Here is a 123,430-nt window from a genome sequence, read left to right on the forward strand (position 1 = left end):
CACATTGCATATATTACAAAGCAGCCAGTAGTGTTCTGTTCAATGCAACTGCTACCAAGCATGCTGTTTTGGACATTGTTCCTCAGATTCTTTCAGAATGTCCCTATTGGCTGGGATTCAATCACATACTGCCAGGTTCAGGTTGCAAAATTAAAAGTTTATTCAGAACTCTTGTGCATTATTTTCTCCTGCTCTAAACCCAGAAATTGATTGCATGAAGGGTCTGTGCCCATCTGAGGAATAATAACTATTATTATTATTAATGCAGCTGCAAGACACTTCTCAACACACTCTGCCCCTGTGTTGTGTGTGCTTTGTGCATTCATAAATGACCAGGTTCAAAGGTGGCAACCCTACGGGAAAGACGGTTACCACCAGTGCAACTGCTTGCCAAGCTGATGCTGTAACAATTAGAAGGAAATGAAGCCGTTTGAGAATTGTTGGGGACGGGAGCCAAAAGGGGTGTGTGAATCTGAGCAAAGCACTATGAAGCGTGTGGGCAAATGGGAAAATAAAAAAACTGCTATGGAGAGTCAGAGGCTGCGCCCTGGCGGTTCTGTAAAAAGAAAACATTTTCTGAAGATGCAAGGTGGCAGCTTCGTTTCGTGTTCCCATCCCATGAAGAAATGGACTCCTAAATGTAGCCTATTCTAAAGTGAAGTCTTATGCTCTGGCTCTTCACAACAGTGCATCCTTTGCCCTTTCCCTCTTTCAGACGCGCGGGCGTCCACAATCACACACCGAGCCAAGGCGCAGCAACCCCCGTCCCCCCGCCGGGCATCAGCCGCGGTGGAACGTCAGGAAAAAGGCCAGGCTGCTGCAACTTCTTGGCGAAGAGAAACTTGGGATGGTTCTGGTCATCCGTGCGCCCGCGCGGGCGGTTTCACGTTGCCTTTTAAGTCCACCTCGAACTCTTCACGAGAGTTGGCTGCAGGGTTAGGGGACGGCGAGGGAGCGCCAGCTGCCTTGGGCACGGCCAAATAAAAAAAGAAAAAGAGAGAAAAAGAAGGGGGTCGGGGAGTTAAAACAAGGCGGCGCTTGCCCTCAGGGCGCCGGGCTGCGGGAGGGCGGGTGGTGGTGAGGTGAGGCGAGGCGACGACGGGGAAAGGTAAGAAGGTGGGTGGCTGACTCGTCGCTAAGAGCGAGCAATCCGCGCCCAGCTTCGTCGCGGCCCTGCCTTCCCGAGCCTGGCTTCCCGGGGCTGGCAGAGCAGGACGGAGGAGCCGCCCAGCGCGGCTGCTGCCCTAGAGGGGGAAAGGCGAAGGCGGGAAGGAGAGCAGCATGGCGTGCTACAGCGGGGAATACGTGGTAAGGGGGCCACCACTCGCAGCTGGCAGGGCGCTCAGCCTGAGGGGAGTCGGGGGGCGGGAAGGCGGCGGCGGCGCCGACAACCTCAGTGGTAGGAAGTCTCCTGAGGGGAGAAAAAGGCGGTTTCGGCTGCCGCTGCCCCTCCTCCTGCTGTTTCCTCAGGCTGCTCCGAACAGCCCCCGACGAGGCGGTCGAGGTACCCCGCCAAAAATTTCCACTTGAAATTCACTTTTCTTGCTCAAGACTCCCATGGCGGCGCATTTCCCGTGGGCTCTGCCGCCTCCTAGGCCGACAGGTGCATTGCTTTTATCTCTTCCTCCTTCCACGCTTATCTTTTTGTCACCACAAACGGCACATATTAAGGGGCCGCCACAGGAAATAAAGCGCGAGGGGGTAAAGGTTCAGAGCATTTCTGATCTGGGCAAACTTCTGTGACGGTTCTCCCTCAGGGATGGTTCCACAATATATAGTGTTCATTTCTGGAATCTGGCAGTGCAAAAAAGAAAAAAGAAAAAAAAAGGCAAATGCTGTATTGTAATCTGCCCTGAAAGCATTTTCTAATGAAAGAAAGTAAATCAAAATAAATAAATGTCATGTAGCTGCTGGCTGTGATTTTTTTTATACTGTGCCAGCAAAATCAGCCCTAGTTTTATCTGTCCCAGAGGAAGCTATGTTTGGAGTGGTTTGTTTTGTTTTGTTTTTTTGTTTGGTATATATTCGGGAAACATGGGGGAAGATGGATGCTGCCTGCAAATGATGTTGATGCAGGTAGGGAAGTTTTCATGACATGTAATCAGATCATAGTGTAAACATACCCATCTGAGAAACACCTCTGTGCAGTCATGGCTTTTCATACTAAAGTGAATGTAAATGTGTTTGTATTGGCCTAGAATGGGGGAAAAAAGATCATTAAACTGTGAGATAAAGTTTCAGAGATTAAATGCAAACAAACTTAATATCCATATTTTACATTGTTGGGTATTGCCCAGTGAACAAGAGCTCAGAACCAGAGTGTGGAAATAGATCTTGTGCCAACACAAGTGCAGTTTCCCATTTAGGTATGTCTATATACAAGAGTGAGAAAACTAAAAGAGAAAATTTGTGCTGCCATTACTCCTGTCAGGCCTTGTGACCTGTAATATTTCCCCACATCTTCAGAGAGGTAGGATACTATCATGGATTGAAGGCAGGCACTGGATGAATTGTGAGAAATGGATTTGTGAAGTTAATGGCCCTTATAGACACACCTTTTGTCTCTGGGTATTTATACCTGCTAACTACTACACCTATCAGAATTTTCCCAGATATTTCATTACTTAGAGACAATGTATGCTTTCAATACAGTGGTGATTGGCACATTATGCAGATACTAAATTAAAGTCAGTGGCAAAGATTACCACACAAGAAGACATGTTGGCTACATAAATTTCTCTGTGCTCTGCCTCCACAGTTGGTAGAATGTAGAAACTGCAGGACGGGAGAGTACTCTTGTGTTTGAATCCAGATTGCCAGTTTCCCATGGGCATTTGGCTGGCCACTGTGAGAACAGGATGCTGGACTAGTTGGGCCGTTGGACTAATCCAGCAGGCTCTTCATATGTTCTCTAATTTTTAATGCAGCGTAATCACATCTTAACATGCATTGTGTGGTTTCACTAAGTGCACAGGAGGTGGAGAGCTTCAAAGCTCTTTTTGTGCAGGGCTTTCCCAGCACGGAATGCTCTCACAAGATCTCACTTTAAAGCGTTCTGCCTTGCTTGGGCAATGCCAACTTGGCATGTGGCTCCATAAAGGTAAGAACGCTCGCACAGGGGCAATTCCAAAGGGGTGGGTCAAATATAAACATATGTGCCATCCCCGGAACATGACCCCCATGCAAGACACAGTCATACTGTATATCCATTATATAATTGCATCATTATATACTGTATATTTAACATTCCAGGTTTCTGAAGATGGGTTGCCTGAACCAAGAAAGTGGAGACCGTTGATATATAGGAAATGCACAGACCCCCTTTGGTTGATGATATTCTTTTTCTTTTGGTCAGGTTTGGTAAGTACCGTAGTATCCCTCATGAAATGGGTGGTATCCAATGAAACAGTTCTGCTAGCACAACAACTTTTGGCTACACAATGGAACTTCCCCTCTCTCTCTTCTCCCTGTTCACCCCAATATTCAGTAACTTGAATATGCCAGCAAAGGCACAACAAAAATGGGTCAGCTGCGTATTCTGGCATTGTAGGGTGTTGGACTAGATCAGGCATAGGCAACCTTCGGCTCTCCACATGTTTCGGACTACAATTCCCATCATCCCTGACCACTGGTCCTGTTAGCTAGGGATCATGGGAGTTGTAGGCCAAAACATCTGGAGAGCCGAAGGTTGCCTATGCCTGGACTAGATGATCCTCAGGGTCCCTTCCAACTACAGTTCTATGATTCTGATTCTATAAAAGAAAAATTGCTATCCAAACAACTTGCTTTTCTATTGTGAGGAGGTCGGGAGAGGGTTGATGACAGACAATGGGAAACCAATCAGATAGTATCCTGGGCTTTTCAGTTTTCACACATATGAGTGTTGTTGAGCTCATGGGAATAAGTGCTAAGATGTGTCTTAGAGGATTTCCCCAGGGAACCACTGTTACTATTTATGCAAAGCTCAGGCTCAGTTCTGTGTGAGTTAACCTCCTTGCTGTTGTGGAAAGAAGGAGTTCTTGGCAGATAACAGCGATTCTTAAGGAGAAAAGAGGCCTGCTTTGGATTCCATAACAGTGTGACAGATTTCATATGTATTCTCATAGATGTTTATAACTGGCTACGCTATAACAGCTGGAGCTGCAGAAAGACTTGTGTTTGGATATGACAGCTATGGAAACATATGTGGTCGGAAGAACACTCCTGTGGTCGGTGCACCATTGTCGGGACAAGATATGACAGATAAAAAGTGAGCATGTTCTTATTTCAAAAGGCTTCAGTGTTATCAAAAGCTATAGCAAATAAAATCAGGCCTTTGGCTGATTAACATTCTAATTCCTTTTAAATGTGTTTGTTTTCGTTCTTGTTTTTTATTATGTATTTTGTGTTCTCGTTTTGTACTTTTATGTTGTGATCTTATGCCTTGTGATCTTTGGATGAAGAGCAGTAGAAAAACTGAATAAATAGTAATAATAATAATAATAGTAAAATGTAATCAGGAATACATAATCGATGCCTAAAGTAATAATTGTAAATGCCAACACTGTATATTGACTTCAGTAAGGTTGAGATATCCTATATATTTTAGCTGTTTACAAATTTATTAATTATTTACATCCTGCTTTTTGCCATGTAGGTCTCAGAGTGGCTTACAGCAATAAAAGATGCAATATACAACATTTAAAACAAAAACGAAACCTCCGAAATGTACAACCTCAAGAATTTTTAAATCTCTTTTAAAAAAAGGGATTCCTTGCTCCCAAATTACTGAAATCCCCTAGGACAAATATTGGGAACCTGAAGCATAGAGACTGAACGTAGCCTTCCAAGCACTTCTGTCTTGGAATTGGCCTCTCTAAGTAAGACATGCCCTTATTCAACCCAAATCCACCCTCAGCAGGACACAATGTGCATCCACACTGCTCCAGAGTTACCAGAGTGCTTTTGTCTTGTTGAAATATGTCATTGAACTATGATAACACCTATTGCTTGCCTGGATGGAGGGATGTTTGTGGCTTTTGTGTGGCTGTGCCCACAGTTGCCTCTCACCATGCCCATGACTGACATGTGGCTCCCAGATGAGAGAGAACATGCCCCTTGGGCTCAAAAAAGCTGTTCTAGGGTGTAAATATTACCCCCTACTGGATCAGCAGTAGACTTGACGTTATATTTTTATTGCATTAAAACTGTATTGTGTTCCGGGGTGGGGGGGATATTTACCGGTATATTTCCCAAAATTTATATGCCATTGTTTTTTAAAAAAACCTCAAAGTACTTTAGTTTTTTAAAAAACCCACTTTTATGTTTTTCTAAATTTAAAAATCTGTTTTGTATAGGAAAAACAGACTGTCAGAGAGGCAATGTGAAAATTTAGATGTTTGTTAATGGGAAGTTTTCTCATTCTCTCCTAGATTTGTTTTCTTTTTGAATTCATGTGATTTGGAAATAAAAAATCTCAAAATTAATTCAACTGCATTGTGTGTATCAAGTTGTCCGCAAGAGCAGCTTTCTTCCTTGGAAGAAATTCAGTTTTTTGCAAAGAATAATGGTATGTGGTAAAGTTCTGGTCTTTCTTTCTTTTGTAATAACCTAATCAGTTAAAAAATTAAGATTTGATTTGACTTGACATACATATGAAAGGGACAATATTAAATAGACATGGTTGAAATGCATGTTTGCCATCAGCTTGATTATATTTGTGTAATCCTGTTTTAAAGTTGCAATCATATACATGCTTACATAGGAGAAAGTCCTATTTAACTGAATGGGGTTTACTTTTAAGTAGATATGTGTGGAATTGCACTGTTAATTCATCCAACCATTTTATACTAGTGCACACTTTTATTTTTTGCTAACTAACTTCTCCCCTTTCCCAATGTATATACCACTGGAAAAAGAGCATTCCACTTCTATATAAATGCTAAAAACAATAGTACACTACAGATTCAAAAAGGCAAACACACATTTATAATAACATAAAAAGTACAATGGCCAAGCTCCAAGAAGCTACTTTAGATGCACCAAAAGCTTAAGGTTGTCAAGTGGAATTTTCTTACTCATTTTCCTGGAACGACAACCCCCTGTATGCAATTGCACTGTCTGCTTTCAAAATTTCTCTCAGTTTCAAAAACAGTTTGGAGAAGAAATCTGTGCAAAGGCCTGTTTGGCATGCAGAACTACATGCTTACCTGTAGGTTTTGGGTTTTTTAATATTTTGTCACACCATTACTACTACTACTACTACTACTACCCACCCTTTACCATAAGGTTTCAAGACTAGTCACAGCAATTTAAAAACAGTTGAAAACAAATTACAGTCACAAGAATAGGGTAGGCAGAGCTGTCAACCTTTCTTTGTTTTTGCATTGGGAAACGGCCATAGCTGTCGACTTTCCCTTTTTTTGCAATGGGAAACGGTGCTGGAATAAGGGAATTTCCCGCAAAAAAGGGAACGTTGACAGCTATGGGTAGGTCTTAAAAACATATATGTCAACTGCCAAAGGCCAAGGGAAAGAGGTGAATCTTCAGCATTTGATGAAAACAATGCAATAAAGATGCTGGACACACCTCTTTGGGGAGGAAATTCCACAGTGTAGAGCTGCCACAGAGAATGCTCTCTCCCAGGCCACCCCCTCATCACACTTATGAGGGTGGTGGAACTATCAGGAACGCCCCTGAACCTGGCTGAAGGTTTTTTTTTAATTGTATCGTTATTCTGTTAACTAGAAATACCAGGAATTTGAACAGGGAGCCTTCTGCATGCAAAGCATTTGCTCTAGCACTGCCCTTTATATCTAATACATCCCTCTCCAAATGTTCTTTGGTTGTGCTGTGGTTATTTCTCCCAAACCCTTTGTCCTCTTTAAAGGGCAGCAATTTCCTCTTTGTTTCTACTACTTTATCCCATTTATATGACTTGTATCTTTCTGCCTATGATATTCTCCAGCCCCTACAGTATTTCCCTGAATAAATGTTGAATAATAGCAGTTGCTGTAAAAGTAGTATCATTAACAGCAGTAGAAACCTTCAGTTTTTAGATAATATTCCTCCCATATTTTGTATGTACCTTAAGAACTATACTGTACAGTGATATTTATTTATAGACTTATATAAACAGTTGGGTTGCTAACAAATAAATAGTAAAACAGATACAAAATACAATACATAAACATTAAACAGAAAAACAAACAGAAAAACAGTCAAAGCAGCAGAAGCAATAACAGCCATTAAAACCATCAGCTAAAACTACTGAGATAATATGCTTAAAAGCCTGGGCAAGTACAAAGGACTTCACCTGGTGCTGAAAATACATTAGGTTTCTTGTCAGGTGATGGGCAGAACGCGCCACCTCTATGAGGAAAACTCTTCACTTTGAGGGTTCCACAACTGAAAAGGCTCCCTCTTTAACCATTGCACCCCTAACTTCGAAAGGTAGAGGGATTTGAAAGAGAAACTTTGAAGATGCTACTATCGTTTGGGGAGGTCATTGTGTGATTGGAGTAGGTGGTTCTTTACACACCTGAATCCCAGACTACTTAGGAATTTAAAGATAAGCATCAGCACTTTGAATTTTGCCCAGAAATTGACCAACATCCAGTGTAGTTGGCTAAATTAATCTGAGTATGCCTGATTAGTTTATATTAAAGCAAATACAAAGAAAGAGGCAGTGCAAAACCATTTTCAATATTTTCCCTTCTGCATTTTTTCTACTCTCCTCCTACACTGGTTCAAATTGTCTGGAAGCCTGATTTTAGTATTTTGGCAATTCTGAATACTGATAAGATAGAATCCAGGCATTCTTTGCCTGACAGTTTTATTATCACACAGCATTTTTGCCAGCAAAGGGATTGAAGATAACTCAATTCTCCCCACCCCCCTTTTTTGTTTTTTACGAAGTTAAACACCTAGTGTTTTTGGTCTCATTCTAATAGTTTAAATCCAGTTCTTAAAAAACAGTGTCTTAGTAAGCTAAAATAATGTTAGCACTCACATTATTTTTGTGATGAATATATTGCATTAGTAGCAATTTACAATAGTTCCAATTTTAAAATGTTCAAATTTACCTAAGAAATGCTGCAACATTTCCTGCTGAGGCTCATATCCCATGTACAGATAGTAATGGTAATCTTAAGAAATGGTGCAATCATATATAGGACATGCATGATTTTTAAAACCTGGCTGCGAAGCATTTCCCATATTTCAATTCTCATGTTTACATTGTCCATGTCTATCAGTACTTTGACAGATTTTACGCTCAGAACAAATTATGCTACATTATTGTAGCACAATGGGATCACCTTCTCTCCTCTGCTACAGAGGGTTGGGGAAACTCCCAGAATAGATTTAGGGGTGCATGGAGGGAGGAGTGGGGTAAATGTTTCATTGTGCAAGGAGAAATCATTGCACTGATGGAATGTTCACCTAAGTGCTATGTTGAATACAACCCAGCATGATTCTCAATGTACCTTAGTATGGATCTTAAAGTTTTGAATAAGAAATTGAGGGGGGAAAGGTGCCTAACATATGGCTTCATAATGTCCTGATTACTTTCATGGATCTGAGTATATCCATCTTGCAAAGTTTAAATGTGTGGTTTTCTAGATACATGTTTTAGAATGTGATAGTAGAAGTACGGTAACTCTTAGAAATAAATCTATTATATTAACAGAATACATTTAGAATGATGAAATAGTGAAATTTAGATTGCCTGATAGGTCCCACAAAACATTCCAGAGGTGACTTACATATAGCAAGTATGTATGGTATTTAACTGGTGTTTACCCCAAGAATCTCCTGCTCAGACTGCCGCTGTGTGCTCTATCTGGGACTACTCTTGAAGATTGCTCAAAAGCTGCAGCTGATGCAAAACTCAGCTGCTAGATTGATTTTGGGTGTTAGCCACAAGAAGCATATAACACTAATTGCCTGTGAGGTCCATCAGTTCACAGCTTGTTTCGAGGCTCAATTCAAAGTACTACAACCCACCTTTAAAGTCCTTTAGAGTTTGGGCCCAAGATGCTTAACATAGCATCTTCTCCCATATTTATTTGATTGTGATTAACAATCCAACACATTTAATCTTATGTTTGGAGAGAGAGCTAAGAGGTTAGTGGAGAAAGCTTTTTTGGTAGTGGCCCTGCATTATACAACCAATTGCTTACTGAAATTTGTGAGATTCAGATATTTGGCCTTTGTAAGTAGGCTTTAAAGACCTATTTAATTAGACAATTTTTTGGAACATGCCTATTTTGCTTTAGTGGTTGCTCTTTTCTTCTACTAATTGTTTCTTTTTTATTGTATCTTAGTTTCATTGTAAAGTTCTTGCTTTGATATACTGAGTGTTGTAGTGGAAGGTGGCCTATTTTTTTTAAATAAATAAAGCTAAGTTGCATTCACATCCTTTCTAGTTTCTTTAAATGATAACCAGAATGTCTTTTTATGTGGGTTTGTTCTCTGTAGGTTCTTGCCTTTGTGTTTACAATTTGAATGTTACCAGTTGTACATATAGTCTCAAAACTGCTGAGCTTTGTCCTGCCTTACCAGTTCCGCCAAGGTAAGGAATAACATGAATAATATTTTGCCTAAATGATAGTTTTTCATACAAAGCAATCAACTACTTGTTTATTAATTTTTGGTTTTCAAATCTTGGGGAGAAGGTATTACAGTTTGAATATTGTTTCTAATTTCTGCCTGCTTCTTTTCTCAGTAATTCATTCAAAGTAAAGAGGTGCGCTCAGAGACAGCATAGAACTCTAGCCCCAGTCATCTTAGTGTTTTGTGGAGAAGGGTTTTTCCTATTTTCCCCCCATATAGATAATTATATCTCTTTAATCAATTTAATAGAGAAATATGAAATTGAGAAGATACTCCAGATCTAAATGTCTCCAAGTAGTCTAATCCACACATGTAGAAACCTCTATAATGCCATAAGTTCCAGGTATTGTGTGACAATATGTGTAAAAGACTTCTCTCTGGCGATGCATTACTGTTTATATTGTAGATTCAGTGAGAGCATGGTTCCCCTTCCACCCTAAATTTAACAATGTGTTTGAAATGCTAAGCCCAATGTCTTGTCTATCTGTTTTAACCTTCTAGTGTGTCTTTCCCGTTGTTTAATCGATGTGTTCCACGAAATGCTAAGTGCTATTCCCAGTTTGCTTCTGTACTGATAAATGTGGTTAATGAAGTGGATATTTTTCATCGGATTCTGGGTGGGATTATGGCAGGAAGAGATACAGTCATAGGATTGTGCTTCCTTGCACTAGGTAAGCTAATAGTTGTATTTTTATATATATATATATAATATCGTTGCAGCATTTCATTTAAGAAGTAAACTGCATTTATTATAATTGAAGTTAATGAGTCTTATTATTTAGTAGATTGCAATATATTGTATGTAATTGTTGCTCAGGTAAGAGTTAATTGCAGTAAGAGGTGCTATTTCCTGAACACCTCTGAGGAAGAATATTCTCTAATATTGGGTTTAGTTATAGAATCCAGTGATGTCTGCCTGATTAAGCAACAGATCTCCACTTGTGCACTAGGACTTCTATCCTACACACTAGGCTCTTGCATGTCCACCAAATCTAATCTAGCTGTTCCCCAACCCTCTGGAGCAGATGTTGGGGATGTAGAAGGGTTGCAAAGTAGAGGAGAGGAAGGAGTTGTGCCCTTGCACACCTGGAAATCTGTGTGAACAACATGGATACTACCCTCTGTCTTGTGTGGAATTAATATGACTCAGTGGATCGCAGCAGGCATTTGAGTTTTAATTTTAAATGATTATTGAAATACAGAAAAGACATAGAGTTGTTCTCCTAAAGGTATGGGAATTATATACGACAGTATTTTGCTTAATATCTAAAAAGCATTAAGCAGACTGCCTCAATATGAATTAACAGCTTGTGAAGAACGGAAGGTTTATTGTGGATTTCTAGCACAAATTCCCATGTAAACCATTTAGGCTGCAATCCTGTACAAGCAACTCCCCGTTTGCACTTGGGTTGTGTTCTGGGTCATTCCGTGTGTAAGCCTGTTCCACTTCCCCTTCCTGCCCCATTCCAGGGCCCAAAACAGCATGCGTGCTGACGGTCATGCGTCAATTTGGACATGCGCAAAATGGTCACTGCCTGTACATGCTTAACTGAATTAAGGCTGGTTAAACTCAGTGGGTCTTACTTCTGAGTATAAATGCATAGGATTGTGTTAGTAGTCAGCTTGATTAACAAGTCAACTATAGTAACTTTTTTCTCTCCACTTGCAGCATTCTCTGTAATAATCATGTTAGCCTTCAGATTCATCAGCGTGCTTGTGATCCATATTTTTCTTACACTACTTATATTTGGATTATTATGTGAGTATTATGAGTATATATTTTCATATTTTTGTGTACATCTATATCTATATGCTAGGATTCAAATTACCGTGTGCAGTTCCACATGCACAGGGAGGGCTTTTAAGTTCCCTCCTTAAATGCCTCCCCTTCAAAAGTGCCCTCAAATTTCAGGGACCCTCTAGAACAGTGTTTCCCAATTGGTTGTCCAAGGTAAAGGTAAAGGACCCCTGACAGTTAAGTCCAGTTGCGAATGACTCTGGGGTTGTGGCGCTCATCTCACTTTACTGGCCGAGGGAGCCAACTTTTGTCCGCAGACAGTTTTTCCGGGTCATGTGGCCAGCATGACTAAGTCGCTTGTGGCAAAACCAGAGCAGCGCACGGAAACGCCGTTTACCTTCCCGCCGGAGCAGTACCTATTTATCTACTTGCACTTTCATGTGCTTCCGTGGTACATATCCAGGACATTCTGTTACATAACTTTGAATCAGCAAGAGTTTAAAATCAAAGGCCCATACATCAACACTACTTTATTTCAAGCTTGCGAGTATAATTATATATTTTTAAGTTCACCATTTGATGCCAGTCTGATTTTTCTGTTTCATGAGCACTGCAATTAAGGCAAGTATACCTAAGTAGTTCGTGTCTTTCAGATGAAATAAATAATGCCTGTATTGCTGTATTTGTTCCAGTTGTTTCAGGAATCATGTGGTGGCTATATTATAATTACACCAATGAGCCCAGCATAGAATTGGAAACAGAAAAGGAAAACATGAAATTATTGTTTGGATTTGCTGTTTTTTCTGCAATCATTACGGTAAGACACTTATCACAGAGTCATTAGCATTTTGTGGGAAATTTGTTAGCATGGGGCAAGGTTGGCTACCTCAGTATATGATAAACTGGAACGCTACAGGTAATTTGACATTTTTGTTTGCAAAAAGCATCTCAGGTCTCCATCTGCACTGTTGCAGGTCTCTGGTAGGCAGAAATCAACAACTTCATGGGCCTGCACAAGCCACTAGAGCAGGCATAGGCAAACTCGGCCCTCTGGATGTTTTGGGACTACAACTCCCATCATCCCTGACCACTGGTCCTGTTAGCTAGGGATGATGGGAGTTGTAGTCCCAAAACAGCTGGAAGACTGAGTTTGCGTATGCCTGCACTAGATACCCCTGAAAAACTTTCTTCTCCAACTGCCACTCAAACAGTGAAGGCTAGGAGTAGTTGGCTGCACATGCTTATGTGCGTATTCTTGCATTTCACACCTGCAGACATGTGGAGGCACACAGGCCCCTGCCCCAGCTGATCTATGCAGATCAGGCAAGGGTTGTGGTTATCACTCTCTCCACACACCAAATCTGATGACTGGAGAAGGTGTGATTTAAATCCCCATCAGGGTGCTTGGCTGCCTACCCCAGTGCTAGGATTACTTTATTTTTTTCCCACTTTTTGCTGCTGGTCAGAATCAATGGGGCCAGAAAAAAATGCTTGGCAGAAATAAGTAATTAATTCAATGGGACCTGCATGCAACTAGCTTGTTCTAGACTCAACTCAGCCATATTATATGGCCTAGTGTTGAATGTGAAATGACCCATGCCACAATTAATGAAACCATTTGCAAATTATAGTTTATGATTTTCAGAATTCAGTAGAGTTTGGTATGTTTATATATTGTTGATAGTGTTACAGTAGAATTAAAGATCACCATTTGCTATGTTGTAGTAGAGAGGATAGAGTATAGAGCTGCTGCATAGATGGATTGACACACTGTGTATTAGGCATCTGTGAGACATCTTCAAATTAGATCAGTGTGGATTTGGGGGTCTCAAGAGCCTGTAAAAACATGTGAGACTCTCACACGCTGGCATACCCTGTTGCTGGCACAAGGTGGCATGCTAGGAGAAGAAGCTTGTTCTGTAGTTTTGAGTGTACCTTTGCACAACTTTTATTTTGCAGTGCACTGTTAAAAGCTGAACCTTTTCCTGCACAAGAAACGGTTCTGCAACAAGGTACAATTTTGTGTTCCAGTATTTTTCCTTTACCCATAGATCTGACAGGCCTTTTATATTTCTGCTTCTGCTAGGGTTGTTCTGTAGGAACTAGATAAAAGTTCTTGAACCAAGATTGACTGACCTTAAAATCTTAATACTTCTCTATCCCAAATGTTGTTAATTTGTTAACTGAAACGTTTTAACGTATTATTTTTCTTTTTTGGTAGGTTATTCTCATTCTCCTGATACTGATATTAAGGAGGAAAATTCACCAAACTATACAGCTCTTTCATGTTGCCAATAAAATTATTGGCAACGTCCCTTCTTTGTTCTGCCAGCCTCTTTGGACTTTTACAATACTTCTTTTCTTCTGGGTGTACTGGGTGGCTGCGTTACTTAGCTTAGGAACTGCAGGTTAGTAGACTTTTTTTCTGTGATACCAGGCTATATCAAGTATTTTCTGTTAAATATGCACTTTTTGATGGTGAAATATACACACGAATGTGAATGTATAAGTGTGTTTTTAATTTTTTTGTATTTCAACCATTGTTCCTGATAAGTGAAAGGTAAGTTTTCTGGCACATTACTGAGGATATAGAATCTAATCACGTTAGATCCTAAAAATAATATTTGGTTTGTGTTGACTATGTAAAACAGCCTTGTTTTCTGCTACAAATGATGTACCTGCCTGGCTCTGTTTTAAGAATATGTGTTGGATATAGTTGCCACAAAGGTTCTGATGTGTATCATACAACCATTTTAGGTGTCAACTAGAATTTATCCAACTCTTCTTAAAGCATGTTCTGGGCCATGTGGTTTTATTTCCCGTTTTGATTTGCTGCTCTTGGCACCATTATAAAGGTCAGCATTTCCTGGCAAAACTGTCTTTAGTTTCTCTTAGACACATTTTAAGGAGGCTTGGGTGGTTGTGACCTTGAGTTAGAAAGGCAAAGTTGATACCGGTACATCCATGTTGTAGCTTATTGTTGCAGCAGCACAGTGCAATAAATGTTTAGTTGTTTGATTTAATGCACCACACCTGCTAAAGAAATATTTTGCTTCTGCTGTAGAAAAAATGTGGAGAGAATAAAATGTGTGCAGATGGCACATAAAGTAATGAGGAAGATTACAGCACAGTAGCCTGATTTGCGTCTTGCAGTAATGGCTTACTTGGGACCACACAAACATGAAGGCTTCTAGAGGGGAGCTTGCAGCAACATCATTCCTTCCATATATTAATTGTTCCCTGGCCATGCTGAGCTAAACTCAAGGTTTGGCTTAGCATGTCATCTGAACCTGGGCTTCTGTGTCAGTTCTCTCCTTGCTATCCCTGAGGTGTGCCCAAGGTTGTGGGAGTAAGGTTGACTTACTGAGACCTGCAAATGAGGCCAATATAAGTGTCAAATCAGATAGGCAAGATGCTAGAGGCATCATTTCCCTTTCTGTGGAGTGTCAAAAAGGGTGCCAGTTGTTCTGGCTGTCAGTTTGTATCCGTTAATATCTGTACAATTTTAATATGCAAGCTACTACCTGCTTTGTAGAAGTAAGAACAAGAAAGAGCCTTGTGGCACCTTCAAGACTGACCAATTTATTATGCCACCTTATTGTGTCTGCTGCAAAAGACTAACATGGCTGTCACTCTGGAAAGTATGTACAAGTACTTGCAAAAAGATCAACTTTTGTTTTCCTTCACCTTTAAGTGACAAGCGAGTAGTTAGCAGATTTAATCCGGCCCTGTTCAAGCTGTTGCAGTGCAAAACATTAGCTTGATGTAATTGCTGCAAAACTAATTCAGTTGACTTCTGTACGTTTTAAAAGTCTGCACATAGAACAGCATTCCTGGACAAGGTCACAGAGTCGAGTCTCAGAATTGCTCCTTACTCAGCAAATATTTCCATTAAGTACTCATTGTGCTGTATCAGGTGTCAATAAATTCCCCTACTCCATCTGCAAACATGCGTTGGCACAAGATAGTGTTAAATTGCTGGTATATCCCTGCCCGTTAATGTTAAGTGTTGTAATTGTGTCACATTCCAAAATGAGTCCACCTTCCTTCCTAGCACTGTCTGCCCTTTACCAGAAGATTTATTCACCCTGCTTTTCTAGTCCAGATGACCACTTTCAGGCTACCTTGAAGAGTGGAAGGCCTTAAATAAAATAAATGTTGGCACAACCTTCTACTTATAAGAGTCCTGACAGGTTTTAACAATGGCCTATCATTTCCATGCAATAAACTAAACCATTAGCAAATATTTACAGAAGGCTATCAAAAGTACAACATTCTGAGTGGAATGCAAGTCATGCTGTGATGAAACATTCCATCTGCTCAAGCATTTCACCTTGCCAGAAGGAAAGATCCCACAGCTCTCTCCTGCATGCTGTTCTGGGGATTCTCCTGACCACTCTCCCAAGCCAATTTCAGGGAACAAACGGGATGTAGAGAGGAAGAGGGGAGCCCTGTTGCACAAGCAAAAGTCTTTGCACAGGGTTTCTTCTGATGGGGGTTGTTGAATGAATCCCACCCTCTGCACATTGTGGTTTGTAACTATTGTTTGCAAATATGTGCTAATAAGAAAACGTTCTGGAGAATAATGTATAACTGATTCATTAGCCCTCTTCAGGTGTTCCAATGTGGCGACAGCAGCCCAAAGTCATCCACCTTCCCACTGCTCTCATTTGGGCCAGTTCACCGGGGTTTATAGATTTATAGTTCTTAAAAACCCATTTAACAACAAATCAGCTGAATTTTATAAAAAAAAAATCTGTCATGGTTAGAATAGTTGAACTAAGAAAAAGTACATTAAAGTCACCATTTAAAAAAAAAAAGTTTGTTGAGTCATTACATTTTTGTGTGTTTCTTAAATTTGCAGGCAATGCCCAAGTTGTTTCAAGAGGTCAAGTGGAATACAATATTCGGTTTGGCATTCGATACATGTGGTGGTACCACTTAGTTGGGCTTATCTGGACAAGTGAATTCATTCTAGCATGTCAGCAGATGACTGTGGCTGGGGCAGTGGTTTCTTACTTCTTCAACCGGTATGTGTGGCATTTATCTTCTTGCCAGGAGTTTTATTTCTTAGTCTTTATTTTCAATCTGTTGTGAAAGAAATTGTTTTTTTAAAAAGCCACAGATGGTTGAACTTTGAAAGCTAGGGCTACAGTCCTACCCTCACTTATTTGCCTGGTAGTAAACTCAGAAATTACTTTGAGTAGATATATATTGGAATGCAAAGTTGGTTATTCTGACATTGTTAGAGATGAACTGCAACAAGAGCCACTGTAGCTTAGTTAACAGACTGTAAACTAAGCACTTTTTATTTCAAATGTGAACTAGAAAGAACTGTGAACTAAGCAGTCCTTATTTCGAATGTCACTATGGTATGAACTTAGTGGCTGCATTTGAACATAATACACAACCATAGCTTAGTGCTATGCGAGTGATATTCAGGCTCATGCACTCTCCACTCGTGTTCTCCATTGTGTCTGTGGAGGAAATCGCAAGTATTTGCTTCAATTTTCATTTAACTGTAATCTTTCACTGTATGGTTAGTTTTATCTGTTATTTGTCTTAACAAACCAGCTTCAAGCTATTGTTCACGATCTTGAATTGATTAGGTAAAATCATAGTTCAAACTAACTTTAGTTCCTGATTTGGGTGGCTTGACAAACAACAGTTACTGGGAAACTGAAGCAGATTGTTTAAGCTACGGTTTAGTGTTCTGTCCAAACCAGGGTAGTATTTGATTTTAGGCAGGCTACTATCTCTCAGCCTTGGCGTGGAATAATGAAACTGAACTACTTTGCTGGCTTGTTGTAATGATTACTGAGATAATGTGTGTGAAACATGTTGAACTCTCTAAAGTGATATATAAATGCTTTGTAAGTGAACTGTGCACCACAGGTCTCTTAGTCACGTATGTATGAGAGTAACTTTGAGGGATAGGGCCATTGCTATAAGTTTTAGAAGTACCAAGGCAGCTTTAGCTTTAGCCAGTGGATGAGATCTAACATAACATTCACACAAGGGTTCAGAAAGCTGATGTTGTGCAAGCAGAAGCACACAAGCTTTCTTGTCATATAATAATAATAATAATAATGGTTGTGCAACATATTTCATAAGTGCAAGACACCTATTGGAATCAGCTGAACGAAGCTTCTACTAGCTGTTGTGTGAGCAGGCTGCCATAACTGGATACCCAGTGCCTCTGGCACCAATAAAACTACAATTCAAGCAATATTTGTTTTGTTTTATTCCAGAATGGACTGTCTAATAGCCGGAATTCAGTCATTCCAGAATAATTCATGTATTGGCAATCACTGTAAACTGATTTTCCACTTCTCTATCCTTTTGTGAAGGTGTTAATCAACCTTCAATTTTTTTGCACTTCAAAGCTATAATTCATGTCATTCTATACAAATATTATCTATAGTGACCTCTTAACAAGACCTCTGTTACATTTTGACAAATAGTTTATTTAAACCCTTTTTTATTTTCATGAAATTAGCAACTCGTCCTCTATTACATTCATAAACTTTCATTTTCTACATGCCATACATAATACTGTTCTTCTTGCAAAGTGATATGTTCTCAGCTGTCTGAATTAATTTAGATCCCATGTGAGGGTAGCTTGTGCAAGCAATTTTTCATACTTGAAAAACCTGTCTGGCTTGTGCAAGCTTGTCTCTATGTGTGAGGTTGATTTGTTGGGTTATGCCCATTGTCAGTTTCACTTTACATATGATTCATTCTTTAAATTTTGAAAGTTCCCAAATGTTAGTGGTGTAATTGCTGCTTTTTAAAATCCCCACTCATATAATGGAATGAGTGCTTATTTGAGGAACATTGCCTTTGGGAAGAAAGAATGCTCCTGGCATTCTCAGTTGTGGAGTAAGGTTGACAATGGTAGATGTTTTTAGAATGTTCTTGGAGGTATTTGTATTCATAGCAGTTCTTCCAGCACATTTTTCTCCTTAGGAAAATCACTGTGTGCTGATTTCAGTAGGAATTTGTTTCAAAATATCACATTTGTACTACAACATATGTACTGGTCTTACATCATGCTGTTGATGACAGACTGGGCCACTAGGGGGCACAAGAGGCACATAGACTGAGCCAAGGCTCTGAATCCACCTCAGAGCCCAAATGGGTCACCTCACAGTATTTCTCAAACTTAGGTCTCCGGCTGTTGTTGGACTAAAACTCCCATGATCCCTGACCACTGGTCCTGCTAGCTAGAGATGGTAGGAGTTGTAGTCCAACAGCAGCTGGGGATCCAAGTTTGAGAAACACTGCCTCAGGGGACATGCCAAGAGGACTCCCCCTCCCTCCCTAGCACCAAGGGAAGATTTTTCTTGAGGATGAGACAGAGGAAGAGAGAAAAAATAAACAAATAAATTGTCCTTTTGGGAAAACCATGGGTAGGAGAGAGTATGAATTATTATGACCCTTTTGAGGGTTTTAGAAGCTAAGGAAGAAAGAACACACTGTGGTATTTTGGGAGAGAAACTGAGGCAGTGAGAGGGAAGATTTTGTAGTTCATGTGTACCAGCACACAGCACTTTCACTTGTAAACCATGATTTAGCAAACTAGGTCATATAGAAATGACTATAAGAAATAGTCATTTCTGACACTGTTGTTACATTATTCCATTCATTCATCCATCCATCCATCCAATTTGACCCCAGTTAATAGTATAGGTCAGGGTTGACTTAATTCATACAAGCTAGAGATATTGATCTCACCAGAATTTTCCCAAGGGTAACAAGCATGCCTTCTCTCCTCGCATTCTCGCCTTCTGATAAAGTGCACCACTGTAACCTTCAGAATGGCTTTGTTCCTTTGGCAAGAGCCATCAAATTAGAGTTGATGTTTGCGTGCTTTACACCGTTTTCTCTTTTATAATGCTAGATGATGTATGTTAGCATTGAAATTCATGTATTTGCCAAGGGAAATGAGCCACCCTACAGTATTGGTCATTCTTCCTGTGATTTGCTTTGCCAGCACATAGCAGTATTTAAACCAATGCAGCGGACTAAGGCATGTAGAAAGATGAAGCAAGAATGCTATCACATGCTTTGGGGCAGTAGTATGGTATGTCACGGAGCTTTGTTTATCACATTGCATGCAGAGCCTTTCCCTTTAGCTAGTAAGCGTTTACAGGAAATAGAGCAGCCTTTACCTCAGCAAACCTGCTTCCTCACTACACAAAGCAATCTATTAGGCATTTTGCAGTCTCTCCATAAGCGGAATTAAAAGTGGGGAGGGTGGAGAGTTGTTTCAGCTGGATTAGCTTTACAGGGGTCATCTGTTTGACCTGAAAAGGTACTTTGCTTTCTTTTATTTTTGATAAAAGATGCATTCTTTAGAGCTGTTAATAATTTAATAACAGACAGCTTACTCTAACACCTACTCTTTTATGATTTGTGAAAGCAGAACTCAGTATTTTGAAATCTGCCTTTAAAAAGGACTTCATATTGAGAGGTTGCATTTTAAACTTACAGTTTATGGTGAGTAAGGATGCAAATTCAGTACCTTTAAATGAGTGGCAGCGCAGCTGAGTGACCAATAAGTGGGTATGGGCTGAAATCCCAACTCAGGCCTAATTTCATCGGTTGACACTGGGCAAGTCTGTAAAAATAGTAATGATACTCTTGCTGTTATTTCACATTTACAGTATTTCAAATCAGAAATATATAGAAGGCATCAAAGGATTGTTGGAGTGATAGTAGTGGGAAAGAGATGCATTGCTTGCTTCTCTTTCCACTAAAAAAATACAATGCCTGAAAAGTGCTGGACCATATCATAAGATTGTAAAGTTCTCTGATGCTATGGAATGAGATACCTCATACTTGTATTTCACAGAGGAAAGGGAGCTTCATTTTACAAATAATTAAATATATTTTTATTATGTAGACAAATCCACAGTCAATTTTGTGAGTGTAGATTATTTTATTTACTTTATAACAGCACAAGGAACAGGGCACATGCCACCATGGAACTATCTCAGCAAGCAGGAATTCAGCTCAGAAAATTCATGTTGTAAAAGTGTCTGCAAACAGTATCAGGGGTATCTTCTTCTCTTAAGAGTCCTCTTAACAGCTGTGTGGTACTGCCCAGTTGAACTTTGCCCAATGAAGTAACCATGTACTAACTCAGTACTGCCCAGTACTAACTCAGCATTATTAGATGACTTCGATTTTTTCTCTGCAGTTGATGACATTTCCTGAGCCATATTAGCTCCACCAGCTGTCTCTTATCTTGCATCTTTGCATTTTTTGTTCAATCTTAGATAAAAGGAAAGTCTTTGTTCTGTTTTTTGACCTGATAGAGCCCATAAAGCCGCAAAACATTATCAGAGCCTGTTTTCTTCAGTGTTCCTTGGCTGGAACCAGGCAGTTGAAGAATTTGTTATAGACTTATCCAAACACACTTCAAAATTTACCATTTGACTACATTAATGAACACACTTTAGGTCCTCGTGCTTTCAGTAAGCAATTAATTATTAATAAATGCATAATCCTTGCCTTTTTGCATGTCATATGCTTGGTTAATATATTTTTTGAATATATTCTGCAGTTGTATTTTCTCTAGGTGTTTCACATGTAAGCATTTATGAAGAGACATTTGATTAAGCTAAATTCAAACCGAGATAAAGATCTATTTCAGAAACATAAGAATGATGACTTTTAGAAAGTATGTCAATGTACTTATTTTACATAGAAATCCAGCACTTACCCCCAAACTGTTCCCCTGGCCTGAAGAACTGAAATGAATGCATACCATTTTCCTGGTATTTCCTATTGAAAATAATGTGGTACATGCATACATAAATATAGCCTTATAGCTGTAGAGTAGCTATTACTGTGGAAAGGCTGTAGGGATTGTATTACTATGATACCTACCTAGGCTGACGTGGCTATGTCTATTTAAATTCCTGCTTAGGTGAAGATTTAATAAAAATATATTTACAGAACTTCAGTTTCATACTTCACCATTGGCTCTTGTTCTTTTGCGAACACTGCTCCTATTTTGTAAAGGTCATGGCAGAAAACACTTGAAAGAGCGAACATTTTAAAGTGTGGTTCTCATTTCATTCATTCTTGAGGCTTGTTTTGGATTCATATTAATGCAAGCTTGAACTCAAATAATACTTGAGAAGTTCTGTTACAATCGTGTCCTGTGATTCATATTAAGCTCACCTTCAAAAGCCAGCTCACAGAAATCTATGGTTTGATCTCCCCTCCCCCATCCATTATAATGCTACAATCAATCCTAAGCAGTAAAGTCCTCATTTCACCATTAGCAGTGCTGCATACCAGTTTTATAGGTTTTTTTCGGAAAGGAGGCCTAATCTTATATTTAATAAGTGAAGAGAAGAAGAATTAGAGTTTATAATGAAATGGCAAATAGGGATTGATCAGAATAGTGTCGGGGGGGGAAAGAGATTAACTAAAAACTGTATACAGTACAGTACTACAAATTTCATATTGGCTTTTCCCTGTTTAGAGGTCTATTAAAATCTTACCGTTTTTAATTATTTGTTTACTTACAATAATTAGACTGCTAATAAAAATGTTTCCAAGTGGGACACAGCATATTAAAAACAGGATAAAATTCACAAATCTTAAGCCTTAAGGTACTATAGAATAGAACCAAAAGCAGGAGCACTATTCCCTGAATGTTTGCCTGAATAAAAACATTTTAAATATGCCATTTGCAGTTGTAGCATATCAGGAGATACTGTGTGCCATAACACTGAATGCCCTCTTATGAATATTTCTCAAACAAACCTTGGAAAGCATGAGTCCTTATCTATACATATGTTTGTTTCTGGTCTCACTGGGGACCACGCCACTCTTTTTGCTGGAAGCAGCAGATCTATGTACTCAAAAGATAGGTTCTCCTGTGCCCATCAGATCAGTGAAAGTGGTGACCATGCAGATTTCCCCAGGGCTCTACTGAGCATGTGAAACTGCATTTTCATTCAGGGAATTTCCTATGTGTGTAAAGATTAATTTCCATAGAGTATTCCATAGTGTATTATTCAGAGAATAGGATTGGATAGCACAGTTGTTTTGAGTGGTTTGTAGCCCCCAGTACTGTCACATACATAATGGAGCTTCTGGAATGGCAGGGTTGAGAGCATGTAAATTATAATGGCCTTAAATATATATGCATCCAATTTGATGGCACGTGGGCTCAATTCAGTTTTTCAAAGGGCAGTAGATACAGGACTTCCGTCATAATTGGTTAACAAACTATGAGATGCCGATCCTAATAGCTATAATGTGTTTCATTTTATTATCTGTGTAGTTTTACATGTTTGTTTTTCATTCTAGAAATAAAAGTAAACCACCAAGTCATCCTGTCCTGTCTTCCATATCAATTCTTTTTTGTTATCATCTGGGAACAGTTGTGAAAGGGTCCTTTTTAATCACAATAGTGAGAGTCCCAAGGATAATTCTATTGTCAATTTATAGCATCCTGGAAAAAAAGGTAGGCTTGTACTTTAGTTTTGTAACGCCATCATATAGCAGTTAATGCATCAAGGAGCAGAAAGTAATGATATCTGAGCATCATTTCCCCCTCTTGTATTTATTTTTTACTTACTTATTTATTGAGCTTTATAGCTCAATATCATCCCAATTCCAAACGTTCACAGCAGGTTACAAAGTTCAAGACACAACATTTCTATTGTGCAGTCTTAAAAATCTCCACCCCTTGATGGCTTACCTATAACCTAGGGATGAGGAACCTCTGACTTGTGTGCCTAACACAGACAGATTTTGACAAAAGAAGTATTTAGGGTTTCATGGATTAAAACTGGAAGCTTGAATTACGACTGTGAGATAGTATGGAGCTAGTGGAATTATAAACACTAAAGAAATTCATTTTCCTCATACACCTTCTTTAGGCATTGAGCTGCCACGTTCTGAAGAAGCTAAAGCTTTCTGAATAGTTTACAAGCACAATACCGTTTTGAATGTTGAGGATTGATCAGGAAAAGGTTGATGGCACAAATCAAGGAAAGGCATTGCTTGTTACAGGAATTAATTCTAGATATGATTTCTAATTACCAGCATTTTAAAAAAAAATATGCTGAATCCTTTAAACATTTTTATTTGTTGTTGTTTAGTTGTTTAGTCGTGTCCGACTCTTCGTGACCCCATGGACCAGAGCACGCCAGGCATTTTATTTACATGAAAATAATAAATATTTTGTGTTCTGCTCATCTCTGTCACGTAATATAGTTGATTGTACACATTGTGTGTTACCAGATGTAATCTGTCTTTAAAATGCAGTTGCCACAGTCTAGCAGTTTCTTGTGCATACAGAAACTCTTCTGCCAAATGAAGATCCAAAGTGCAACAATTTCCCTAAATATTTCATATTTGGGGGGAGATGATCTCACATACTACTTCTGCACACGTAGAAGCATGGAATACACTATGATTTCACAACATGCGAATATAAAACACTAGCTTTGCAAATATGTTTCTGGCTTTGACAACTAATTAATGCTGTTTCCCACTGCAGAAGAATACATGTGCAAGATGCATATTCAAATGCTGCTGTTGCTGTTTCTGGTGCCTAGAAAGAGGCCTAAAATGCTTAAACCAGGTATGTTATATCAGGTGAAGTTATGTATATACACTTGATTTTTTAGTGGGGAAAATCAGAATGAAAATGGAGGTTCTTTAGGAAAATACTCCAAAGGTTATTTAATTTTTACTTGCCCAGTTTAGCATTGGTTCAGAAATGCTAATTCTGTTGGTCACTATCACAGCTGTATACTGTGACTATCATGTTTGTCACAAAAATAACCATTATCTACTACTATGGTCTTTGAGGAATAAACAATTGTGAGTTTGGTTGATGCTACCACATGAGATTTTTGTACATGCTTCTCTGTCCTTAGAGGCTGTAGGCTCTCAAAGCAGCTTCAAGACAGATTAGTCCCAAGTTAGAGATATGACAATTAGTTTATACTTACCAGCAATCTCTATCTTCATATCCTTCTTGTTTTTTATTATGTTAAATCTTTGAGGATATAAGTGATGAAAATGCATTTTTGGATGGGTGTTTATAGGATAACTGGGTGGTTTTGCTACTTAAAATTATGCTTGAAATTATTATATGGAATGTTTTCTTAATGTTTCCTTGACACAATTATTTTATGGAGTTACGTAACTACTTATCTATTTTGGGCTTTAAAAAAAGAAAAGAAATGTGAAATATTGTATAATAAATAATCTGTGTAAATGCAAAATTGTAATATGAATTCAGTCTGCTAGTCATACTAAATATTTAGTTGAAACAAACAAACAAAAAAAATTCCTTGCAGTAGCAACTAAGTTTGTTCTTGGTATGAGCTTTTGTGTGCATGCACACTTATTCAGATACACTGAAACAGAAGTCACCAGACCCTTCTATATAGTGAGAGGGTGGGGAGGAGTATTACTCAGAAGGGTGGTGGGAATGGGTGATTGGCTGATAGGTGTAGTAAACCTGTTGACGACTGTTAACGACTGCAATTGGTCTACAGGAAAAAGCAAGGGTTGAGATGGCTAAAAATAGCTTTATCATGTGTAATGAGATAAGAATCCAATGTCTCTGTTCAGACCAGGTCTCTCCATGGTTTTAAGTTTGGTAATAAGTTGCAATTCAGCAACTTCTCTTTCCAGTCTATTTCAGGGCAGTTCACAGAACAAAATCAGTGTACAAAACCACAAAATAAATATAATTAGTGTGGTTCTTTTATTAATTTGAAAAGTGATATTGCATTAGCCCCTCAGGTGCCCTTTTATTCAAATTTTGGCCTCACTCCCCAGTCCGTACAACAAGGCAGTGTGTAGCCCACAGGTTCCATGTCAAAGTACTCTTGCAAAAGTTTAACTGCCCTGAATTGTAGATGTTCTGCAAGTAAATAACTTAGATTCATTGTGATCAGTTCAGTTCAGCTCATTCAGACACCCTTTTATTCCTATTCATAGTCTGCCTACCTGTCGTAAGTAGTCTACCTACATCCAAGGACAATACACCACAGCTCCAGCATGGTACATCATTTATAATATGTGTGCCATCTTACTGTACTATAATGTACCTGGGTTGGGGCAATTCTGTATCCGGCATGGATTGAGACCAGCCAGATTGTATGAGCAAACCAAAGAAGCTAAATACAATCATGTCTGACCATCTTGTTTTTGGCTTCTTTTAAAAGAAGATTCTGTTGCTATGGCTCTCTTTTCACTGAGCTCATTTTTAATAGAGTCCTAGAATGGAAGACTGAATTCAGCTGTTACACAAAGTTGCAATTATTCTTCAGAAGCAGGAAACTTTAGGGCTTGGACCTGTGCCACAGGGCTTTTCTCATGAAGCTAACAGGTCAGTTTTTCCAAGACCCTTGACATTCATTCTGTATTGTGAAGTACAGAGGGATGTTCCCCCCCCCCAGTACTTTTTTTTGTCTACTGTGCTATTTCAAAATATGTAAACAATCTCATTCCTTATTTATCTGTGAGAAATATAGTCTTTGGTTCCCAGGCACTGGAACTTTTAGGGACTGAATTTCTTCTAAAAGGGAGTTGTAGGATAGTAACTTATTTATTTATCACCTTCCACACAGATCTCAAGGCGTTGTACAAAATGCAATAAAAATAGCTGAATAACACACACACACCAATAAAACCCCAACACAGGAAATAACAGCAGATATATCAGAGACCTATTCATCCAGCTAGGAAAGCTTCTTAGAACAAAACTGTCTTCAGTTGTTTCCAGAAAGTTCAGATAGTGGGTGTCTGTCGTGTCTCGCCAGGAGTGCTGCTCCACAGAACAAGGCCCTGCTCTGAGTCTCGGTGGAGTGGGTTTCTGGTACTGTATCTTTAGAACTTGATGGAAAAGCTATATTGTATACCACAGTGACTTACTGGGTATATAAAGGATTAAGCAGAACTCTCTCAAATGCTTTGGGTGTAAGTGTAACTGAATTATCTGTGTTCCAGATTTGCTAGTTTGTGCTGCTGTTGCAATTTTTGTTATCTTGGTCTATGGACTTGCGGTGAACATATGTGCTAACAAAGGATTTAAGTCTTTAACAAAACATGTTAAAGTTGTCAAAACGACAAAGAATCTTGTGTTATGTTAAGGACTAACAAAATTGTCTTATTTATTTGCTAGGCTTGTTAGTTGCTTGTTACACAGAGGTATCCAAGAGACTTAAAACATGTTTAAAAACATAATATTGATACATTCATTCAAAAATGCATGCAGTTTATAGAAAACTTACAACAACATTCCTCCATATCAGCTGCAGGAAACTGTGGCAGCACAGTAAAAGCAAATACATCATCATAATAGTCTATCAGCAGTCTGGTGGGGGAGGAGTGAGTTATGTTTTTACCAGGCACTGTAAAGATGTCAGTGAAGGTGCCAGGCAGATCTCAATAGGGAGAATGTTCCGCAGATGGGGGCTGCAACTGTAAAGGCATAAGTTTTCTTGGATTATATTTCACCTGATAAAAGTCCACAGAAACATATTTCAAAATAAATGGTCAATCTGGATCAGAGTTTTTTTTTTGCTGCAACTGATGAACTGTGTCACCCCTTTGGAAATTGCTAAAGTCGTCAGTTACCAATAGAATTCATGTTTGCAAGTTACGTTTCGTTTGATTTTTCCTCCACCTCCACTGCTATATTAAATTATGTGCAATGATGTACATTCATTAAATCAAGAGTCCAAAACTTTCCTAATTATGAAAAGAAAATTCAAATTTGGGGTATAAATCTTAGTCTGAGTGAAACTCTTCAGCAGATGCTGAGGAATTTTTCAGTTTCAAAAAAGCAAACTTAATTGGAATGTATGTAAGTCCCAAATAAATAGGGAAAACTATAAATTCTTTTGGCAGAATGTGTTTGCTTACTGCTAATCTCTGTTAAGAATGCCAATGAGAGATGGCTTTAAAAAATAGTTCAAAAATGATGTAATCCATTTTCTTTTTCTCTAAACAAAATACATCTGCTTTCAGACTGCTAAAAGAATAATTGTACAGAGTTTCACACATTCCTCTTTCATTTACATACCCACTTTGTACTTCAGTAACTAAATCCTTGAGGAATACAGGGCATTGATCTTCAGAGATTTAAAGAAAACTATTTAATTTGTGGTAAGACGTTTAGCTGTATTTTTTTAAAAAAAACTTTGTTAACCATTTCAGTTAAGAAGCTTTTCTGTGGTTTTTGAAAATTAGGTTCAAAGATTATGCAAGATAGTTTTCATAGAATTATGGAATACTTTTGTCAGACCTGGTTTTGAAGTAACTTAGGCTAGGTTAAGATTTCTACCTTCTACTTGTCATTCTCCTTCCTTCTTTTTTTTTTTTTTTGAAAAAAACTAAACCAATTTACATTCTAATTACAGAATGCATACACAGCAACAGCCATAAATGGGACATACTTTTGGACCTCAGCAGAAGATGCTGCTGTTATTTTATCAAAGAGTTCAGCTAACACCACAGCAATCAGCTGCTTCAGCGACTTTGTTATATTTCTAGGAAAGGTATAAGCTTATTATCACTGTGCCATTGATTATTAACTGAAAATACTGTCTTGTCAATATTTTTTATAACAATGGAATTCAAAAATTTCAAAGCTCAATTCTCCTCTCATGGCAATTAATATTGCTCCTTGCTTGAAATCTCCCCTAATCAGTACAGTATAATATATGGAAATAAACTAGGATTCATGAGTGATGTTTATAGAGAAGTAACTAAGTTTGAAATTTTTGAGTAAACAGGGAAGTACTGTTTGAGTTGGGTTGGGCATTCTGCAATATTGTGACTTGGCATTATATGAGTTTGAGTTGCAGTGCCTTTCCTTTCCACCCTTCCTGACTTCCTATTTTGTATGAGTCAGAAGAGCAAGCACTAGGAGAAAATTCATATCCCACCTGAGGACATCTTAAGAATACCTTACAGATAAGACCAATGGTCCCTTTGAGCACTGTAGTTTCTCCAATCCTGTTGTAGTAGCAAGCTGTGAATTGCTGTGATACTATAACTCAGAGGGAATCAGGCTGCACAAGGAGAGGAAGGAGATAATCGCACAAGCATGAGGCTTGTTCATGTAATGCCAAACCATAATTTGCCATTACATCTGAAGCAAGCATTGGAAAATGGTGCTGCTTTCCTCAAGCAGTTAATAGTCTTAATTTAAGATAATATACAGATAAGAAATAAAAAGAACAGAGCAAACAAATGTTGCAGCAAGGGAAATAAGATATTCCCTGTGAACTTTTGAATGCAATAATCTCTAAATGCTAAATACACTTAAATGTTTTGGTCATCTTTGGTGAGTGAAGTCTGCAATAGCTTCTTCTGAAATACAGTCTCTACATTTATTTCCAAACAGGTGTTTGTGATATGTTTCACAGTTTTTGGAGGTTTGATGGCATTTAACTACAACCGTGAATTACACGTTTGGGTAGTTCCACTGCTGCTGATTGCTTTTTTGGCTTATCTCATTGCCCACAACTTCTTATCAGTATTTCAGACAATAGTGGAAGCCCTATTGCTTTGCTTTGCTGTTGACAGAGAAACAAATGATGGATCTGCAGAGAAGCCTTACTTCATGGACCAAGAATTAATGGTAAGCAGTTACAGACAAAACTTTAGCTTGGGCAAGTAAGCAGGCACTTCTGTGGGTCTGTTCACACTGGGATAATCTTTGCCATGTCCTTGGCCACAGAGGTGGAGATGATTGACCAGCCTGGTCTCAGTCATCTTCCTGGGGTTGAGGAGAGCTTCACTTAGAGGAGATGGTATTGAAGTTGCATCAGTGGTTCTGCCTCTGCCTTAAGGCTATCCAATAACAGTGAGGTGGGACTCTCTTCAGGCAACTCATCAGGTCCCTCCCCAGCATCCAGATCAGCTCCTTCCAGACAGGGTCCAACTCCACAGTCTCTACAGGGCTTATGACACAATCAGATTGGGCTTACATCCAGATAAGTGTGTGTAGGATTACTGTCTTAATATGATGTGCAGTGCAATCTGGTGCACATTTACTCAGGTAATCCCTATTATGCTCAGTGGGTTTTACAACCAGGTGTTTGTAGGATTACAGCCTTAAACATTTCCTTCTATTGTTGACCGCCTCCTGTGATGTATGTATGATGATTTTAGGGTGGTCCTTGGCTAAAGGGCTGGGCACTTTCAGAAGTCTTTAAAGGTTCCTGCACACTTGGTTCTTGGACTCTCTTACCTTCGTGCAAAGAGGGGAGAGAACTCTGTTGCAACAGAAAAATAAACATATGCCTTGCTTTCACTGCATCTTGCCTCTACCCATTCATCTCTGACCAATCATAGACTTGGAGGACTCAGTCCCTTTGGGAGTTGGGCAGCAAAAGTCAACCCCCTTATTTTTCTACAACCCATCTTAAGGTATAAAAGCTAACAACATAATCCTAAACAGATTTAACAGGAAACCAGTCCCACTTAGCTCAGTGGGTCCTCCTGCTAATATCCTTAGCATTTCAGCCTTAAGTACCAATTCTATATGTTTACACAGATAAAATCACATTAAGTTTAATAGGAGTTCCTGATAATTGTGCTTAGTACAGTTTTAATTAAATATTTTAAATATATACCAACATTTCTTGGTGTGAGAGTATGCAAGTGTTTGAGTAAAAAGTTGGTCCAGTAGAACAGAAATGCAAGGCCAACAGAACAGCACTGATATTTTTCCTAACTGTTCTTCTATCAAGAGGTCTAGAAAAGGACAACCAAATTGATCAAGGAGGTGGAAGAACTGCTTGATCACAACATTTGGGGCTTTCTAGTGTAGAGAAAAGGTGAGTTAAGAGGAGACGCAGTAGAGGTGTATAAATTTATGAAGAAAGCGAATGGAATTACATCTTTTCTCCCCCATAACACTAAAACTCAGAAATATCCAATGAAGTTGAATATTGGAAAATTTAGGGTGGGGAAAAAAGTACTACTTCACACACTGCATATTTAAACCATGGAATTCACTTTGAGAATGTGAAAGGCCGCCTGGGTAGCTTTAAAAGATTAGACAAATGCATGGATGGTAAAGCTATATTCTGCCTCCACTGTTGGAGGTAGCATGCCTCTGAATGCCAGCTGCTGGGAATCACTAGTGGGAAAAGTGCTATTGTCCTGAAGTCCTACTTTCAGACTTCCCATAGGCATCTGGCTGGCCACTGTGACAACAGGATGCTAAAATAGTTGGGACATTAGCCTCATCCAGCTGGTAATTCTTAAGTTCTTAAGGGCATATATTTTCCTTTTGCAAATATTATCTGTATTACCGCAGAAAACATCAGCTTTGGCTAAAAAAAAATCAGAAGTGGGTTGTCAATCCTAATCTAATATTGACTAGATCTGAAATTTCTCAGTAGCATTCAATTGGTTGTTTTGTTCTTTGTAGAACTTTTTGGATCACAGCAGCAAGTTTGCAGAGAACACACACAGAAATAAAAATATCCTTCATAACAAGGAATATGGCACAGAACTTCAGCCTATGGTAAGAAACAAGTAAATGCCATAATATATGGACATTAAATAACAAGGTGTATTTTCTTTTGCGGAGGCAGTGAAGGATAGGCGTGCCTGGCGTGCTCTGGTCCATAGGGTCACGAAAAGTCGGACACGACTGAACGACTGAACAACAACAAATTTTCTTTTGCAGTATGAATGTATTTTATACTTTGTGTTTCCAGTATAGTACTTCTAGAGAGGGGAGGAGGATACTTTTGGAAGAAATATTCCTAATTTCAGAGTGGGATACTTTGCTCGTGTAAGCAGAACACACTTTAGCATCATCTTTCTGTTTGAAAGCCAAGCATAGTGGGTACATGAGCATAGCACTACGTTCTGATATGTAATCTTCCCAGACCATATTAGGTATATAAAGGGAGGATTAGGCTGCCATGACCTGTTTCTTCAATGTCGCCACATTCTTCCACTGAATAACGTAATTTCCCTTAAACTGTATTTATACATAATAAAGGTAAAGGGACCCCTGACCATTAGGTCCAGTCGTGTCCGACTCTGGGGTTGCGGTGCTCATCTCGCTTTACTGGCCAGGGGAGCTGGCATACAGCTTCCAGGTCATGTGGCCAGCATGACAAAGCCGCTTCTGGCGAACCAGAGCAGCGCACAGAAACACCGTTTACCTTCCCGCTTGGAGCGATACCTATTTATCTACTTGCAATTTGACGTGCTTTTGAACTGCTAGGTAAAGGAGGGATACTGTCTGCTCGTGTGTTAACGAGATCAAGTTTTAAAATCAGCAACAAAACCAGCACTAACCTATTGCTCTTCTCCCTGTGCCCCCTCTTTTACATGGGTGTCTTTAAGGTAGTGCACAGATAAAGTATATAATATGTAGCTTCTCCTAAAAATGGTAGCAGCATTTTTAAAATGTTTCTGACATAATTTCACTCGTGCCCACTTAAAAAAAAATAGATTTTTTGAAACAATGTATCTGTAGCATAATTGACTTGACTTTTGGTTTTTTTCTGTGCATGGTTTTTACAGTAGCAGCCATCCTTTTCCTGCCAAAATAGTTTTTGCCAGGAAAGAAAATCTGCACGTAGTGCTCATGTTGTAAGCCCTGACAGAGCTTAGGCTCTTGCATATTTTTTTCTTTTCAGAACTTTCTGGTGCATGGAAATAAGCCAGTCAGGCAGTCTGGAAGTGTGGTTTTAAGTTTATTGTGTTTATGAATGGCTGTACTTGGCTTTCTCATTGTATGTGGGTCTTTGAGCATTTTTGCCAAAACAAAAGTCACACGTACACTAGCAGAATAATCTGGAGTATTATTTCTATGCCAAACTTTCTCTTTTTATCTCTTCATATGCTTTGTGTTGCTTTACAGACTTTGTGTTACCATTATGACTAATCCTATGCATTTTTCCATTTTTTCTTACTATAGGCCAGAACTTGAGATGGCTCTAAAAGTACACAGCAAAAACAGCAAAATGCAGATAAAATAAAAGTGAAGGTTACCAATATTTTGAGATAAATTATCTCCTAAATCAGTTTGTACCTCTTGCACTGGAAGAGATGATTAACTCACTCTAACTCAGTGAAAAACTAAAAAAAAACATTATGTATGGTTTTATTGAAATAGTATTTAAATATGTTTTATACTAATTATCAAATCTGCTGTAAGTTTTGTTGCACTTCAACATGATAAAACTGTCTTTTTTGTATAAAGCCCCTTAAGAAAGCACAATGAAATTGACTCAGCGACTTTTATATACAAGTGACTCACAATTTATGTGCATTTAACTTGTGTGCATTCAGCTTTATGCACTTGGCAAAAAAATTGTTGAAAAAAATAAAATGGGGTGGGTGTCTGAGGAAAAGACTTTGGCAATCCCACCTGCCATTGAACCCAATGTGTTTTTATTACATGTGATTTTGACTTTGTACCCTATACCTGGAATGTAGGCACAGCATAAGTTGAGAGTCACCTGTATACAATGCAGCCTGGATAACATCTAAACTGTGAATAATCATGTCATAGATTAAGAAGCAGTGCTAGTTAGAGGGTCCACTATGGTAAGGAGTACGTCGCGGAATCATGTTATCTAGGAATTTTTGGTAATGTTGTTCATATGGTTAGGTTCCTTCCATTGCAGTCCTTTATGGAAAACATTGTGCATGTCCTAAATTAACAAAACCATAGATGTCCTGAAGAACAATTGTATCCTGCAAAGGAGAATCAGTGATCACTCAAGAAGGCAGGTCTTTAACAACAAAGACCAAGAGTTTGGGAATATTTGCTGTATGCATTCCTTTTATTTTGGCATCCTTCGTGGGACAAAGCCTCATTAAATTAGACATATCTATAAGCGCTATCTGGGGTAAGTAACTGTACTATTTCTATACTGTACTACTTCTATACTGTTCCTTTTTACATACAAGAGTATTTTATGATAAAATTATGTTCCATTACATCAAATGATGATCCCCAACTACTAGTAGTCTTTTTCCTAAAAAAGTAGTCATTTTCTTTGTGTGCAGAGGGCAAGATGCAGCCAGACCCTTTACTGGTTTGCATATTAAGTTATGTGGCACACAACTCAGACAAGCCCTTATCTCCCAAAGAACATCTGCATAACAGGCTTTCCCCCCCTTTCTGAGCAAAACCACCTCTTTAAAGTCTAAAAGCATACTGCTGGCTGCAAGTAAATTTTGCCTTGAATCTCTCTGGATCCTAAACTTTTACTTGTAAAAAAGAGTTCATTGCCAAAAGTTATAAGCAGCAAGGTAGAATCACCATGAGTGCATTATTTCCAATCTCCAGCAAATTGTTTTGTTGAAAATGAAAGAATATGTTTTGGACAAGTTATAAACAAAGGGACAATTGTAAATGTTTTCTGTAATTTGAATTTTGTATTTAATAACACAACATTTATTTATAAAAAATACAACAAGATCGGTTTATGATGAGAAATGTGGCAATAAATACAATTCAAAGAAAAGGCAATTCTACATGGATACATTATGGCACAGGAAATAAAAGTCAACGCACCATCAAAACATGGAGACTTCTGTGGGCTCAGAATTTATACAAGCTCCCTTTTTAAGCAAGACAGCTCTTTTTCTATAAGCTTGGTCAATTTAGATGAATGGAACACACACAATCACAAATGCACATTTATTATGTCTACTGTGAGTTTAGAGGTTAGCAAGCAAGTACTTATGAATAGACAGAAATCTTGCAGGTAATAAGCCACAACCTCAGTTTTTGTGGCATGGTCCACAATTAAGTCTTACAGTTTTCCACATAATGGAACTGTAAATAAAAACATTTTTTTAAAAGGAAAGGGCTGATATAGTATGTAAAATGCTCATTTCAGAACAAGGTTGTAAAAAAAAATGCATAGTTTTTATTATTAAAAGACTTGGCTGCATAAGAGAACTCTCCCTTTCACAGTATTCCTTTTTACTTCATATGCAGTTATTGGTTATGCTGTAGACTGCAACTGTTACAGCACTAAAGGCAACTAGAGAAGGAAAGGGCAGAGAAAGGAAAAAGGAATGTTATGTAAGGCAATTATTTCCTTAGGTACATGAAGCATAATGTGTAAAGAAGACGGGTAACAATTCCACAAGGCTAGTTTCGTTCTTTACTGAATAAAATAATAAACTAATACTGAGCTTTTGAGGCAAATCTAATAATCAATGCCCTGGTCACTGTACTGACCGTGGTAATCTCTCTGATATTCATCTTGGTATTCGCCGTGATAGTCATCTGGATATTCTGCCTGATAATCGCTATCGCTGATTTCTGACCCATTAGTTCCTGTTCCTTGACTCCCATTATGAATGACAGGTTCTGTTGGTGCAGCACAATACTTTGGGTCATATACTTGCCGTCCAAGCCCATAAACGCTCATCCCTTTCTGGGAAGCCACTTTGTTGGTGCCCATTTGTAGTGAAATAGTGGTGTTGTCCATGGGTTGTAATGTGAGCTTCTGGTCATAAATGTCTCGTCTTGTACCTGGTGCAAGCATCCCTGCCTAAAAACAAAGGTTTTTAAGCAGTTTGAACAGCATTGGGACTTTTAAAATAATAATGAGTGATGGCAGGAATGCACATGTGCATAATATTTTCCAGATATTAAGCTAGATTCAGCAAGCAACAGACTTCTCATCCCATCACAGAAATCAGAATAAAGCACATTATACTACGAGGAAGAAGCTATCGGTGCATGCTGAGGATCTTCACAATTTTGTATGTGTATTGCAAGGATGAAGAGCATCCCAAGCGATTATTCTGAGCTGCAGGCTACATCTTACCCCAAAGCTATTTAACATCTATATGAAGCTGTTAGGAGCAGTCATTAGGAATTTGCAGCACAATGTCACCAGTATAGGTTTATCTATTGTGGGTTAGCAGGTCTCAAGTTCAGGAACTGGGTCATATTGCCTTTTCTGAATAGGGTTGCACTCCCATTGAAGGAGCAGGTTTGTACAGTCATACCCCGGGTTGCACACAACCCGGAAGTGTTTCCGGAGCATGTGCGACCCCCGGAAACGCAGAACGCTTCTGCGCACTTCACACATGCGCAGAAGCGTTCAAATCGCGCTACTTCCGGGTTTTTTCTCTTTTGGGGGGGGCGTTCGTGTTAGACACGCCCATGTTACGTAGCGCGATCTGGAACGGATCACATGCGTAACACGGGGTACCACTGTAGTTAGGAAGTACTCACTGAATTGTGTTTGTCAGCAACTGTAAAGCCCCCTTGCACAGCATTTGTGCTATGTGTAAAGCAGACTGTGCTCCCACATTTTGACCAACCAGGATTTACCTCTGTGTAAGAGCTGGTTGCAGGGAACTCTCATGCACTGGAACCCAGCGCTAAACAGGGCTGACCTTGTACATAAGCTGATCTAGTTTGATCTAGGTGTGAGAGAGCTCCCTAGAAGAAACTCATGTACCTGAACCTGCCAAGCTTCAAAGAGGACTACATTGGACCAGCTGCCACAATGAAGAAAAGCTTCCTTTTAGCAGCACCTTGCTGCCATAGGTGCTCTGAAGTCTCAACTTTCAAAGTTCTACCCACCCCATATTTGGCCCTTTAGGAAGATCCTGGTAAGAATCTGGGCCCACGGATCAAAAAAGTTTACCCCCCCCCAAAATGCTACAGATTATATTATTCTACTGCACACAAAAACAAAAACCCAACCTTTGGTCCTCTTCTTAATTTTGTCCTTGAGATTGGTGTGGAAGCTGCAGCTAGTGCAAAATGTTGGTTTAGAAATATTTAAAAATAAATAAAATACCAAACAATGAAAGATAAATTTTAGGACTTCAGAAACAGAAGTATCCTAAATATGAAAGTAACTTTTGCTTACCTGACTAGCCCCTTTGTTAGTACCCATCTGCAGGCTTATTGTTGTCTGGTCAAATGGTTTATCAGTTTGCATCTTTGGATCATAGAGATGTCTCCTAGTCCCATAGGCAGTCATGCCTGCCTGGCTGGCACATTTATTGGTTCCCATCTATAAAGAGAATGAGGATCACTTGAAGGAGTTCTGATTGAGAACTACCATAAGTAAATGTACTATACTAGGCCAGTGTATTGAAGAATGTAACATATATAAGTTGTGGTTGTGTGCTCAGTGCAGGGAGTTCCTGGTTCCCAGGGAATAAGTCTGTTTCCTTCAGATAGCTAACCTTAGAAGGTGAGCGAAACAGAGAGGAGACCTTCAAACACACTGTAGGAGCATCCTGCTCCTAGAGCTAACAGCTCTTCTGCAGAATGAAGTTCTTAGGACAGGGCTTGGGAAATGATCCTTTAAGAGGGGACATGTTACTTAGTGACTTCCCTACCTTGTCTGAAGGTAGCAGACATCACATATTGTCTAAATAGTATGGGAGAGCAGTCATTGTACACATTGACACCAACAACCTTGGGAAATGTTTGTTAGGCATGTTGTAATCCAAGATCTCTGTGGCAATATTTTTTTCAGAAATGCAGCCTCTTCCAGAGCTGGCATGTATCAATAGGAGGATGTTGATAGAAGGAAAGTTTTAAGTTTCCCAGCCATTGGAGAATTTTGAACTGCAGTGGAACCAGACTGCTGGTGCTTAATATTGAAAAGGTTGCAACATAGCTTTTAAACAGACTTGTAGGAGGTGAGAAGCATCTAGAATGAGATTAAGGAAAGGTGTGTAAATACTCCAGGGATGTGAGGTAGGGAAAGAGAATAATTTTGCAATGAGTGTACTGAGGAACAGTTTAAAAGAACAAAGGACTGTAGAGGTAAATAAGCAAACCAAACACATTTGGAAAGGAATACCATTTAAAATATATGCTAATTCTAGAAGCTTCCAAGTTTAGATGATGTTGGAATGGCTGGTGCTAAATTAGAATCATAGATACAGTAGAGAGATCAGAAATCTGGTGGAAAAGAAAGAATCAGTTGTATACAATTATCCCTGGATGTAAACTACAGAAAGGAAAACAAAGGGCTTATTAGAGTAGTGTTAATCCATGTGTCAAAGCAGGCATAGAGTCAACTCAACTATATTAACTTCAAAGGAACAACAGAATGGGTGTCTTTATGCCCTGGTTTGGGCTCCTTGGAGGTGTATCCGTTTGGTCCCTGTGGTAAGCAGAAGTTGCATTATATAAAACTTTGTTACCCTCATCTTATGTTCTTAAGATTTCAACTAAAAAGAGGACAGAGAGGGTTATTCAAAGATTAGTTACAGAGAGCAAACCTGAAATCTTCACGGCTGTATTGTACTCTACAAATTACATTGTGTGTTGTGGTAGAAATTGCCTGATTACATGAACAGAAGACTCGCACATTACTGAGTAGCACAGGAAGAATAAAGGCAGTGTTAATCATGCTTTTCATGTTAACATGTAAACCAGATCTATGAGGGACTAAAATATAGCAATTCTACTGTTACCTACCTTATTCTTCCTCATGTATATAGCTCATGAAATTCAGTAGCTACTTGTGCCAGCTGCTGTGGATATGAACTCTTCCAGAACTACTCTTATTCCATCTTTGTCTAGATAAATGGCCCTTTGTTGTTCCTTAGAAAGTGTGATCTAAATGTAGTCCAGGTGTATTGGGGAAACATTCCACCCAGACAAGATAAACCTTGCAATTCTGTTTAGCAGGAGCGGCTTGTCTGGGGTGGTGGTGGTAACAGCTTCCTATTAGAGGTGTTGTTGCTGCTTACCTGGAGGGACAGAGTGATGGCGAGGTTGGAGCTATGCAGATGTACCAGAGGAAATGCCAGATTGGCTCTGCCAGGGCTTTGCCCCTCCAAGTAATCAGCAGCAAGTGCCTCTTCCAGCAGGCTATTGCTGTGGCTCAAAGCCACTCCTGCTGTTTACTAAGCATAAATAATTGTCCATTACACCTTAAAAGGTTTTCCTGTGTATACTGATTTACAGCACAATCCCATGGATTCAGAAGGCAGCCCCATTCAGTTCAGTGGGGCTTGCTTCCAGGTATGTGTGTACAGGATTGCAGCCTTAGTGAACTTTCAACTTTTCTGCTTACCTGCAAACCAATCACACTTTGTCCAGCCTTCAGTTTTCCTGCATCAAAACTTCTTGCTTGCTTTTCTGCGTATTTGACACCAATATCAATTGTAGTATGAAAGCCTTTGGTTTTTGCCTAGGAGAAGAATAAAATAACAGCATTTCTAATATACATTTTATACAGGAACACCATTCATATCACTTGCTTTTTGGTTGTCCTTGATTTAACAATTCTGCGTTCAATTTTAAACCAATTAATGCAGGGGTCAGCAAACTTTTTCAGCAGGGGGCCAGTCCACTGTCCTTCAGACCTTGGGGGTCAGACTATATTTTGAAAAAAATACAAATGAATTCCTATGCCCCACAAATAACCCAGAGATGCATTTTAAATAAAAGCACACATTCTACTCATGTAAAAACACGCTGGGTTCCCAAACCGTCTGCAGGTCGGATTTAGAAGGCTACTGAGCCAGATCTGGCCCCCAGGCCTTAGTTTGCCTACCCATGAATTAATGGATCATTGATTGTACAGTTTCAAGAGCTACTTGGCAACAGAGGTGAAGGCATGGACAACATCCCACAACTTCTGCAGGCCAAGCTTAATATTTGGTTTTACCCAAGAGTAATACAATATAGCTGCTAGACAAGTAAAGTCTCAATCCATGGAATTTCATGGCATACCTATTACATACATCCCATAGTTGAAGTATGGATCCTTTTAGATAGTAAATGTTGTAAGAATCCTAAAACACTTTCTATGCTTTACCAAAAGGTACCGTGCTATAAAATTGTTAATTACAGTTAAGCTATGAAAAATGCATGGAACTCACATAGACCAATGTAATGCATTGGACTGCATATGTCATTATGTACATACCAGACCTGCTAGTGCCACCAGTGATGTCTGAACCTGGGTCATATTTCCGTTTTCAAAGAGATCATTTGCTTCAAATATATCATGCGGTTTCATGCCATATTGTTGTATGGCCTTTATAAAATTCCCAATGTTTTCCAGCTGAAATTAAATAAATGCATGAAGGTCTTAGTGCTTGATGATATTGTTGCATAAGGCAGAACTAAATACTGTATGGGAAAGTATGTAATAAACTTGGAAGATTTTTTAAAATAAAGCCACTTTGTAATTGGTTTCAAGCAATTTGGGGTGGGGGCCCGCACTGGGGTTGCTTAAACCTTTACCTGACCTGTTCTCCACTCTAAAATTCCCCCTTTCATTTCTACTTGTCTTTTTAAAGTGGCTGTCAGGATTTTCTTACACATGCTTGCATGTTTTTGTTTTTTGTTTTAATTCTATTCCCCCCATTTCTCAAAGGAGACTCAAGATGGCTTAAACAATAATAACTTAATAAAACGATCTCTTTTAAAAATGCCAATACACATTCAAACATTAATAATACCCAGTCTGTTTTAACAAATTTCAGCAGCACAAAAGTAAAATGAAACTTGTCCAGCATAAATTACAAAATTAACCAAAAGCTTATTTAAAGAGTCAGAGCTTCAACAACTACCAGAAGCAGTATAGTGATAGGGCCTTACATACATCATTCAGCAAGGCATTCAATATAGGAGGTGCCACAACATAAAATACCCTGTCCCTAGGTGACAGACACCAGCCCTGCTTCCTTGAGGCTGAGCCCAGATGACGATTGGGAATGTGCAGAGAGAAACATGGAAGGAGGCGGTTCCTAAGGTGCCCAGGTACCAAGTGCCATTATGTACACAATGCAGAGATGGACTCCTAAGTTCAAGATTGTTTTAAGCACTTGAAGAAACAGCTTCCTGCCTTTGAGCTATAAATGAAACCAGCAAAGAATCTAGGCCGATAAAGATCTGGTGGTTAGCAAACTCTTAACTCCTTGATTTTGTTTTACTTTGTTCAGATCTGCCAAACTGGCAGGTCTAGTTTTATTCAAGTTTTCCTACTGTATGCCAGCAGTTGTTTAAATCCAGTTTTCAGTGAGAGACAAAGTTTCTCAAGAAGGCCAGTGTTCTACTATGACCTTTCCTGTCTCAGTATCTATTTTCAACTTCATTTTGTATTGCCCATTTATTCTTTCCCGATTTGTGCAATATGGGTAATTACATTTGTTCCTGTAGTTCTATGGATCATTTATTTGGAAAGCAAGTACAATGGACCAGAACAGAAGGGCATTTGCAAAGAGAAAAAGTTTTCACCAAGCCTAACGAAGTTGTAATCGAACCCACCACTTCTCTAGTTTCTACAATAATTGTCTAGTTTCTTAATATTCTACTCCCATAATATAAATTACCAGGTTTGGTACTTTAAATGGTATTCTAATAGTAAAAATAAAAAAAAGCTTTATACTGTTTATTCATTAATGCTTCATGGTGAACAATTGCTGTTTCCTCAAAAATAAATCTGTAAAGGTGAAGGTGTTGAAGGCCTCACTGTGACAATAACTGTCACTAAGCTTTCATTCATGCATTTTCTCTCTCCTTCGGAGAGAAACGCTATATTATTTGAATACAGTATTTAAATTAGTTTGTTTACCTGATGCCAGTTTAGTTTGGATTGATTGATTTTCTTTACTGATCCCGGGTGAAGTTTGTTGATAAGGCTGTAAAAAACAATGAAGTAAATAAACCGCCTTTCTTTTCACATAGCCACCATAATTTTAATCTCCATATTACAGCACTATTAATGCATAGATAAAAACCAATATATAGTTGTACCTTGGAAGTTGAACGGAATCCATTCCAGAAGTCTGTTCGACTTCCAAAACCTTCAAAAACCAAATTGCGGCTTCTGAAGCCAATCAGAAGCCTGCAGCCAATCAGAAGCCACGGAAGCCCCGTCAGACGTTTGGCTTCCAAAAGAACATTCATAAACCAGAACATTCACTTCTGGGTTTGTGGCATTTGGGAGCCAAAACGTCCAAGCTCCAGGGCATTTGGGATCCAAGGTACAACTGTATATTTTATTTGCACATACAGCTTATATTTGGAAGGCAGTTTAGAAGGGACTTGAGCCACATACATGAATGTTCTCCTTGGGGTGGGGGGAGAAAATAATGTCAGGAAAAACATGCCATCCTGTGCAATGACACTGTTACATTTTAAATACCTATAAATTTTAAATACACTCATAAATGGAAATGAGTGATTCATGAAAAAAGTGTGAGTGAGCAAACCCATTCACCCTTTCTGCCCTATCTCATTGCAATCTGTTGCTTTAAGCAGCTTTTCCCTTGGCTCACTTCTGGAGTTTGAGCTAGGCTGGTGGAAAATTGCTTGAAGCAGCAGAGCACAATGAGGTAAGGAAAGAAAGAATTCTGTTTCTCGCTCCATGTGCTGCTTTTTGTATCAAGGGCAGATCTCTTTCTTAACATGTGAACAGGCCCTTAGAAACACGATTAGATAGGCTCAACAACTTTGGTTTCCATAAAAAGATCCTACAAGTTTGTGGGTGTCAATAATTTTACTTTTCGAAATATGGCAACCCTAGCAACACTTAGTAATTTTACTGGAAACCACAGGAGGGGAGTGTTATTCTGCTTGGATCCTACTTGCAGGTTTCCACAGACATCTGGTTGGCTACTATAAGAACAGAATGCTCCACTAAATGTACAGCTGGCCTGATGTAGCAGGCTCTTATGCTGATTTTAATTGCTCTTTGGCAGGGAAGGTTCTGGTGTATTATCCTATTCCCTTTTCAGTGTTGCTTAGAAGACACACTAGTGATACCAGTACTATTTATTGTTTGTGTTTTGTTTTTTAAGAGGAAGAGAAAAAGCAGCGAGAAAGAGTTCCCAGATATAATGGACAGCAGTGTTCTTTTATTTTTAAAAGTCATGTAGAAAATATTTTGGTAGGTGCAACTTTTATTTATTTATGCAAGGGCAGCTGCATCTTCCAACATTACCTGTTCTATACACCTGTTAAAAGATAGCAGCCCTGCCCTCTTTTGTGTATTGTAATTCTAAAAAAAGAAGAGAGGAGAAAAGTGGGCATATCCAGGGAACGGCGAAACAGAACCCTGCCAGGGGCACAAAAACACCTCTGAATGCTCCGACTTGAGGAAAGAGTTACTTGTGTGGGGTGAGAGGCATAACAGGCAAGTTGTTTGGATTACAACTGCATCAGAATAAACTGAGATGGGGGGTGGGTGGGGGTGACAGGAGGACTGGTGTTGCCACTGCTGTCTTCTTCATGCTCACTACTGACAGGTGATTTTAACTTCTCCCAACTTTTGCGTGCAACCCTCAAAGCCCCCTCTCCCCAGGGTACCGGACTAGACCCTGGCTGCCTCCCACCCTGCTTGGCAGTTGAGATGGAGAGCTCAGCTGATGGCTACTGCAGTAAAGTAATGGGTAGTGGGAGGTGCTGATAGTTCTCTACAAAGGGTGCAAGGGACACTAGGTATGTCTTTGGGCATATCTGGTAAAATAATGGGGGAAATCACACTGTGTCCTAGAATTAAATGTGGATCTAATCTCTGAAAAAGTTGGCTACTGGCCTAGAAACTAAAGAGCTCTGCCTGAAATAAAACATGGTGTGGCTTACTCGCACAGTATGATGCCATCCTTTAAACCCAATTGAAAGTTGGCTCCAATGCTCATGCCAGTAACTTCTTCAATCCAGTTGCGGAGATCTTCCTCTATCTGTGGATCATATTTCAAAGCAATCTGCAATACAAAATAATGATCAATTCAACACTTCCTCTGATTTTATTAATGCAAAATTCATATTTGATTAGACAAGGATATTTTATGAAAGCATCTGAAAATGGATCCAATGCTATCCCAGAAATCAGCGTCACTAATTTGCATAAAGTATTACAGTATTTATCATTCTAAACCCTCATGATAATTTTCAGCTGTTCAAATAAGCCAAAGGGTTTTTTCTTTAGAATTGACATTAGAGAAGAGATTTCCATTCATAAGCATACTCTGCTGATTCAAGTATTCACTGCAATTCTACATGACCCTCCTTTTATGTCACTCTGTTCACTTAGACCACTTGCATCACAGCTGCTTCATAACATATAAATTGACAGTTCAGCATTATAGCAACAGTAACCGCATCTTAAAACCACTTTTGTATTATATTACCCCATTCCCATTCATTTATCATTTGAAAAAGTACAATGTTGGACACAAGGAGGGAAAGAAATAAAATCATATTTGCTCCAGAGCCAGAGAAAGCAGTTAGCAATGCAATCCAATGTATGTTTATTTGGAAATAAATTCCATTAAGTTCAGCAGGGCTTGCTCCCAATTATGTGTGCACAGGATTGCAGCATAAGGGTAAAAAAGACTGTTCTTTCCACTTCCAGTTGTATATGTAGATACACCTCAAATTAAAGAAAAACCTAACATACCAAACTCAAATCACAGATTTGTTACTCTTCAACATACTTTTCGGCAGTTAATAAGCAGTTGCTGATGAATAGTAAAAGAAAATTGCCCCCTCTAGTCTTCACACTGATTATTCTAAGTTGGATTAGTAGAGACAACATTTTACTCTTTTACTGATATTCCTGCTTAACGAGGAGTAAGAGATGTATGTCAGGGGTCCCCAAACTAAGGCCCAGGGGCCGGATGCTGCCCAATTGCCTTCTAAATCAGACCTGCGGGCGGTCCGGGAATCAGCATGTTTTTACATGAGTAGAATGTGTGCTTTTATTTAAAATGCATCTCTGGGTTATTTGTGAGGCATAGGAATTCGTTCATTTCCCCCCCCCAAAATATAGCCCCCCACAAGGTCTGAAAGAGTGGACCAGCCCCCTGCTGAAAGTTTGCTGACCCCTGATGTATGTTCTCCAAGTTTCTCAGAATCTGTAGGCCATGTGCCGAGCCAATATTTCACATTAATACACAGTGTACTATCTGCTTGTATGGTGTTGCTATGAAACATAGCAACATATGTGAAATGATGGATATAGCATCTAAGAAACGTGTTTACTTTTTGCTTTCAGTTTTGAGACATCAATAAAAACAAATGTGGCTCTTGTTTCAATATCACCTTAATAAAGCAACAAAGTTACAATACAATCCCTACAGCCTTCCAAAGGCCACTGAAGCACCACTCTACTGGCAGGATGACACTTACGCTATTGGAAATACCTCGGAGCACCAGGAAAAACTTTTCTGGGTGTGGATGCCCCACCAGCAATGTTCCACTGGTGCAGAGGGTCAAAATGGGGCATTCTGGGAGCAGCTATGGATTCACATGATGCTAAGCCTCCTTCCCCTGACATGCCTCCTACAGAGGTCTGAAGCTACAACAGCACTGAGACCAGTATAGTAATTTCCCCTCACTGAGGTCAATGGGCAGGAAAAACAATCTTGGGGGAGCTTTGCTAAGAAAAAGGGCCAATAAATATTTTAATTAATGATTTATTTATTTTTTTAATGGAGGGTTTGTGCCTTAGGTGGAGCAAACCAACAGAGCTATGGATGTGATGGTTCTACATGGAAGCATAGATGCAGTGCTTCTGCTGAGAACAACCTGCACACACAGAACTCAGAATCTGTTTGGCACCTATAAGGAACTTTCCACAACCTGCTCTCTACACATGCACAGATATGGGGGACACCACTGTACTATCTATATATAATTGAAACCCAGTAATGCTCATCATCAAATGCAGTAATATTCACAACTGACACAGCATACAATCAGAAGGAACACATTGTTTTTAAATTTTAATTTTAATTCTAATGGTTTAAATCAATGTTGTTATCATCCATTTGTCTCAAGAGACAATGGAGTGCGCCTCCAGGGGTGAAGCCAAACTGCTGTGTTAGCAGCACCAAAGTGACCTCCCCTGGGGTGCAAGCCTGGGCAGTGTGTATGGAGGTCCTGGGCTGCTCAGATGACAAGACCCCAGCCCAACCATTGGCCTTGCTGATGTGGTCCAAAGGAAAACGGAGCAATATGTTTGGCACCAGCCTAGCTGCAGGAATTGCTGGAAGGAGGCATACAAGACGTCATCCAACCATCTGGATTTGTATAGGGTTTACTCCTTAGCCTTTTCTTTTTCCAAATTTATCTCGCAAAGTAGTGTAGGTTTAGGATCAGAGTTTTCCTTCCCAGATGCGCTACCTTCCCAGGCTGATGAGCCTCATCTGCCCAATAAATAAATAAATAATACAATATGTGTGTATAATATACAGTTTGTTGCTTCTATGTTTGAATTGAGACCCTTTTTAATAATTTAGAGGTAGTTAAAAGAGCATGTTATCACAAGAGGCTTTCAGAGAAAGGCATTCAGCTGTTGAACTGGAGAGCACAAAGGGTGTGTAATGTTTCTATCCAGACCTTTTATTACCAAGGAATGTCATCAATTTTGTTGTTTCTGCCAAGTCATCATTTTTCAATCTTCATTTCTCAACCTTCCTGAACATTTGAAACATGATCTTTCCATAGTGAGACAAGGAGTAAAATACTTAGTACCTTGAAATGCTTCTTTCCTCACTATGCTCCAATAGTCCTGGACTAGCCACATGACACGTTACCAAGAACTCCAAAAAACATTTACTACACACATGCAGACAATGCTGTATTTGTATTCCCCCGCCCCGCCATCTCCTTCACAATATCACTGAACTAGGTAGTTTTGGGCAGACCTGCAGTACTCATCTGTAAAGGCAAATAAGTCCTTTGTAGCTCTAATAATAATTTTATCAGATTTTAATATTCTATCATGTCCAGTACTTGTGTAGTAATTGCTTCTGTGCTATAAGGTGTGTTGTTCATATGACATAAGGCTACTTGTATGATTCTGAAAGAATGCATAATTGCTATTCTCTTAAAGATTACAGCATATTACATTATTAAAAATATAGGAAGTGTTCACAAACTAGTTTCAGACTTTCTTCACACATGAAGACCTAAAGAAGTAGGGCTTGAGAGTCACTTTCCTTGGCCTGTCATTGCCACATTCTACATACACCAATCTAAGACCTTTGTACTTTGGACCAAAGGTCTGAAAAGGAACTATGTACATAAAGCTAGACACATGTAGGAGCTAAAAGCAGTTTCTACTCCTGCACAGTTAGCGTTTCCCATAACATGGATCACCAAAGCACATACAGCTGTATGTGCCCAGATGTTGCTTTTCAGATCTTAGAATCATAGATTGTAGTGCTAGAAGGGACCCCCAAGGGCATCTAATCCAACCCCCTGCAATGCAAAAATTCTGCCCACAGCCATTGCCTGGGTGGACTTGAACCGCCAACCTTCTGGTTAACAGCCAGACACTGACCCACTGCAGCACTGGAGGATGTATTCCCCTTTATGGGTTAAATTCAGGGGCTGGGCCAGTAGGGTGAGCAACACTGCAGGTGAGACCAGAAGGAACAGTCACACTCACTCGTCTTCCTTGTACTCACTGTACACTGGGACAGTATGAATAGGACTAAGGAATACTGTATAGGCAATTCTACTGGAATCTCAAGAATCCATTGGCTTGCCAGTAACTGGGAGCAAGAATTCAATGACCTGCACAGTTTATAATCTCTTTCCATTACCACCAAAGCCAGAAAAAAGAAGTAAAAAGTAAAAACAGCAAAATAAGTTATGCATATAAGAAGTACAATATTTGTTCAATCTGTACAGTCTAGCTATTCTTCACATGGAAATTGTGCAGAATTTATTTTTAGCTCAGGCTACATACAGCCCTGTTTATAGGACTGGGCTTCCAAAGAAAGTAGAGTTAGATGACTCTGTTCTACTTCCCAGGAATAGGATGCCACTATACTGTACCTTCTTTGTAGGAGGTCCAAAGATTTACTTGGCACTTTTTCCCAAATTGGAGGCAGGGTTTTGCCTCTATTATTTCACGGATCTTCAAAGGCACCCAGAAACAGCTTTCTGAAACCACTATCTTTCTGCAGCATGAGAAGAGTTCATGTATTCATGCTTTGGACTTGCTGCCTTCTCAGTGTGTCTAAAATCATGGTGCTGGAAAAGTCCAGCACTGCATTATCTAGATCATAAGAGGTGGCCACCACTGATGAGGGCATTTGTGCTTCTCCGTAACAAAGCAGCTAAAGTGTTTTCATAATAATAAATATATTATATGGCACTTTCCGTAAGTCAAAACATTCTCAAAGAATTCTTAAAGGTTTTTAAGGCAGAACTTTAGCTACTCTCATTTTTACTCAGCAAGGCTGCTTTTCTATAAATATACAACAACACATATGGGAGAGAAATTAGGCTTACAAGGTCTGTAACTCCCAAAATCCGTTTTTTGAAAAATTGTTCTTTACTGTTACTTCTGGTGACTGGCAGCAGAATGCAGCATTTCCCCAGCACTACCACTGGGGCTTTATAAAAATAAGAGATACCAAATAGTGATTATATGCAAAGGATATACTTTGCACTTACAATCATTTAACAATGAGCAGATGCTCAGGTATAGCTTAGAAGTTGCAAGACTGGAAATGGAGCCACAAAACAGGTCTGCAAGTTGCAGAGTTGGAACTGGCATAGGCAGTGCTTTTTTCTGTTTCATTTTCTACTCATATTGAAATACTGCCCCTCAATGAGGCTAAACTTAGATTCGCAAAATGTTTAAGGGGATGTGTACCCCTGCGTCCCTCCCTGGGCATAGGAACTAATCATATGTGGGAAAGTGAGATTTAATAAACAAGAATAAAGAATAAATTAAAAGCGCCTGAGGCTGTAATCCTAAAGTGGTGGTGGGGAACTGAAGCCAGATGAACTACTATTTAGCCAAGGTCCTGAGGGTTTCTTGCTAGCATGGGAGAAATGCTCTGGTATGTTTCCATGCGTTTTGCAGTTCTTTTTTTTTTCCTTTTCTTTTAAACATTATTTTCCTCCCATTTGGAACAATTTTCCCATTGGGATTTTTTTAATGCCCAATTTGGGCAAATTAGATCAAATTAGACCTCCCCAGCATGCACCAAATATTCTCCTTTTTTGATCCAACTAAAGTTGGACCTCCTATGCCAGTTGAGCCAGGGTCTCATAAGTTTGCAGTGTCAGGGAGGGGGATAAAATATATCCTATGGCACATGGGACATAGAACTACAGCTGAAATGTAATTAAAGTCACCTCCTACTAATTTTTTTACATATAAAGGCAAGCCTTTTCCCCCACCCCTAAACTCCTGCCAGCTCTTAAATTAGTTTAGGAAAAATAGTTGGTGATAAGGGTAATAACTGAAATAACAAATAAAACAGTCATAATTACATTTTTATATATTAATATTTAAATTTATTTTGAGGGGTGTTGCTGTTTTATTAACCGTTCACTTTTTATAAAGTTTTCAAGAAGTATGGGTACAGACTGCATAGATTCAGGAACAGCTATGAGGTATTGTGCAGAATCACTATAGTAAGACAATAAAACAAAATACAACATTAACTGTATCCTGCTACATATCCAGAGGAAACTCAAACTGACTCAGGAAGTGGATGTACACCAGCAGTTATTACAATGTCCAGTGTTCATTAGGAATAAGGTTAATACCACAAATGTTTTGGAAATACAAATAATACCAAAATGATTTTTTTTGAAGGTTTCACAAGTCCATGTTGTCTAGAAACATAGATAAGGGAATAACATGTATTTACACATGAATGCTTGTATCTGGTTCCCTGATCCACTCTGTTTTGACTTCGTAAGTTTTTCCACCAGCAGTACATCCCAGACCTTGCACCAGACTATTATTATTTGATTTTATGGTTTTTAATTGTTTTATGCTAGTTAACAGCCATGGGACCAACCAGATAGAAGGACAAATAGAAATTTTCAACTAAATAAATAAATACATAAATAGACAGGTAATATTACTCAGGCTTCTAGTAGTTTATTACCTAGTACATCATGTAAAATTAATCTCTGCTTTGGCAATGAATTGGTCATAATGCTTTCCTTTTTCTGCTCTCAGCCTTATAGGAGCCACATTAATTCTGATTAGTGCTACAGATTCTTTAAAAAGCTACTGAATCTTATATTTTCAAAGACAGAAAGGGATCGTTGCTTTTTGTAGAAATAGTTGTGGTGCAATGTTATGATCTTGCACACTGCACATAAACTAACCTCACTAGTCTGCAAAAGAGCATCAGTTAGAAACACAAATAATTAAGCAGTACAATGGTACCTCGATCTAAGAACGGAATCTGAACGGTGGAAGGGCACCGGCAGTGGGAGGCCTCATTAGGGAAAACACGCCTCGGTTTAAGAACAGTTTCGGTTTAAGAATGGACTTCCGGAATGGATTAAGTTCGTAAACCAAGATACCGCTGTATATAAATATCTTAAATGAAGTAACAGTGAAGTACTATTTGAAAATTAACATGTAGCAAGTACGGCATATACCATGTACTGTGCCAGCAACACAGGAATATAGGAAGCTGCCTTATACCAAAGTCAGACATTGGGCTGTATCCAAGTGCTACATGAACATTCTGGCAGTACAGTGGAACCTTGGTTCTCGAACATAATCCATTCTGGGAATCCGCTCAACTCCCGAAACTGTTCGAAAACCAAGATGCGGCTTCTGATTGGCTTCCAAAAAACGTTCGCAAACTGAAACACTCACTTCTGGGTTTGCGGCATTCGGGAGCTGATTTGTTCGGGAGTCAAGCTGTTCGGGAACCAAGGTACCACTGTACAAGGATTTCTGCTTGTGTAACAAAATGTACTCCCCCCCCAATATGTTCAAAGGATTCCCCTAACCTCTGGGGCAGATTGGTGGTGGTGGTGCAGGGTACATGCAGGCAGTGGCAGAGAGAAGACCTTTTGTGCTGTTGAGACACAGTAGTTGAACACCGCTCGATATTTTCTACATCTACTGTCAGTGGCTGTTTAGGGTTTCAGACAGAGGATGTTCCTAGCTCTACCTAGAGATGCTGTGGATTGAACCTGGGATATTCTGCCTTCTAAAGCAGATGCTCTACAGTACCAGTACCTTGCTCATCTTCCTTTTTAAACATAAAGTGTTCTTTGAAACTCAAAAGCCATTTTGTGATATCTTCTTGGCCCTTGACATCACCAGTTGATAACCCATCCTTTACTTCAAGCAGCTCAAGGTGGTGAACATGGTTCTCCCCCTCTTCATTTAATCTCCACTACAAGTCTGTGAGATCGCTGAGGCCAGGGGTCAGCAAACTTTTTCAGCAGGAGGCCGGTCCACTGTCCCTCAGACCTTGTGGGGGGCCGGACTATATTTTGAAAAAAAATACGAACGAATTCCTATGCCCCACAAATAACCCAGAGATGCATTTTAAATAAAAGTACACATTCTACTCATGTAAAAACACGCTGATTCCTGGGCTGTCCGTGGGCCACATTTAGAAAGTGATTGGGCTGCATCTGGCCCCCGGGCCTTAGTTTGGGGACTCCTGGGTTAGGCTGAGAGGCAGTGATAGGCAAAAAGTCATCCAGTGAGCTCCATAGCCATGTGGGGATTTGAACCCTGGTCTCCCAGGTCCTAATCCAACACTAGCTGCTACGCCACTCCTATCTGTTAAGTTTTTCAGGTAAATAAGTGTAAATTACTGATTTTGTCATTTACCTTTCAATTTCTTAGCCATTATACTACATTACTTAAAACTATTCCCCAGTAAGGCACACAGGGACCTTCTAAAAAAATTGTTGGAACATAGTGCTGCAATTAAACCCTGTTTCTGCTAGGCCAAAAGCCAAAAAAATGGAGAAACGGGTCAGATTAACTACTGTGTTGTGCACACAGTTGCAATTAAGTGTCTGGCAGTAGGTAATTAGTATATTAACAGGTATCATAAATTACCTGATTTGTTTCATATTTCATTACTCATTAATTGCTGTATTCTACATTTTATTCTAGCTGCTTATTCTTAAGAAGTTGCTCTGCCCTTATATAAATAACAAATGCTAAGAAGTGATTATACTCCATTTCCCCCCATACTGTACTTTATAGTCCCTATTTAAATGCCTGTACACTAAACCTAAATATCTATACCATCTGAATTAGTAATATATCCCAGAGCACATCATGAATAGCAGGGAGGGTCTGCACCATATCCTGGTCAAGTCTTTGTCTCTGTGCCAAGTTTTGCTCCAGGGAAAATGAAAGTCTTGTTACAAAGGTAGCAAGTATCCTGCAATATCTATACAGACCTCTATATCTATGTGCAATTACCCCCGCATACATCAAACAGCAGAACACATGAATTGTTTAACAGAAGTCATGAGGCTGATACCCGAGAGGGGAAAACATTCATGCAATGTTGTGTTCCTGCTCTTTCCATAAATTTATTCAGAAGTAACATTGTACTGTGCTTTGATGTTATTGTCAATTGTTTCTGTTTTTTGCTGCTGTGACATATATGTATTGCACATAGACAAAGAGGAGTTCAAAAACAATGAGATGATGGACAAAACCAAGTACAGTACAACAAATTGATAGTAGCACAATCAAAGTTCTACTTGAGCATACTCTAATAAGGACAAATGTTTCAGTAATTTTCTGGTGAAGTAACACATAAACAATAAAATTTTGTAGCAAACATGAAAAATCCCAGCAGATAACAACTTCATACTTTTACTGATGTTGTTAAATGTGAGTGTAATTTTGGCTACATTCTTGAAACCATCCACCAAAGAGAAATCTCAGTGTCTATTATAGAGCTATTCCACATTTTCAGCAATACAGCCTTTTTCTTTTGAAAAGTAATGTTATTTTATAGCAAAGACAACTGGTGATGTTCATTACACTTAATCAGAAATCTACACATTCTGAAACCTTGAACAAGTTAAATAAACACTGGGACAGATACTTTTCCAATTTAACATCATTTCTCTGATTGACCTCTTAATTCCACCTGTCTGAATAATGAGAGAAGGAAAACTGTTGCAAGTTGTCTTCAAGACTTGGTGATACCACTGGCCCTCAAAGGGACCCCATTATTAATTAATCATTTAATGCATATATTAGACCTTTAGAAGTGGTCATCGGGGGATTTGGTACAAGGTGTCACTAGTACTCTAATCGCACCCAGCTCTATTTCTCCTCTCCACTGGAATCAGTTGGAGCTGTGCAAGTGCTTAATCTGTGTTTGGAGGCAGTAAGGGGTTGGATTGCCCTAAATGGCAGTGCTACAGATTAGTGCTTCCTGGGTCTGGGAATGAACAGTGTTTTCTGGATGGGGTTGGACTCTCCTTGAAGGATCAGGTACAGCCACAGGGCAGGCGCAGGGAAGAGAGATAGCTTGACTACAGTAATCCATACTCTGGAACCTTAGACTGCTTTAATGTACTCTACATGGGATTGCCCTTGCAGGTGGATTGTACACCACAGCTAGGAAAAAATACAGCCATGAGGGTGTTGGCCAGTGTACCTTTGAGATACTATGTAACACCAGTCATTGAAGAAATGCACTGGGGCCTGTTTGCTACTGAGTGCAATTCAAGGTGATAGTTTTGATGTACAAAGCCCTAAATAGCTTAGGACCCAGCTATCTGAAGGAGCACCTCCCACTGTCCTGTCCGTACCACCATCAAATAAGGACCAAGCTTCTGAAGCATGTAATAAAGCAATCTTGGTGGTGGAACAATCTTCCTCCTGAGGTTAGACTGACACTAGCATAAACTACCGGTAGTTTTTGGTGCTAGTTGAAAACATTTCATTTTCACTCTGCCTTTCACTGTATCTGCCTATAGCTGGGGCGAGGTGTACATTGATTTTTATATTGTAAACTGCTGCTGTTGGTTTAATTACGTTGTGGCCCATAATGAAGGGCAGGATAAACATTTTACAAATAAATAAAACAGGACAGTCTCTTGGACAGAGCATGATGCACAGATGTGAGACAAAGACAGGAATAGTTCGTTAATATGTTTGTATGATAAAAGAGACAAAATGGGTTGCTAGGAAAAAGGTAGGATATCCTTTATTTGTTAATCATTGTAACACCACCACTTAACTGCTCTTCATGTTAGTAAGCAATTACAATGTTTTTTGAGGGATTTTTATTCAGTATTAATTGTGAAATTGTATAATTTTATAAGGAAAATGATGGATAATTACATATTTATGTGTTATATGAGTAATAATGTATTTGCATTTTTGTTTGTTTTCATAAGAACACTTTTTGTTGTGAACTGTTTGAGAGTAGTGTACACAGAAAAGCAGTAAACAAATAAATTGACTTACTGACATATGGCCCCATTTATAACAAATCAAGCAGAAAACTTTAATTATTAGCAGACAGATCTGTGAAAGTATCTACGTAACAATTTGAGCTGATTCTCTATTACTAATCATTGACTTCCAGGATACTTAAACATATGTGTCCAGCTGGAATTTTGCACTCTCTTGGGATATATATAATTGAAGAAAACAGAGGTAGGATCTTATGTTTAACTGCTTTTACCTGTCATCCCTATCATCAGCAGGCACCTTCTTTGACAAGTTTTAAATATCAGCTGAAAACTTTTCTATTCCGCCAGGCCTAAGCAGGCAGTGAAGAGTACATCACCAACAATGGTCTGTTGATGTTTGTTTTCAATTTCTTTTATTTTTAACTTCTTTAAATCTATTTATCATTTGATTGTTTGGTTTATCAGATATTTTGTATTTCTGCAAACTTTAGGGCTCAGCTGAGCCTGTGGGTGCCTCCTTATTTATGGGTGATGTAATTTTAGCTACAGAAGTCCTGACACAGAGCTTGAAGATTGGAAATAGAGGAAATTATTATGAATAATAATAATAATAATAATAATAATAATAATAATAATAATAATAATAATAATTTTTTATTTATACCCCGCCCTTCCCAGCCAAAAACCGGGCTCAGGGTGGCTAACACTAATTAAAATCACAGCAAAAACATAAACACAATCAATTTAAAATAACAGATTAAAATACAAATTTAAAAATTCAATATTAAAACTGCAGTCTCATTTTCAAATAACCCAGCAATAAAAGAATGAAGCATAAGTATCAAACAGAAACCAACCCAAAGGCCAGGTGGAACAGCTCCGTCTTGCAGGCCCTGCGGAAAGATGCCAAATCCCACAGGGCCCTGGTCTCTTGTGATAGGCTGTTCCACCAAGTCGGGGCCAATACTGAGAAGGCCCTGGCCCTAGTTGAGGCCAACCTAGCATCTTTGTTGCTCGGGACCTCCAAAAGATTATTTGAGGACCTTAAGGTCCTGCACGGGACATACCAGGAGAGGCGGTCCCTTAGGTACAAGCTTTAGGCACTGGCTAGTTTTCTCTCTCTCACACTGTTAGAGTTACAACTAGCCAGTGCCTAAAGCTTGTCAGATACAATGTGCTGGGCATTGCCCAAAGGAGATTCTCATTTTGTTTTTGTTTTAGCACATACAGTGGTACCTCTGGTTAAGTACTTAATTGGTTTCGGAGGTCTGTTCTTAACCTGAAACCGTTCTTAAGCTGAAGCACCACTTTAGCTAATGGGACCTCCCGCTGGCGCTGCGCCGCCAGAGCACGATTTCTGTTCTTATCCTGAAGCAAAGTTCTTAACCTGAAGTGTATGTAACCCAAGGTACCACTGTACCTTTATGCCAAATTGCTTTTACAATATTCCCTTAATTTTAAGAGCAGTTTGCCATGTGGTAGTGTGGTTTTGTAAATTGAATTCCTCCAACCTTTGCTGGGCTTAGAGAGCATATATTATGGTTCTCCAAACTGTAGCCATAATACAGAAGGAGCAGTTATCCCAGATAGTAAACAACCTACTCAGTACTAGTATGGCCCATGCCAGTCAGACACCTGGTAATCCTAACTTGTGCTCCCAGTTTATTTAACAAAACATCTGTAATAGCTTAACAGCCTGACTCTGTGCAGAGCTAGGGGTGCCTAATCTCATTGAAATTAATGGCTTTAGCATATCCTCCAACATTTCTTCAATGAAAATAGGGACATCCTAAGGAAAAGCGGGACATTCTGGGATCAAATCAGAAACCGGGACGTCTTCTCTAAATCAGGGACATCCCTGGAAAATAGGGACACTTAGAGGGTTTGCTTTAGGCAAGCCTAAATCAACACAGGATTGTATTGTTAACAGGGGTCTTTCAAAATAATTTTTGGCTTTGAGTTCTGCACACTGCCCTATTACTTTAACATGTAAATTGCCTAATATTATCTAAATTGTTGCTATGCCATAAATTACCAATGCCTGTTGAGCTTTTCTTTTGTGTCAGCTAGTTCAGATGAGTAAATCCTATATATGCTGTGGCCCTACTCAATCTGTGTGAATGCTCTAGGGCCAGGTATCTTCAACCTTTTCAGGCCCAGGGCCCATGTTTAACCCAAATATGCATCTGGGGAAGCATTTCTGAATCTTTTACCATATATTTGTATGATGGTAGTGCTCCTGTTACGACAAACCTTGGATGAGGCTGTGACCCACTAGTGGGTCCCAACCCACCAGTTTAAGACAAGTGCTAGGAAAAATTACTATTCTGATATAGGCTTGCTCAACAATCATTGAAGAAGGGCTGGGATTGATTATATCTGAACTTCATTCTCTACTAAGGAGAACTGGAAAGGAAAACCTTCCTTATTCCCACTTATCTTCACTGTACTTTCCTGTTTTCTCAAGAATTTTTAGAACCCAACTATGTAGGAAATCCTTTTGTCTATTTTTAAATAGCATGTGTCAGTATCATTAGTCCTGTCACCCAGGGAGGCAGCAGCAAATAATATTCTAATCTTGCACTGTTTCAAGGGATGGGGAAGGAGGACTTATTTTGACTTTTCTCACCTTCTTCTCATCCCCAGATTAGCATTATCGTATGAACTACAAACCTTTATTGCCCTTATTTCTCAGCAACAGGATTACTACCAGATTCTAAGACAAATTATGGAGCTAGGTGGTGGGAAATTTAGGCCTATTTAAATAATAAAGCATAACCAAATGTGACAACCCATAGGGAAGAAACAGTGTGCGTCGTTTTAATTTTGTGGTTTTATATTCTGATTTTATCCTGTGCACCACCCTGAGACCTGCAGGAATAGGGCTGTATATAAATTTTATATTATTATTATTATTATTAAACATTGCCCAAAAAAGAAAGTGTGAATACTTGCCTCATTGAAGTATGAACAGTAAGATGGAAAAAAGGAAGGAAAAAAGGAAGATGGAAAAAAGGAATTCTTACTCTGGGAGTAATAAATGATTAGTAGAAAGAAACAGAACTATTATAACTTTAAATGCACCCACATCCACTATAGCTAGTAAGCAAGAAAACTTCTGTTTAATACTTTGTCTTCTTCTCTTCTGTCTTACTGCTTTCTGTCTTTTTCCTTAGTCCTCCTTTGGGAGCAGAAACAAGTTTATTGACATAGGCATAGCTAGAGGGGGTGGGGACAGCTGTCCCTCCCAATCAAGTAAATAAATAAAAATACTTAACTGACCAATTGCATCACAGATAGCTTGGTTCTGCCCCCCCCCCCCATAAATCTTGACTACATTAATGTTTCTTGTTATAAGAAAAATATTTTAAATGAATTACAACTTTGTGATGTGATCAGACATATTACTTAACCAACATCAGCTCTGCAAGTTCCCAAAAATAGAAGTAAATAAGACAGAAATAAGAAATAAATTGAAGCATGTGTTGCCTCTCAGCTGTGTTTGTTTAGTCCAAAGTAAATTCCAATATCTTCATTTTAACAGCTTTCCAGGTTAAGTGTGCACAGGATTACAGCCTTAGTCACTTATCTGTAAAAATGGGATCTATGAAGTTGTGAAAATCAACAGGATCAAGTTCTGCAGCAGCTTAAAAATGCTGTGTAAATAGCTATAAGCTCTTTTAGGAACAGTTTCTATTAAGTCATTGCAACTGTTATTGAAAACTAACTATAAATATAGAATGGACAGTGGAAGGTTTGAGTTAAGAGAAAGGCAAATGTCACATAGACTATAAGACTCCTTCATAGAAATAAGTTCCATTTTAAAATAAGAACCACAAAGTTGGAAAGGCACTCAAAGTTCATCTAGTCCAACCCCTGCTAATGCAGGAAATTAACTGCTACAATATCCCTGTTAGATGATCATCTGCCTTAAAAATTCTAATAGAAAGTTCACCACCTTCCTAAGCAGCCTGCTCCAGTTTACAACAGCTCATACAGTAGTGTCAGGACTTCCTAAATCTAAGTCATGAGTTACTTTCTTGTAAAATAGTATATAGAAATGCTGTACTCACACTGCCCATTAAGATCCCTATTAAAAGCCACCTATCAAGAGGAATAGCTTCTTTTTACAAAGCATGTGACAAGTTACTTTAGTGCAGGGGTCAGCAACCTTCGGCTCTCCAGATGTTTCGGACTACAATTCCCATCATCCCTGACCACTGGTCCTGTTAGCTAGGGATCATGGGAGTTGTAGGCCAAAACATCTGGAGAGCCGAAGGTTGCCTATGCCTTTAGTGATAGATTTATAGTGTACCATAACTAGTTTGGTGTGTACAAAGGGGCTTTGGACATGTTTCTCCAACAGTTCCTCATGGCATATAGCAAACCGGTTTTTAATATGTGGAAGTATGGAGGTGAGCTGTACAAAGGGGGAGAAGTCCAAAATTCCACTGAGCCTAGCTAACATCACAATAACTGTGCCATGCTCTTGTGCACAGATGCTCCAAGATTCTAGAAGATATTAATTATAACAGCGTTGTAGTTAAAATTGTATAGAACTGTTTTGATTAAATAGCCTGCTGAAGAAACTACGTTAGTAACAGAATAGCACAGAATATGCAGAATGAAAAGAAAAGGGGCTCTGGTCTGCCTAGCCCATGCCCTCTTAACCTTCATCACCTTAGCCAGTCACTCTGGAAGAGAGGAGGGGAAACAAGGGAGAGACGTATGCCATAAAAGTTATATATTTATTTTGTTAGTTACTCTGCCTTTTTCTGTTGAAAAATAATCCTGTGCCTCTCTGGAAAACACTTCTATAAGTTTACTTATAATAGACTAATACTTGCTATATTTCTGTAGTTCAAAACCTTTAAAACTCTTTAACAAAAACCTAAAATAGCACACCTTCTTGTATATCGGGAGTCAGGTGTCTTTCAATGGTAACAAATGCCCTACAAAACTCCTGGTTTCCTTTCCAGTGGTTGCCAATAAGTAAATAAACAAAACAGAGCCAAATTATTCCACAACAGCAAGTTAGTAACTCAGACTAATAAAATCTGAAATAGTTGTACTAATTGTTTAGTACAACTATTCTGGTTATGGCTGCATAAATCAGGCATATGAATGGCTGTATTAAAAATGAACTGCTTTCTCCACTTATGCTGTCAAGGAGTGCAGTGTGCAGAAATTATTGCTCAAATATATCCTGCTCACATCTATCAGTATTGTAAAGTTTGATGTCTGTTCCAAATGACATCACAAAATTCAGCACAAACCTGCAGCACCACATTTAGAATGCAATCCTATCTACCCTTTCTTGTAAATAAGCCCTATTAAATCAATGGCTCTTAGGCTGCAGTCCTATACTCACTTACCTAGGAGTAATAAGTCACTGAACTCAATAGGACTTACTTCTGAAGAAAAAAATATAGAACTGGGCTGTTACTTACAAATAAACATGCATCAGATTAAGATACATGGGATTGGGATGCATACCAGAGCAAACATTCAGCTAAAGCATGTGAAACTGTCTTGGAGCACAAAAATAAGTGCATAGGAGTTATTCAAAGCTGAAATATTCAGCTACTGCTACATTCAATTATTTCCATGTATGAAATGTTCCCTTATTACAGTGCTGTTTTAGTGTACAGATGAGGTGCCACTGTAACATACTTTCAAGATGAAGAGGAGTCTTGGAATATTTTATTTCCCAGGGGAGTTAATGGAAACTAAACCCCAAGCCAGTAGCTTCCTTTGTGTGTATCTTCCCCCACTCCTCCCCACCACTTTGGACTTGAGAGCAGCAGTGTGGAGACAATGAGCATTCTGTGCACAACGCCCACACGGATTGGCTGGGCTCCCCCCAATACCCCATGATGTAATGTGGTTGGAATGTGCCGGGACTTTGAGCTGGAAGGGGGGGGGACCAGGGGTGGCATTTCTCATCTGTTTCCCAGACCAAGTGGGTTCAGTAAATTAACAAGATGGACCTGGTGTGCATTTGCCAAATCTCACTATCTTTCTCATACAGTATTTCTGTTTAGCATGAAATGGATTTTTTTTTTAAGCCTGAGAGCCAGCGCTGTTCCCATCTCAGTACATCACTGTGTTTGGGAAAATATGACTGCATACAAGAGTGCACAGGAAATGTGTAGGTGAGGAGATAGTATCAAATATAGGTGCTGAGGGGTGCTAAAAGACTAGCCTAACAGAGGTGTGGAAGGGAAGGCTATACATTGGGGGCAAACAAGGCAGAATTCAGAGAAAGCTGCAACTGTGTCCCATTCCCATTTTGTTTTAATCATCCTTTCTCCACAAACAAGTCCATACCTTCACAGCAAACTTCATCCTTGCTGGCATTTTAATTTGACAACAACCGCTAGGGTTTTAAAAGTGACCTCCATTTCAGAAATCAATCTGCCCTCTGTATAACACAGTCTTTGGTACTGGTCTTTTAAATGCTGTTATCGGGGATTGATTAAAAAAACAACAACCTAAAAGTACAAACTTCCCTGCCTTAGCCGCCCAGTCCTGTTTTGAGAGGAGAGCTCTGTGTCCACACACTTGTTAAGGGGCAATCAGAAGAAGTAACCCAGGGAGGGAAGGAAGCAGGGAGACCGGGAGAGTGCGTGCACCAGCCATCCCCTTAGCACACCATCCTGCCTGGCGCTCGCTAGCTCCAGACTGGAGCCACGTAGACTGGGATCACCTCGCGCTCCCCCTGCTGCTGCTGCCGCCATCTCCCGAGCCTGGGTGGGTCCCGCAAGCCAGGGCGTGCGGGCTCCTAGGGAAACGAGGAGGTGGAAATCTTTTAAGGCAGCAGGCGCAGCAGCAGCAGTTCCACACTGATTCCCCCCCCCCCACCGCACGTCAGAAGGCGCAGTCACGAGCGCAGAACTGCGCGTCCCGAAGCCACAAACCAGCGTTCCTCTTTGTTTGTTTCGCCATCCAGCACTCCGCCCGCTCCCGCAACCCCTCCTCCCTCCGCTTTTCTCTTTATTAGATCCCAGCTTGTCCCGCCGCAGTGATTTGCCAAGGAGGAGCGGCTGGGCTTGCTGGCTTTCGCCTCGGCCTCTGCAGTTGGTAGAGAAAGAAACAAAGTCTCTCTCTCTCCCCCTTTTCTAAAGTCTCTGTCCCGCGCACACCCCTTGGGCCTTCCCTCTTAAGCGGGAGGAAGGAAGGAAGGAAAATTTCACCCCAAACTTTCCCACACGCGAAAAGAAATACCCTCCCCGCCTGCGCGCGAAGTTAAAGGGAGGGAGAGCGGGCCATCATTATTCCCCATCCAAGAGGGAGGCGAAGCGAGACACTTCTCCCCGCGACCGAAAGGAGCGAGGGATAAGGGGAAGCGGCGGCGGCGGCGGCGCCTCACAGTCGGTGTCTCCACACGGGGGCCAAAGGCAGGAGGGGAATGCGAAGCCTCCCTCTCGTCTTGTGTCCCCACCCCCCAAAAAACCCAGGAAAATAAAACGGGGAGAGGGGCGTGTGTGGGTAAAGGCGGGGGGACTCTCCCGTCAAGGAAGGGAGCTCAGGGTCCGCAGGGGCTTCGGCTTCTTCCTCCCCACAGCCGCTTTTGTTTCTCTAGCGATTTCTTTCGCGATAAATGCGCGGTTGGTAGCGAAGGGCTTTGTTTCTAACCCATTTTTTTTTAAAAAAGAAGAAAAATAAAAATAAAATAAAATGGGGTGGAGGGGGTGCGGTGCCGGGAGTGCCAGCCTGTGATTTACCTCACACGTACATCTGAGGACGACAAGGGGGGTCACACGTCGTCTTCTGAGGGGAGGGGGGGGAAGAATGGTGGTCTACGTGAGGGGGAAAGTCCTCCTGCCGAGAAGCAAGGGGTGGGAGCTCACTCGTCCTACACAGCCAGAGTTTGGGGTGGGGGCTTCGTTTCGCTCGTGCCCCACGGTAAACGAACTCCCTGCTACCACACACACACGGTTTTAAAACCACAAGGCTGGGGTAACCTTCGCCTTTCACGCGTCCCCCACCCCACTTCACTTAATCCCGTGCATGGTGAGGTGATGATGGAGCAGGCAAGGGGAACGAAAAACGTCCGAAATAGGCAGCTGGGAGTTTTGAGGGTTTTTCCCCCTCTCCCCCCCCCTTTCGCCCGAAAGTTGTGCGTTGGGAAGGGGGGGGGGGCGTCCGTTCCCCTGACCCTGAAGAGAGCGAAACCATTCTTTCCCACCACCACACAACCCCACTCTCTTAACTCCCCTCAGGAAAAAATGGGGGCTTGTCGCCCGCGCGTCCCTCCCCCCCGTCCACGAACAAAAGCCGAAGGAGGCGCTGGAATGACCACCATCTTCTTCCCCGCGAGCCCTACCTTGTTCTTGACCTCGGCCGAGAGCCCGTACGAGGGGCCCTTGTTGAAGTGGGTCATGGCGGCGCGTCGGTGTCCGTGTGCCTTACGCCTTGGGGCGCCAGAGGTGGTAACGCTCTGGCTTGCCTATGATGCTGCTGCTGCTGCTACTTGCTGCTGCTGCCTGCCTTCCTGCGCTCAACTGGGCGGCTTTCTCGGTGCTGCCTGAGCCGAGAGAGCGAGGGCGGGCCGGGCTCGTAGGGGGAGAGGGAAGGAGGAAGGGAGGGACGTGGGCCAGGCTGCCTGACAGGGGAGCCCCGCCGCGGAGCTGCCGGCTGCAGAAAGTTCTAGTCCCTCCCTTGTCCGAAAGGGCGGCCTCCGCCGAAACATCAATTTCCCTTCGCAGAAGCTGAGGCGGCGAAACGGCCTGGGGGGTGGGTGGGAATTATAACTCCCCTCAGCTTCTCATCCGGACTCGTGCCACACAACAACACCCCAGGGCAAACTCTTATCCCCTGGTGATCAGACTCCAATATAAACTAAGGTACTCTGGTTTATACACGGAATAAACTCTCCATGCAGCTAAACCCATAAAATAAAATAAAATAAAATAAAAACACTCACAGGCACACGACCTTAGTTACATCCAAGTTGGATTGTTTCCCCCAAACTTGGGTCCTTAAAGCTGTTTTTTGGGACTACAATTCCCATCATCCCTGACTGCTGGTCCCGCTAGCGAGGGATGATGGGAGTTGTGTCCTCAAACAGCTGGCGACCTCTAAATTTGGGAAACACTGGATTGCTGCGACGCCCTCCACTTCGGGCGGCTAACTTTGATCCAGAATGCGGCTGCGAGGATGTTGGTGGGCCCAGGATCCCGCAGCAGCCGCACCGGTGTCATGAACTGGCTGGATGCAGGGGGGTGGGGGGGAACACCTGTTGGGGGACCCCCTAGGATAGGAGAGCTACACCAGTTGCATAGGGAACCCCCAGATTGAGAGAGGATAAGGTGCTGGCTCCTCAACTGGTTGTTGTTGTTTTTTAATGAAATTGCCATTTGAAATGTTGTAAGCCACCCTAAGTGGTGCTTTTGCATCAAAAGAGTGGGATATAAACATTTTAAATAAATAAATACCCCAGGGTAAAACTCTGGCCTAATCATGGTGATAGTTGATCACATCTGAGTCCACTCAAAATGACAACTACTCTGGGATAAACTCTTCTCAAGGTAATATAATCATTATTCAGCTACCTGCAGTGAGACCATGCTTATAATTCCTTCCAGGTGGTAATGAGGATTTTACCACATACAGTAGTAGGCACATATGATAAAATGGTTGTCTGTGTGCATCATCCTGCCAGGTAAGAAGAATTTTACCACACATCAGCTGGTAAAGTAGCTTTATGGGCATCTGGACATGTGCAGGGTGCTTCTCCCCCTATTGAATAGCAACAGTGCACCCACCAATAAATTCCTACAAAAGCTGAATTCTTTCTTTCCCTTAATATAATTTAATAAACACTCTTAACCAATATACATTTAGCAGAGGACATTTGGTGGGTTAAGAGGCTGTTGGAAGTTCTGGGATTTGGGGAGGGTGCTATGAGGAGAAGGAAGGCTCACGTGAAGGAGAATATGTGGAAAAAGTTATTATGAAAACATATTGGGAACTGTGTACTAAGATCACGGAGCCAGGGGATAGCCAAAGGGAGAATTGGCAGTTATTAACTACTGGAGCGTAAACTGCTCATTGTTTTTTGCCAAAAAGGAGAGAAACATCAAGATCAGTAAAAAAAATCCCTTGCCATTCAGAGCTTTGTAGCAACGTTATGGAAAAATAACATGCAGGAAACTTTGCCTTAGGAATCTGAAATAGCCACTAATTTCTAACACATGGTGCAAGAGAGATACAGATGCTTGTTAAAAAAGAAAAGAAAAGAAGCCATTGCTGGACTAGATCAGTGGCTGTGCTGATTCTCTCCCTGCCTAGACATCACTTGAATCTAAACTAGACACACACACATCCTGTAATTTAGTCTTCAATTATTTTATCCCTTGGCTCCATCACAGTGAATTGTGGATATGTGGGATGACTTCATAAGAGTAGCAGCTACATTTGCCCTGCCAGGGCTTATGTGCTTTTGAGAGAGAGAGAGAGAGAGAGAGAGAGAGAGAGAGAGATAGAGAGAGATTCACAATGTCATTGCCTCTTATTGCATATCTTTGGTACAATAAACACATTACCTGCTGAACTTCTGCCTGTCATAGGCAGAATGTGCATGTGCACACATAACATATGACAACTCCTACAAATGTTTTGTAGATGAGTGGAACTTAGAGGCAGCGGACTGAAACAAGTGTGCTCCATTGCTAGTGTCTCCTCCCACCTCTGGCCGGTGCAACAGCCACTATGGACAGTGCGAAACACATTGTATGAATATTGAAAGGACATCCTGAAACAGAGACCGGTCACAAGAAAGCACTGTATTTTAGAACATTTGGGGGAGGGGGAAGAGATGAGAGACAGTAAGGGGTTTGTGGCTGTTGCATTTTTACATTGCTGTACACACCAGAGAGAGGATGGAGATGTCTTCACCCAATGTGTATTACCAGGTTCCTTTTCCCATGCCTGCAATCCACCCTTCAAACTCTTAATTCAATGAAACTGTCATTTGCACATGCACTGTCTTCTGTCTGAAATGTACATACCTCGGCTTAACAGCAACATGTTTTCAAATTGGATGGATGCTGGTTTGAGGAGAAATGCATCAAACAGCAGTATTTCTTAAAAAGCTGCACTTTTAAAGAAAGTGTAGGATGCATATGAGTTGTGACTAATGTCACGTGTAAGGTAAAGGTAAAGGGGCCCCTGACCGTTAAGTCCAGTTGCGGACGACTCTGGGGTTGCGGCGCTCATCTCACTTTACTGGCCGAGGGAGCCGACGTTTGTCCGCAGACAGCTTCCGGGTCATGTGGCCAGCACGACTAAGCCGCTTCTGGCGAACCACAGCAGCGCACAGAAACGCCGTTTACCTTCCTGCCAGAGCGGTACCTATTTATCTACTTGCACTTTGATGTGCTTTCGAACTGCTAGGTTGGCGTGTACTCAGCTTCAAATACCAGAGGTGGGAGGGCATTGAAGATGGGAGTAATTGGTAATGTGTACACAGTCTAAACCTGCTCTTTCCTCCTTACGTAGGTGCAACAGATAGTGCTATAACACTACAAAAGACATTAGGCTCAGGCTTGCTAATTGAGTTGCTTTTAGGTTTGAGCTGTATTTTGCAGTTAAACATGAACAGAGGAAGAAAGAACTATTTACTTGTTTAAAACGTTGGAACAGCAGTGTAAATTTGTGGTAGAAAAGTAACTGACAACAAGAGCATGCACCAAAAAGTTTTAATTTTAACAGATTTTTTTTGGTTCTGTGGATATAGATATTAGAATTCATTAAAAAAAAACACAAATTGGCATAGAACTCATAATTCCCTAGCCCTAATCTAGAGGTATTCCTGCAAGAAAATGGTTTGAAGAACCTCCTGTGCACAGCAACATAGGTAATTTCAACCCACTGGTTCCAAATGGACAATATTTGGGGTAGAATTCAACAGAAAAAGCAAGAGGAGCCCCAAACACAGCAGGGCTGAATTACCACATTAATACTGTTAGCATCTAAAGAAGGAACCCCATAAAACCACCACTCCAAAGTCTAAAACAACTGCAGGAAACCTGTGACTCTCCAGATGTTGCTGGCCTATATCTCACATCATCTCTGGCCATTGCCCATGCTGGCTGAGGCTGATGGGTGTTGCAGTCCAACAACATCTGGAGGGCATCATGTTCCCCAGCCATGGCCTAAAATTACCTAACTGCATCATAGTCTCAACTTCATGATAAAATGGGATGGGAGTGGAGTCATGTACACCATCTTGAACCCTCTGGAAGGAGGAAAGACGAGATGCCAAAGTGATAAAAGGTGCTATGTGAAGGCTGCTCAGCTGATGAAGGCTCAGATGTGCATATCCATCAGCATCATTTTAGATCACAGGCAGCCCCCGAAGAGCAACTCAATAAGAGAGGCCAGTTATCAACACTGGATTGCCACTGTAACTCCTCTGGCATGAACAAAGCTTTGTACCTGCAGAAGCGGATCTGCAGATCTATTCTTTCAATCTGTACTGGATTTCCTTCATTTGTGATTAACACACTGCTGGATTTTATGCATGCAGAAAGCAGAGAAACGGGTGTTTTTCCCTGCCCACCCACCCCCACCCAAAATCTGAAATCTGGAGAAGAGTTAAAAATCTGGTGAGGAGTTACCATGTCTCTACCGCACATGGAGGGCTGTTGTACTGAGGTGTCAATTATTATTAATCTCAATGGAAAGACTAATACTCCCAGAATTGAGAGAACAGCCATGTCATTGTATGGCCAAGACTTTCTTTTCTTTTTAAAATATAGAACCATAGCCCTGTCTTTCATATACTTAATGGTTGCATGCTGGTACAAACCCTTGGAGATAAATGTTTCTATACTCATGTAATTTCACTTTAAGTACCATAGTGGACACAGTGTCTAGCAATAGCTACTCTCTTCTTTCTTTCCTTTTTGGTTTTTGTTACATTTGTTCTACTGGGTGCAGACTTTCCCAGCTCTCATTCTGTGAACTATGTTGACAGATTTCTCTTTTCATCATTTTGTCCCAAAAGGGTTTCATCTGTTTTTTGAATGACTGTGAATGCTGCAAGGCACCTGTGTTTCTCTCATGCTTGCTTTGTAGCAAATAATAGATGATGACAGATTTTCTTGGCAGTCATCATTGGATCCTAAATTATGCTTATGGATACTTCATAATCAATGACAGACTTCTTCTTCTTCTTCTTCTTCTTCTTCTTCTTCTTCTTCTTCTTCTTCTTCTTCTTCTCCTCCTCCTCCTCCTCCTCCTCCTTAAAAAGCAATGCTCACAAACCCCAGAATATAAATGTGAAGTTGGAAAGAAGCAAAACAAAAAATATAGGTTTTAATATAGATAAGAATTAAAGTGGCTGATAATGGCTAAAATGAAATTTCATGTTAAGGATCAGCTGCTTTCTGTATTGATAGCATTTGATCACAAATTCCCAATGTTTAAAATGAATTTGGGCTGTGGGTGACTTACAGAAAAGAACTAGAAATTAGCACAGTCTAGTAGTGGTTCTATATAATTATGAGCACTAGTCTTCATTTAAAACAAAACGTTCCAGCACTAAAGGATGTCTCCTCCCTGTGTGCCTTCTGCACACAGATGAGTACCATCTTTTAATTTGGTAAAATACTGGACTCTTTTTACAATTACAGTCTTCTATTAGAAAGGTAAGGTCACCATGCGTGCAATGGACGGTACAAAATTCAAATGGATATGCTTTGCATTTTTGTATCTTCTTCAACACTGAAATGCTTTGCTATTGGTTATTTGTAAAATATCAAGCACCAATCACACAATTGCCAAACATATGTTTCCTATTCTGCTTTATTCTATTACAGCCAGGTAGGTTTTGGATATCATTGCTTGCACATGCAAGCTGCTAAAATGTCATTTACCATTCACTTTCTCCCCCTTCCTCCAGAATACTACTCCTCTTTCACTTGTTCTTTGCTCTGGTCATTCTCATTTCACTTTCAAGAAACTCTCTTCAACATAATACTGAAAAACTTAATTGAACATCGCCCCACCCAAATACTGTCTCTGTACTGAGATTCAGTAACTGAAAAATCTAGTCCAGCTCGTAAATATGCTTAAGTGTTCCACTCATTTTGTGCCACAAAGTATGGGTTTTGTGATACAAACCATAAGTGTTTATTTACAGCTCATCGGGGTTTGTAGTTAATGCACCCCCCCAATAACATTGTCTGATCTCCTCCAGACCTGTACCAAAGTTTTATGTGGCTTTGTGCCCTGCTGGGAAGCTGGACAAACACTTTTGACTAATGCCAGTCCCAGCAGGGCTTGCCAAATTTTAAAGGTGAGAAATTCAAGTTCCACTTGCCAAGGGACAGTCAGCAGTGGACTTTTAGGGTCCCAACTGTGGCCTCAGACTTAACTGCTCCACACCTGGGCAGGTTGGCATGCCTTGGAGAAAATGACCTGAAAAGGAAGGTACCTTTTTCATATGTGGTGGACATGTAAGATAGCAAAAGCGTTCTGGGAAATGATTTATAATGAATTGAAAAAAACATTGGAAACAACTTTTGTTTAAAAAGCCAGAAGCTTTTCTTTAAACATGGGGCTATAGTGGATTATCCATGATACCTTGCCTTCCCCTCCTTTTTTCCAAACTTAAATTTAATTATTTTACTTTGCTTTTAGGATGGCTGGGCACACTGAAAAACACAAGTGCTGATGAGGTCCCAGCCACCCACCATTTTATTTTAAAACTGAGGCATACACAAATCGTCTGCAAATCTGTGTCATGGGTCTGTATCCTGAGTTCTGTAATCACCTAGCAATGCTCCTGTCTGCCACTGACTACTAAAGAGCTGCCATCACTGAATAATCCATTTTAGTGGCACATACTTCATGGCACATACATAGTGACACATACATAGTTGATGCTCATCCCACTTCTCTGAGTGATGAGAAGTTCAAGGACACAACACTCACTTGGGGTTGGCTCCCTTTGAAAGGTGACGTCAATTTTTTTTTGGGGGGGGGTAATACTTGGTTTTAAATTCTACCTCCCTCCCTCCCTAGGCTTGAACATAGAGGGAGACACAGCTTAAACACTAAAACTGACACCAAAGCCCACTGCTCCCATATCATATCTCCAGGGTGATAGCCAGAGCCCTATGGAGCCCAAATCCAGCTTTCTGTGTGTCCCATCCCCCCGCCTCACCTGTCTATCACTTAAAACTACATTCTGTCCTTTACATACAAACATTTGGATTACCTCATCCTTAGCTGGTGGGAGGGGGAGGTTTGTCCCCTTCTATAATCAGTTTTCCATACTCAGAACATTCCCAGAATCGTCCTGCATCAGAAAGCAAATGTGTAACTATTTAGTTCCCATAGCTCTGTGTATCACCTTCAGTTTGCATCCACCAAAAGGATGTGCCTGGCCAGAGTGTTCCAAAAACTTTAAGCAGTTCTGTTTCCCCATTAACTTTCCCCTATATTACAACATTTCCTCCTTTCAAATCCAGTGATTTTTCTTACTATACTCTGTAACAGGATATGTGGAGAAAAATGCATTTTTTAAAGCTTTGTATCTTTAAGGTTCAAGTCATAATTCCATGCTTTCCCCCATTAACCATGAGACCAAGACATTTCCTTTTATAGGCAATGAAATATGAGATTAGTATATTTTCTGTGCTGAGGCTCTGACCAAAAAAAAGAAAAAAGTACCAAATGTTACAAAGCTAGTGATAATATCAAGAGAATTGGCACCAGTAAGAAAAGCAGGCATCCCACTGTTGAAGTTTTGTCACTGGTAATAAATGCGAGCGGAACACATTTTCTTCATTAGATCTAATCTGCTCCTGCTGGTTTTTACTAATGAATGAAACAATAAGTTAAGAGAATGAAGGTCAAATGTGAGATGTATAACATTTTCTACAACCTAGATGGAAGAAATAGTTTCCTATCTAAAAGTCACAAGGCAGGGGAGCCGTTTGCAGAAATTATTTGTGGCCGGGAACAGTGATGCAGCTAGGTGATTTTGGACACAGAACTTAATGGTCTTATGGGGATCCCCTTAAGAAAATCCATGTGTATTGCTTTAGTTACGAAGCACACGGTTGACATTATGCACCCACCCACTCAGAGTTGTGACTCCATGCTCTACAACTGTGTGCCTGCATTCCTGAAACATGGAGGTGCGGTTAGGTGGATAAAGCTAAAAACCCGATTATAAACAAAATCAATACTTTGAGCACGTGCACTTTCAGATTTCAAACTTTCTAAAAGCTTAGCGCCATCATGACTTTGAGAATAAAATAGACTTTGGCTTATGGGGGGGGGGGGAAGAGTACCATTTTCTGGTACAGAAGATTGTTATAAGTGTGTGAGGTGCCTGGACTCTGGATCCAACCTTTAAATCAGTTTTGTTGCTTTCTGAGCTCTGCAAATTTGGATTCTAAACTGTAAATAGCTCCGTTTCCTGTTATTCTATACCAGTGTTTTTCAACCACTGTTCCGCGGCACACTAGTGTGCCGCGAGATGTTGCCTAGTGTGCCGTGGAGATGGTTGGGATTTCCCCCCCTACTCGGGTGAAGATGTCGCGGTATGGCCATTACGGTGGAGGTGAGTGGCGCGGGTGGAGAAGAGACCGCAGCGACGCCTCTCTTTGGCTCTTTTCGAGGCCCCGCTTAGCTAAATTCGCGGCGCCTAGGAGGGGACTCCCCTCGGGGTAACGGCAGACGGGGCTTGTGGCCGGACCTGGCGGGGTTTGTTTTCCCGCCCTTCGGCGCTACTGACGCTGCGCGGGCAAAATGGAGGCAGCGATGAGATGGGCGGGCTGGTCGAGGGAAGAAGCCGCGAGGGCGGCACCGCGGTGGTGCGTTTGGCGGAGCCGTCGGCGGAGGGAGGGCGGTGCGAGGGTGGAGAAGCGGCGCCGGAGGGCGTGAAGGGCAGTTACCACTGCTTGCTCTTCCTCTGCCGGCTGCCTGCTCGTTGGCGCGCTTTCCAGGAGCCTCTAATAAAGGGAGCGGCGGCCTCCCCCTTTCTCCTTCTACACGCGCCTGCTTAAACTTTTGTGCCCCGAAGTATGTGAAGTGCGCTTCCTATGCGGGTTTTTTTTAATTAATTGCTTTGAGTATCTCGGCTATAACATCCAATTAGATTGACAGAAAAACTAGGCAAAATCTTTTGCGTTGATACAGGGTGTCGGTATAATAGTATTATTTTCCTCCTTGCCGTCGCTTTGACGTGGGCCCTTCCCCGCCCCCTCCATAAGCTGCCAGCATGGATGCTGGAAACTTGCGTTTATGATGGTTGCAGCCCTCCTTTTGCGGTTCAGTGGGAGTGCAGTTTGGCAAGTGAAGTGAACATAGCCTGAAATTGGCTTAAGACTATTAAGGACGTGTATTTTCTTGGAATTTTCCATTAAAAAATCTTTTTTCTTTTGCGGGCACCGGACTGTGTCCTGGGTATGGGGGGTATGTGGGTTTTTTGACATCATCTTCCGACTTCCTTCCCGCCAAAGCACAGTGTGCGCAGCAGCGGAGAGAAGAATTTCTGTTTACTTACTATTTCATAATAGAGTAATTATAAAATACTTTCTTTGTGTTTATTTGATTCCTATTCAAGAGAATTACTTTATATATAGTCAATATAGGCACAGAGTTAATTTTTTTAACATTTTCTAATGGTGGTGTGCCTCGTGATTTTTTTCATGAAACAAGTGTGCCTTTGCCCAAAAAAGGTTGAAAAACACTGTTCTATACAATCTAGAGTCCTGTGTAATCAAATTAATCATTTTGAATATTTAATGGTAAGTACCGGCAGTCTTTTTCTTTGTGAACCTGTGGTAGCCAGGTTCTTGGGGAATCTTTCAACCATGTAAGGATCCATAAAGAAATCTCAAGCCCTGGGGAATTGTGTTTCTCCAGAGGATTAGTCAACATTTGATATTCACATTGTACAAAGACCTAAGAAATCCATCCCTCATGACACAACAAAATTGATACCAGCTGAATTTATTTACTTACGGTTGATTGGGGGGGGGGGGAAACATCTATTGTGAACTTTGTATCCCTGATATTAAATTACCTGGTAATGGAAAAGATTTGGGGCATTTCATTTTAGGGAGGATTTATAACAAAATATAATGGATGCTCACCTCTCATTTGCCAATTCACATTTAGCCCAGGCAGCTGGAAACCACGTCACCCCAATCTCCAAGCAGTGTGAGACTACAGGGTTATATGAGATATGCTATATGAAATGTGTCATATGATATAAGATATTGTTAATAAAGCAAATGCAGCTGCTGGGTGACCTTGGACTAGTCACACTTCTTTGAAGTCTCTCAGCCCCACTCACCTCACAGAGTGTTTGTTGTGGGGGAGGAAGGGAAAGGAGAATGTTAGCTGCTTTGAGACTCCTTCGGGTAGTGATAAAGCGGGATATCAAATCCAAACTCTTCTTCTTATTCTTCTACCTATATACAACCTGAGCTTATAATGGAGAGGCTCACAGCATTAACACCCCAAGAGGGTCTTGCTTCTCCCATAGCCACAGTATTGGGTTCAAGCAGAAATCAGGCATGGCTCTGTCTCTCAGCTGCTCAGTCTGTAGGCAGCTTCCAGCTTCTGGCTCATGCACCTCAATTCTCGCCTTTATCTTTCTATCTAACAGACAGTTGGGGGAGAGGGTCCACCCATTTGTCCTCTGGCACAGTCACTTCCTTTGTTACCTTAATGACAGTAAGGTAACAAAAGGGTGGCATGGTTTGAACTGGGCCTCTCTCTCAGCTTCCCCCCTATTTGCAATAATTCTGACCTACCTTGCAGGGTTGTAATGAGATAATGCATATATGAAGTGCTCTGAAAACTCTAAAAAGCACTATATAAACCCCAAGTATATTAAATGTGAAACATAGCCACTTTTTATTATATGGCTTGTTCTAACCTCTGTGTCCTCACTGTGTGTCACAGTGAAGTTCTGACCATCAACCACTATCGCTAATGCATTCCAAAAGGAGAGGCTGATTTGTCTTCAAATGAGATTCTGTTGAAGTCAGGGGCTTCAACAGCTAGTGATGAATGTGATCCAAAACACCTGAATAGCTGTCACACACCCTCTTTTACACTCCAGCTGTAGTGAATCATTTCCTTTTCCCATATCCCAACAGATAATTTAATTCTGCAGCACAGAATGCAGGCAAGATTAGGACATTCGCCCAGTTTAATTGCCAGCTAGATTTGCAAGCAAGGTCACAATTCACAGTGCCAGACTTTAGTTGGACAGTGTTATGACGGAGCAGGAAACATTAATCACCGTAGCCAGCAGAAAATTACAGTTTAAAGCAATACTCATTAATCCTGTTTGCACGGATTGCCCCTTTCCTTGTTTTTTTGTTTAAAGAAAAGGTATATTCAGCTGTACTGTCAGGTGAGGCATAGCTAGGAGGTGGCTGCAGACAGCAGACATTAGTGGCTGACACGGAAGGATCATTACATCCTTAATTAAATTATTTAGTTTTCATCCGCTTTCCTTCTGCATGCAACTGGTTTGCTACAGGAGGAAATGCGAAATTCTTTGCGGTACATCACAGAAACCTCACTATACTGATGCCCACCACCACCCCCTGCAGTGAAAATCACCCATGTCCTCTGTTCCCCTTTTCACAGCAGCTGATTGGCTGTGAAAACCAAAATGGTGTGGTGGCTTTTCGAAACATTTAACATACCTTCTTTGTGCATTGCTAGGGGAAAAAGAAAGTCAGAGACAGATCTCTTAGACTTAGGACAATAGAACTCCAACCCTGTTCTAGTTCTTTCCCCTGCACCTCTGGAAGAGGATGAGGAGTCGGGGAATATCTGCACAAAATTTTGGTTCCAATCTAATGGGCCAGGAGAAGGAGCAGCTTCCCATTCTGAATCCCACTATCAGGTTTGAGCCCATTGTGCATCTTGTTTGAGGTGGTGGCCGAAGGATTGCCATGACACCAGGAGTCATCAGAGATTGAGTCCTCTGACGACAGCAGCCTTGGGTGGTGGTGGGGAGATGCATTCATTCCCTCATCCATCCCATGTGGAGATGCTGTAACTGGAATCAGAATCTTCTCTCCTAAGCTACTAGGAGACACTGTAGATCTGTGGAGGAGCTATGGCTGCAGTTTGAAACGCTAAGGTCTAGAATAAGCCAACAGTTGCAGATGAAGGCGCTGCTCCTTTGACTGGCTACATCAGTGATGGCCAAACTTGGCCCGCCAGCTGTTTTGGGACTACTATTCCCATCATCCCTGACCACTGGTCCTGATAGCTAGGGATGATGGGAGTTATAGTCCCAAAACAGCTGGAGGGCCAAGTTTGGCTATCACTGGGCTACATGCAGAGTTCTGGGGATGGAGCCTCTAGTCAATAAGCAGCTAAGCCCAGGCTAGAAAGATTTGACAGCTGAGCCAGGACACTGCTGAGACAACTTGCATTTCATACCCCAGCTGCTGGATCACTGACCATGGTCTTGTGCAGACTTTTAATAGTTAACCTTTTCTCCTTCTGTTTGGCTTTTGTAAGCTCACTGTATTAATGGTGATTAGATTAAAGAAGTTGGAAGAAAGGGGGTTTCAATTGTGGGAAATTAGTAGAGGACCACTTTTGGCTTTATCTTGCATGCACTTCTAACTTTGCTTAGAGACCTTGGTGGTATAAGGCAACAAACGAACAAATGAACCAAAATAATAATGGCAAAGCTGGATCCCTTTGGAATTCCCCCCTCATATACCCCTTTATCTAAAATTTCAAGTGTTATGTATGAAGCTTCCACTCTCAGTCCTTGGCTTATTTCCCCCATCATCCTGTTTATGAACTTTAATTTAGAATGAAAAATATCTATCTATATATATATACACACCACCCGAACGATACACAAAGCATCTTTGCTGAAATTCCTGTCCTTCAGTTTACTTGACAGTTTAATTAGAGACTGACGGTGTTTCACAAGTTGGTAGAACGCATGTTGCTATAGTTCAGCAATCGTGTTTGTTTCTGTTGTTTTCTTTTTAAAGGTTGATCCTTGCCAAAACCGGATAATCCAGTGATTAACTTTGATTTATCTCACATACCAGCATCAGCCACTAAGTGTATATCACCATTCCCTCTTAATTTATAGCAGAATACAAATTCTGCTGTGTCGGCTTCTCTAAAAAAATCCATTAACTAAAATAGAATCTGGCAATTTATCGTTACCAGTTCTCTAGGATGAAAGCGAAGATGGTTGACAAGGATGACTCCTGAACAGCATGTTTGTGGGTAGGTGACAAGAAAAGAGGCACTACAGAAGGGACTTTGGTTTCCCCTTAAAAAAACCAAAAGGAGCACAATCTCTTCTCAGACTTGCCATACCTGCTTATGATGAACAGCAGCTTTAGACTCGGCAAAATACGGAAAGCATCTGTCTCAAATGGTAGCAGCTAAGATTATTTTTTCATACCACTCGCAACTTATACGGAACAACATTGGTTTTGGAACAACTTAAGACTATTGCTCCAGCCTATGAGCTTTTAACCACATATCTTTGCTTATTCTTTAATGCATATAGAAACAAAATACAGTTATGTACAAAGTAGAATGTGAACACTATTCCAATTAAAGAACTGTCAAAGCGGAGTCTTTTTTTCCACTATCCCCCATGGGGGATAAATTAAATTAGGTTGCAGCTTATGGGTATAGAGAAATGGCTCTGCTGGGGAAAGGAATAAGCGCCTGAAATTGATTAAATGGGTTAATGATTGAACTAAATCAAGCTGCTCCAATGTTTCTTTAAAAATGCCCCTTCCAGCCGTCATTTAATCAATTGATTCTCTTAAGTGTCAGAAGCACAAAGCTAGCAATGGGTGCCTGACTATGATACTGCCACAGGAATGCATCTATCACCTAAAAGGCATGCATTCCCTTCACAATTTTATTAGGACATTTAGAGCAGAGCAGGGAGGGGGTGGAAGTTCACTCAGAATGTGTCAAAGGGAGTGTGAGAGGCAAGTGGGTCCAATATGCTACAGTTCTCAAGCTTTTCCTGCCCCAGCTCAACCTACAGTGTTGCTTCATTTGCAGTCCCGCTGTCTGTACGGAAAGACTCCAGGCGCTTGTTTATCACACGCCCATTATTTAAGACTCCCTTTTATGCCATGTAGATGCAGCAGCTGGCATGCAGAAGTTAAAGAGACCTGGGTTCAAATCTGACTTTAAGATCAGTGGGTTATCTTGGGGCAGTCACTATTTCTCAGCCTAACCTACCCCATGGGGTTATCGGGAGGGTAAAATGCGAAAATTCTATATTCACTGCCTTGAACTTGTCAGGCCAGCTTCTTCTGTGCTGACCAAGATTGTCTGCATTTAAGAACGGCAGGTCTTTCCAATGGTTATGATCAATGAACCAGTCTAACCTATAGGTTTTTATAGGGGTCAGGCAATATCTTTGATTCTGCTTTCACCTGTTGATACAAATAGTTTTGCTTGACTTACTTTCTGTAATTCTTTGCTTTGGTCAAATTTGATGGTGAATAAGCTATTTCTCCACCTAATAGCCTTCAGATTACCATTTCCATACTTTTTTTAAAGACACCTTCTGAAATCAGGTTTCAGCCAGTGTAAATTGTTAATTTTAACAGAAATTTCAGGCATTGTCAGATCTGTAAACTCATTAATTGTGTGCATTGTTTTCGTAATGTGAAGAGTCTTGGTGTGTTACACAGACAGGTACTTGCAACTAAGAGACATATTTGTGAAGAACTAAATTCAGTCCTTGGATGCAAATATTCTTTGCATTTATATTCCTCATTGACATGTTTTCAGTTTTTTATTTCATTAAATCCAGCAGATAATTTATTTCATCATATTTTTTGGAAGCTTCAAAGGGGGGGATATGGGAGAATTCATCTTGCATAAAAGAAAAAGAAAGAATGATTGTGCAAAGACTTGTGGCTAGTCCTGAATGAACAGACTAAAACAAAATATCCAAAATTTCTGGCATTTGTTGCATTAAGATGCCTTTACCAAACCACACTCTCTGAAACAACTTTTCAAGATAGTAGAGGATTGGGGGTGGGGGAATCCAACCTCGTTGGCACTTTTTGCTGGAATCTGCTCTATTACTTAGCTATGAACACAACAGGAATATCCTGATGACAGAAGAATTGGTTTGAGATGATGTTTCATGATCCATTACTCTGAAGCATCTTTTCTCTATGGGGCTCTGAAGGAGCTATGTAAGACGAGAGATCTTTGCACATGTGAAGTTTCCATTAAGGAAAAGAAGAAGAGGCCCAGAATAAGCAACCTGTGTCTGCTGCATTATCAAAGCTTCTTTCAGTGCCTGCAAGTGAGGTCTCCTGGCGGTATCACTTCCTGAGTGCCGCTGCAAACAAGAGCAGAACTGAGCAGCAGGTTCACGGGAGTGAGCATCCTGCTGGGAATGCTTTTTTTTTTTCAAGTTGTTGCTGACACTACATATCCTCTTGATGAGCATGGCAGAGAATAAAACTCCACACTCAGGCCAGGTGGCATTTCCTGACTTGATCTGTACTCCCAAGGTGTGTTGCCTGTCGTGGGGATCTGGAGGTAAAGTGGGAGCCATTCAGGTGGGGAAAGGCTGCACATTTACTGTGTAAAAACATTCCAAACATCTTGGCAGAAGGACAAAGCACTGTAACACCCAGCTGGACTGTTTGGTAGACCTATGGTTCCCATTTTTTTTGTAGCAATTGTAATGCGCTGTGATAGACACTGTACGTTTTTTTAAATTGCATTTTCATTGCTCCCCCCCCTTACACTGCATTTTATTGTATTACAATTTGCATTCCATTTGCACTCATTGTAATACAATGAAATGCAATGCAAGAGATGAAAGCAATAAATGCAATTTAAAATCAATATGATTTTTCTATTGTGCCAAGGCCTGAAGCCCACCTGTGCTTTGTTATGCAGGCAGTAACTGGGCTTCCTCCTCCGTTGTAACAGTTTAGCATTAGGTTAAGATCTTTCCTCTCTCAAGGTTATGGTCGATCGAGGCATTTGCACCAGATTTGACATCAAAATGTTCTTTGGCCTTGGCTTTTGGTTGCTGTACGAAACAGCCTGTTCCACTAATGGATCTTACTTGTTCCACTGGCGATGAGATGTTTTCCCAACTTTAGGCGAGATCCATCTGTTCCAGAGTCTGTTAATGTGTTGACACCAGATAACTCTTGAAAACAAGCTAAACAAGTCTAAACAAGCCAGGAGTGGCGTCCAAAAAACCCTGCAAAAAGGTTGCAGGCAGGGCAGCAGGGATGACACCTGCCTATGAAACTGCAGTACAGATCAAAGTAAAGACTTTGACTTTGCAAATTAAAAAAACTCAACAGAAACATGCATCTTGCCCTGGGCAGCCCTACTGGGGTTGCCTTTTAATATACCCAGACTGTCAGAACACCATTAAAGAAATTGCAAAACATATGCTGCAGCATTCTTTGTTGCTGCCCTACCCTAACTAAGGCATCTGACACCTATATCAGGTTTATCTCTCTACCACCCTGCCTCAAAGTTGCTAAGGATGGCCTACATGAGTTTTTAATGTCATGTCCCTCCCCACTTTGGAAAAACAACTATGTTATGCATTGAAAACTGATTGGGATTCCCAACTGATTGTTTGCTGACAATGAGCTGCCAATAAAGCAGGGTGGGAGGCAGGGGAGTGGCATTTGCATGGGGAAAGCTTTCATCTGTCCCAGCTTCTCCTCTGCAACCTCTCCACCTGGCTGCTCCCCTTTCCCCCCTTCCTGCCCCGCAAATGGAGAGAAAATAGAGGGCCGGAGAAGGGTGGAGTTGAAGAGGAAAGGGAAGGGTTAACTACCCAGCTCCTATTTTCTTGCCCACAAATGCTTTTGCACCACAGCCATTTCTTGCATTTTTAGAAGAGCCTGCTGGCCATACTATGGCCCCATGAATTGTCCTCTGGAAACATTGTGGAAATGGGATTTTTCAGTTTTTGCACCAACCCTCTGGAAACCCTCAAGAGATTCACGAAACTTAATTGCTTGGATGTTTTAAATGGTTGTTAAAAACCTAGGCTTGCTTACCTGGGCCTTTGTTGTTGTTGTTGTTCAGTCGTTCAGTCGTGTCCGACTCTTCGTGACCCCATGGACCAGAGCACGCCAGGCACGCCTATCCTTCACTGCCTCTCGCAGTTTGGCCAAACCTAGGCCTTTACTGATGTTTAAATGGCTTATCCTGTTTAGCAGCTGAGATTGTTGTTCTTAACTGATGGGATTTTTAAAAATCAAGTTAGTTAGTTAGTTAGTTAGGATACTTGAAAACCAATTAACTGATTTCCCCCCCTTAAAAGGTAAGGATATAAATTATGTGATGATGATGATCTGCTTTAGTTGTAGCTAGCATTAATGGACCAAATGGTCTGGTTTAGTATATAGGTCTTTACTGTTAGCTTGAGCAAGTGTGTCTTTCCACTGTCGTGCTGAAATCCTTCAACTCAGGGATAGAGAATCTTTGGCCCTCCAGATGTTGTCAGCTTACAACTCTCATCATCAGCTAGTTGGGGCTGATGGGAGTTAAGAGTCCAACAACATCTGGAGGATGACAGCTTCCCCATCCCTGCTTCAGCGAAAAATGTGGGGGACCGAACCAGAGTCCTCCAACCATTATGTTTTCTATTAACACCGAGCTATTCCACATGTAAGCAAATGCAGTGCAGTGGCATATTTTAGACTACAGAACAAATTGAGTGACACAAAAATCTATAAGGACCGTGCAATAAATATTCCCAGGGAATGAAAAGAGCTTTAGCCATAACAGGCAGTAAGTACATCTTCCTTTATTTACCAAAACAATTTGCAAGGCTGCAGGAAGTCCTGATAATATAACCCCCATTTGAGTTACTAGGCCAAAAGCTAGCACACATAAGTCGAAGCCAGGGTCAGGTCATTCCCAAGGATATTAAGTGCTGACCCATACATTTTGCACAGAATTCTTCCCAAGAAAGTATTTTATCCCTTTAGGTTCCATGTAGAAGCCATTAAACACATTAATGGCTCTGCTGCAGCTAAACCAGCACACAAGGTTACTTTTGAGTATTTGATTTATCTCACACCTAAGCCAAAGGATAAAAATGCACAAGAAACCAAACACAGTTTTCCACAGTAAGGAAAGCTGACGTCTATGTTTTCACACTGGATGGGAATATTTGTTAATTTCTTTTTAAAATATATATTTCACATTTTTATATCCTGCCCTTCATCCTACAATGGAGCACAGAGTGGCTAACAGCATAAAACAATGCATTCTTCACAAAACCATTAAATGACCTAACAGGTTCTCATCAATAAAAACAGCAGCAAGAGCTCCATAACACCAGTTAAACCTCCAAGGCCTAGACAAATAGGTGAGCTTCCAAATTCTGCCTAGAGTGGAGGACAACCTTATTTCACCCAGGAGGAGGTTCATAGAATCATAGCGTTGTAGAGTTGGGAGGGATCCCAAGGGTGATCTAGTCCAACCCCCTGCAATGCAGGAATCTCAGCTACAGCATTCGTGACAGATGGCCATCCAACTTATGCTTAAAAACCTCCAAGGAAGAAGAGTCCACAACCTTCCAAGGGAGACAGCTCTTACTGTCAGAAAGTTCTTCTTGATGATTACTGAGAATCTACTTTCTTGTAACTTGAAGCCATTGGTTCGAGTCCTACCCTCCAGAGCAGGAGAAAACCAGCTTGTTCTATAGGCAAGGTGCTGCCCCTGAGAATGCTGTCTTGTGTGACCATCTTCCTTGCTGCCAACACTGATGGAACCATGAGCAGGGCCTCTCCCATTGATCATAAAGTCCAGATTAGAAAGTACTGAGGAAAGCGTTCCTTCAATTACTTGAGTGACAAGTTGTTCATGGTTTTGTACACTAGCACTTTGAACTGTGTGTAGTAGTTCACTGGCAGCCAATGCAGTGAAGATCAGGCGATAAGATTCCTTCTCACTGCTCTTTCAGTGGGATTTTGCATCAGCTGCAGCTTCTGGGCTATTTTCAAGGATACCTGTAGTAGCCTATACAGGTTATTAGAACATAGATAATCAAGGTTAGACTATCTTGGTCCAGGAACAGTAGTAGCTGGTGAAACATCCAGAGCTGGGCATCAGCACTCCTTATCACCATAGTCACTTTAGGCCCCCCAGTGACAGCTTGGAATTGATGAGAATTGCCAAGCTACATAGCTACTCTTTCAGTGGGAGTTTTACCCCACCCAGGGCAGCCATCTTCTGAACTCCTGAACATGGAAATGGCTGACCCACAGCATCTCAATCTTCTCAGGATTTAACATCCATTTACTGGTTCTTATCTAGTCCATCAGACTCCAGACACAGGTCCAGCACCTGCACAGCCTTTCCGATGGAACGGAGACATGGAGCTGGGTGGTACCTGCATGTTGGTGATGCCATGCTCCAAATCACCAGATGATGTCTCCCAGTAGCTTCATGTAGATGCCAGTTCCTCTGCCAAAATGATAACATTGTGTTCCCAAAATGTGAACCAGGCTTCACGGGATATTAAATGAAGCATACCTCTGGATGAAATTGAGGAGCACCTTCTGATAAAGGTTATTTTCCTTATCAACGCATGTATCAACATGGCAGCATCAATATGAATATGAGAGCCAGTGTGGTGTAGGGGTTAAGAGTGGTAGGCTCATAATCTGGTGAACCGGGTTCGTGTCTCCGCTCCTCCACATGCAGCTGCTGGGTGACCTTGGGCTAGTCACACTTCTTTGAAGTCTCTCAGCCCCACTCACCTCACAGAGTGTTTGTTGTGGGGGAGGAAGGGAAAGGAGAATGTTAGCCGCTTTGAGACTCCTTCGGGTAGTGATAAAGCGGGATATGAAATCCAAACTCTTCTTCTTATAGAGAAGCTGGCTTTTAAATTTTAAAAAAAACAACCCTGCTCATCTGAACAATTTGCAAACCACAGGCACCTTCACTTCTTCGTATCAAAGCTATCCCTCTCCATATTTTAACATCCCTCTAGAAAAAATGATCAAAAGTCACAGTTAATATAGAAAGTAAAAACTATCATTCTCTTGCAGTAATGTATAGGATTATTGTTTGGCTTCCTCGTGTTTCGTTTATGCATCATGTGGACCTTTTCCACTTTTCTGTTACTCTCTTCAATGTATATGTTTCTCCAGCCAAAATTTGTTCATCGATGTGACTCAGTATATGCAGATGACAGATGTGTTTACATTGCTTTATATACAGAACAACATATATAGTTATGATTTGCCAGATGGGTGGAAAAGGCTGCAACAGACTTAGCAAAATCCAGTCTCCGACAATATCTATTTTCTAACAGTGTTTAAATGCCATTTACCATTTAAGGGAGGGAATGGCTTCATGCGCTAACTAAACATGTCTTGAACTTTTAAACATACAAAACCTACATATACTTAAGTTCACTGAGGAAGTGACATTTTACCTTTTTTTGGCATCATTAACGCTCATTATCCACACATGGGGCTGCAAAGTGTGCTAAAGAGTCTCACTGCTTCCTAATGACTGTTTCCTCCCTGTAATTCAACACTGTTAAAAGATTTAACGCTCAGCTTGGAAAAATCTGTCTCCCTTGTGCACATGCGGTTCATCTGTTTGTGACATCCGCTACCTTTTCATTTATCTTAACAATCGAACACAATGCTTTAGAAAGCTTACTTTAGAACACAGGGCCAACTTTTGAGAGGCCAAAAAGAAAAATGATACTGGATTTAATGCTATGGGTTTTGTTTTGTTTTTTTGGAAAGGCTGCAGAACGAAAACTGTCCTCAGGCCAAGTTAATATGACCGTTTCCTTTATGCTCAAAATATTCACTAGGGATTTTGCTGCTTGCATACAGGAAACAAGGGCTGTGGTACCAGAACAAGATTCTGTTTCTTATAATTTAAGGGGCATGTTTAAGCAACCGCTCGGTGCAGTTTTGGCTCTAAAAAGCCATTCCCCCTGAATGGCCTTTGAGGAGAGACTGCAGGACCCCAACACACCACCATAGTCTTACACGAGAAGGCGGGTAAGGGGCAGAGTGAACAGGTCAGGGAGAAACTGTGTGCAAATAAATACAGCCCATTCCAATTCTGACTTGTTCCATATGGAAAGGAGGGCAGAAGGAAATGTGGAATGTTAACATCTGACCAAGGCCAGTATCTTCCCAATTGGAATTCTCCATATACATTCTCAACAGGATCTCATTGCAATAGGCTAGAGCACCAGCCATCATACTCGCCTTTAGTGACTGGGGAAACACTTGTGACAGTAGGTGAATAAAACATTATTTTGTGATCGGGAATGAGATGATTGCGGGGGACCAGCCCTACTTCCATGATTCCTAGGTGGTACCTTAGGGATATGCCAACATCAAACATCAGTTTCATGTCTTATGCGTATATGAAGTGTGTATGTGTGTGCATACACAACATAAAGTAAAAAAGGAAAACAAAAACAAAGAAAACTGAAATAAATGCTTATATCCAATGTAAGCTGTGGGGGGGGGGAGCCTATTTTTTTCCTACTGTTTTGTACAGTGCCGTGCACCTTGATGGACACCGCATAAATAATAGTGATCTTCTCCGCTGTGCAATTTCACCACAAACTAATATTCTCCCCCCCCCTCCACCATATTACTCCATTTACCTTGTTCCCTGACTCATCAGAAAGGGGCTTTTTAAAGAGATGAAGATGAAGGGTGGCAGTCCTGAAAACCAAAGTGACGCAACAGAGGTAGAGTTGAGTTCCTGATGGCAACTGGAAAGAGAAGCATAATCTTGTGGCACCCAGCTATGCGATACTGGGTGGTACGCACATACGGTCTAGTTTGGTTTTTAGAAATACACTAATGAGTCTTGCTCGACTTGTGTAAGGGCCAGTTGGAAAAAAAACATCAGAGTTGGTACTAAAACACATTGAGCTTGTCCTTTCTTGTCATACGATTCGCCCAAGATAGAGAGACTTGGGATACTTTTCTTTCAGCGCAGGCCACTGGACGATGAAATAATCTGAAAAGTGGTAAAGGATCTTCCCGGACAGAGACAGGTTTTCCACACGGCAGATGCTCTCGACGTATACAATGGTTATGCTTTTTATCCCCAGCATCCTGAGCAGGAGGGCAGATGCGCATATGGGAACGCAAGTTCCTGGGCCATTGCACAAAACCTAAAAAGAAAAAATGCAATACAGAAAATTTAATTTCAAAACCCCACCATTAATGGAGAGTGCAAGGATAAATCCCATCTGTCATACAGGACGATAAAAAACAAAAGTGAAAGGCTAATGCAATTTAAGTTCAAGACAAAATAAAAAATGATTATTGGAAAAAACAAAGTCATTGCCTTCTCCACTGTCAAAATTTGGGGTTTTACGATGCAGAGAATCTATTATTTGCTTGTATTATTCTGTAAACTGCAATCTATGGTGACGAATAAATGGAGATGGCTTCCACTGAGCCAAAACAGGGCTTAGATATTGATTCGCAGCAGTTCCTTGGGAAGAGGCCTTTCTGATCCCAACCATCTGACATCCATTTTTTCTACAACAACAAAATGCCTTGTGGCACCTTAAAGGCTAACACATTTATTACGGCTTAGTTTTCACGAACTGCTTCATCAGATGCAGCTGATGTTGTTTTTGCTGCAACAGGCTAACACAGCTACCCCTCTGGAAATGGTTATGTTTTGCTATTTGTCCAGGCTTTTTGGCAGGGGATAGGTGCGTTTAGGAGTTTTAGGGACATTTTGATTATTGCATACTGGATGTTGTTTTATTTTGGGTTTTGTGCTGCTGACTGCCCTAGGTACCCTTCAGAGGGAAAGGGGCAGGATACAAATTGAACAAATGAACACAAAACTTTTCTACAGATACTGAGGACCGAATCTACACCCAAAAGAATAACTTCCCCACCTATGACCTCTGAGAGTGAGACCATACCTGCACCATACAATTAAAGCATTATTAAGCCGCTTTTAACTGTTGTGGTCCCCCCCCCAAAAAAAATCATGGGAAACTGTAGTTTGTTAAGGGGGCCAAGAGTTGTTGCAAGACCCCTATTCTCACAATTTCCAGAGTAGTTTAACAATCCATCTCTCCTCCCACGGAACTTGGGTACTGTAGTTCTGTGAGGGGAATAGGGGTCTCCAAAAAACTCTCCACACCCTTAACTAACTATAGAATTCCCAGGATGCTTTTAGTTTTTTGGGGGGGGGTCATGATTGTTAAAGGGATTCAATAGCGCTGTAAAAATATGGTGCGGATGCAGCCTGAGAGAATGCATATTGCACGCAGGTATGTAGAAATTCTCAAATAAATTCCCAGGGCAGGGGTGTCACTAGACCATTCCTTCCTTTGTTACTACCCTGCTCTTACTTCACTCAGGCAACAATCCCAATTCCACTCCCATCTTTGTGATGACCCTTTCAGTAACGAAGGGGAAAACCAATATGGTGCTGAAATGCTTGGGGGTGGGGGCACCCATTCTTGTTGTCTTACTGTCTTTTCTAGGGCTAGGTGATTGGAATCCAACTGTGGAAATTAATTTGATTTCCCTCCCCCCTTCATGGTTGCTGGGCTGACTTGGGTGAGGGGGGGCTCTTCCAGCTGAGGTTCTGTTATACATGTACCCTGCCTTCTTCACTGATTTTTTTTTCAGAGGGCCCGGTTCTTAAATTGCTCCTGTTTTTAAAATAAGCTGTCGTGCTTTGGATCAGGGTTTCCCCAAACTTGGCCCTCCAACTGTTTCGGGACTACAATTCCCATCATCCCTGACCACTGGTCCTGTTAGCTAGAGATGATGGGAGTTGTAGTCCAAAACAGCTGGAGAACCCAAGTTTGGGAAACCCTGTTTTAGATGGAGGCTGTCATTGTCTGTCATGTCACAAATTAAGAAGACAATCCCCCCCACACACACACACACAAAATGGGGTGGAGGGGACAGCAGAGGTGAAGCACAGCTCATGGGTGGCTGGGTACCCATTTGCCCCAGCCTGGCTACAGGTCTGGGTGGGAAAGTGACGAAAAATTTCCCTACAATGGAAAAGTAGCTTAGGGGGAGGGAATTGTTGGAGGCGACAGGAATGATGTGAAAATGTCTGTGTGAAAGATGGGAAGGTACATGAGAATCAACTACTTCAAAAGTGCTAAGAGTAACTGGGGCCCCCTGCCTTGAGGCCTACAATCTGTTAACAGCAGCATGGCATAATTACAAATAGGGTTGCCACTATTTTGTGGAAAAAAAATAGTGAACATAATGTGAAAAAAGTGGACTGTCCACTCAAATAGTGGACACCTGGCAACCCTAATTACAAATGGCAAGTGTGTTACCACATACTGTACTATATTGAGGATAATGAGCTAAACATGGGAAGGCTGTTTCTGCTAGTACCCTATTTCCCCTCACATGTAGTCCTGTTCGGCGTGTTGGATATTTGATGGGTTTGGGGTTTTTTTTGTGTGTGTCCTGCTTTTACTGCTAGCTGCCTAAAACTTCTAAATCAGATGGGGTTCTACAGAAATATTAAATCAAAATGTGTGCCTTAACGTGCGCCAAGGAAGCTTGCAGTTCTGAGAAAATTATCAGGGAAAATAATAATGTGCTGTGGGACTATCCAAGATTTCTGTGGGGAGAAGAGGAATTGTGAATGTGGTCAGCATGAGTCATCCACGAATTTATTATAATTAGGCTTCGGAGAACTCTTTTTGTAGGCTATTGTGGAGATGAACAGCTAATAAGAAAAAATAAATAAACTGCCGGAGTCTGCTTTAAGAGTTTCCTCCCCTCCCCCTTGGCTTATTCTCCCATTGAAATAAATAGTAACTGGTTCCCCCATTAGGGTAGAAAGGCATCTTAAAATCTACAATGCCAATTCTGGCATAGTTGTTCTACAGTTCTTATTAACTGTTCAACAGTTTTAATTCAAGAGAGAATCACCTCACAAATTCTGTGTCGGCAGAACTGTAATGTGTCCCTTACCGTGTTCCATTTTCACCCAGATGCAACTTTCCATGAGATTAGTTCACAGCATTTTGACCACCTCTGTTTGATGGTATTCTTGAGGTGTCAACAACTGGCCACATCCAGCCCCCCTGAGTACTAATTATCCACACACTTCCAACTGCCAGCCCACAAGAGAAAGAAAATATGGAAGAAACAGAGGCTGTAGCCAATTGTTTTGCCAGAAATCCACTATGGCGTGTGGGACCAGCCTGCTCCCCTCTTTCACCTCCAATAAGAGAATGTGTTGACCAGAGCTCTGTTCTTTTAATCAGGACTGTAACCTTTAATTATTTAATCAGTTACTTAAAAACAACAACACCTTTTGACTCAGTGCAGAGAACAGGTGGTCTTCCAGATATTGTTGGTATCTAACTCCCATCAGACTGAGCTAGCATGGTGAACTGTCAGGGATGCTAGAAATTATAGGTCAGCAACATCTGGGGGGCTACAAGTTCCCTGCCCCAGTTTTAAATCAACTGAAAAGACTTTCCCAACATGTTTTTAATATACACACAGGCCCCACTATCCAAATGTTCATTATATGAAAATTCACTTATCCAAACAAGAGGAGTTAGTACCCAAACCTCGCAATACACACTGCAGATTCAGATATCCAAATAGCCAGACCTACCTGTAGTACTGTAAACAAAAAAGCAACCTTAAACAAGTCTTACTTTTCTGTGTTTTGCTGGTGTGTACATCCGTTTCACCAGAATTCATTGGGGAGTGAGACATTGGACATTCCTTGTTTCCCTTCTGCAAGGTTTCAGAGGGTTTTCTTGAGTTTCTTCATCACTTTGGGGTCAAAATTCCATGGTCGGGAACACAGTAGAATTTTTACCATAGAAATTAATGGAAACTGTTGACTCATTCTGCGAACGCTTACCTAACAAACGATTTCCTGATAACCCATTGTGTTCAGATAGCGAAACCTGCATCTACTCCCCTAAAATTGGCTAGGTCCACATTGAAAGAGGTACTCTCCCTTCACTTTCACAGAGAAGGGAACATATAGCCTAAGATGGTGCCTCCAAAACCAAGTATGTAAAAGGTAAAGGGACCCCTGACCATTAGGTCCAGTCATGTCCGACTCTGGGGTTGTGGCTCATCTCGCGTTACTGGCTGAGGGAGCCGGTGTACAGCTTTTGGGTCATGTGGCCAGCATGACTAAGCCACTTCTGGCGAACCAGAGCAGCGCACAGAAACGCCATTTACCTTCCCGCCGGAGCGGTACCTATTTATCTACTTGCACTTTGACGTGCTTTCGAACTGCTAGGTGGGCAGGAGCTGGGACTGAGCAACGGGAGCTCACCCCGTCGCGGGGATTCGAACCGCCGACCTTCTGATCAGCAAGCCCTAGGCTCTGTGGTTTAACCCACAGCCCCACCCGCGTCCAAAACCAAGTATGTACCCCCCCATAAAACAAGCTGATAAACAAGTTTAAATCTTTAAAACAAATTGCCTGAGCAAATTTATACAATATTCAATTTGTTGAATCAATTGATTCAACAAGTTTTCTTTAATTGGGCAGTAATTGTATTTTCATAGAACCTTTACGATCCAATGTTTGCCTAGCAGAAGGTTTCCCTTTGCTGAAAAGATTTCCTCTGGGCTTTGTCTATATTATTTTATTTCTCTATTCCATTGCAGGGATTTCACTTGCCTTCCACCTTCACATTACAAAGAGTAACAGGCTGTTGTAAACAAAAACTGCAGGTCTGCATTGAGCTTTTCTACCCTCCCTCACTCCACAACTAGCTTAATTTACCCTGAGCCCTTCCATCATTTCAATGTGCTTTTAATTGGCTGCTTCTGGTGAAATGATTGAAATAGCATCAGGATACAGAGCAAGTTGAACTAGACCCTACCAATGGAAAGAGTCTGACACAGGACTCCTGTTTTCTGCGATACTTATGTTCTTTGCAATCTGCAGTGCTAACCACAGAACGTAACACTGAAAGCTGCAATCCTAAATACTTGAGAGCATGCGCCATGGAACAGAGTGGGATATCCTTCAGAGTAAATATGCATAGGGACTGCACTGTTTATGGTGCTGGAGGAGACTCTTGAGAGTCCCATGGACTGCAAAAAGATCAAACTTATCCATCCTTAAAGAAATCAGCCCTGAGTGCTCACTGGAAGGGCAGATCCTGAAGTTGAGGCTCCAGTACTTTGGCCACTTCATGAGAAGAGAAGACTCCCTAGAAATGACCCTGATGTTGGAAAGATGGAGGGCACAAGGAGAAGGGGACGGCAGAGGATGAGATAGTTGGACAGTGTTCTCAAAGCTACTAACATGAGTTTGGCCAAACTGCAAGAGGCAGTGAAGGATAGGCGTGCCTGGCATGCTCTGGTCCATGGGGTCACGAAGAGTCGGACACGACTGAACGACTGAACAACAACACCAACCCACAAACAGGACCGAAATGCACAACTGTATAAAGCAACACATAAACACACACACCCCTTCCCTTTGAGCAAAGGAGAAAACAGATCCAGTTGATGTAGGCAAAATGTATGAAGACAGCAGAAACCATTCCTCGTCCCCCTCCCCCCAGACCTGGCATCCATTGAACTTTGACACTGTGCAGATGAAAGCTGCTTCAGTCTACTGAATGTGTAAATCTGTTCGAATGACATTTACTAGTTTCCAATGCAGAAACCAAGCTCCCAGCCTTGCATGGATTAAATGTCAGCCAAACTGGCCATAGAAGGGAGAAAGCCACTTTTAGGCCACTTGTTGAAACAAATGAACTCCTATGTGTATTTTAATTCCACTTTGGAGATCTCGGGATGTTCCCAAGCTAAAAGAAACAAAAAGAGGACAATGATTCCAGACTCTTGGTGCAAACCTACACATTTTGAGCATGCAGCCGTTCTGCTGAAGAAAGGCTTAAGGACCTTATCAGAGCGGAAAGCTGCCGTAGACACTGGCCTTTGTAAGTCCAGCAGTGGTAGTGTAACACACTGTATTTCCATGTTCCGTGCCAAAGCCTGCTTTGTGGCCAAATAACTGCCTGAACTTTGGCAGTGATTCGCAAAGGCACCTAACAGCATCTTTGTCCTCCCTTATTTGCCAGTGCCTTACAAAACAAAGAACAATTATAAGGGCCTTTCCCACATGGAACAGTTGGCATGGCAGAACAGCTATGGTGTTAAATTTGTATGTGTTTGAAATCCCTGCTTGGACACTTAAGGTGTAATCCTGCCATGTTATTCACACAGTTCTAATGGGGCTTATACATGAGTAGCCCCTTTACAGAGTTTCAGCCAAGTGTTTCTAGGAAGCCTTAGGCAACCCACTATACATGTATGTGTGCCTGTTTAATTAATTAACAGCAGGGGAGAGTGCTCTTGCGCTCAAATCCTGCAACTTGGTTATACTGAACTTTTGATGTGAGTAAGCAACAAGAGGGTTAGCTCCAGCTAGCCAGACCTCTGCCTAAACTGCCTCTGCTGCAGCCACTGAGCAGCTTTAGAGAGCCCTGGCAGCTTTGCAGAGCGGGGTGAGAGAAAAGATGAGTCGCTTCCATTGCCTAGTTGGAATGCAAGCAGCACAGAGGTGGTTGCAACTGATTTATAATGACAAGGGGTGACTGTAGAGATAAGGAAGCCTCACCTCATTCGCCACTTCTACTCTCCATACACCCTTTGCTAGGTGGGGCATGGAGGTGGAGTAGGTTTAGACTGCAGAATTAACTGGTTTTTCCAGATGTGTGATGCAAGGATGCCTTGGAATCACAAAAATAGAGGGACACCCCCACACACACTTTTAAGATTCATGAAATGATTGACGGCCAAGACTGATAAAAAGCTTATACTGTGGCATCCTTACACTGGAGACAAATAAATAAGTGAAGGCAAGTTTTTATTGTTTGATTTTTTTTACTGTGGTTTTATAATTGTTGGAAGCCACCCAGAGTGGCTGGGGCATTGGGGCAACCCAGTCAGATGGGCAGCATATAAATAATAAAAGTGTTGTTTTGCTACTACTACTACTACTAACCTGGGCTATATAAAGTGATTGCATGAGCAATTACTTCTTGATACACCCCATTCTACCTTTACACTTACAAGGAAATGGCGCAGGCAGGCAGGGCCTTACTTACTGGTTTTGCTAGAATAACAGGAGAGCCGCCCTATGCTACACAGCTACCCATTTTGTGCTCTTCTGTGGGGTACATTATAGCCTCGTGGATATCCAATGGCCCCATATTACTCCAAAGTTTTGGGGCAGGCATTGTGGTGTGGGGATAGACGTGGCAAAACTGAGGAAGCGATCCGCTGCCAAACGAAATCCTAAAGCTTCGAAGGAGTATTTGCACGCTGGAGACCAGGAGACCACCACAGGACCTTTTTACTGCTCAGTGCTACATGGAGTCTTTCATGCTTTTTGATGGTCCACGATTCTGTGTGCCTGCTTCCCAACTTTCGTTCTTCTCTTAAGTTACTTGATGGGCCATGCAAACACCAGTGCAGCACCTCCCTGGGCCAGTTACAATTAAGGAGTGGACCATTAGTAGACGTATTCCCCTAACCAAGGCGGAGCCCAAGAACCTGAGAAGCTGCCTTACACTGAGTCAGATCATTGGTCCATTTAGCTCAGGACCAACTACACTAGGAGTGGGCAGCTGGATTCTTATCTCCCTCACCCACTTGCAGACCAACTGACGGGTGGGAGGAGCCACCCACTTGTTGGTCACAGGGTGTCATGACATCAGGTGACTGACAAGAGGCAAAGTTCAAAGGAGGTTGCTGCAGTTGCTGATTGTCTGCTAGAGCAACCACCTTGGAAGATATGGATTTAGTGTGCCTTCAAAGAGGCTCCCTTTTAATGGACCATCAGCTGAAAATATTTCTAAAACTGGAGCATTTGTCCCTCTGCAGAGAAAGCAGCTTACAACCTGTTTCCTTCTGAGAGGAGTGCGCCATTTAAAACACAGAACTTTTTTTTCTTTCCGAAGGAAAGAGCCTGACAATCAAGCTGATTGTTGTGTGCTTGGGAAGCACTGCCCCAGAGGTTTTGGGTTTGCTGAGCACAGCACTTCAGCCAGCTGCTGATTGTGCCTGCAAAGCCCCTTTCAACCAAGCCCCACCTTTACCTGCCCCTCACCTGACACGAGGTGTAGGGCAGGTGGGCATGCATGGACAAAACAGCCTGGCAGGATAAATGGTGGTGCCTGATTTAGTTATTGAACAAAGCAAGCAAGGATTTAAAGAAGAAATGTTCTGGCTTGGAACTGTGGTTTCATCACCGGATGACTCTGAACTGTTATTTTACTTTTCTTCTCAGGCAGGGAACTTTGAGGACAGAATAGAGCATTGGGAAGCTGTCGGACTGATAAGACTCCTTTTGTTTGACCTGCCACCTCTCCTCCTCCTTGGAGGCGTTTACAAGGGGTGCAGAAATTATCCTATCAGGACTCCAGCACATGGCCCATATTGTGGGTCCCTAAATCACTAGGGAGTTAGGGACCCTTCCGATCATAGGTGCTTTCCGTTCTGTGAACCCCGCTTTCCTGTCCTTGGCTCCCTCTACTCTGCTCAGTGTTTTCTTAATTTCCTCAACTTTCACTGTTCTATTTTCTTTTGCTTACTCTTTTGTTTCAGCTGCCTTTCCACTTATACCTGAAGTGCACGGAGACAATCTGACCTCCTGGAGCATTTCCTCTGCTGTGCCTTCACTGTCAAAACAGTCACAAGGTTTTGGGGTCTAGCCACAATAATGCATTCTATGCATCTGCAAGTTACTTTTCAGCTAAGGCAGCTCCCAAAGTGACTTAGGTCACATGTACACCATACCACTAAAGTGTTGCTACACCATTTTAACATTCATGGAGAATCCTAAGAAATATAGCTTGTAAAGGGTGCCGGGAACTGTAGCTCTGTGAAGTAAGCACCCTTAACAAACTACAGATCCCAGGATCAGCTGCGTTTTCTTCCGCAGCCTCAGGTGGAACGGCTGGCTGTTACATCCATCTGCCTTCCCAAGAAGATTGCACAGCAATTATTTCTGGCCCAGCCTTGCGAGCAAGCCCGCGACAATTACCAACCCACAATTTCAAACAGCCTGTCTGCCTGCTCATATAGGTTTTTAAAATTAAATACAGCCCCTTACAAATTAAAACAAATCCTTTAATTTCATACCCTTACAAGTTGTTGGCAAAAGAACAGTTGCTCTGGGACTGGTGAGGAAAGAGACGTCTAGCACCTCTGCTTTGAGGTAACTTCAAATAAGAAATTCTTCCCCTACTTTCCTTTATAGCCTGAATGTAAAGCACACACCCCTTTTTACCCAAACTGACACAGGAGGCTCAACCCTAAATATGCTGACTTGAAAGACAGTTCCAGCTGTGTTCAACGAGGCTTGTCCCAGGTAAGTACAGCCTTTGGTTTACAGTGGAATAAGCCCTGTTCAACACAGCGGGGCTTATTTCAGAATAAACATGCATAGAGATAACATTGCAATTCTAATCACGTTTACTCAGAAATGAGCTCCACTGAACTCAGCAAGACTAACTTCCAAGCAAACATGCTTAGGTTTGGGCGGCAATTCACATTGTACTCCAAAGGACTGTTCACAGCTGGGCTTTGCAATGGAAGGTGGTCCTCTCTGTTCTCCATGCCTTCTTAATTTGGCAATGCTCGCTAAGCTCAGATCCGGAAGCCACTTTCAATTAATATGGCCAAACCAGAGTAACCACAACACGTCTTGGAATAGGGAGCCTGGGAATAAACTTCTCCCTCCAGCATTTTTCAGTCTGCTTCCTCCTATAGCTCCTTCAACCTTCCAAATTCCAAGAGGAGGAGTTAAAACCAGAAAGCTGCTTTTCGTAATTATGGGGGAAGTATCTCAGCTGTGGAAAATAATTCAATGGCAGCTTCTGCAAGTATGAAGGTAAAAGTATTAACAGATTGATTCATGGTGAAATACTAAATGATCATAAGAGAACTGGATAGAATATGTGAAATGGATTTCTTGGATTTTTAAAAGGTTTATGCTGCAGGAAAGCTTCATGGATGTTTTAAAGAAAAGACCCTGGATTAACATTTGGTTGCCTAACGAGAACTTCATACTTGGCACAGGTAAGTGCCTATTTGCAGGCCTGTTTTAATCACTTCCTGAGGCTTGTGATTTCCCATTTTAGGCCTGGTGCCTCCTGTTTGCTAGAAACCTCCCCAGGTGGGTGAGAGTTCAGAACCACAGAAATTATGTGCAAGTAAACTAGATGAACAGTTGATTCAAGTGCTTGGTACTGGCCCTCTTTGACTGTGCTGTTTTGGTAGGGTAGGGTGGTTGCCCCAAATATTTGCACCAGCATGGTGGGAGGCTGTGCCACAACACTGGCGGAGGAAGAGGAGTGCGGGGGGAGCGCCCCGCCCCTGGCAGCACGATCCAGGCAGGGTGCCATCGTGGCTGCCCCCCCCCTGTGCTGGGCGCCCCACCCCCAGGACGCGTGCCAGCCCTGCCCCTGCCTGCTCTCTGCCCCCCGGTGCCACAGGACCCTATATTTTCTTTATGTTAAGATGCAAGAAAAGCCAAGTAGACTGCCTTTGGGAAAGAACAGCATGTCTTAATGATAAGGACAAAAGAGCTCTGTAAAAAAGTTAACTCTAAAATATGATAATTCGCCAACAGAAAGGGGAGGTTCTGTTTGAAAAATGCACATAACCAAACATGTATTAGAAGCAACTCCAGAACTGGCCCTATTAAATGTTTTCCAAGGATATATATGAATGCAAGCAGCTGCTTTATAGTGAGTAAGACCACTGGTCCATTAAGCCTAACACGAGCTTTTCTGACTGGTGATTGATTAAACCTGGGGCCTTATCAGCTGCACCACTGAGTTATAGTCCTGCAAAACAAAGGTTTTTGTTTTTTTTAAAGGTGTGGAAAATAAATAAGTGGAGGATGCCAAATCCAAAAATCAAAACAGAATGATGGAAAGACTTAAGGAGTTCAATTAAACACACACTTTCCCAGGAACAGTCTTCAGGTTCCTCAAGCACATATCTGAAATTGCAATCTGGAATCCTTCAGTCTTTAAAGAAGGCTTATCTAGATACCAAATTCTGGAACAATGTTTTAAAGGGTGTGTGAATAGAATAGAATAGAATTTTATTTACGGCCATAGGCCCATACAAATAAAAACACATAGAAAACAGTTTGTGCAAGTGGGAACAACAGCTGCTAAAACCCCACAGTAACAATAAAATACAATAAAATAGAATGGCAAACTAAGCCTTAGCTAGCTTGTAGTGCTCCTTGGCGTCGCTTTTAAGGGTGTGTGTGTGTAAGCACACGCGCGTGCTGCCGCCTTTCCTAAGTGGATTGTATTGCTTGTATTCACTATTGCTCAAGAAAGATGCCCTAACCCTATGCCACTAGAAACTTTACATGAATGCTTACATACATAAAGGGGGGGCACATCCATTGCTAAAGCTACAATGTGCAGTGCTAACAGCAACCAGTGTTACTTTCTCTTCCGGAGTGTTAATGCTCCAAAGGTAAAGGTAAAGGAACCGCCGACAGTTAAGTCCAGTCGCGAACGACTCTGGGGTTGCGGCACTCATCTTGCTTTACAGGCCGAGGGAGCTGGCGTTTGTCCACTCTGCAGGCAGTTTTCCCGGGTCATGTGACCAGCATGACTAAGCTGCTTCTGGCGCAACGGAACACTGACACCAGAGCAGCGCACAGAAACACCGTTTACCTTCCCGCCGGAGCAGTACCTATTAATCTACTTGCACTTTTGGGCGTGCTTAAGAACTGCTAGGTTGGCAAGAGCTGGGACCAAGCAACGGGAGCTCACCCCGCCGCGGGGATTCAAACCGCCGACCTTTTGATCGACAAGCCCAAGGCTCAGTGGTTTAGATCACAGCGCCACCTGCGTCCCTTAGGACCTTTATTAGGTAGCTAATAAATGGAATTCCCCATTATGTAAATACAGATATTGAATACAGGCACCAGCAAGACCACACTAGGAATGCTACGTCTATCCATTCATGTCATCACCATTGTCAGGAGAACCAAGGAACAAGGGCATGGGTAGTAGAGAGGAACCAGAGACATACAGGAATTCATGGGGTTTAAGGACTTTGAAATGGGGGCATTGCTGATCCCAATGCCCACTTGCAATACAGACAAATATGCTGCAAGGGTCGCTTTAACTCTGAGGTCAGAATTCACATTGCACATATGGAAAGAAGGATCCAGAGTGTCTCCTCAGAGGATTTTAGCCTCTGAGAACTCCTAGCAAATAAGCTGCAGAGGGCAGCTACTAGAGGGAGAGCCATGTCTGTGGTTGCTCCTCCAATGCTTTTTTTTTCAGCACGAGGTGAAGAACATTTCATTTCCCCAAACCTTTCCATCGTAAAAAACAACAACCTTTCAGTGTTTTTCAAATGCTTTGTACTGATGTTATTCGCTGTTGGTCTTTTTTTTTTTAAATTCTGTGGCTGGTTTAATTTGTTTTAGATTTCATGTTTACAAGTAAATTTTTTGTATCTTATGGTTGTTGTTGTTATTAATTATTATTATTATTATTATTTTATTTTACTTCTAAACCACCTAGAGAACCTTTGCTACTGGGTGGTATAGAAATACTGCAAGTGAGTAGCCAGACTGTTCCTTCTTAGTCATCCACGTGGCAATGCAGTTCTTTGAAGCCAAGGTCCCCCTGCGCATCACCTCATGGAGTCCCACACGTACTTTGGCTCGGTGATGACTGGTGCCCATTGGGACTGACAGGGTGGAAGGCAGAGATGACAATGGCAGGTGGAGCCAGAACGAGTCAGCCCCCCATCTCCCTCCCTGCTGAATTCTGCAAAGGCTCCTCCTCCAACTAAGGAGGAGGAAGCTGACAGACAGGGCCACCTCTTAGACTGGATGCAAGTGAAGAGGGCAGGGAGTTAGGGACTGGCTGAGAGGGTCCCTATCCTATTATCTACAGCTGTTCTGCACCCTCCGTGTGTATTGTGGGTGGGGAGGCAGATTGCAGGACTGTGACTAATGTGTGCACTTACAGCCATGCTTAGGCAGTTTAAACTCAACTCTCTCTCTCTCCCCGCCCCCACCTCCAATTTCTCTAGCCAAAAAAAGAGGCCTGACAGCTTGGATATTTCCAAAGCAGATATCCAAAGGAATGCAACCTCCGTTATTGATGAAACAAAGAACATTAAGACCTCTCTCATGCTATCAGATATTATTGCTTAGGTAATTATCAGCCACACTGTGTTCTTTCTAAATACTGGAGATCATATCGCAGCTTCCTCTCCTCTCCCCCACCGGTACTCAGGAGGGCACTGAATAGAACCAGTTGAAACTGCATGTTCAACGCTATTAGAAGGTAATGGTCTGAAACCATACACAGAATTGCTGTAAGCCGCATTTATTTCTGATGTCCTTAGTGCTGGAGGTGCGTTAACTGGTTTCAGGAGAGCTTCCCCGTTAACAATAACAAAAGCAACCCTGGCTGCAGGCCTCCTTCCTAAAATACTAAAGCTGCACAAAAAAATAATAGGGAATGGTGGTCCCAATCCAGAGCAAGTTAGTCCAAGTCCCATTTAAATCAGCGGGAGAACTAAAGTTGTGCTGAACTTTTAAGTTCCCTTGAAATGGATGGGATTTAAGCATGACCACCTCTGAATTTGGGTTTCATTTTTCTGCCTCTAATGCAGGAGCTTTGCCTTGTAGGTATGGATGACTTCTGTTTATATTTTCCTACATTAGCCATTATATTTTCCAATTAAGTTTCTGACTTGGTTGCTTTGCAGCACTGGATTGTATATCTAGGCCAGGGGTTGCTAACCTGTGGCCTTCCAGATGCTGTTGAATGGCACTTTCCACCAACCATGGCCAGTGGTCAGGGAGGATGAGAACTATAGTTCAGAAACATCTGGAGGGTCACATCTTACCCAGCCCTGATATTGATTGAAATTAATATGGGCTGTATAAAGAATGCAAATTGTTGCTTTTTGGTTGTTGTTCAGAACAATTGTTATGATCCTGCCAACTTTAGATATGTTTAAGTTTCATTGATTTCAGCAGGCGAATTGAACATGTTCTTAACTCTCTCATACTGAAACCAATGGGATTAAAAATGCACTCAGCTTAAGCTCTGTCATGCTCAATATTAACAAAATGAACATTACACAGATGCATCCACTGCAGCTTATAGGAATGTCTCATGTTAGCAATTTGCAATTCTTATTATTGGCACAAATATATTTCTAGTCGACTTGAAGCATTTCTCCCCCTTGAAATTATACGTGAAGGGCAAGAGACCAAACTTTTCACACTGGGTGTTCTGCTTTGGCCTTGCAAAGCAGCCCATGGGGTGAAGTGGCAAGGGAAGGTCAGTTGTTGCAGGACCAAGGAGAGCTCCTAGTCATTAAGAGATCTGGGGCAAACTGATGGGTGACCAGCTCTATTTCTTTGTAATATCCGAATTAGAGAGGCTATGCAAGCCCTGGAGCAGTGCCTGAACTTGCTGGTGGGCTGGATGAGGACCAACAAACTGACTCTGAATCCTGGTAAGCCGGAGGCACTCTGGGTGAGTGGTTCCCAAGTCTGGATAATTGATCAATTGCCTGTTTTGGACGGGGTTGCACTCTCCCTGAAAAAGCAGGTTCATAGTCTGGGGGGTACTCTGGCTTTGGCTGATATGAGAGCTGCAGCTGTTTCTTAACTGAGACAGCCCAACTGCTGTTGCCCATGTGCTGTAACTTCCAGGTTGGATTGCTGCATTGTGCTCTATGAGGGGCTGCCCTTGAGAATGGCAGGTATGGTCTTCTCAGGAGGTCTAATCCATGCAATGTCAGAATCAGGTCTTTGGTGTGGCAGCACCTATCTTTACATATTGGACAAAGTGTCATCGCTATTGTCTTTCTGGCAGGCCTGTCTGGGATAACCCAGTCAGTACAGCATGAGGCTCTTAATTTCAGGGTCATGGATATGAGTCCCAAGTTGGCCTTCTTGCCTGCCGAGGACACCGTATCCAGCTGTACCCATCTTTAGGTAGGTCTTCAAGGAACAGAGGATGAAAACATAAGAGGAGCAAGACATCTAGCCCAGCGTTCTGTTCCCACAGTGGCCAACTCTATGAGAAATACTGACCTGCCCACAGCAGGACTTTACACATCAAGGATGGTATCCAATGTCCTTGTTGTGTTAGCACAAGGATTTATGGTATCCTTCCAGAGGGTTGGGGAAAACCCTACAGATTTAGGAGGTGTGTGGAGGGGACGGCAGGGAAAGAACATTCCATTGTGCAAGCAGAAATCCTTTTGCAACATTCACATAGCACTACTTTAGATACAACCGCAATATGTTTGTTCTCCAATTTAAAAAAGCATATGAGACAATACACACACACACACACACACACACACACACAGAGCGCAGTATTTTGTCAGACAAGTTATGGATGGAAAACCCCCACAAAGCAATTTAGCAAATTCTCTCCAACAGGAGAAATCTGCGTTTTAATCACCACCACCATCATCATCCATTTTTCTATGTGCTCTGTAAACTCCAGAGATCAGGACAGAAGAAGCTAATAATATACTGGAAAGTAATCTAGGTTTGTACTCTCTCCTCTAATAAAAAGTGGGGGGAAAGCCCTAATGCAAATCATGCTACAAAGGAACAATACCTTATTATCCATTCTAGCATGCTACAGAAGCGCTATGAACTTAAGACATTTTGAGAGCTGCGGAGAGAATGGAAAGTCTTAGCTAAGTGAAATAAAGATCGCCTTTCATCACTGTGTGAGCGTTTCTATAACAATTGTATCTGTTTGCTATGGTGGAACTTAGCAAGACTGTGAATCCGGCACCTTACACTGCTTGTTCATCTCCATAATGCTGTATGTATGCACTGAGGGTACTCCCTACCCAATCCCACCTTAGGGTGCCTAACGTGGCACCTTTGGGAGATACGGTAAGCAAATGGTGTTGTAGTCGGCCTTAAACGAGACAGCTGCCTCCAGCCTATCCAGCTGTAAACAAGCATGAAATCCATTAAGAAGCCAGATGGAATCCTTGCCTTGTCACTCTCTCACACAGAGCAGGAAGGAAAACATTGGAGTGCCTTAGGTCAGTCGGTAGAATCAAGAGGCAAAGCTTTTTCCTGGGCTTCATCACTTCAGGCAATAGGATGCAGGGTTTGTGCATGTAAAAGAAATGCTGTCTTGGTGGAGAAAGCATATAGAAAAACAGCCTGTCATAGAGAAGGCTTTATCTAAACAGATAGATTCTTGCAGTGCTATTTTTTATAGAAAAAGAGGTGCCAGAACTCACCATGAATGCCTCCCTTGTTCTCTTATAATGGCAATGGCACTCACCTGAAAGGTGCCGGAATTGAGTTCCGGTGAGTTCTGGCAAAAAAAAAAAAAAGCCCTGGAATATTGCTTTTTTTTCTTTGAATTTATAAACATTTAAGCATAGGAAGAGTGCCCCCCCCCCAGTTCAGATCTCAACTATGCCAAGCAGCCTTAAGCAAGGTATCTTACCATAGGCATTTGCACTGCCTTTACATCTCCCTACTGCAATTTAGGGATTACAACCCTAGGTAGGTTTCAATGCTCCCATCCAGGTAATTTAGTCAATATATACGAAACTCAAATGGTGCTAGATGCCGGATATAAATTATCAACGTTGTGCAGTTTCCCCAGACATTTATGTCCTCCTCCTCCTTGTGTGAGGCATGGAGTTGGGAAGTACTGGAGAGAAGGGAAGGGAATAACAGGAGGCTTTGCTTATAAATTTAACATAAACACGAGAGGTTACCATGGGATTGCTGCAGAACAAAACTTTTAAGCACATAACCTTTCTATGGGAAGGGATGGAGATGGGGAACTTCAGACCCAGGAGCACAATATGATGCTCCAGACATTTCTATCTGACCCCTTGGGACTCGGCCTAAGCCACACCTCCTCCCCAGGCCCCGCCCCTTCTCTCTGGCCCAACTCCACCCCCTCCTTGTCCACTGCAAATGTTGTGTTGAATGTGTGCTGAGTGGGGATAAATTCACTTTCCTAATATGCCACCCGACACCTAGTTAGAAAATGTGATGAAAACCCTTTAAAAGAGAGGGGGAGGATAGCCCTGATGCAATCCACACCTGAGGAAAATACATTGCTCTGAAAAGGGCTTGGAAGTTTGTCACTGGGGGAAATACACAAAAGCAGTAATTGGATGGAGGTGCCCTATAAAAAGGAAATGAACGAAGCACTGCGGAAGCACATCCTCTCTCTTTTACACCCTAATGGCTAAATGCGGTTATACTGGGAGAGCACAGGTTGGTAAAAATCTTCCTGTGGGCTAGGAACTTGGGTAGACTTCTTTGGCTAGTTGCTTTGCCGGCACAACAACAAACTGCTACGCACAGGCAAACACCAGAATGGTAGAGTGGCGAGGATGTCAAACTGATCCCCACTCAACCCTGAAGCTCACTGGATAACCATGGGGCAGTTACTATCTCTGTGCCTAACCTACCTTACAGTGTTGTTGTGAAGGAAAAAACGCAAGAGGCATGTATGCTACTTTGACCTCCTTGGAGGAGAAAACAAGCTTTAAATGTAATTAACAAACCACTGCGTGTGATCTGTCTTCCAGCGCCTGCTGTGCTGTGCTGTGTCTACAACCTTGTGCCATAGCCAATTGCTCTCGCTGCTTGTTACCACCAAAGCCCTGCTTGCAGGCAAGGCTGCTTGACTGCCACTTATTCCCACAAAGTAATGTTGAGGGCAGCGCTTGCTGTATTTGCTTAATCTCGCATTCCTTGAGCTCCTCGGATTTCTTCTTGCCGTGGAGAGGAGTTTGGGAGGGCACAAGAATCTGCACAATCAGGTCTTGCTAGACGCAAGTGACTTTTTGAAAGCATTCTGAAATCCCACTGCTTCCCCACTAGCAGTACAGTAGAAATAGAAGAACGACAGAAACAACCTGCCTACACTGATTAACGCCTAGTGTGTCCACAGATTCCAGCACGGCAACCGTGTCATTTGGGCCTCATTTGGTGCTTTTTTTTGGTGTTTCCTATTTTTAACACTTTTGAAGTTGAGCTCCATGGCAGATGCCTTTGACAGATGCTGTCAACTCGGAACGCCAACCTTTTTTTGTTCCACCCCCCTCTGAAGACTTTTTAAACCTTTGGGACCTGGTAGCCTGCCAAGGATGTCGTGCTCCGTGGCTCAGTAAACACAGTCTCACCCAAGCAGAGTTAAATATATGTTGTTGTTAAGGTGGCTTTCAATCTCAAAGCTAGATACTCTGACTGATAAATGTCCATGTAATAACATATTACGCCAAGCCGTATGATAAAGGGGTTGTGCGCTGTTGCTCTTAGAAAAAGATGCAATGCCTCAAAGCGTTCAGGGAGAAACTTATCAAACAATATGCAGCTCTCCCTTTCAATTGTTATCAGATTCTCTTTCCCAAGACACTTTAAAAGAGGCGGCAGTTAACATCTCTAACGTCGGTTTTACGACAGAAAGCCGTTGGCGGCGCCTCCCTTACGAATGGATTAATTTTTCTCCAGCTATTTACATTAGCTGGTTTTCACCTTCAAAGCCTTGGGTGATCTGAGACAGAGTTATCTGAAGGACAACTTACACCTGTATCCACCTGCCCACACGTAATGATTAAGAATGGAGGTCCTCTTGGTTTGCACGTCACAGGGCCTTCTCTGTGGTAGCCCCACGACTCTGAAATTTGTTGCCAGCTGACCTCTGGAAAGCTACCGTACTCCAGACCTTCAGAAGTGCTTTGAATATGTATTTGTTTTGGGTGGCAGATGCATCCTTTGGTGCTTTTCTGTTGGTGCCCCTTCCAGCTGAACTGCAGTGGTGGAAGTGATAGCGAACCTATGACCCTCGGGGTGTTGTTGAACAACAGTTCCCATCACTCAGTAGGACCAATGGTCAGGGATAATGGGAGTTGTACTTCAGTAACTACAACTGCAGGTTCCACACCACTAAACGAGATGATTTGACTCTGCATAAGGCAGCTGCATGTGTTCAGATGAGCGCTCAAAAGCATCTCTTATACATTATTTCAGCAATCCTAACCAAAACAGTCTTGCCAGCCCTATACCACAGGCATTAAGACAGGAGTGGGAGGAGAGAAAGAGCCTATTGCTTACAGCCACCTATAGAAAATCACGGATGAGGAGAGATTTCAACAGGGGACTTGTGGCCACACCCTTAGCCACAATGCACAGCACTTCGCAAGCCAGTCTACAAGTTGCTCTAAATCAAAGCACCTGAGTGCTGCTGCTGCGGCTGAGCAGAGTATATTCAGTTTCACTATGCATTGGCAAAACTCCATTCTGTTGCAACGAGAGTCGCTTTTTTTTAAACACACACACACACACCCTCAGAGGAGATTCCAGTGCAAAGTCCATGAGGCACTCTGGCACCAGCTCTGTATTTTTTGGCACTGCTATTTCAAGTGAAAAAGCTATAACAGAAGTTAAACTATCGCTAAGTTACCCGCCGATACCCTTTCTCCTTTGACTTTTTCCACATCATCTCCTCCAGCAATGTAATGGTCTGTTTGATTTTCCAGACAATTTCCCTTATGATGGAAACTCAATACAATTGTTGCTAATTAAAGGGAGCCATCGCTGTAACAAGGCAATGTCCTAATGTACTCGTCGCATAAAGACGGTCTGTTTCATTTGAATTAAGGCATTTTGCTTCCTCTTTAATGAAAAGCAAAAATCAATGTATGGGGAAGAAATGGGGAACAGGGATGGGCTCCACAAAGGTCTCTCCTTTGTTTTCCTTCATACTCTGGTCAGCAACTAGCTTTACGGGAGAATCACTTTGAAGTCTGGAGAGTGTTCCACCCCCTCTGACTTTGCAATGGACAGTCAACAAGCCCTACTCTGTTCCCACATTGCTCTTCTGGGGGTGGGGGGTGGGGGTGGTGCCAGATAGAAAGAAAAAGTTAGACAGAAAGAAAAGTTAGACAGAAAGAAAAGTTACCTTGAAACTAACTTTTTAGAACGTTGTTATTACAACATGGCACAAGCTTCTCCTAGCAGACTATCTAACCTCATCTGTGGTCCAATTTAGCACTCTCTATAAGAAAGCTTTGCCACGTTACAAAAAAAAAAAGCTTCTAAAGATTTAGGGCAACAATCCCAACGCCAAGGAAGCAGACTTCTGCTTGTGTGAGAGGAGTTTCCCGTCATCTTCTTCCCTCTACAGGTCCTGTGGCCCTCCAAATCTGCTCCGTCTGGTCCCCCAGCTGCCCAGAGCAGATTTGTGGGGTACCTTGAAGAGAGATAATCCATTCTAAATAGGGTGCCCACTCTGCTGGCAGGTGGGCATTGTTGGATTTCACTTTTAGTCTCAAGGTACCATCAGACACACTTCTTTCTCTTTATTACAGATGAATAGAAGACAATCAGAGTTTTCATATTGTATAAACAGGAATGTTGAGTCTACTTTGTTGTTCACTAGAACCCCATGATCCTACCAAGCAAGGCACAAAGGACACCTATTTGGAATGGAAGAACAGGATGCCTCTGAGCACGTGAGCTGAAGGAATTTTTTTTTAGTAGAAAAACTGAGGTGAGTTCACAGTCCTTTCAAAAACTTCACTCCTGGTTAGCCTTCTTATTGCAGCACCCTAATAAAAAAGTCAAGTTGTTGTTGCTATTGTTAAACAATTTGGAACTGGAAATCCTTGCTATCTGGCTGCAAATCACTGCAATATCTTCCACTAGATCCTGATCTAACTTCTGTTACCTTTGATATAAATCAGCTAGACAGACTGATAATACCCTGTTTTATGAGTACCTACTACCACATTGAAAATAGCCTGAAAATGCTGCATTGCACAAGAGAGCTGCTTAAAGGTTGGAGGACTCAATCGAGGGAAGTAAACCCTGCAGGAACCAGTCCTAAATTTGTATGCATATTTAGATGTTTGTTATCTCCGATTAGTTATTTCCTTTTGGAACAGACAAGGCATTTCTTCATCATTTGTCTGCAACAGTTGTTTTACATACCAAATCCGGCTTGAGTCTGAAGGTCAAAGGGAGAGAGTAAAACATGGAACGCAGAGTCGTCAGCACAGAGGAGCTCCACAACTGATGGACCTCCCGGCTTCTGGGAATGCGGTGGAGGGTGAACTTGGAAAACAAGGGAATAAATTGACAGATTTACACAAGATGACTCTTGACAGTTTGCAAAATAGTTCCATAAGGCTGCTGCTATCTTTGCTTGCTGCACACCTCCCATTCACAAAAAAGGAACAGATACAAGAGATGGGGCTCTTGGGTTGGGCTTGTGACTGTGGCCTCCAGATTGCAACCTATTTCCATGTTCCGAAGGAGCGAGTTCTCCATTTGCAAAAGAGAGCACACAGATGCCCTGGCGTTTCACAGGATTTTCACCCCTCCCCTGCAAGCAGCATCCGGCACATGCTTTTAAACACATTATGAATATGTGTGCAAGACCCGAACATGGCAGCACAGATGCATAAAGCCACTTGGAAAATGCAAGCAAATGTCTCCCTCCTTGTTTTTCAAACAGTGCTCAAACTGTCCAGCTTATGCAGCACAAGAACAATTGGCTTATCGCTCCACCTAGTGGACAGTAAAATGAATTGCCAGCAACAGATGGTGTTGAACTGAAGTCTTCCGAGCTTCCTATTAAAAGTGTTCTGCTCTAACCTCACCTTGCAAAGCATCCTCCCAATACCCGCATCACTTTGTGTCATAAGTTAGGACACAGGTTCATACATCTTTTTGACAAAGTTAGTACAAAACTAATCCCCACCAAGGTATGCTTGACTTCACAATGATTACTAAGGTGAAACAACAACGGAAGTTGCAGCTCAGACGTAATGCTAAGCATAATTTAGTGTTGCAAAAATGAGCCTCAGAAACCCTCATGCTTGCACACTCCTCCTTACACCCAACAAGGAAGACTTTAGAAGCTTTTGCTTTTGCTTAGTGTGTCTATCAAACTCTAACCTGTAGTTAACTCTTTTCTATGGTTGGTTGAAAAAAGCCAGCCTAAACTATGGTCTGGAGCTGGCTTGCTTCAGCTAACCACGGCTAAGATTAACCAGTTTGTCCAGGCTCAAAAATTTCTATACCAAATTAAGAAAAACACAGGGCACAGAAAAAAATAATAACAAAACTGCATCCATAAAATAAAATACATTGCAAATGGATAGATCAAATTAATACAGGAATATAGCTGTGTGACCCCATCAAGGAAGGCCTGGACGGACAGGTGAGATTTCAGCTGCCTCTTAAATGCCAATATTGTAGGTGCTGGCCTGATGTTCACTGGAGGAAGCCCTCCAAAGGGCAGGTCCTGCCACACTAAAGACCAACCCTGGAAGCATATGGCACTACTTAGGGGTGTCTCTCTTGAGCTTCAAAGTGACCAAGCAGGACTGCAACAAGCAGGCGTTCCAAAAGGTATCCTAGTCCCAAGTCATTCAGGGCTTGATATGCGAATAGTAAAACATTAGAATTAAGTCTTGTATGGCACCCAGTGCAACTATTTCAGCACAGGATTTATGTGCTGTTGATAGGGCACCTCCTCCAACAGCCAGACTGTAGCATTCTGCACTACCTGTAGCTTCCTGGACCAACCTTAAGGGGAGGCCTACATAGAGTGCACTGCCGTAATCCAATCTGTGGGTTACTAATGCCTAGACTACTATAGCTAAGGTGTTTTGATCCAGGAATGGCTGCAGCTGTCACACCAGCTGAACTGGCAGAAGGTAGTGCGGCACACTGGTTAGGGTGCTGGAGTAGGACCTGGGAGGCCAGGGTTCAAATCCCCACTTGGCCATGAAGCCTGGGCCGGTCATTGCCTCTCGGCCTAACCTACCTCACAGCTAGGTTCCATCTTCAAAGAAACTGCCTATTTTTTTTTTTAAGTCATCAAAAACTGGAAGATGCCTTGGCTGCTAGTGCTCATTCACACCCGAAGCAATTTTGTTGTTTTCACCTTGCATGTGCCAAGAATGTTGAATCCTTCATCTTTGGAATGTCTTGCCCAAACAGAAAACACGAGCAGGAATTTTTTTGTGACGTTGGTGAGAAAAATGCTGTGAAGCCCACAGCCATAAGGAGGCCACCCCAACCCATTTTACGTGGGTGAGATGTGGTGGTGCGATTTACAGCAGTGGATTTATTTTAGCTCATTTTTACATTTTTTAAAAAATATAATTTTTAATCTGTTGCCCACAACAGATCCTTAAGAGAAGCATCAGACTACATGCAAGGATCCCCTCCCCATCCTGAACAAATTACCAGCTCTATAGCTTTGTGTCAGCAAGGGCTGGATTTGTGTGCAGCTCCCCCTTGTTGTGAACCTCTCTAGGAGGCAGCTTCTCAGCCTTGGGGCTCCTGCCATTCCTCATCCATGCCCTGGGGATCCTGCCACTCCTGCTGACTACAGGATTCCCCTGGAAAGGGTATAGGTAGGCATCTTGTTCCACTTAAGCCTTGTTCAAGCAACAAGGCTTGCCTATGCTCCAATGCCTTCCTGTATTCTTGGTCTCAGAGAACCTCTCCTGGTGCCGACTTAAATAAATAACTTTTTTTGAACTGAATTTTTATGCAGCTTAATCTTAAAAACCTCTTAAGTAGACTTGGTCAGTTTTTCAGCAACTAGGCTGAATGTTTCTATTCTCCCAGGCTTTGAACAGCACTAATGGTCTGGCTTTTTGTTTGTGTGTTTGTTTTACGGTGCTCATTCTCATGCTAGGCTAAGTGGCTATGGGTGGTATGTTCTTGTTTTTGCAAATCGCTTTGGAACTTCTTTTTGGTTGTGTGAAGCAATGTGTAAATCAAAGTGAATAAACTAAACTGAGGAAGTCCCACTGTAGGTTCCACAGGGTTCATTCTGAAGAAGAAGAAGAGTTTGGATTTGATATCCCGCTTTGTCACTACCCGATGGAGTCTCAAAGCGGTTAACATTCTCCTTTCCCTTCCTCCCCCACAACAAACACTCTGTGAGGTGAGTGAGGCTGAGAGACTTCAGAGAAGTGTGACTAGCCCAAGGTCACCCAGCAGCTGCATGTGGAGGAGCAGGGAATCAAACCTGGTACACCAGATTATGAGCCCACCGCTCTTAACCACTACACCACACGTGTGTAGGGTTGCAGTCTTACAGGGCAAGCCTATATACAGTCATGCCTCATGCTACGGCCGCTGCAGGTTGCATTTGGCGCGGGTTACGAACGTGCCTAACCCGGAAGTACCGGAACGGTTTAATGCCAGGTTCAGCAGTTCGCGCATTCGCAGACGTGTGAAATGATGTCATGCGCATGCGCAGAAGCGCCAAATCACGCGAGCATGCACAGACGTGGCGCTCCGCAACGGATCCCGTTCGCAACATGAGGTACCACTGTATGTCTACTCAGATGAAAGTCCTATTGAGTTCAATGAGACTTACTCCCACATGAGTGTAATAGGATTGCATCCTTAACTGGTTGGTGCTGCAGTCCTGTACCTGCTTCCTTGGGAACAAAACCCACTGAACTCAATAGGACTTAACTTCAGTGCAGATGTGCACAGAAGTGCACCATAAAACTCACAGAAGTGTTGGAAGGGACCAAAAGGGTCATCTATCCCAACCCCCTGCAATGCAGGTATCTTCTGCCCAACGTGGAACTTAAACCCATGGCCCTGAGATCAAGAGTCTTCTGCTCTACCAACTGAGCTACCAGGGCAGATATGACTAACCCACTATGATTTCTTTAATCAAGTGGCAGACCTTATATAAATTCAGATAAACAATATTTTGAAATCTACATTTCACTCCATTTCATCTTTCCCCCTGATGATATTGCTTGTTCTACAGGGATGGGGGCTAAATTCCTTCTTCCAGTTTCATGGAGGAGACTACAAGCGCTCAAACGAAAAAGAAAGGAAGGAAGGAATAAATGTATGCCCTCCAAGTGGGAACAAAAATTCCGCCTCAGAGATCCGAGACAGAACAGTGATGTGGTTCAATGATCTGAGTTCTCAGCGGAGTCGTAACCCTTAGAACTTGATAGGTACTAGATCAGACGACAACCCCCACTCCAAAAAAGCAATCTCATATTGTAATAAATGTTACAAAGTAAAAGACACTTTAGTGGAGATAAGCCCAAGCCTGAAACCTCAAAACAAAACACGGCATAGAAGCATGTTAACAATAACAAAATTTAAAACCTTCAGAAGCAGGTCCAACTGAAACAAAGCTTTCATTTTCCTGAGTTTGGGTTACACAGAACTTGTTAAGATACTTAAAAGGAAACAGATGTATGTTGACGTGCATTTATAAAAGATCCTATCAGATGCCACCCTTCTTTCTGTTTTTTTTGTCAATAATTGCATGTAGCAAGAGATTAAAGAGAAATATTTGTGTTGTTTCCCCCACCCCCTGCCAGCAGTTTGTCTTCATTGTGCAAAATGGGAATTGGCTATTTCCCATGCTGAACTGATTAAAACAGAGTTGCTGGCTAAGCTGTAGTGAGGAAAAGCTTGACCATGTTTCATACATGTGCTGGAAGTCACATACAGAGCTAGGAACATGCATTTAACACCCCGAGCCTACTAGGGCTCGCTAGGCAAGCACACCAAGGGTTTAGGATGCGGCTACCAGCAGCTACGCCAACACAAAGCATGACCTTGCTCTGGTGCTGCAGCCGCATTGTAGTGGAACTGCAGGCAGATGTGTTTGTGCAAATGGCATTGGCAGATGTGCCACATTTTTCACTCTGTTCAGTGGACAGAAGACGAATTAACGCTTAAGCCAAGAAAGAACTTAGCATATGAAGTTGAAAGTGTGCAAATGTATCAAATCTTTGTGAAAAGAATATTGTGAAGAAGACTAGATGTTCTAGTTTAGAGATGTAACATGTAAATTTGTATGTATGAATATACAGTAAATCCTGGAAAAAAGTTTACTGAAGAAGCCCAAAATTGTCCATGGGCGAAACAGGGGACAAACGCCGGCACCCTGTCTAATTATTGTGCGTCACATCGTCAATATTCCATCTGATTGGACTTGCTTTCATCTATTAACATCTGTACATATCATCTGACTGGATCTATTTTCGTCAGGAGCCTGGCTAAAGACATTTAAAGACTGAAATTGTCCTGTTGTACCAACTTGAATGAGTTTTCTGTTTGTGGCTTCTTTGTTTGACTTTTTGCATTGCTTTCTTGTTGATTGGAATACCAATATAGAATTCTATACGTGGAATGGTTTAGTAGATTTGTGTGCGCCGTTTCTGTGCTGCTGATTGTATACTGATTTACCAGGAGTATTGGCAGCATAGGCTTATTTTTTCAGCTAACAACCTGAAGATAGGCAAGCCCTTTTTTCTGGGAAAAGTACAAACTGAAAAATGAAAAGCAACTTGTCTTTTCAAGCCACTCCAGCAGACATTTTAAGAAGAAACCTCTGACTGTGTGCACATTTCTCCCTTGTGTACAGAATTATTATTATTATTATTAATGAGAACAAACAGTAATTGATTATAATCCCCAATTCTAAACATGCTTATTTGGAAATGCCTCGCTGATTTCAGCGAGGGCTTATCTTAAAAGCAGGGGTGGCTAATTTTTTTTGGCCTGAGTGAAAGCTACATTCACCCTTGGCTAACTTTTGGGTTTGTGAGTAAAAGGTAAGATTCAATAAAGATAAAAGCATAAAGAAGCAATTCAGCAAGATAAATTGAAAAGCAAAGTGCTTGGAACTACAGATATGGCGCCCAATGAAACTCATGCTGATAAGCGATTTAAGTCACCATTTCGGCACGTGAAATATAAACAAACAGTTATCAATAAAGATGTCACAACTTACCATGGAATTGGAGGAGGTTTCAGCTCTTTGTTGTTCAAAAGAACGGATTTTTTCTTCACTCATCTTATCTGAATCAGCCAAAACATAATGTCTAGGAGAGTATGTTTGGGACAGGCTACTAAGTAACCTCAATATTTCTGTAGTGTGCCCTCCTGAAAAACACAAAAGCGAAGGTGGCTTGTGAGAGATCAGCGAACTGCAAGACTCTGATGACTGTAGCATCAACTGGAGACTGACGTGTGTTGATGACTGAGCCGGTATAGATCAAACCCCATAGAGATAACTTTCATGTCATATCAAAGCACAATGCTTTTCATTTCAGTCATTTCACATTTCCCCCTCTCAGTCAACCAATGTCTGAACTGCCAAATGTTTTCCATATGTTTGTACTCCAAATCTAGTTTATTTCTGTTTTTTAAAAAGTTACATTTACATGGCCAGTGGGCTTGGGTCTCCCTAAAAGAAAAATCATATATACAACATACTAGAAAATTGTTTTGAGGTTTGCAAACTTCTTTTTCCTACTACTACTAATTTTATTATTTGTACCCCACCCAACTGACTGGGTTTCCTGTGGCAAATTTACATTTTTTGTCTATATTTGCAAGAAGCATTCTACTAATGTGATGCTGTTGTACGTTTTAGAAGGGAACCAATTATTGGGAATATATTAGGTCATCTCACCTGACATTTTGATTTGTAAATTAATTAGCTTATTATTGGTGTATTTTAATTTTCTGTCATGGGCAACTATGTGCTTTGGACCGTCTCTGTATCACCTACTCTTTGTATAAGGAACAGCACATCCCTATTTCAGAGAAGATATTATTATCAGATTGACTGAGATGAGCTTGCGCTTCGCCTGCAAGTGTTCACCCATGCATCAAATGCAGCTTGGTGTCAGCCATCTGCCACGGGGCTTACACTACAGGGTAAAGTACTTCAAGGTGTCAGTTACAGGTGGGTAGCCGTGTTGGTCTGCCATAGTCGAAACAAAATAGTCCCACACCACCTTGAAGTAAAATAGGAAATTCTTTCCAGTAGCACCTTAGAGACCAACTGAGTTTGTTCTTGGTATGAGCTTGGTATCTGAAGAAGTGTGCATGCACACGAAAGCTCATACCAAGAACAAACTCAGTTGGTCTCTAAGGTGCTACTGGAAAGAATTTCCTATTTTACTTCAAGGTGGTGTGGGACATCTGCATTCATAAGCATGCAGCTGTCACAAATGCTGCACATTACAAATGCAGCATACAACTCATGTGTTACAACAGCTAAGCTGGCTACTGGTCTTTTTCTGAGCACTGTTCAAAGTGCTGGTTATGACTTACCAAGTCCTATATGGCTTAGGTCCAACCTAACTAACTGAGACTGCATTCCCTCGTACAAACCTGCCCAAGTTCTGAGATCTGTTCCGGGGAGGCCTTTCCCTCAGTCCCACCACTCTCACAGGCATGCTTGGTAGGGGTGTGGTATAAGGCCTTCTCTGTGCCTGCTCCCGGTCAACTTTGGAACTCCCTGCCTAGAGAAGCTAGACTAGCTCCCTCCTTGTTATCCTTCCTCCAGCAGCTGAAGACCTTCTTATCCCAACAGGTTTTTTGGGACAGAGTGTTTCGAATTAAAGGGTCGGGGCCGTGCTCTTTTCACAGTAATTATCTGTATGTGCTTAGTAAATTATATTTAATTTAAATACATTATATTGTTTGGTTGTTGTTTTTAATGTTTAGATTTCCGCACCCTCCGAAAATGTTTTTAGCTGTTCTTATTTTATCTGTAAGCTTCCTTTAGTCTCTGTCTGGAGAAAAGGCGGAATATAAATAAATTATTATTAATAATAATAATAATAATAATAATAATAATATTATAGCCGCAATGCACATGGCGCCAGTATTTGCCCTCAACAGCAGCGAAAACGGTTCTGTAAGCTGCTTTCCGGCTTTGAATCCCCTTCAGCTAAAACTACAGTCATTTTAGCTGGGCGACTTATAAACTGATTCGAGGCTCCTCACGGTGGTTCCCCGAAACCAAATGCACGAACCTCAGGTCCGTGCAAACCTCGGCCCACTATATGAACTACAAATCCCAGGATGCCTCGCGCCAAAGAACGCTGTGATGGGGAGCCTACCGCTGTACTTGCTGGGTATTGTAGTTCGGGTGGACTAGGCCACGCTTATCTATACAAAACGCGGAGTGGGCAAACTCCGCCGTCTCTTTCTTACCAGAACCGGCCACCACCAGGAGGCTGACGGCGGCGTTAGGCAGGACGCGCGCTCGCCTCGTTCGGAAGAACCGCGCGGCGCAGAGAAGCGGCAAGAGGAAAAGGAAAGCTACGATGCCCAGAGTCGCCCAGGAGGACTCCATGGGGAAGACAGTAGCTAGGGCGGGGGACTACGGGAGCCGAAGCTGCTCAAAAATATTCAATCGTTGCCTTGCCACCCATCGTTTGCGAATCGTCCACACCTCCGCCTGTTTTCTTTTGTTTTTTTCCCCAGGCAGCGCCTGTAGGTAGATGGAGATAATGTTTATTTCAAAAGGGGAACGTTACATGGAACTAACAAGGAGGTTTTCCATTTTCGAATCAGAATGTTTAGGAATGTGTAGGGTGAGAATTGTACGTCCCATAGTTATGCTGATATTATTTGTTTTAATTAATCATTGCTTTTTTCTTGAGCCACGGGGACGCATACACCTAAACTTTTTGTGAATCTTTGTTCTTTTGTACACTCCCGATTTGAACTATAAAATTGTGGTTTTCTTGAGTAAAAATTAGAGTACCCCTAAACATTTTTTTTAGGGAAAAAAGCACTGGTTTTAATGCACAAAACTTGTTCCTAAATCCTTAAATCTAGAGAGGAAGTTTTGAGTCCAGCAAAAGATATTCTTACCTTTGTGGAAGGAAATTCAGTAATGAGGACTAGAGAACCTGTGGCCCTCCAGGTGTTTATTTTATCTTCTATCTCACCTCTTTCTCAATTTTTGTCCTACCTTTTTTTCCTCCAAGGTGCTGGAGGTGCTGTGCATGGTTCTCTTCCTCCTCATTTAATCCTCACAAAAAATTATGTGAGGCTAAGAGGCAATTACTGGCCCAAGGCCACCCAGTGAGCTTCATGGCCAAGTGGGGATTTGAACTGTGGTCCTCCTGGTCCTAGTCTGACACTCTAACCACTGTTGGACTCCAACTCCCCTCAGCCCCAGCCAACATGGCAAATTATTGGGGATGATGGGAGTGTGGTTCTTCATAGGTTTCCCACAATTGACAAACACTGCTGCCTATCAGTATACGGTTTTTAATGTCCCACAGACCTGGTTAAAGTTTAACCTGTGCCCCTTTGCTGTCCTGCATCCCTAATGTGTTTCTTTGCTATAGCCTTGTTCACCTTGAATAACAGTAATTTCCCACCCTGCTTGTGTCCAAAGACAGCAGCCTTATTGCAACATGATCTTCTGCCTTAGGAGTTTACTTCCCTAGAGTTGGTTTCATGCATCTGGTGAATTAAGCTCTTGTCTCCCAAATTTCATGCCACAATAAAGCTTCAGTCCTAAACATACTATCTAGGAAGGGAGTAATCTTCATTGAACACTCTGGAGCTTGCTTCTGATTAAAAGCCTGTTGTAGGATTGTTCTTTAAGACATACCTATGCTCACAAGGGAACCAAGTCCTACAGTACAGTGGATCTTACTCCATACTAAATGTAAACAACTTTGGAATTGGGCTGCACAGTCTCTTAAGATGCCACAAAATTCACTGTTTGTGGTATCAGGTGATCACAGCTGTTTTCAGGAATGTATGTTTCCATATTGCTCACCTTCCCAAGTAGTGAGTCTAGGCCTTTAGATTGTGGGAGAAGCTCTATTGCCTGCCAGAAATGCAAGTCTGAAAACCGGCCAGGTGACATGTGATGTGATTTTCACAGTCATGGTATTACAAAAGCCAGGAGGTATCATGTTGCAGAATGTATGCTGTATTTATTAATAATTATGTCATTGTGCGGTACCTTGATGAAACCAAAGCATATAGTTAGTCTAGTCATGGCTCCAGAAATTACCTTTTCACCTTAATGTGGACTCTCAAGACTATTTTTTGTACCTTAATTTGTTTTGGGCGAGAGCTCTAAAAACTTGGTTTGAACCTGAGACTCTCCCTTGTCACCATCTGACAAAAATCATACACTGCCAAAGCAGCAGCAGGAAGTTGCCTTTGAAGTACTTTTTCATGGCAAAAGAAACCTTTCGGAGATGAGCTGCAGATCCTGTTTTTTTTAATAAAGAGTTAACTCCAACTTGCTCAGTGTGATTTACTGCTGGCTCACTACTGCCGGTTAAAGTGGTTATACTGCTTAACTAGGATAGGGATGAGGTCTTTCTATCTGGCTCTGGGGACTCTCCTCAAGCCACACCCCCTCCTAGTACTGCTTTGCATCCTCTTGAGTGTTTTTGTATTCCAGGAATGTAGCATTGAAGTCTGATAATGCCTCTTGCTTCCTTGGATGGAGAACAAAGAAAAGTGCCTGAATATGTTTGGAAACTAGCCTACTGTACAAAGATACCTTTCGCATTCATTGCTCAGCCTGCTTTTGCTTCTAGCCCTGCCTGCCATGTGCTCCTCAGAAGCCTTACCCAGAAGGGAATGACTGAAAAAGATTCCCTACCCCTCAACTAAGACTTTGGAATCCAGAATTCAAATCCTGATTCAGCCATGAAGCTTGCTGGATGACCTTGGGCCAGTCATTATTTCACCCTAACCTATGTCACAGGATACAAAGATGTTGAGCTATGTACGCCACCTTGCAGTACTTGGAGGACAGGTGGGATATAAATGTATTACAGTAATATATATTTAAAAATGCCCATTGGAGAGGTCCAAAGACTAGGGATGGAATCACAGCATCCAGCTGAACGATACAGAGGATCTTATGGAACGAGGTAGAAGGCCACATGTTTCCCAACTCAGGATTAAATAAATACCCTTTGGAGGCCATGGTTTTGAAGCAGGGGAAATGGAAGAAACTCCTTGGGATAATGATTCTAGTACATACTTACTAATAGCCATTTGGAAGCTGGCATCAAGTGAGATCAGTTCAGCTGTTTCATTGCCAAATGCCTATGGATCTGACTAAGAAAAACTAGAAATAGAATGTGCTGAAAGAGCTTTCCATAACAGACAAGCTGAGTGGCACTGTCTATAGAAGAAAATGCTGCATATGTAGTAATTGAGAGGATTTGTTCATGAAAAAATTCTTTTGTTAGCAATCTGTAGAGTTTGTAAAATTCCATGGAAAAACAACTCTCAATTGCTTTTTAAAGCAGCCAAGAGAAGGGGAGAATCTAGAAGTACCTATTAATTTTTGTTTTAAACGGAAAGTTCATTTCTAAGGACTTCCCTCACAAATCTTTAAAATGCCATTTCTTAACAACAACAAAAAGCCCCCAACTTTTTTTTAAAAAAAACACCTTGTCGTAAATAAAATAAGTTTCTGTCTTAACTCACAATTTTGAAAGCTTGCAATAAAATAGATAATAGATAATAATCTTTATATTCCTTTTTCCAAACTCTAATAAAATTGATTTAGAAACAGAAAGTGTATGTGTGTGTGGGAGAAATCTTGCAATAAAATAATGGGAACCAACTTAGTGCCCTCCATATGTTGTTAAGATTCTGATTACCACCCACCCCAGCCATTATCGCCAGTAGTCAGATTTGTTGAAAACATGAAAAGCACCACATTGGAGAAGGTGGGGGTACTGATTTACTTCAGTACTGTAGAGCTAAACCTATAATCCATGTTGCCTAGCTCAAAATATTTGCATTTGTTTTAATCTTGCCTAAAGTGCTGGGAGGGGTCCTGTTCTTTTCCCCACTGGATATTCCTGAAAAACAGGGTCTAGAAAACTACCACTGAGTGTCTGACTTGGCTCGGAGTTCATTATGTTGTTACCAGTGCAGCATGCATTGGGTAGTGACCTGAGAAGGGAATACTTTTGCTTCCCTAAGTGACCCTTACCTCACCTACTAGAAAGCAAAGGCCAGTTGATTTAATATACAAAGTTAATAGCAGATAACAGTTAATTATTTGAAAATGTTATGGTATTTTAATTTAGTAAACAGTTTGTGGAGACATGATGGAGTGTGTGTATTCTGTGGTCCCCTGGTGACATTGATCCTCCCTGACAATTGGCCGTTCAGGAGTTGAATGTTCAACAGCATTTTGTGTGCCACTTGTTTCTCGCTCCTGATTTAATATTATGAGGATGATCCTAATAAGCATTCGGCTTGCGCCTCACTCCTCCTCTGGTTCAGCCATTAGGAGGATGGAAGCTTTTGCTTCTTTTGTTCATTAACCGCAGCTTGCTGTGTCATCTGTATCTGAACAAACTGTGGCAGAAAGAAGCCAACTTCAAGGTATAGTTTAAGAAGCTGGCTTGTTTCAACAAACTGTAGTTAAGATTAATCACAGTTTAGAGTTAATTATGTAATGTTAAACTGTGGTTAATGCAGAAACTCCCAGGAGGAGAGGCAGAGCTTGTCCTCGTTACACTAAATCATTGTTTTAACGTTATGTGCAAACTGGGCAAATGGATAGAGATAATATTTTTCTCTATCTTATAATACTATTTGGTAATACTGCTTTGAGTTAGTTAGTAGCAGGTTCAGGGTAGAGAAAAGGAAGTGCATCTTCTCACAGTGGAAATTCTGTAGCACAGTATGTGGGGGACTACTAGCTTAAATGACTTTTGACAGAGAATTTGATAAATTGATGGATAGCTAATTAACATCTTTTAGCCATGGTAGTTAAGTGAAGACTCCACGTGCAGGCCAGACAGGATAGCTCATCACAAGAAAGTCCCAGACCTATTACCCTGCTGCTAATATTGAGCACTATACAGCCTCAGAATTAAGAAGTCAAAGTTACATCAATGTTAGGCCATTTCTAACAATTGTTTATTATAATCATGTGAAGTACAACAATTTAGGGCTTGATCACACTTCTGCTTGTCCAGTGCCTAGAAAGCATGGGTTCAAGCAATTTTCCACTGGTCCAGTGCACTCTAGGCACAAGTCTGAGAAGTTTTGCCTTTACCCCACTACTTTCCCCTTGAAAATCTGCAGTAAGAATTGCAGAGAGGGTAATTGGTGTTAGTTTGCCTCCAATAGAGACACGTTATGCTGCTCGAGCCAGGAAGAGAGCAGAGAGAATTGTCGCAGACCCTTCGCATCCTGGTCATTACCTGTTTGATTTACTTCCATCCAGATGTCGTTACAGGGCTCTATACACAAAAACGTCTAGGCACAGGAATAGTTTTTTTCCTTGTGCCATCAAACTGTTGAATTTGTAGTTTGGTCAGTTGGTGGTATGGGGTTCCATTGTTGTGCTGTTGTAGCGCGAGGGGAATAGTGTTTGTATGAGGTACGTTTTCTTTACATTGCAATGTAGTCGGAGGAAAATTCCAAGTATGATTGATACTTGACCAATATAATTTAGTGCTAAATCAGAACAAATGGCAATCCACAGAAAGCCCGATTGCTGTTTGTTCTGATTCAGTTCTACAGATTGGGTTTCCCTGAGGGAAAGCAGCAGGGGAAATGGAGGTATGAATAAAATAGGTAAAGTTAAAGGGACCCTGGACAGTTAAATCCAGTCAAAGGCGACTATGGGGTGTGGCACTCGTCTTGTTTTCAGGCCAAGGGTACCGGTGTTTGTCCACAGACAGCTTTCCGGGTCATGTGGTTGGCATGACTAAACTGCTTCTGGCACAACAGGACACCGTGACGAGTGCCAGAGTGCACAGAAATGCCATTTACCTTCACGGGTCTTAGCCCCCAAAGCAGGAGAAAACAAGCTTGATCCATCTTGCATGTGGTTGCCCTTTGAAGATGGCTGCCATAAAGAACAAAGAAATGGAGGAACAATTACTACAAAACTCCAACATGGGGGGAAAAGGAAAACGTGTCAATTGCCAATCTAATCCGTATGTTCACGCCAACATTTTTTTAAAACCAACTTTTCATAACATACTTGTGAAAACAAGTTAATGAATGAATCGATTTATTTCGGTCATTGACGAGAATGGAAAACAGTTAAAGAACTCACTCACCTGTTCCTAAACCAAAAATGAAATTGCACTGGGCCCTGCAATATCAAGTCAATGCATATAGTGGGGGGACCAAGCCTCATATCCAACTCCTGGTTCCAAAATTGGCTTAACACTGTGTCCTTACATAGAGAACACACTGTATTATATATTCAACTGATAAGAACAGATACCGGTACTTCACTTTGATTTTAGCCAGAAGGCTGAGAAGCAATTATAAATTGCTATTTGAGGTGGGATGAATTTTAATGTCTGTTTGCTTGCAGAGTTTAAAAAGTGATATGGATTTCTTGCGCCATGTCTGGGATGGTGAGGGTAAAGCACAGGATGTTATGATAGCCGAGAAGCAGGTTGGGTGTGGCAGGTGAACAAAATACAAACAAAACAAGCAAGGGTTTGTTAAATCCTCACATTATGGCTATGTGATTACATATTACAATATGATGTAATTGCTAGGTTTCTGGTGCCTGGCATGTTGTCTCTTGAGTAAAGCAACCTGACCTTATTTTCATTAGGAAGCAAGCAGAAGTGGCAGTGTTGCATTCTGAGAAGCACAGAATAGCCATATATTCACAGCAAGGCTTCTGGGAGATTTTAGATACTCTTCAGACTGGAAAATCAGCCCATTACTGAGGTGAGTAGTCATGACTTGGGCTCTTGATGTTTAATTACATGGTTTTAAGCTGAAGTCTGCAAAAACCTGTGTACTTGGGAAGCACAATGTAAAGCTAGACCATAAAATGCTTGGGCAGAGATCCCTTTTGGTATCTACCTGTAGGATTTTCTGACTTCTCTGAGCCTTTATGGAGAAGCATAATGCAAAAGAAAAGACAAGCAAATGTGTCATCTACCTGTATCTGTTATTTGCAGACTGAAAACAGCATAGTGAATACCAGTTGTATTCACTGGATTGATTTCCTTTCCAGACATGAGATGAATATGTGGGCATTGGCAATTTCCACTGCCATTTCCGCTAGAATTCTTTGACATCTCTTTATATCATTGCCTGCCTTGATATTTATCCACTTCACTATCAGCTGAGGTGCCCATTATTGCATGCTCCTGTACAAAGCTGTTTGTAAATATATCATTTGTGGAATTACCCAGGAGGGTGGGAATGAGGAAAATGAGGAAAACGTTGAGATTTTTTTTTTCATTTAGTGCCTTATTGTGTCTCTTCCCTGCTTTTTTTTTTTTGGTTTTGTTTTAAACCATTGCAAATATATCTCAATATATACCAATATATATCTATACCAAAAATGGTCACAGGGTGGTTACAAAAGAAGAAGAAGCAAACCAGCCACCCTGCTTTCAGTAAAAATGCAAACAATTCTAGCATATTATCAGCATTAATATACGTATAATATTATATGTTTATGATATACCCGAGGTTCCCCAAAGTAACTAGCAAATATACAGATACAACAGTGCTTATAAATGTACAAAAATACAGCCGTACCCTGGGTTACACATACCCTGTGTTGCGAACGCCCGCAACCCAGAAGTGTTTCCGGAGCGCACGCAACCCCCGGATGCGCAGAAGCGTTCTGCGCACTTTGTGCATGCGCAGAAGCGCTCAAATCACGCTTCTTCCAGGTTTTTTGTGTGCGTTCGTGATACGCATGCCCATGTTATGTTCTGCAACCCAGAATGGATTGCGTACGTAACCCAGGGTACCACTGTACTTACTTATACCTTTGTACGTTTTAAGTCCCCCCCCCCCTTGATTTTATTGCTCTTATCTTTTTGTAAATCGTGGTGTATATCGTGGTGTATATATTTTAGTACACACACACATACACAGTGGAACCTTGGTTTTTGAGCGTCTCGGAAGCCAAACGATTCGGAAGCTGAATGCCGGAAACCTGGAACTGCTTCCGTTTTCAAACACTCCTTGGAAGTTGAACGGCTTCCGAGGCGTTTCTCAATTTTCCCCATAGAACTTGCTGACAGCCCATTGTGCCTTGGTTGTCAAACGTTTCGGAAGTTGAACAGTCTTTTGGAATGGATTACATTCGACAACTGAGGTTCCACTGTAAATATTATATATATAGGTACAGACCATGAGCTGTGTTATTGATAAGGAATATATGATGATGTAAGCAGGTTAACTTGATAAATTGTTTTCTTTATTGGTATGTTTGGTGTTTTTTGTGTTTACCAACACAAGTATTTTCTAATTGATGTAATTCCAAACTTCATGAATGTGTAGAGTGCCGGAATACAGATGACTGGTGTATTGAGTCCAGATCAATAAAGCTTTGGTTTGCATTATTTTCCTTCTACCATTTATTTATTCAGATAGGTAGATGATAAGATATATTAAACATAAAATCATATAAAGGTTACATTAAAAATAACCAAAATACCTCCTAAGAACTAATCAGTAGAAACATTTCTACATTAATCAAAAACATAAAAATGAGATATTAAGGGCAACTCAAAAGCTCTCCAGAAGATGGCCATCTTAGCATGGTGTCCAAAAACCTGGGAGCGAGTTGAACTCTCCTTAAGAATGCGGGGTGTAGGATTGAATAAAGAGTTTCAGTGAAGTTTTGCCAAAGTTTCTTGTGCAAGGTTTGTTGTTGTTGTTCAGTTGTGTCTGACTCTTCGTGACCCCATGGGCCAGAGCATGCCATGCAAGGTTACCCTTTCCATTTAATAATTTTATACAGTTTTCATTACTGAGAAAGTAATGCTGGCAGTATAGGTTATCTATTTTTCTTTAATTAATTTGCGTTGTGATGTGTGTGTGCACGTGCATGCACCTAGAAATAAATTAAAATTAGAATCATAGAATCATAGAGTTGGAAGAGACCACAAGGGCCATCCAGTCCAACCCCCTGCCAAGCAGGATTCATTCACTATAGTGACACATTTCGAGTCTGAGAATATTCAAGGCAGGCAGATGCCCCTGTCTGAATCAAAAGGCAAACATCTTATATGCTGCATTATTTCTAAAAGAGGATGGGGAGACAGCAGTTGTGCATGGAGTGAAAAGTCACTCCAGTTCAGCAAAGGTAACTCATAGTTAACAGCACAGTATTCAGCTATGATTGTGCAAAGTAGTGTATCTGCCGGGGGCAGGGCAGGAAGCAGCAAATCTAGATCAGGCTGTGTTTTCATTTGGAATTAAGTTATTTGAGTGTATAAACATTTAAAACTTACCCTGCTAATTCCAATGCAGTTCATTTTCCATATGTTACAGATATGAACATACACTTATATATGTAGATAGACAGACAGACAGACAGACAGACAGACGTAGATGTATAAACAGGTATTATGCTCCATTTATTTTCATGCAGACATGTTGCATTTATTTTGAATTAAAATTACTTTAAAAAAAACAAAAAAGACCTAAATTGCAAGATCTCAGATCTTCGTTACTATTGTTTGTATTTGGGCAATAATATAAACAAATACACCCTCCAAATTACAGTTATACTAAAATCTTGGTTTCTCCACTATTTGCTACACACAGCACACACTTCAGCCCCTAAACCAGAAGTTGCAGTTGAGTTCGGTGTGTGAATCTAGACATTAAGGCTGTAATCCTGTACACACATCCAGATAAATGAACTCAATGGAACTTTCTTCCAAGCAAGGGATGCGTAGGATTGTGCCACAAATCAATGTTCATAAAAGAGATAGAATCTTCCCCTCTCAGCAAACTTACAAAATAGCAGGTGGTGATTTTTAAGATAGCCAAAATAGTTGCCCTAAGCAACATTCTTTACATATTTCATAGATCTGGAGTTCCCAACATGGTGCCCACAGGCACAATGGCGCTCCAGACACCCTACTTGGTTCCTGTTGAAGTTCCTTCTTCTCCCAATGTTTAATTCGTTTTGGAATTTTACAAGTTTTTCTTCTTGGTGGTGTTGCATTGGCTGGAAAACTAAGTACAGTAGGCCTACAGGCCTCCAGCCACCCCACCCTCCTCCTTTCTTCAGAATGCCTTTTCTCAGCAAAGGCAAAGAGAGCAGGGTAGGTGGATGCTAATGCCTAACTACCCACCTGCCTGCCAATTTATTTATTTAAAAGGAAAGGAGACCCCATTGCTGCTTGGTAAGCCACGGAAGGAGCGTTTTGCCTCTTTGGTGGGAGGTGTCTGCTTGCTTTTTGATATGTGCATGCACACACACTTGTTTGTGCAGTGCCTGTTTTGCCTTTTGGGGGTGTTTTGCTTCTTTCTTTCTGTGTGGCTAGCTTTTTGGGGTGGATTTTGCCTGTTATTTGTGATTTTCTGTGGTAGAATTTGTGTCTCTTTTGAAGGGGGGCATTGTTGGTGGCGGGATTTTGTGTTTCTGGTGTGGTTTTGAGGGAGTGTGTGGTTGAGTTATTCCTGTCCATATCTTTTGTGATGGGAGTTTGTATGGTTTTTGGACTGGATATCTTTCTCTGAGCATCATCACTTTTCCTTTTGTTTTGTTGTCTTTTGTGTGGCAAATGGGTGTCTTGGGATTGGGATTCAATTCATAATTTTGTCTTGCACTTAGTTTCTTGGGAAGTTATTTATGACAAGGCTGGTCTCCATGGCAGCCATTTTGTGACTAGGCAACCCCCACCACCACAGCCATTTATTGGTGGTGCCTATGACAGTTTCTCAGATTTCTAAATGTGCCCCTGATGCTGGATCCAATTAATTTTGACCATACATTTGTATGAGACGTACTGCGGGTAAGGCTTCCAACCTACCAGTTGGCAACCAGTTCTTTTGGCCAAATCTACACCATACATTAAAACCACTCTTATTCATGGCTCCCTTCCTCATTAAAGCATCCTGGGAAATGTAGCTTCAGGGTCTCTGAACAACTTAGTTCCCTTAACAATCTATAATTCCCAGGATTCTTGGTGATGGTAGGGAAGCCATGACTCTTAAAAATTGAATAAGTGTGCTTTAAATGTATGGTGTTAAAGTGACTTTAGTTTAGGTATGGGAACTTGTGGCCTTCCAGATGTTGTTTGACTACAACTACCACCATCCCTGTCCATTTTACCGAATGTCTGTTT

The 123,430-nt window shown here is 41.4% G+C and overlaps 3 protein-coding genes and 1 non-coding gene across 4 annotated transcripts; 1 reads left to right on the top strand and 3 right to left on the bottom strand.

Moving 5' to 3' along the window:
- The first annotated feature begins 1,094 nt into the window (after nucleotides 1-1,094).
- SLC44A3 (solute carrier family 44 member 3) lies at nucleotides 1,095-32,324 on the top strand. The gene is made up of 16 exons (XM_033151567.1): nucleotides 1,095-1,308; nucleotides 3,253-3,360; nucleotides 4,107-4,249; nucleotides 5,412-5,548; nucleotides 9,460-9,553; nucleotides 10,096-10,265; nucleotides 11,264-11,353; nucleotides 12,025-12,149; nucleotides 13,554-13,740; nucleotides 16,197-16,362; nucleotides 22,667-22,823; nucleotides 23,865-23,948; nucleotides 27,748-27,885; nucleotides 28,737-28,973; nucleotides 30,774-30,869; nucleotides 32,283-32,324. Exons 1-16 carry the CDS (start codon nucleotides 1,282-1,284, stop codon nucleotides 32,292-32,294), a joined length of 1,971 nt encoding a protein of 656 aa, XP_033007458.1. The 5' UTR covers nucleotides 1,095-1,281; the 3' UTR covers nucleotides 32,295-32,324.
- A 1,436-nt stretch (nucleotides 32,325-33,760) lies between these two features.
- CNN3 (calponin 3) lies at nucleotides 33,761-61,944 on the bottom strand. The gene is made up of 7 exons (XM_033151566.1): nucleotides 61,798-61,944; nucleotides 42,915-43,036; nucleotides 40,903-40,969; nucleotides 39,250-39,387; nucleotides 38,392-38,508; nucleotides 36,220-36,366; nucleotides 33,761-34,881 (listed from the first exon to the last, which is right to left on the bottom strand). Exons 1-7 carry the CDS (start codon nucleotides 61,852-61,854, stop codon nucleotides 34,534-34,536), a joined length of 996 nt encoding a protein of 331 aa, XP_033007457.1. The 5' UTR covers nucleotides 61,855-61,944; the 3' UTR covers nucleotides 33,761-34,533.
- Nucleotides 61,945-83,363: 21,419 nt separating this feature from the next.
- On the bottom strand, nucleotides 83,364-112,724 carry ALG14 (ALG14 UDP-N-acetylglucosaminyltransferase subunit). The gene is made up of 4 exons (XM_033151568.1): nucleotides 112,542-112,724; nucleotides 110,323-110,474; nucleotides 104,508-104,630; nucleotides 83,364-83,652 (listed from the first exon to the last, which is right to left on the bottom strand). Exons 1-4 carry the CDS (start codon nucleotides 112,681-112,683, stop codon nucleotides 83,422-83,424), a joined length of 648 nt encoding a protein of 215 aa, XP_033007459.1. The 5' UTR covers nucleotides 112,684-112,724; the 3' UTR covers nucleotides 83,364-83,421.
- Nucleotides 112,725-118,435: 5,711 nt separating this feature from the next.
- On the bottom strand, nucleotides 118,436-118,629 carry LOC117049303. Its single transcript, XR_004426936.1, has one exon. It is a non-coding gene; the product is annotated as a U2 spliceosomal RNA (small nuclear RNA).
- Nucleotides 118,630-123,430: the final 4,801 nt, after the last annotated feature.

This window comes from Lacerta agilis, chromosome 6 (genome assembly GCF_009819535.1).
Source record: "Lacerta agilis isolate rLacAgi1 chromosome 6, rLacAgi1.pri, whole genome shotgun sequence".
Lineage (NCBI taxonomy): Eukaryota > Metazoa > Chordata > Lepidosauria > Squamata > Lacertidae > Lacerta > Lacerta agilis.

Excerpts from the sequence above, each read along its gene's own strand:
- ALG14 (XM_033151568.1), bottom strand. The coding sequence starts at position 112,683 with ATGGAGTCCTCCTGGGCGACTCTGGGCATCGTAGCTTTCCTTTTCCTC. Across the intron at positions 104,631-110,322 it reads AAACCTCCTCCAATTCCATG|TTCACCCTCCACCGCATTCC; the intron begins GTAAGTTGTGAC and ends TTGTTTTCCAAG. Across the intron at positions 83,653-104,507 it reads TCAGACTCAAGCCGGATTTG|GTTTTGTGCAATGGCCCAGG; the intron begins GTATGTAAAACA and ends TTTTCTTTTTAG.
- CNN3 (XM_033151566.1), bottom strand. The coding sequence starts at position 61,854 with ATGACCCACTTCAACAAGGGCCCCTCGTACGGGCTCTCGGCCGAGGTC. Across the intron at positions 36,367-38,391 it reads AAAGTGTGATTGGTTTGCAG|ATGGGAACCAATAAATGTGC; the intron begins GTAAGCAGAAAA and ends TTCTCTTTATAG. Across the intron at positions 34,882-36,219 it reads CTAACAAAGGGGCTAGTCAG|GCAGGGATGCTTGCACCAGG; the intron begins GTAAGCAAAAGT and ends CTTTGTTTTTAG.
- SLC44A3 (XM_033151567.1), top strand. The coding sequence starts at position 1,282 with ATGGCGTGCTACAGCGGGGAATACGTG. Across the intron at positions 13,741-16,196 it reads ACTTAGCTTAGGAACTGCAG|GCAATGCCCAAGTTGTTTCA; the intron begins GTTAGTAGACTT and ends TTAAATTTGCAG. Across the intron at positions 22,824-23,864 it reads ATAGCATCCTGGAAAAAAAG|AAGAATACATGTGCAAGATG; the intron begins GTAGGCTTGTAC and ends TTCCCACTGCAG.